General features: G+C 49.6%; 6 protein-coding genes across 22 annotated transcripts in view; 2 read left to right on the forward strand and 4 right to left on the reverse strand.

Annotated features, from left to right (window-relative positions):
* RAB41 (RAB41, member RAS oncogene family) overlaps positions 1–10,646 on the reverse strand; it is a 22,460-nt gene extending 11,814 nt beyond the window's left edge. The window contains exons 1-4 of one of the 5 annotated variants that reach the window (XR_005584568.1): positions 10,441–10,646; positions 5,042–5,100; positions 3,676–3,729; positions 589–694 (exon numbers count right to left, since the gene is read on the reverse strand). Coding sequence is in view for 4 of the 5 variants with exons in the window: in XM_039487995.1 (XP_039343929.1) it covers positions 589–694; positions 3,676–3,729; positions 5,042–5,100; positions 10,441–10,519 (298 nt within the window). In the remaining variant the exon portion in view is untranslated. The remainder of the gene's footprint in view (positions 1–588; positions 695–3,675; positions 3,730–5,041; positions 5,101–10,440) is intronic. The other 4 variants (XM_039487995.1, XM_039487993.1, XM_039487997.1 and 1 more) reach the window with 4 other exon arrangements.
* A 2,632-nt stretch (positions 10,647–13,278) lies between these two features.
* Positions 13,279–32,588, reverse strand: ARR3 (arrestin 3). 2 transcript variants are annotated; one of them, XM_039488261.1, is made up of 17 exons: positions 32,464–32,588; positions 28,491–28,701; positions 26,440–26,470; positions 25,909–25,969; positions 25,214–25,258; positions 24,580–24,779; positions 23,771–23,830; positions 23,332–23,399; positions 22,805–22,940; positions 22,117–22,201; positions 20,805–20,877; positions 20,095–20,232; positions 19,283–19,366; positions 17,962–17,985; positions 16,750–16,802; positions 15,604–15,613; positions 13,279–13,597 (listed from the first exon to the last, which is right to left on the reverse strand). In XM_039488261.1, exons 2-17 carry the CDS (start codon positions 28,529–28,531, stop codon positions 13,498–13,500), a joined length of 1,209 nt encoding a protein of 402 aa, XP_039344195.1. In that variant the 5' UTR covers positions 28,532–28,701; positions 32,464–32,588; the 3' UTR covers positions 13,279–13,497. The 2 variants fall into 2 exon arrangements, with proteins under 2 accessions (XP_039344195.1, XP_039344196.1); XM_039488262.1 differs by having other exon boundaries at positions 28,656–28,701; positions 32,464–32,586.
* Positions 13,651–81,338, forward strand: LOC120371871 (phosphatidylinositol 3,4,5-trisphosphate 5-phosphatase 2-like). 6 transcript variants are annotated; one of them, XM_039488256.1, is made up of 32 exons: positions 13,651–15,675; positions 16,491–16,585; positions 50,261–50,320; positions 50,709–50,822; positions 51,786–52,020; positions 52,873–53,483; positions 59,134–59,197; positions 60,430–60,568; positions 60,882–61,035; positions 61,505–61,645; positions 62,665–62,752; positions 64,730–64,816; positions 66,201–66,308; positions 66,849–66,963; positions 67,415–67,521; positions 69,796–69,898; positions 70,465–70,661; positions 71,626–71,743; positions 72,108–72,204; positions 72,775–72,913; positions 73,189–73,288; positions 74,086–74,174; positions 74,775–74,856; positions 74,989–75,078; positions 75,507–75,623; positions 76,390–76,478; positions 76,944–77,031; positions 77,760–77,915; positions 78,239–78,314; positions 78,646–79,216; positions 79,643–79,761; positions 80,071–81,338. In XM_039488256.1, the coding sequence occupies exons 6-32, from the start codon at positions 53,347–53,349 to the stop codon at positions 80,201–80,203; spliced, it is 3,504 nt and encodes a 1,167-aa protein (XP_039344190.1). In that variant the 5' UTR covers positions 13,651–15,675; positions 16,491–16,585; positions 50,261–50,320; positions 50,709–50,822; positions 51,786–52,020; positions 52,873–53,346; the 3' UTR covers positions 80,204–81,338. The 6 variants fall into 6 exon arrangements, with proteins under 6 accessions (XP_039344190.1, XP_039344193.1, XP_039344192.1 ...); XM_039488259.1 differs by having other exon boundaries at positions 60,882–60,957; XM_039488258.1 differs by having other exon boundaries at positions 13,651–14,882; positions 80,071–80,203.
* Positions 81,339–84,256: 2,918 nt separating this feature from the next.
* Positions 84,257–101,151, forward strand: P2RY4 (pyrimidinergic receptor P2Y4). Its single transcript, XM_039487422.1, has 2 exons — positions 84,257–84,372; positions 96,941–101,151. Exon 2 carries the CDS (start codon positions 96,957–96,959, stop codon positions 98,055–98,057), a length of 1,101 nt encoding a protein of 366 aa, XP_039343356.1. The 5' UTR covers positions 84,257–84,372; positions 96,941–96,956; the 3' UTR covers positions 98,058–101,151.
* Positions 101,152–101,353: 202 nt separating this feature from the next.
* Positions 101,354–120,762, reverse strand: LOC120371561 (diacylglycerol O-acyltransferase 2-like). Of its 5 annotated transcripts, none has more exons than XM_039487425.1 (10): positions 120,354–120,762; positions 117,983–118,268; positions 115,739–115,939; positions 113,602–113,730; positions 111,221–111,328; positions 109,604–109,674; positions 108,144–108,348; positions 106,772–106,946; positions 106,066–106,268; positions 101,354–104,806 (listed from the first exon to the last, which is right to left on the reverse strand). In XM_039487425.1, exons 3-10 carry the CDS (start codon positions 115,776–115,778, stop codon positions 104,652–104,654), a joined length of 1,086 nt encoding a protein of 361 aa, XP_039343359.1. In that variant the 5' UTR covers positions 115,779–115,939; positions 117,983–118,268; positions 120,354–120,762; the 3' UTR covers positions 101,354–104,651. The 5 variants fall into 5 exon arrangements, with proteins under 5 accessions (XP_039343359.1, XP_039343361.1, XP_039343358.1 ...); XM_039487427.1 differs by having other exon boundaries at positions 101,354–104,803; positions 115,739–115,967; XM_039487424.1 differs by having other exon boundaries at positions 115,739–115,967.
* A 119-nt stretch (positions 120,763–120,881) lies between these two features.
* On the reverse strand, positions 120,882–132,900 carry IGBP1 (immunoglobulin binding protein 1). 3 transcript variants are annotated; one of them, XM_039487430.1, is made up of 6 exons: positions 132,676–132,900; positions 130,913–131,224; positions 127,881–128,076; positions 126,385–126,467; positions 122,939–123,051; positions 120,882–121,383 (listed from the first exon to the last, which is right to left on the reverse strand). In XM_039487430.1, the coding sequence occupies exons 1-6, from the start codon at positions 132,864–132,866 to the stop codon at positions 121,238–121,240; spliced, it is 1,041 nt and encodes a 346-aa protein (XP_039343364.1). In that variant the 5' UTR covers positions 132,867–132,900; the 3' UTR covers positions 120,882–121,237. The 3 variants fall into 3 exon arrangements, with proteins under 3 accessions (XP_039343364.1, XP_039343363.1, XP_039343365.1); XM_039487429.1 differs by having other exon boundaries at positions 120,882–121,386; positions 132,676–132,899; XM_039487431.1 differs by lacking the exon at positions 132,676–132,900 and adding an exon at positions 132,285–132,346 and having other exon boundaries at positions 120,882–121,386.
* Positions 132,901–140,085: the final 7,185 nt, after the last annotated feature.

Below are 140,085 nucleotides of genomic sequence, written 5' to 3' on the forward strand. Positions count from 1 at the left end.
CTTTTTGTTAGAGGGCTCTTTGGACAAGCCAGACGTGCATTGTGCAGTTTTTTAAGTTGGTGTTATGCAGTTTCAGACAGTTTGAAAATTAAAAAAAAGTTACTCCCCGCAACTCAGGTTTCCCTTCTTTGGTATCTTTGTCAAATTCCTTCTAGTACTCTATTTGTCCAGAGAAAACCTACAGTTCTAGTGTTAAAACAAGTAGATAAAAGCTTCAGAAAAACCCTTTAAGGCCTTTTTTAATAACAGAGGGATATAAAAAGGCATTAATCCAATTCACACACATACTCACCCTTTGTAGGTCATCTTTAAGGTTTGAGATTTGAGTGAATAGAAATCAGTGATCTCCCAATTCCCAAAGCAGCCTTGATGGAATTACTTTTGGAAGTGGGAAAGAAGAGACTTCGACTACCTCCCCCAGTGGCAGCAGATCCATCCACAAAACACCTGCAGGCCTCTCACTGCGAGCCTAGCCTAGCCCCAACCCCATATGGAAATGAGCCCCTTCCAAAAACAGAGCTGTCTCCTCCACTTAGAGGGCACCTGTTAACAGCAAGGCCCCTGCAGGAGCTCAGGCTCAATACCTACTTGTAATGTCAAAGACAACGACAGCTGCAGCAGAGTCACGGATGTAGCTGGGAATGAGGCTGCGGAACCTCTCCTGGCCGGCTGTGTCCCACAGCTGCAGCCTGATCTGGGAAACGGAAAAATGTGGGGGGGAGAGGAAGGGGAAGAGCAGGAAAAATGGAAACAAAATAAAACCAAAACCCAAGTGAAATAAAAAGAAAACTATTTTGCCAGGCAAAAAAATAATGCAAACAAACATTCAAAGGAAAGTTAAAATGGAACAAAAATGCAGTGCAGAAGAATGAAGAGTGGTGAAGGTACCTCTCTATCCCTTCCATGCAATGGCCGCAACTAACAAGGCAGAACCATCACTCAGCCTCCACCTCCACACCAACCTGCTGACCTGTGAGACGCACCCTATTTCAGTGGAAAACCAAAACATCCCTCATAAAATCACTTCTAACAGCATCCACCAGAGATGAATCATGAATGTGTACCTATATCACTGCATCCTGCCAGTCAGACAGGACAGGGCAATCCACAATGCTTGCTGCCTACACATAGCTGTATGCAGTCACACCTAATACATAAGGACTAAATCATCCTGGAGCCTGTCATAGATTAGCTCATTATGGAGCCAAGAGGGACTTTGTTTAATCTCATTCAAAGGTCTAAAGCAGTGCTTCTCAAAGTCTGGCCGCTGCTTGTTCAGGGAAAGCCCCTGGCGGTCTGGGCCAGTCTGTTTACCTGCCGCTTCCGCAGGTTCGGCCGATCGGGGTCTGCAGGAAGCAGCACGGGCCGAGGGATGTGCTTGCCGCCCTTCCCACAGCCCCCATTGGCCTGGAGCAGCAAACCGCGGCCGGTGGGAGCCGCAATCGGCCGAACATGCGGACGCGGCAGGTAATCAAACCGGCCCGGACTGCCAGGGGCTTTCCCTGAACAAGCGGCGGACCGGCTTTGAGAAGCACTGGTCTAAAGCACAAAAGTAGAATAATGCCACCTTCAACTGGGGTGTCTGATAACACTATAGCAGGAGAGCAAACACCTTCTAAACTGGCCTATTGTCACTCATGCTCAGAACAGATGATCCCACAGTGGAAAAAGGGAATATGTACAACAGATGACACTGGAAGCCATTACATGAGAGCCCAAAAAGCAGGACCACCTGCAAGCCCTCTGTGCTCACTCAGTAAATTATCTTGGGATGGTGTGAAATCTAACAGTTGACTTTGCTGACATAGAACTGGGCTCATCCTTACCTCCTGATGTAGGTTGTGCCATGTGGGATCAGTTTTCACAAGGCCGCCCCCCCCCCCCAAAATAATCTAGAAAAACCTCCCAATCACGCTGACTTGGGAGCTGCACCCAGACACTGATGGCTGAGAGCAAGCGGAGCTTCAGTTCCAGGCCAAATCTCTCCACACCTCAGCAGCCTATTCCTCTCTTCCATTCCAGGATCACACAAGTTAAAGATTCATAGTATGAAGAAGAATGAAGCTGCAAAGCTTTGAACTTGTACTTGAGAATTCAGCCTGTTAGTAAGCAATACTGGGAGGTGAAGGACAAAGTTCCATCCATCCTCCCAGGCTGAGGTTGTAGCTGTGACATGGAGCTCTGTCTGACAGTTATGGGTACTCATTAAGGTAAATGAGGTTCCTCCACACTCTAATTTGGTGTGTCTCATCCACCCTACAAGCAAAGAGTTGTAAGCAGCATGTTTGTGTTCTATCTCCCACAGTCAAAGCCCGTGAGTTTCTCTCTTGGCAATTTACTTAGGGCTGATTTTGAGAATGAAAAGTACGTGCACTAGGGGCTATAGACAATCATTTCTTCTGTTCGCTGGTACAGGCAACACAGGATGGATTTACAGTTGGAGCATCTGGAACAAGAATAGCTCTGCGGGGAGGATACATCCAACACACCAAACCAAGTGTGCACCAAAGTGTTAATCAGGCCAGTGTGCAAGCAAGGCCCTGTCATGCTTCCATCCAAGCATGGCAGCCAGAGCCTTGTCTCAGACTTGGCTGGTGCTAGATTTCACAAGGCCCTGTGAGAAGAGACATGCAGACAACCTGAGAACAGGTATTTTTGCTCCTGTTTAATCTCCCATTTTGCTGTCCTTGCCCGCTTTTAACAGGCTTTATGGCCTCTGGTGGTCCCCCTACATGACCAGAAAGCTAACAGTGGAAATAATGTGACAGGAAGGCAGTTAGGAAATTCATTCTCTGCCACAGTGGACCAGAGAGAGGGATGTTGCTCTGGTTTGAAGATCAGGTGCAGAGGTAGCATGCCCAGTGTCACCTAACCAGAAGGGTTAGCATCACATCACTCAGGACCAGTGACTGTCTCCAAAGGAAGGCCAGTTTCACCTGCTCAGCCAGTGATGACTACTCATTGAGATTCAACAGGTAAATATACCAAAAGGAATGGGGGAGGAATCTAGGGGGCCTCTCTATGCACAGGGCACCTCATGTAGCCTACACACTTGACTGTATTGTTTCAATGAACATTTTCCTTCCATCACTGACTTTATTCAGAGATATGTTTGTTATCTGAATGTTGTAGGTTAGAATTATGTTACTGACTTATCTAGCCACCTGCCCTGTGAGAAGTGACCTTCTTCTCCTCAGAAATCTTCAGTGACTTCACAGAGCAGAATCACCCCAGGTCTACTTCGATCCATTGATACGGACAGTCCCAAAGGCAGCACGGCAGCCACTTATGAGAATGAGTATGTTATGCCTGTGATATACCAGCAACAAGTACAACACAAAGACAGCCCTCTTCTCCAAGCACATGGAGTTGTGAACTTGACCCAATTTTGCATAGTGCTTTTTTGACCTTCCTCTGAAGCACCAAGTAGTATCACAAGTACCAGAAACAGGACCAATGGCTTGAGCCAGTACAACAGGAAACAGGATTCCATGCAGACAGATTACTAGCCTGACCAGGTCTGGCAACTCCTGTTAAACACTGTCCCTGGGAAAGCTGCTGTGGGATTTGGAGGAATGGCCATTGCATGAAGAACCAGGCAGAAACATTGTGTACGTGGGCAACTGCTGTTCTTGTGGCTACATTTGCCAGGTTAATTACAGAGTCCTCACTTACCGTGCGGTCTTCTAGATACATTGTTTTTGACAGGAAATCAATTCCAATGGTTGCCTGAAAAGAAGAAAAAAAGTCTTAACCTGCAATTTATCCTCTTATACTGGTTTGTAAAGCATTATATTTATTAGTCTCAAAAAATCTTCCAATTAAGGTCGTTCATGTGCATTTATTGCCTCAATCTGTCCATGAGAGAGCATCTTACGAAGTGTGACAGATACGGCAACTTTCTGCAATATCTTTGCAAGATCTTATTGAATTAAGTTTAAGTAGCTTTGGAATCCATTGTATTATACATGCAAACCTTATCTCTTATTGTGGGACTGCATAACTTCTTTAGGGAGGAGATGTGACCAATGTAAACCCTATGAAGCATTCTGAGCATAAGGACTATTTTAAACAAAGTACCAGACAAGAAGGAACTTTTGGGACAAAATTAAGTGGGTTTCCTAGGAAATGCTTGGGAGGAGGTGAATGCAAATTCCCTCCTCCTGATCCAACCTATTGAAGCTATGCCCTGAGGAGAAACCCATTCTCTGCAGATTACCTATTCCTGGAATCTGAAGATCAAAGCCTAAACTACAAATTCATGAGAGTGCTTGTTCTGAGCTAACAGGTGTTACAAACCACAGAAAAAACCCTTGGTGGGATTTGAAGAACTGATCACCTGCCAGAGCCCTTGTGGGAGTTGAATTATCTCTGGTAAAGCTTATTGGTGTGTATAGGTTCTTTTATTGTTTAATATATTTTCTCTGTAATGCTTTCACCTTAAGAATAAGTGTGCTTGCTTAAAAAGGGCTGTGTGAGAACTCATAACTGTGGGCAATTATGCTGTTTATAGCCTCTGACAAGAAAGCTAAATGCTCATGCTGACTTATCTAGGCAGTCTGACTTGCTGAGAAACTCAGTGTAGGCAGGGAACTGTGTAGCTTCTGTAAGGAGGGAGAGTTACACAGGTTCCACATCTTATCTATCTCCATATGGCACTGAGATATCAGCACCCACCTATGTGAAACGTCATGCGTCTAGCTTCACATAACACAAGAACCAGGGGTCGCCAAATGAAATTAAATAGACAGCAGGTTTAAAAACAAACCTAAGGAAGTACTTCTTCACACAATGCAGTGTCAACCTAAGGATCTCATTGCCAAAGGATGTTGTGAAGACCAAAAGTATAACCAGGTTCAAATTAGTATTAGTAAGTTCATGGAGGACAGGTCCATCAACGTCTATTAGCCAAGATAAGCCTGGGATTGCATCCCTGACTATGTAGCTTTTATCACAGTTCTTGGAAGGTCAGTTCTTCACAAACAATGAAGGAATTTGATGTATTTTGATAAAAGAAAGCATTTACTGGGCTCCCACTCACCTGATAAGTATTGTCAAAACTGTCATACATAAACCTGGTGATCAGAGATGTCTTCCCAACTGCAGGAGGAGAGAAAAAATTACTTTCAATGGCAGAAAAGGAGTAAGGCTGCTTCCTGCAAAGCACTATTAATTCAAATGATAAAACTTCCAAACTCAATGTTCATTGCTCTTCTCACTACAACCTTCTTTGGCCTGTAAGGAACTGTCTATACTACAAAATATCTAGACAAAGAACCCGGTCACAACATGATTAAAATATACTGTAGAATAGACCTAACCAAGTCACATGATATTTTCAAGTTGTACTAGTTAATTACTAAGTATACTGTAACCTGGTCCTCAACTTAGTTCTAGCTAAAGTGTAGATGGAATCTAAAAATTATTAAATTTTGCTCTCCCAAAACAGTGCCAAATCTGTGTAAATTATTTGTATTGTAACACCTAAAAGCCCCAGTCACAGACCAGGACACCACTGTATTAGGCTCTGCCCAAACAGAACAATGAGCTAGATTGTAAACTGGGGCGGGGACTAACTAAGGGTACGTCTTCACTACCCGCCGGATCGGCGGGTAGCAATCGATTTCTTGAAGTTCGATATATCGTGTCTCATCTAGACTCGATATATCGAACCCCGAACGCACTCCCGTCAACTCCGGAACTCCACCGGAGCGAGTGGCGGTAGCGGAGTCGACGGGGGAGCCACGGACGTCGATCCCATGCCGTGAGGACAGGTAAGTAATTCGAGCTAAGGTACTTCGACTTCAGCTACGCTATTCATGTACCCCCCTCCCAGTGTAGACCAGGCCTAAGAGACAAACAGATACAGACAGAGGTGGAGGTGGAGTACAAAGAAACAGTGTGACAGTATTGGACAGCATGATAGGCAGTGACCCCAGCACACTAGCAGACTAACCATTTTTTGTAGGCATCACACAAAAATAATTTTTTAAGGAGGGATTTGAAGGTAGATAACGAGGTAGCTTTGTCGATATTTATGGGAGCTCCTCACAAGTACGAGGGGTAGCACATGAGAAAGCATGAAGCTGCTTGTTTGAAAATTTAACAAGTGGGTAATGGAGGTTGGTATCATGGGCTGATTAGAGGCAGGAGCTGATATCTCAATAGTGAATGAGAGATGATAGGGAGGGTAGGGACAGTCTGTGAAGGGCCTTGAAAATGAAGACAAATAGCTCATGTGTGATACAACAGAAAAGTGGGAGCCAGTAAAGAGATCCAAAGAGAGGGATGATATGGTCAAAACAATGGGCTAGTAAAGTGAACTCTGCAGTCATATTTTGAATGGCTATGAGTGGGGCAAGTTTGTGTGGTGAAGATCTAACAGGGAACTGCAGAAAGTCACGGAAGAACCAAAAATAATAAATGTTGTGAAATCTCAATGGCTTCAGTGAGCAGAATGGTAGGATAATAGAAGACAACCAAGCTAAGCTCCACCAGGAAGGTCATCTTTACGGTATCCAGTGGCATAGTTGATCTAAGAAGATGGAGGAATAATACCGAGCAACCTAAGAGCTCTTACTGGGATTTACCATCAATGGGAAACTTATACCCTTGATAGAAAGAGGTGAGGTAAATTCTGAGCTCAGCTAAGGACTTCTGTGGTCTGTTGAACCAGGGAGCGAAGTAAATGCTTGCACTTGTCAAGGCCAGCAAAAAAGATATTGCAGTAATTAAGATGAGAGCCTTGATGAGAGTTTTAGCTGTGTGGATGGATAGGAGAGGCTGTATCTCAGAGATGCTAAGCAAAAACAATCAGCAGAAGCTACAGGTCCAAGTCAAAGATGATGCACAGGTAATGGGCCTGTGAGATACACAGAACAGTGGTGTTGTCCATAGTAATTGAAAAATCAGGTATTGGGGAGGGAAGATCAAGAGTTCTGTTTTAGCTATGTTAAGCTTGAGCTTATGACTAGACAGCTACAATGAGAAGTCAGAGAGAGAGGCTAAGATTTTAGTTTGGAGACAGGTCTGGAGAAGACGACAATCTCCAAGTTGTAAGCATAGAGATGGCAGCTGAATTTGTGTCGGCAGATGAGACAATCTAGAGATGGAATAAGAGGACCAAGAACAGAGTCCAGTGGAACCCCCACAACTAGCTGAAAGGGGGATAAGCAGAATCCTTTGAAGAACATGCTGAGGGAGCAATGAGAGGTAGGAGGAGAACCAGGAGAAAACAGTCACTGAAGTTAAGGGAGGACAACATTTCAAGAACAGCATGGTCTGTGATGTCAAAGGTGGCTGACAGGTCAAGGAGGATGAGGCTGGAGTAGTGGTTCAGAACTCTGGCTAGGAATAAATCATTAAAGACTTTCACAAGAGTGGTTTCAGCAGAGTGCAAGGGGAAGAAAGCCAGACTGGAAAGCAACTCTAGACAGCAAATGACTGCTCTGTTTACAAAGAGCTTAGAGACTTCAGAAGGAAGAAGGGGTGGTAGCTGCAAAGGCAATTGGGGTCAAGATTTTTTTTTAAGATGGGAGGAACTAGATAAAGTATTCCTCTGTTGTGAGGGGAAGAGCCAGAAGTCTGAGAGAGGTTAAGTGGAACTGCACGGGAGGGGATGAGAGTGGCTACATAAGTTACACTACTATACTACTTATGCTATTTTTTGGCTATTTAATACCAATATGCAACTTATATCCCATTTACATCATTATGGAGTTTGACCTAGAGATGTCTATGGGAACTGAATCTGGTTATACCAGGTATGAAACCAGGCTCTAGGTTTCTTCATTTGTATCTACCTTTCTCAGTTGCACCAATGCTTCTGAGCACCCTCTCTTTCCCTTCATGGGAAGAGGGCATAATTTTTTGACAGGAGTTATCAAGTGGTTTCATAACAGGGTCCACATTTTAATATGGATCCCTTCCTATCCATTCACAATTGCTTAACTTATCTGTGGAAACTACAGCCATTGCCAACATAGATAGTAACATTAGGAAAACAATGTATTTTTAGCTTTCCTTAAGCACTGTTTAGAAGTTGAATGGAGAAGGAGCCAGCACTAATCAGCTCTCCATGGACAACCAAGCACTCTGCAGACCACCACTGGGGAATTTGCCTTATGGGATCATTCGATTTTCTCATGTTCTCCTTTACCGCCCCACCCCCGCACAATGCAGTGACCCTCCCTCTACTGCTTTCCCAAGCTGGACCATGCTCCCTCATAGAGCTTCTTAACACTGCACTTTCAGCCCTAGTTTATGCTAAAAAAACAGCTGCTTAAATACATTTGGGGATAATCATATTTTGTAATTGTGTTCTACAATGCTGGACAGAAGTCACTATAAGTGCTTTAACCATATTTTGGTGTAGATAGCTACCAAACCCTGGTTAGTTGCAGTTTATTAACACTTATGAAATGCTAATTTCTGTCCACACAGATCCGAAACGACAATATTATAGCATTTGGATCATAATTACACTTGACAGAATTCAATTTTTTTAAATAATATGACTGACAATATCCATGTTTATTTAAAAAAATTCTATTTTTATCAATATTGATATCACCGTTGTGGGAAATTAGGGCAGCAGGGCCACAATCTTTAAATATTTATCCTTGAGTTGCAACCCTTCTGTAAAGTAGGGAAGTACTATTATTCTCATTTCACATGAGGGCGAGGCAGAGATACTAAATGTCTTCCCAAAGGTCATGCAGGAAGCCTGTGAATCGTGGTCTCCTGAGCATCAGGCTAGTGCCCTAACCACCAGACCATCCTTCTTAAAAAATGTGAGCTTTCAGCAGAGCAACAGAAGAAGTCCTTTCTGACTGTTTGCACCTGGGCATGGTGCTCCCCCAACCGGTCTAGTGGAAATGCATCAAGATAATGCAATTCTCCCACAAGTGCAGAGAGTGGATTCCTGAAATCTCTTTACTCTACTCAAAAACACCCTCCATATGCAGCTCCCAGAAATTTGGAATTACTCTAAACCCAGTAGCTTTCAGCCTGTGGAGAGACTGATTTCCCACTAAGAACCTCAATGGTAATCTCAGCGCTCTATACGTGCACATGTGACTGCAACCGTGCACGTTATGAACATTAGCCAGCCAAGACATAAAAGTCTGCTTGCTTACCCTGTGATAAAAAAGTGAGCGTTTTTTAAACTCACCTGCTCAAAAGTGAGTGAGCAGAATTTTGCAAAGCTGGATAATGCCAACAGCACAAACAGTGGGCTATGTCTTCACTGAACAACTGAACTGGTGGGACTGAACCACCATTAATATAAAAAGTTCAGTGTGCCTACACTGTCCACACTGAATCAGATTTTGAACCAATTCAGTTTTGTCCACACTAGGCCATTTCTAAAGCCATTTCAGTTGTACTACTCTCTGGGTGTCCACTCCCAGTTCCTAGCTCAGCTAACGAAAACTGTGGATTTGGGGATATTGCAACCAGTGCACTGCAGAAGAGTAAGAGAAGAACTATTTGCAACATTCATTCTATAACTCCAAATACCTCCATCCACATTGGCACCAAAATGGCAGAGACTGAACTGTGTTTGGACCAAGTGATTTGGGGAGGCGTGATCTGGCTGGGGCACTTGTGCCTGGTCACCAAGCGTGTTACAAGTGTGCTGACAGGAGCATGTCATGGTCAGAACAGCAGATTTCAGTGATGCAGATAAGGTCTTATTCCTAAGGCTAAGGATTGGAGAGCTGACAGCCTGGCTAGACACCCCACACAGCAGCCCAGGGCTGCAGTGATGGGGACACAGCCAGCCGTTACCAGGAACAGTGAGAAGGTCTCATATCTGTGTCTGGCTTTGTGCGAAGAGCACCAGGACGACGACAGCAACGCCCTTCCCGCCCTCTCGGAGGCTAGAAATCACAGAAGGGATGATTGCAGCTCTTGTGGAAACCCAAGAGGCCACACCCCAAGCCATTGATGCAGCCACTGAGTCTGTTTCTTCCACTTGGCCACACCACACCCCCACTATGCCCCACCTCAGGCCTGGACCCCCACCCCCAGGTGTCCCCCCCAGTAACAGAGACACACACCCCCATGCCCCAGGCTCGGACCCCACCCTGCCCCAAGTCCCCCCCCCGCCCCCGGGTTTACCCCCGCCCAGGCTCGGACCCCCGCCCCAAGTCCCCTGCCCCGGGTTTACCCCGCCCCGGCTCGGACCCCCCCCCCCGCCCCAAGCCCCCCCCGCCCCGGGTTTACCCCGGCCCCAGCTCGGACCCCCCCCCGCCCCAAGTCCTCCCCCCGCGCCCCCGGGTTTACCCCGGCCCAAGCTCGGACCCCACCCAGCCCCAAGTCCCCGCCCCCGGGTTTACCCCGGCCCAGGCTCGGACCCCACCCTGCCCCCGGCGCCCCCGCCCCAGTCACAGAGAGACACCCCCCCCCGCAGCCCAGCCATGGCCCCGCCCCGCTCACCGCTCTGCTCGCCCAGGAACACCAGCTTGAACTTGCGCAGCGGGTTCCCGAACTCGCCGCCGCTGCCGGGCGCGGACATGGCGGAGCGGGGAGGCCGAGCCGGAGCCGGGACTGGGGAAAGGAGACGCTGCCCAACTCCCACCGCTCCGGGATCCACCCACCGCCACCGCTTCGAGCGTCACTTCCGCAGACGCAAGAGAGAAAACGTCATCCCCCTGCGCCGTGGGCTCATCCAGGCACGCGCGTGAGTGACGTAGTCACGTACCAGCTTGCCAGTTCCTGTATTCTGACGTCACCGTGTGCCGATGTGACGTCACTTGGTACGCTGGTGCTGATGTCAAGGGTGGGAGTTTCACACCCCAACACAGTAAATGCCTGAGATGCGTTAATCAAACACCCTTTCCCCCAGAGTGTTAGCTACCCCCACCCAGCCCTGGATGGATAAGCAGGATCCCCATGCACCTATAACAGGACCCCCACTAGATGTATAACGGGGGGTCCTCCATGCACCTATAATAGGGACCTCCCACCAGACAGATAACACAATTTACTTGTAAAAGGAACCCCTTCACCAGATGAGTAATGGGGCTCCCCCATTGCACCTGTAACAGGACCCCCCCCACACACACACACACCAGATTTCTACCTAAAATCCTCCCATGCACCTATACCAGGGGCTGTGCACCGGCTGGATACCACGGTTCCCCCTAATCCACCTATAATGGGCCCACCCATCAGATGGATTACAGGGATCTACCCCCCAAATGTACTATAGACTATAATAAGCCTCCATTTGCAAGAACAACACCATGTTTTTAGCCTTCATGGGCCTTGAATACTTAGGTCACATAGTAAGAATGCTGATTCCCTGCACACACTAGTACAGTACCTTTAACATTACTACCCCAGTTGTAAATTATGGGTCTGAATTTTCCTAGTGCAAACATAACCATGGTTGTAGGGGAAAATCTGAAATATAGGAAATTACGTCCTGTCTAAACATGGCTTTTGTTGCACTTACGTAGCAGCACCAATGTAACTAAACCAATGCAACATCCCTGTGTACATGTGCAACACTGAATGAGCTGCTCCAATGTAAACCTGCCTGCATAGAAGCAAGCCCACTTTTGCATCAATGCAATACATAAGGAATTTACTCTAGTGTAACTACATTGATATGGTTACACTGGTGCAAATTTCCCTAATCTAGACAAATCATGACTGCCACTGAGGCAATGATATCTGCCTTGAGTTTGCAGACAGACTCTGAGGTCTGAGGTGTGAAATGCCCCATTCATCTTAATGTGGTATTAACTCTGAAGTCTAAATATAACAGTTTACATCACTGTTGTTCATATTGGCAGAAATATCCAGCTCCCAAACTGCAATGCCTTTCTAGCTGCCGGAACTTATTTTCATCATAGCTTCTGTGATTAAGTTATGCATTGTCAATCCAAACGGAACATGTGGGGCCAGGGTAAAAATACACTGAGTTTAATAACACGATAAAAAAGAGTGGATACTATTGACTGTATTATTCTTTTACATATTTAATTTTAAACATCTTTTTTAATATTTAAATTTAGCTGCCACAGAGTTTCCAGTCTCTGCGCCCTTCAGAAAATCCAAGGAACCTTGTTGCAGAATTTAGATCTTGCTTGCACAGAGCACTAGATACTGACTGTAATGCTGTTATGGTCAACTGTTGTCACAATCACAGTTAAACATGGATGACAAATATGATCCTGCTGGTTCCATCCTCTTCTGCAATTGGTGCCAAATGGTCTGGCAGTCAGCACATAATTACCTCAAATCTCACTCTTATCATGTTTTAGGTCCTGTGAGATCCAGTTTTGCATCTCATCAGCCATCAGCGACTTCAGCTTCTTGAGCAGATGCAGTAAATACAATCTCCTTATGTTGGTCTGCATAAGCAAAATGATGCAGGCTGGGCGTTTGGGATGAGAAGAGAGAGATCCCAACCCCATTGACATCACCTGATTCCAGAGCAGGCAAACTAACGTCACTGGACTGTGGCAGATTTGAAAGGGTTTTGTGTAGACTCATAGACCTTAAGGCCAGAAGGGACACTCATGATCATCTAGTCTGACCTCTTCCACATCGCAGGTCACAGAACCTCACCCACTTATTCTTGCAATAGACCCACAACCTCTGGCTGAGTTACTGAGAATCCACTGTTTACTCTAGTTCAAACTAGCAAGTGACCCATTCCCCATGCTGTAGAGGAAGGCAAAAAATCCTCCCTAGGATCTCTGCCAATCTGACCTGGGGAAAAATCCCTTCCTGACCTCAAACATGGTGAGTCTCATGTGAGTGAGACCCACCATCCAGACAGCTGGGAAAGAATTCTCTGTAGTAACTCTACATCTAGGGTCCCATCTCTCGCCATTGGAGATATTTGCTAATAGCAGTCACAGATGGGTGGCATATGCCATTTTAGGCAACCTCATCACACCATCCCCTCCATAAACTTATCAAGCTCAGTCTTGAAACAAATCTGTTTTTTTGCCCCACTGCTCCCCTTGGAAGGCTATTCCAGATCTGAACTGGTTACAAGAATAGTATATACAGCATATGCTGAACATTCTCATTTAATAACATATTTATAAAAAAACAATTTGTTTGGACTTGACCCTTCTCTTGGTGGGGGGGGGGGTGTCCACCTAGCTGGTGCTGTTGTGAAAGAGACACAGGGACTTGTGCACCAACTTTGCCTCTAGCTTGTAAGCTCTTGCATGACTTGTGAGGAAGTGATCAGAGTAAAACCAAAGCCAAAATAAATGGATTCCAGCACATTTCAGTTTATACAGTTTTATTTATAAAGAAATTGCAGAATGTTGCAGCATTCCAGTGAGTGGCATAAACAGAATGTAACACATTTCCTTGACAGCATTCACATAGTTACAGTTGCTAACAAACGATGATTGTATCACACCACACATATAAGATTGGTACATCAGGGACTGCTCTAAAAAATCTATGTGCACTGGAGTAGTCACTACCGCATGTTTTGGCTGGGCTGGGCAGGGCAGCAGATTAGCTTTCGTCTTTGTCAGCTTCCTCCTTCTCATCTTCGTCATCTTTCTCCCCCTGGAGTTTTTGGCGAGCAAATTCCTCAATCACAATGTCCTCCTCACTGGAGAGAAGAAGACAGCATGATAAAGTCTCAAAATTGGGACTTTGGTGACTACACACATCATCTGCCTTGGGGGGGGGGGAGGAGAGGAGGGAGGGTCACAGTGTGAAAGTCCCAAAAGGGTGATGTCCCTGCTCAAATCATCAGGACCATGGAGACAATGTCCACTTTCTATTGACACCCAGCCTCACAGGACTCCTCAATGCACATGTTCTGCTGAGGAACAGTGCTTTGCCTTCTGTGCATATTTCAGCTCTGGTCCCAGGAAGCTTGGAGTGCTAACTGGTAAGGACAGTGCGGTGGGGGACATTTACTGAAGGAAATCCACAAGATGTGCTGATAAATAGTAAATAGCTACTCAAGTGGCTGAGACTTTTACCAGCAGCAGCAGCAGTGCAATTCTGCCCAGGACACTCAGCTAGGTGTGTGTATGGAGGGGGAGAACCTGCGTCTAAAGAGATATCTGAAGACAAAGTTTTACACAGTGACAAAACAAACAAACAGAATGGAGACAGAGAGACATAAAGAGGATTAATTACCTCCTTGCAAGAGGGAAATGCAAAATGACACCATGAATCAGAGAAAGAGGCACAAAAAGGAACAGAAGGAAAAAGGAGAAAATTGAGCAAAACAGGTTCCAAAATGTCAAGAATACAAAGTGATTCGACAAACTGCATGAAGTGCAAGTGGGTAGGAAAGGGACCGATCAGGGGGTTCCGTACTCCTGAGAGAAATTTGAAATATCCTGACTAGGCCCACAGAGGGGCTATAAAGGGCACATTCTTTGCTCTGAGAACATGTGAGTAGCTTATCTAGGCTCCTGGACTCTGCCTGTTCCCAAAGTACTGTTCTGATTTTCATGCATTTCTCCAGTGTCCCACAGCAGCAGCTTGCAGGATATAACTAGACACAAAAATGGGTCTCTCATGGTCTTGCAACTACAGATCAAATTCATACCTGGTGGACTTTGGAGTGGGAGATGGATTTGGCATTGTGAGATTTCCTAGAGGGCAAACTTGTAAGTGTGGCAACTCCATCCTTGTGTTTTGGTCAGTATAAATTGCTGACAGCTGGGGAAGTGGGTTTTCACCATTAGAGTCCTTTGGACAGAGTGTTCTGGAGCTAAACAGAATTACCAGGGCAACACAGAACTTTATTTTATGAGGCTGGCTCTCAATATATAATTTATTGGCACATAGCAGGATTTGGTTCTAACAATCCTGGTGGATTTGTGTCCTGTTGGGACAGTTCTTGGATGCTTTAGTCATTTCCTACACCAGTTAAGGTAGCTACAGGATTTATTGCTGTTAAGATTTCAGCCAGTGCCCTCTCTCTAGGGATATTCTGGATTTTGTTTTGGTTACAGTTTCCTGTAGTCCAGGGCCTGGAGTGCAGCCTCCAGCTGCCACTAAGATTAAATCAGCTGGAGCCAGCTGAGATTACCAAGGAAGCAACAGTACTGGGAAAGCTGCAGTCAGTGTTCTGAGCTGTGCTCATAGGAGCGAGGGACAGAAATCTCCATCAGTGGGCCATCTATCATAGCAACAGAGCAGTGCATGTATCTATGGAGCCAAGTCGGCGACAGCAACTCCCTCCAGAAAATAATGAAGTAACATTGAAATAGGCAATACAGTTTGGATCAGAAACAACAGGGGAGCCAGTGTGATTTTAGCAAGGAGAAGAAAAGCCAGGAAATCATAAAATAAACAAAATTAAGCTGCAAACAGGCCTCTCTCCCAGCTCTGGTTTCTCCTCCTGCTATGACAATGCTCATTTTAGCGGTGACATCACATTGTAATGTCATAGTGTCTTTTGTGATGTAGAGAGCACGAGTTTGTGGGACCTGAGCCTGAGCTCTATGATGGATCTTTTGGTCCAAGACACTCACAGGAGACTCCATAACTGCATATTGAAATGGGAGCAGGTTATTTAGTATTGCAATGAGTTTATGTAACAGATTTCTTACAGAAAGTGTTGGTGTAGAGGCCGAGAAACCTTTTCCTTACCTTGGCTTGTCTATAGTCCATTTATAAACACATTGTGGGGAGGCAGAGAAAGATTGAGAGACACACGCAGAGGTTAGTCTGAAACAGGCATTTCAAAAGGACATGTTCTTACTACTGGGATATTTCTATTGGAAAGACACATTCTGGGGCAAATAACTGAAAGGGGTTGTGTGTTTTATCTGCAGACTTACTGTGGAAGGTCAGTAATAGACATGAGGCTGAGACACTATGCAACCTTGCAAATATTTCTCAGTCTAGATCTCAAGACAAAGTCAAATCTTCCACTACACTTCACATTGTGGAGTTTTGTGTTTGTTATAAAAGTGACTCCAAGCAATTCTGCTAAATAAGCATTAAGCACAGTTCACAGCTCTCCCGTTACATGTGTTGTGTTTAGTGCCTTAGACACACAATTGCAAAATAGGACCTTTGTTCCAGCAGACCATTAGCCTCAAGTCTTGGGTGGGCATTGGATCACCATCCTTAAAAATTTGTCCTCCACTACAAACCCATGGCATCATGAAGTTGTGATGTCTGTGCCATCACAGTGCAACATATTGGTGTAGTTGCATGTTCTGCAAGACAAGTTTGCAGGAAATGAGATGGTCCTGTCAAGCTCTGGAGAAGTGGCAAACTTACAGGAGACCTCCCCTGGCATGCCATAGGCAGATCATGGCTAAAATGTAAGTGGGAACAGCTCTGACTGACTCCAAATCCATTGGAAACAATGGACTCTGGAAAGCACAGCCCGTGCCTTTTTCATATTGTTGATGGTATCATTGGCACACTGTGCAGGACATCATGGGAACTGACCCAGTGATGGGTCAGTTTTGGAAAGTGTGGAAGCTTGGTTTGGAAAGGGAATAATACAAGCCTCTCTCTTTCAGGGTGTGTTAGAGTTTCCAGGCTTGGCCATGTTGGAAGGAACAGAGCCACAGAGAAAAGGGCAAATTAACTGATCCCACCCTGGAAAGGCTCTGAGGTTTGTTTCCATCTGGGTTGGGTCTTCTCTGAGCTGAACTGCTTCACCTGGCCTTAGGGATAACCGATATCACTAGTGTTTCTGACACCTTCATGAATATGAATGCGTTTCCTTCCTCCCTGCTGCTTCTCTAGTGAAAATTGTATTCCAGAGTGATCACTTACCATCAGTGGGCTTTGGGTGCATCAGAATAAGAGGCAGCTCAACACCAACATCGCTGGAAGGAAAAGCACACATCTCTTAAAGGGGAAAATTACACAGAGACAGTTGTGAGGGAAGAGCACAGAATATGTTAAATCCTCCTGAACTGATGGCCTTTTCAATGGGCATGAGTACAGGTCTGGCTGTCTCTGCTCAGGCTTGCTTATAGCCAGGGGCGGCTCAAGAAATCACGCTGCCCCAAGCAGCGCGGTGCGCTGCGCCGCCCTTCCCCGGTCCTGCGGCGGGTCCCTTGTTCCCGCGGCTCCGGTTGAGCTCCCGCTGCGGCAGGTCGACCGGAGCCCGGGACGAGTGGACCTGCCGCAGGCATGACTGCGGGAGGTCCAGCCGAGCCGCGGGACGCGCGCCCCCTCCGCAGTCATGCCTGCGGCAGGTCCACTCGTCCCGGGCTCCGGTCGACCTGCCGCAGCCGTGACGGCGGCAGGTCCGCCGACCCAGACTCCCGCCCTCCCCGGCGGCAGGGGACGCCCCCTACATTTTGCCGCCCTAGGCAACAGCTTGTTTTGCTGGTGCCTAGAGCCGCCCCTGCTTATAGCACCCTGGCAGTCATTGAAACATCCCACAATACTTTGCAACAATCAGATAATCAAAATCGTAATTAAAACTGATATGTGTTAAAATGTAACCTTAACTTTTGTGGGACAAGGACAGGGTGGGGAGCAGCTGTGTGTTCTGCATTAGAAACACCATCCAACTCCCTGAATGGTCCTGCAAAATACAGCTCAGAGAGTGGATTGGAGAGAGGTCAGGCTGCAAATCATGTGTCAGGTCAGAAAAGGCCTTGGATTTTCTACTTGATCCACTCTGTCCTCAACTCTGAGTGAAGTTCTCTTAGCACAAGTCATCTGCTGGGTAATTGCACTAATAGCTGAGCAGGGAATATGAGAGCCCAGAGAAGAGGAGCCACCCACTAGCAGGACACAGGAAGGTGTCACACAGGTGGTGTGGGGTTTGACAATCACATCTTCACGCAAGGTGTCTGAAAGTGTGTGTGCATGTGTGTGTGTGTTTGGAGGTGTGAAGCTGTGGGGGCGGCTTGATATTAATTCCTGTACAGTGAAAGGAGGATTCATTGTCTCTGGGCCCATCTGATTGCAAAGCTCCACAAGCAGGGACACCATTCCTGATAGACACCTGTCAATTGACTCATTCTTTACCTTGAAGTGAGATCTCCCAGGATGCTGTGGGGATGAAAGAAAGAACACAGAATTCAGCTAAAGAACAGTACAACAAATACAAACGTAATGAATGAGTGGAAAATGTCCCCTTCTGGACAATGAGGCTTTTCATTTCGTGTCACGGTTACCTTGGGCAAGTAAATGACACCCTTCACAGGTCCCTGCTGTCATGGCACCCAGGTATCCTGTGGTGATGTGTCAAGAGTCCCATATTCTCCATAATCATAAATAAAAATACTGAATAGTACTGGACCTAGGATTGACTCCTGTGGCACCCCATTACATACGCTCTCCCAGTTTGACAATGAATCATTGATAACTTCTTTCTTTGAATATGGTCTTTAACCAGTTATGCACTCACCTTATAGGAATTTTATCTCCACCACATTTCCCTAGTTTGCTTATGAGAATGTGGGGCATTAGAGAATGTTGGTAATAAAGTGAGGTGCAGGGGTATAAATGGGGATGTGCCCTGGGAGGAAAGGGGTGGGAATCATTGAGAATCCAAGGCTCGCCTCTGGAATGGATGCCATGTGGATGACCCAATGCCTGGATGACTTAAGTCAGTGGTTCTCAAACTGTGGATCAGTTTGCCGGGGCTCACATTAGACTTGCTGGGGCTCAGGCTGAAGCCTGAGCCAGAAGCCCAAGCCTGACAGCTTCAGCCCTGTGTGGCAGGGCTCAGGTTACAGGCCCCTCACCCGGGCATAGGCGCTGACTCCGTGGGTGCTCCAAAAATTAGTGGGTGCTCAGCACCCATCAGCAGCCAACTCCTCCCTTTCCCTCCCCAGCGCCTCCTGTCCACTGGCGGCCCTTCTGATCAACTCCTCCTCCTCTCTCCCAGCGCCTCCTGCCCACCACAATCAGCTGTTTCACGGCGGGCAGAAGGTGCTGGGGGGAAGGGAGCAGTTGGCTGCCGATGTGGCTCGGGCGGGCTCAGGCTTCGGCCCCCTCCACCTGGGGCAGTGGGGCTCAGGCAGGCTCAGGCTTCAGCCCCCGCTCCTTGGGTTGTATAGTAATTTTTGTTGTCAGAAGGGGGTCATGGTGCAATGTAGTTTGAGTGCCCCTGGCTTAAGTGTTTGTAGCGTACAGAGAGGGCCCCAAAGGCAAACTAAGAAATCCAGTTATTAGCTATTTCCCTGGTCAGTACATGTCAGTATTATGATGATTAGCTGTAGTAGTATTGTGGTAGTGCCTAGGAGCCCCAGTCATGGACTAGGACACTGTTATGCTAGGTGTTGTTCAAACACACAACTCTTACACCAAAGAGTTACACTCTATGTACCAGAGAGATGCTCACCCTCCTCTGGATACCACCAGGTTGACCTTCACTTTGTAGGATACCAGGATCCCCAATACCTCCTTGTCCATCCCAGGTCTCAGCCTACAAGAAAAAGCATAGAAAAGAGGTCAGAAGATGACCTGGGATGAGATATGCCATGTGATCAGAGGGGGCTGAATTTGTTGCCTGATGATCAGGATGACAGCTACTGAGACAGGTTTAAGCCACCACAACAATGCCATACAAATCTTATAATCTGTGACTGCCATAGGGCTCCATCTTGTGCAGAGGGAAATACTGTAGCTGTTTAACTGCACAGCCACATGGCACAAAGGAAGGGAAGACTAATGTAGCTGAAAGCATGGAAGAATTTCTGGGGGTAGATGGTAATTACCTCAGCTGGAATTTTATCAGGACGCTAGGGCTGATGCACCTGCTCTTGGAAAAAGTGGGATGGGATCTTTTAAAGTTCATGGTCAGGCCCTTGGGTTTACCTCTCACCTGCACGATGGATCAGTGGGTGTGGCATCCTCATCACAAACTCAACAAATTCTTCAGCATGATTAACAGTCTCTGCTCAAGAAGGTCTTAGAAACAGAGCTGCAGGGACTGAGGCAGGACAAGATCAAGCAGTGTGTAGGGGCCCAGGACTGGACTAGCAGGAGTGGAGGCTGCAGCTCAAGGTTTGGGTACCTAGGTATTGGCAAGCAGCACTGGATGGTACAAAGTGAGAGTGGTGTGTGGGAAGTGGTTGTCTGGTAGAGACTGATAAGAGAAGCAAAGAGATCAGCTGGAGAACATGGTTGGCAGGGTGAAGGCCTTTCTCTTACATGGTGGTGGAGGCCAGGTTGGTGTCCTCATGTTTGAGTTTGCCATCAAGTGCCAGGCCACGCTTCTCACGGTTGGACGATAGGCTGGGAGTCACCGTGTAGCTTTTGGAGAATGTGGAATTGGCAGCCACAGTCTCACTGAAAGGGATGCAGAGAGAAAAGCTCAGAACAGCCACCACACACACACATACACACACACACACACACACACACACACTCCTGCTGTCTGTATCCCCCAGCTTCTCTGTCTCCTTTTCTCTCTTCCACTCTCCTTTCTATTCCCCCTCCCCTTTTCTTTATCCCTCTTCTTTTACACAGGAACTGCCAGATTGGATCTGACCTGTGACCCATCTTGTCCATGCAGTATCCTATCTCTGACAGTGGCCAGCACTAGATGCTCCAGAGAAAGTTGCTGTGTGGGCAGTTGTATGACAATCTGTCCCCAGGGAAGTTTCCTCCTAGTCCCCAGTAGTTAGACAGTGGTTTATGCCCTGATGCATGGGGGTTTATATCCCTTCCAAAGCTCTGTTGCTTTTTTCCTATTTACTATTAGAACTCTGGATATTCTTGCTCCACATTGAAATGTCATCTTTCCTGCCTCCTCTCTTTCCCATCTTTCTCTTCCCACTCCTTGACTATTTCTCTCTCTCCATCACTCTATTGGCCAGCCAAGCCCCGTGGTATATGAGCTGCTACCTCCTCTAACTTACATTATCTCTTCTGTGCACACATTCTTCATATATTTGTCCAGCGAATAGAGAACCACATCCGTGATCTGCTCGACTGATCAGAGAGAAAGGGAACACAATTCTATCGTGGCAATGACATGCATATCACATAGGATGTTGCACACACTGTCCTTGGCTCTGTACAGAGGCATGTGCAGGAATTTAAATTTGACCACATTCGGAGGGGCACATTAAACACACACAAATGAAAGGTTTGCGTGACACCCCCTGCTCCAGATTTATCAGGACATCCTGGCGGGGACTCCCAGCAGCAAGATGGCAGCAGCTCCCCAGGCAGCTGCACTCTCTGTGTCCCTGCTGCCCCTGGGGAGGGAGGAAGCAGCAGGGCGGATGGCTGCCAGCTGAACTCCTCCTCCCCCTCCCCTTGCACTGCTGCTTCTTCCTCGCTGCTGGACTCCCAGCACTGCTGCCTGGTTTGCAGGCACCCACTGAGGTGAGTCAGGGCTGGAGGCAGAGACAACACCTGGGACTCCAGCAGCAGGGAAGGAGAAGCAGCAGGCTGCACCTGCAGGGATCAGGGAAGGAGGTGCTCAGCAGGCAGGCAGCCAGCCACCCTGCTGCTTCTTCCCTCCCTGGGCTGTAGGGACACGCTGAGATTGGAGGGCGGGGTATGCTCCTGCTTGCCCCTCCCCCCCCGTTGTGCATGCCCCTGTGACACTGCAGCTCTATAGCGTCTCAGGAGGTAGTCCCTTAAACCAGTGGAATATCAGGGGGCTTCCCAAGGATTTTCCTAGTCATTCCACCACTGAATTTATAGGTTTGATAAAGTTGGAGCATGACACATGTAGTGCAGGCTTCTGGCCTCTCGGTTGTTTTACATCTCATCCCTCCCCTAACTGTCTGAGATCTATGATGCTATAAAACTATTGTGTCTCTAAACCGCAGCCCTAAACCATACAGATAACCTGGTTCTTCCCTCCCATGCATTGGTTTAAAGGAGGTATAACCCCACTGAAGTCAGTGGAACTACACAGGTGTAGAACTGGTGCCAGTGAGAGGAGAAGCAGGCACAGGGATTTACTCTCTGGGCCTGGGAGAGTGGGGAAGAGAAGAGGTGAGGCATTCTGCCTTGTGCCCAACAAGCACAGTTCACCTACTGGGCCCATGTGCACACTTATTTATAAAACTTGACTCTCACAGAGGTGTTTTAAAGGTCTGCCCCAGGGTGTGGGGCATGAGCAAAGTGTAGGGCAGAGGGCAAAAGGAAGAATGTGGGGCACAGGAGGTAAGAATGGAGCTGAGGCCTGGGGATGTGCACCATGCTCTCTCTCACCTGATATTTTAATTTTCTTCACAATCTTGTTGGTGGTGTTGTTGATATTAATATTGACAGTGATTGGGTCTCCGTGGTAATAGATCTGCAATCAGAACGGATCTGGTTACACTGCATGCTAACAGGAGTTAAGGAAGTAACCAGATACTATGGTGAAGGGCACCAAAGGACCTAAATAGATAAGTAGAAGTTGAGGCACCATGGAAAGAGAGACCTGTAATAGCTAGGATGCAGGGACCCAAGGGAATGCATATGCAATGTGCACCAGGACCTCTCCTCTCCAAGAAGTGGACAGCCCAGATCTGAGGGAGTCCTTTGTCTTCTTGGGTTTGTGGAGAGGGTCTGTTTCCAAGTACTAGAAATACAGACATAGAAGAGAAAGTTCCAGCCCAACTAAACTCTTGAGGATTCACCCCAGGGTAAAACGTCTTAAAAAGTACAGGCTGGGATGAAGCCCTCAGATTTGTTCACAGATGAATGCTGGATGCTGGAAGACTGAGAGGCACAATAGGTCAGTAGGCTGGAGTGGGTGCGAGATCCTCTTTTGGAGCCTCAGTTTCACAGCTGAGCTTTTCTGCTGTAATCAGTCTCCAGCAGCATGGGAAAGACCAGCATGTACCAGTCTGTGTGGGACAGGCCCTACTTGCAAGAAGAGTACAGGGGAGAGACTCCATGCAGGGATACAGACCTCCTTATCCAAGGAGGCCTCGAGGTGTAGGGGCTTGTCAGACATCATGAATTGCCTGGTGGTCTCTGACTTTGGTGCTGGGCCCGTATTTACTGGGGCAAACTGGACCTTTCGGATCACCAGTCGCACTGAATTCCTGCAGGGATGAGAAATGGCCAGGCCTGTAAGCACAGAGACATGGTGTCTGTCCCAGGGGGTTCCACCCATAATTTACCCTTCTCCCCCTAGCTAGGTCTAAAAGAATGGAGGAAAATGTCTGTTTGCTTAAACAGGTGGACACTTTTATTCCCCCGCCCCAGGGTGCATGGGCAAACCAAAGTCTGCTCTTAAGAACCATCAGAAAAGGAAACAGAGAATGGCACCCTTAAATCAAAAAGCATGAGGCAGGGATAATGGAGGCTAAAGCCTGCGGCCTCCATTGGAAGTCTAAACCCAGGGCTGCCCTCCTGCAGGGATTTGGCCTGAGGGGAGAAACTTGGTTCTTTTGCTTTAGGGTGATGGGGGAAGAAGGGATGCACTGGAATTACCTCTTGTGAATTTTCTCCTCCAGATTTTCAGCACAAAATCCTTTGACCTCAAAGTCTACACCACAAGACTGAGGGAAACACAGACGGTTACAAGGTTATTGTGCTAGGCCTCGGGGTGGAACAGAGCCCCTTAACTTCCATCAGGGGTAATAAGTGCTGATAGTCACATTTATTCACCTCCCTTCCTCATCACATCAGTGTGTATCCTCGACCTCTCTGAAGACCCTATCTCTGCATGAAGCAGCTGGGCTACCTCCCTCTCAGAGCTGCCCCCCAGCTGGCTGTACCATTCTGTTTGACACCACAATGGAAGCAGCTGTGATTTTTGGAGCCCTAGTGTTAGGGGAGGTTGTTGGAGACAGATTCTTAATTCATCCGTCCACCCCTGTGTCTTTCTTTCAAGCCAATGATAGGTATGAAATGCAGAACCCAAGCTTACCTTTCCAAGGTCATCCGGTCCTGGCTGGAGAGTGACTGAACAGGGCAAGTTGGTTGCCATCTGGGGGAGAGAGGAAATTTTTACCAAGAACACCAAACCCAACCCAGCGGAACAGCACAATCAGAGCTTAGGTTCCCCCTCACTCACTGTAATGTCTGACTCCAGGCCAATGATCCCTGGCACCGAGGGGTGTCAGGATAGGAAAAGCCCTAGCTGGAGTCCCCTGGGGCTTGGGGTTTATGGTGGGACAGATGTGTCCCTGGCAGATATTTTGGTAGTAGCTCAGAGTTCTGCAGGTGAGTTTCCTCTTCTATCATAGCTATAGGCTCAGATAAGGAGTGTACCTGAGGATTAGCACCCTAAGGCATAAATGGAGCAAGGAGCTTCACGCACACACACACACATGCATGTTCACACACACACACACCTCCCCCAAGGGAGCACCTCATTCAGGACCCCATAGTCTCTTCATAATTTCTTAAGCCACTGTCTATGACATGGGCTTTATGTCTGTCCATAGGAAGCTTCTGTTCAAGTTGATGCTCGTGCTTGTTCTGCCCCAACCTCTTACCCAAGGGACAAAATCCCAAGACTGCTTCCCCCAGCAATATGGGAGCACCTTTGAGCTGATGTAGCTGAGAAGGATTCTACCATGAGTTAGCTCCTTGACTTAGTTGCCACTGATCCTGGATCATTTGTTGGGGAGCATGAGAGGTGGCCACTCCTCCACAGCTCCAGAGAGACTGTGCACAGCAAGAGATACTGGAGTGTGTGACTGGAAAGAGCCATGTGTGTTGAGAAGTTCCTACCTCAAAAGTGAAGGGGTAAGCGTGCTCGCCCAGCTTCTTCAGCAGCTTTTCCTGCAAAGGAGTGAGGGAAGTTGGTGTCTGTTCTGGCACAGGAGGATAAATCTGAGTGGTCAGGACATAGAGGTCCTTCCTGAAGGTCAAGCCAATGACATCCAGGTCGTCTCGGCCATAGCGGAATGCACAAGTCAGGGTCACATACACTGGGGCCAGTGCAGGACAGATGGAAATTGAAAGAGAGAAAAGAAGATGAGCAAAAGGAAGGAATGGAAATGAGGAAAGGGCAGGTGGAGGAGCAGGATTGAGACAAGAGAAGAGACCATGGTAATGACTCTTCAAAATTAAAAGCAGTTTTTTGTGCAGGCAAAAATCTGACCCAATTATCTAGGGCTGGGTTGCTAAAGCCCAGTGTAAAGATAGGAAGATCCATGAAATCCTTCTTCAAGCCTCTGGTAGCTTCAGAATCAGTCCCCAAGACAGAAGAGAAGAGCAGAAAGCAGAGACAGTCTTTCATTTCTGGCTCAGGAATGGTTGCTTTGAATAGGGAGACTGGTGATCACTAGGCACTTTAACCTAACTACAGTCACAAGGCATATCATAGCCTCAACATTTGCATCTTATTGCTGCAGAGAGTTACCTTTTCTATCCTTCAGATACTCTGGATCAATCACAACAACACCATCTGCAAATAAGCACAAGAGGTGCAGGTGAGCTCAGCCTTCGCAAAAGGTGGGGTTGCAAATGGTGGGAATGTCCTTTTAAAAATACACTTTATCCATAAAATTTAGTCAACAAAAGTAGCTCCTTTCTCCATCTGCAGAGACATTAGCTCATCCCATAGGGAAATTGCATGTTGAAGAGCTGCTACCGCTTCCTAAAATACTTCCAAACCCATTTCCATGTAGTGATCAGTTTTCTCCATATACAGTCCTGCCTGACCCGCTAGGTACATACTCAGACAAGCTGCTCATGCTGTCATGGGCACATTTCTATTTTCAGTGTGCTAGCTTGAGCAGAGCTAGTGTGTGTCTGCCTGCCTGCTCCTACAGTCTAGATTTTCTGCTTCTCCCACCTTTGTCTTATGTTACAGATATTTACAGGAAACCAGAATTTTTGCTTCTCACAAGTCTCCCTTGCCCCTGTTGCTTATTCCCACTGAAAATCACTGACCACTGGAACATACGGAGTTAAGCCATTTTACACCAGCTGAGGATCTGGCCCCACGAAACTTCTGTTTGTAATGTGACAACCAGCTACACAGCAATCAGCTGCAGCGTCACATGCAGAGGATACTGGCTTGCAGAATGGGATGGGGAAGATAACGTCACTCACCTACAGGTTCCACACAATCTACATGGTCCACGAAATCCCTCTTTCCCAAGTAGATGGATAACTGAAGGCAGCATGAGGGGGGAGAAAAGAAAAAAGAACAACAAAGAAACAGGTGGTTGTTCTTCATTTGATCAGTGTAAGTTTCAAGTTTGTAGCTGTGGCTGGGATCAGGGAATGGAGATCTCTCGATATTGATTATTCAAGTTGTCAGAACAGCCATAATTACTCAGGGACTTCATTATATTTAAAAAAAAATCTTCCTGAAAAGCACCATGATAGAACCATGCCAGGTGTATCAGAAAGAGCAGGAGAGAGACTGAAGGAGAAGGGATTCCCCACAATGCACCCCTGGTGGGTTGGGAATCCCCCTGGTATGGAGTCTCTGCACACATGTTCCTGCAGGTCTCTCTTAGTAGTGCCTGGATAAATCAGATACAATTTAATTCAACAAGGAAAGTGTCCTGGGATACAAATGTGCACGTGTCTGTGTTCTGCAGCCCCCCAGCGTACCCAAGCTCAGCGTGTACTTACCTTCCCATTGGGGCTGGTCTTCTTAAAAACCCTGCAGAGGAAACAAACACAAAGGGGTTGGGAAGGTCTGGGAAAAGATGGCAAGTCCCTGTAGGCTGGCCTCTGCCAAAGTGCTGTGTTCAGAGAAAGGGAGGAGAAAGGGAATCAGTTCACCTGGTAGTTAGGAGGAACTTGGGGAGTGAGGCTGAGTCTGTAGCCAGACCTCTTGGCTACGGAGAAGTGGGCCTGTGAATTCAGGATCTTTGTGGATTCAGTCCCTTGCATGGTCAGACCCCAAACTAAGCCCCTGCCTGTTTCTGCCTGGTGAAGAGTTAAATGGCTGGGAAGAAGGGAGATATCATATGCCCTGAGCTCTCTGTGCTGTAGATTTCTCTGCCCACTATCATGAGGAGAATATTCCTGGTGGGGAGGAGTGGAGGACAGACTGTTGCCACAGACCATATTTTAGAGGCTGGGGAGGAAAGCAGGGAACTGCCATGTGAGAGTGTTAGCTAGTGAACAGCTCCTGGGGTTAGGGAGGTTGTGTATATATATCCTTTCACTGTAGAATATGGTCAGCCAGACAGGCGCTGATCCTGCTTCTGTCTCAGGTTCCTCAGGTAGTGCTGCTGCATTCCCTCAATTCTCTCTAGCTGCTGGCACTGGGGAGTGGATTTCTCCACAGGACGGGGAGCCAAACACTCAGGCCTGGTTTGCACTTAAAACATAGGTCAACAGGTGCTCAGGGATGGGGAAAATTCACCCAGGTGAGCTATGCTGATCTAACCCACGGTGTAAATGCAGCTGTGGAGGTGGAGTTCCTACAATGGCAGAAAAACCTCTACTGTTGCTGTAGGATGCGTATACACTACAGGTTATGCCAGTCTATCTGTCTCCAATCCATCCTGCTCCTTGTGCCCTGACTGCCACCTCCCCAGAGACCCCTCCAACCACCACTCTAGGACCCCACCCCTCACCAACCCCCCCCCGCTCCCTATCCCCTGACTGTCCCGACCCCTATCCATCCCCCCGCCAAGTCCTGCCAGACCCCTGGAACGCCCACGATCCAATCCCCTGTTGCCCATCCCCTGACCACCCCCCCGAACCTCTGCCCCAGCTGTCCCCTGACTGTCCCCGGGACTCTCTGCCCCTTATCCATGCTGCTTACCCCCGCCTCCCCCCTCTCCTGGAGCCTCAGCGAGCCGGGTCCAGGAGCGGCCCTGGACAGCACTGCAGCGGTGTAGCTCCGGCAGAACCTGAGCTCCTGCCGCTCAGCTGCAGCTTGCACCCCCACCCCCTTACCACACAGCTCCGAGTGGCAGGAGCTCAGGTCCCGCCGGAGCCATGTTGCTTTATCTCTGTCCAGGGCCACTCCTGGATGTGGCGCGCTGAGGTGCCGGTGGATGGGGGAAAGCAAAGTCGAAGGCAGAGGCAGGGGAGAGCCTCAGAGATTCTCGTGGGGGGCCCTGTGGGGCCTGGGGCAAATTGCCACACTTGCCCCACTTCTGGGCAGCCCTGCGGCCCTGGGCCAGGACACTGGACTTAATGGATCACTGGACTGGTTTGATTTTGGCAGGAGCTGGGACACTTGACTGGGTTAGAAGTTCCTCTGGTCCTATGTCCATCTGGCTCCTGGCCCAGACTCTGGAGGATTAAAGTCGCCTTGGACATCCTTGCCAGCTGGAGGCTGATGCTAAGGAGCTGATAGTGACTTCAATGTCAATTCCCATTACCATAATCCCACGTTCCCTTTGCATCAAGTCTAACATTAAGCACCCAGCTTCCCTCAGACGCAGGCCGTGCTCTGGGCTGGATTCAGAGTGGGAGAGCTTGCATAATGCCAGCAGATGGCATTGCATATGCATGACAGAGAGATGGATGGGCCACCAAAGCCAGGCAAAGACCCTGTCACCCACTGCTAAACACACGTGCATGAGACTCCTGTCCTGCCCATCCCTGGAGGATGGCATGTGACGTCCCAGTCCCCATGGAGAGAGAGCAAAGGGCGACATGGGCTGGTTGCAGGACTGTTCCAGGAGGGGGCCAAGGCCTTCAAAACAGTGGGCATTTACCCCATTCCATCTGATCTCTGCAGAACATGGGCTGCCTCCATTAGGGCTGGGGCGAGCTAACCCAGTGTGTTTGGGGTCCCCTCTTTCCCGTGAAGGGTGCTGCATGCTGGCACTCTGCAGTGCCCCAGTCCAATACATAGTGGGAGAAGGAAGAGGAAGACATACTTGGAGCCCTCTGACATTTTCAATCAGTCGCTGCACAGCAGGGGTTCTGCACAAGGAAGCAAAAGAAAACAGTCAGCAGCAGGGACTTCAGAGTCCTTTAAAGTTGCGGGGGGCATAGATTTGCGTTCCTCCCACCTGACCCTCCTCTTCCCCTCTCAGGCGCCCCCCTCCCACCAGCAGCCTGACTCCCCTGGCCCATGAGCCCCTACACCAGTGGCTCTCAAACTTTTGTACTGGTGACCCCCTTCACACAGCAAGCCTCTGAGTGCGACCCCCCCCATAGATTAAAAACACTTGTTTATATATTTAACACCATTATAAATGCTGGAGGCAAAGCGAGGTTTGGGATGGAGGCTGACAGCTTGTGACCCCCCCATTAATAACCTCGTGACCCCCCAGTTTGAGAACCCCTGTCCTACACCCACCCCTTCCAAATCTAAGTGGCATTGTGCATTGCGACCTGGCACGTGGGGTCACAGTGCCACTCAGGTTTGGCCCAGCCAAAAAGTGGCCAGGCCAGAGCCTGGGCAGCCCCCTGGTTCCACAGCCTAGGGTCAGCAGGGTGAGATATCTAGGAGCCCTAGTTCTCACAATGACAGGTCCAACATTTGATGGGACACTATGATATTAGGATAGGCCAGGGCCTTCCTTCAGCCTGGGGTCTCAGGCTATGGTCTCACTGGTTCTTTCGTATGTCTCAGGACAGCAGAGGAGCAGGCTATGAGGGGGTTAGGGCATTCTGTTTCCCAGCCCAGGTTTGCTCCTGATTCCCTAAGGACTTGATGGACGTGGCTAGGTGCATGCACTACTGATGCAAGTTTAACTGAGGTTCGAGGATACCCCCATAACCCAGATGGGAACAGACCTAGCATCCAACTCTTCCTTTGTTACACTGGAAGGGAGCAGAAAAAAATAAATAAATGAGGGTCAGAAAAGGTGAGAGCAATGAGTAGGGCAGGACAGATGTTAGAAGGTGACAGAAGAACCACTTCAGACCATCCTGATGGCAAGTGACTGTTGAGTGAGCGTCTGCGGGGCTGGGAAAGAAGGATTAATGAATGAAGTTACTAGAGGAGCTATCATTTTACGCAAGTCCTTATCTGCAAGAAATTTGCTGTAATGATTTATTAGGAGGAAGCTTCTGGTTGCTACACTGCCAGCCCTCTATAAAGTGAGCTAGGAAACCAAGCTTAGCGCCAAGCAGCGGACCTCTCGCGGGCATGACTGCAGAGGGACCGCTGGTCCCGTGGCTCGGCTGGACCTCCAGCTGCCACAGTCATGCCTGCGGGAGGTCCAGCTGAGCCGCGGGACGAGCGCCCCCTCCGCAGTCATGCCTGCGGCAGGTCCAGTCGTCCCGGGGCTTGTTTTGCTGGTGCCTAGAGCCGCCCCTGCTTAGCGCAGTCAAGACCAATGCATATTCAAGCCACTAATTACATACAACCTCCCACGAAGGGGCCTTTGAACAAGGACAAAGAGCTGGCTTTCCCCATAAGAGAAGTCCCTTCCTGAGCTCCTGTCCTCTTCTGACAAGATAGAAGTAACTCCCATTGGAGTCAATGGGAGCTGTGGGGGCTCAGCAGCTCTGAAAATTAGATCCTGCATGTCTTAAACTGAGTGCCCAAAAGCTGAAGCAGCCAGAAACAGAGCCACTTCTGAAACTGTTGTCCTTACATTCTGCACCGCAGTTTCCTCAGCAGCTTGTCTCTTGTAAAATGAGGATAATACGCTGATCGCACTTTGTAAAGTGCTTTGAGATCAGTGGATGGAAAGTGCTAGTTAAGAACTAAGTATTGTTAATTATTATTACTCTGAGAAGGCACAAAAATATGGCAGGTAAGATCCATCTCATGCTGCTGCTATGGGAAATTATTTCTCCCATCTCTACCTCCACATCAGTTTAATGGGAATGCACAATTGCCACTATCATTGCTAATTCGTCCTTAGCACTATACACATACCCAGGAAGACACAGTCCCTGCCCCCAAACCCTCACAGTCTGCTCAGTGGGCTTTCCTATAATTCAGCCTGTGGGAAATGAAAATACCATTCTGCTTTGAACATTACATTTCCATATTGAAACACTTCTGCCTCCACATCTGTCTCTCACCATTCATGTGTCCATCATCTCTCTCTTCACACTTTACATAGCTACTATGGGGACTGCTTTTGCTCTTACTGAAATCCTTGAAAACTTCCATGGTTTTAATGGTGCAGGGCCATGGTCCCAAAGTCCGTTCCAGGGGAGTGCGAAACCCAGGTCAATTCCCGGGACCATAAATATCCAGTTCCGGTTCCTTCCCTCGGCCCCAGTGAATGGTTTGAGAGCATAGACTGACTTAGTGATCATTAATCATCAGAGACAATTTCAAGTAAACCCTGCACTGTAGTGTTGTGCCAACATGGAGTGGATTCTGGCTTTGCCCTGCACTCAGGGGCATGCGCAAGATCTTCTCATCATCTGAATGAGTTTTACTTGATCAGTCTTTGCAGCCAGAATTATACTTGTAAACATCTCAGTTGTAATCAGCTGATTTGTGGGGAGCTTAGCAGGGATGAGCTCAGTATTAAACTTGGATAGCCCTGCTTAAGCCAGGTGGGATAGGAACCCAGGCAGAACTGCTAAATTGGGCGGAATGTGGGCAGAGATTTTTTTAGTGTGATTGAAATGAAACCCAGGCGAAAAAAGAAATCAGAACTCTAGGGGAAAGAGGGATGAGCCCCCTTCTGCCCCATTGGGAGACAGGTAATTAATCTTAACAACAGACTGTGCCTTTAATGCCCTGTGGGCAGGGGCGGCTCTACAAAGTAGGCTGCCCCAAGCAGCGCAGCGCGCGCTCGCGCCGCCCCCGTCCAGGCGCGGCGTCCCCTCTCTTCCCGGCCCGGCATCCTGGGAGGGCGGTGCTGTATGGTTCCTCGCCGCCCCGCGGCAGGCAGGTCGACGGAGCCCGGGACGGGACCTGCCGCACGGGCCGCAGGGCGCTCTGCCGGGCTGCGGAAGACGAGACGCCGGGACCCGCAGCAGCGCAGACCCGCCAGGGTCCGCTGGACCGGCCCCGGGCTCCGTGGCCGAGCCCCGGAGCCCTTCCAGCCCAGCCCAGCCCAATGAAGCCCCCGCCTGCCGCCGCCGCCTGCTGGGCCCCAGCTGCCTGTGGGAAAGCTCTGGGATTCTGAAACCCTGGGCATCTGCCCTAGCTAGACCTCAGGAGCAGAGACAGGCAGATTGCCCTGAGTCCAGAGAAAGAGGGAGCAGAGGAGGATATTATGGGCCTCATCCATTTCCAGATGGAGACAAGGCTGGGCTGTGGCAGGATGTTGGTGGCTGGATGTGGTGGGAATTAAAGAAGAAAGTGGATGGAGGAAGCCAGAGAAGAAAGGAGCTGAGTCCCCTCCTCTTTCTCCTGAGGAAGGGAGTACTAGGGATTTGGAGACATATTATGGTTTGGTTAGGATGGGGCATCTCCTGCTCTGATATATCAACACTTCTGTTCTCTAGTTTCCAGCTCAACCACATGCAGGCTCCTGGATTCCCTGCATGGGGTCGGCAAAGTTCTTTAGCATCTCAGCAAGCAGGCAGCCCTCTTTTAGCCCCCCTGTGGGCCAGAAGGCACTACCCACCTACCTAGCCACTATTGATTATTAACATTACTGGTCCTTAGCACTTTACAAGACCCAGAAGGGTCTCTGCCCCAGTGAGCTCACAACGTAACCACACAGGGTAACTGACCTTCCCCCAGAGTACTAGATGGGAGGGACAGAATCAGCCCCTTCCTCTCCCAGCTTGAGAAAAAGGGATGTAGATAGGTCTTACCTGTGAGATAAGTGAACAGAGCCCAGCTCCTCTTCCAGCCCCTTCTTCTGTAGACAAGTTACTAGGAGACTTCTGCTCTCTGCTTGTAGGCTTCTTATAGCTCCTTGTTAGTCCCTCCCCTGTAGTCTGCTCTTGCCAGAGGGGCTTTGACTGGAGATGTGATTTGTGTGTGTGTGTGCGTATTGTAGGGGGAGTATTTTGAGGCTAGAATCCTATTACTTTATTAGTTGGGGGACTTTTAGTAAGTAAGAGTGGGCTATAAATAATGCTTCTGTTGGAGCCCTGAGAAAGCAGATTAGAGAGATTGGTAGGGCAGGTTTAAACCCTGATGATGGTACTGTAATTAGGATGGATGCTTTGCTCTTGCACATTTGAAGTTTGCACAGTGCTGGGAGCCTGTTTCCACAATCACTGCACTGCTGCAAAATCACATCAGGTCATTAGAAGACTTGGTTTGAGAAGCTAGCAGGGAGAGGTGTGGTGAGGAGCCCTGGGAAGGCCAGGGAGAGAGCTGACATTAGAATGGGGAAGCTTTGTGGTCCTTGTTTCTTCCTGGCATTCTTCAGTCACAGAATCATAGAAATGTAGGACCTTGAGAAGTCATGAAGTCCAGCCCCCCCGTGCTATGCTAGGACCAAGGAAAACTAGACCATCACTGATTGGTGTTTGTCCAACCTGTTTTGAAAAACCTCTAATGATGGAGATTCCACAACCTCCCTTGGAAGCCTATTTCAAAACTTAATGGTCCTTATTGTTAGAAAGATTTTCCTAATATCTAACCTAAATCTCCCTTGCTGCAGATTAAGCCCATTACTTCTTGTCCTACCTTCAATAGTCATGAATAACAAATGACCACGGTCCTCTTTATGCCAGCCCTTAACATATCAGAAGACTTTATCAGGTCCCTTCTCAGTCTTCTTTTCTCAAGATTAAGCATGCCCAGTTTTTTAACCTTTCCTCAGAGGTCAGATTTTAAGCCTTTTATCATTTTTGTTGCTCTCCTGTGAACTCTTTCCAGTTTGGCCACATCTTTCCTAAATTGTGGTGGTCAGAATTGGACACAATGCTCCAACAGAGGCCTCACCAATGCCAAGAATAGTGGGATAATTACCTCTTATGTCTTACATATGACCATCCTGGTCATATGTAACCCATGTGCCTAATTTGGAAATATCACTTTAAGAGACCAATTGTGGGGAGGTAGGAGTGAGTTGTGTCTGGGTCATTGTTCCTATTGGGATCCAGGAAGCGGGCAGACGGAAACCCGCCCACTGCTAAAGGACCTTCCCCCAGCCTAGGGGGAAGACCCACAGGTCCGGGATTCCAAGTAATTGCGGGGGACAACCAGGGCCGGTGCTCAGGGCCGCCCAGAGGATTCTGGGGGCCCGGGGTCTTCGGCGGCGGGAAGCCCTTCTGTTCCGGGACCCGCCGCCGAAGTGCCCCGAAGACCCGCGGTGGGCCCCCCCCCGCTGCCGAATTACTGCCAAAGCGGGACCCGCCGCCAAAGTGCAGCCCGGTCTTCGGCGGTAATTCGGCGGCGGGGGGCCCCCGCCGCGGGTCTTCGGGGCACTTCGGCGGCGGGTCCCGGAAGGGAAGGGCCCCCCGCCGCCGAATTACCGCCGAAGACCGAGCTGAACTCGGCGGCGGGTCCCGCTCCGTCTTCGGCGGTAATTTGCCAGCGGGGGGTCCTTCCGCCCCGGAGCGGAAGGACCCCCCGCCGGCGAAGACCGGGAGCGAAGAAGCTCCTGCGCCCGGCCCCGCAAGACTTTTCCGGGGCCCCCGGAGCGAGTGAGGGACCCCGCTCCAGGGGCCCCGAAAAACTCTTGTGGGGGCCCCTGTGGGGCTCGGGGCCTGGGGCAAATTGCCCCTCTTGCCCCCCCCTCTGGGCAGCCCTGCCAGTGCTACCATTAAGATGAACTAGGCGGTTGTCTAGGGCGCCAAGATTTGGGGGCACCAAAAAGCAGTGCCCCCAATTTTTTTTTTACAGCGTTCCTCCCCGAGCGCGTGGTCACTGCTCCACTTCTCCCGCCTCCCAGGCTTGCAGTGCCAATCAGCTGTTTGGTGCCGCAAGCCTGGGAGGAGAATTAGAGCGAGGGCGGCGTGCTCAGGGAGGAGGTGGAGCAGAGGTGAGCTGGGGTGGGGAGGTGCTGCATGGCTCCCGGGGTGGGGGTGCCTCAGAACGGGGGGGAGGGCGGGGAGCTGCCGCAGGGCTGGAGGGGGGGCGCAAGGTGGAAGTTTTGCCTAGGGCGCGAAACTTCCTTGCACCGGCCCTGGGGACAACTAAAGATATAACAGGGACAGGAGTAAGGTCACAGAGCTAAATGAAGGGAACCTGGCGGGGACACCGAGCAAAGAACTCCGGACAGGGCCCACTGCTCCTCGAAAGTGTCAAGGGAGCTGGCAGACGCCACCCAGAGGAACTCTGCCCAGATGCATGAACTGACTGAAGATCAGAAATAGGCCCCACAGTTGCAGGAAACCCCGTCGGCCAACCTCCTTTCCCTGGTTTTGTAGATGGCCATTTTGGCCAGGGCTAGGAGGAGGTTGACAAGGAGGTCCTGCGACTTTGTGGGGCCACGGATAGGAAGTGCATTGATGAGAAGGTGAGGGGAAAAGTGCAACCAAAAATGTAATAATATATGTACGAGGAGCTGGAATGGGGCTGCAACCAGGCGCACTCCAGATATACGCATGCCAGGGTCTCCCTCATGCTGCAAAAGAGGCAGGTGAACTGGGAGGGGAGTGAACCATGCCAAGTACACGCTCGTACTTACAGCTCCATGAAGGCAGGGGCGGCTCCAGGCCCCAGCACGCCAAGCGCGTGCTTGGGGCGGCAAGCCGCAGGAGGCGCTCTGCTGGCGCTGCGAGGGTGGCAGGCAGGCTGCCTTCGGTGGCTTGCCTGCGGAGGGTCCGCTGGTCCCGTGGCTTTGGTGGACCTCCTGCAGGCGTGCCAAACCAAACCCCCGGAGGCAGCCTGCCTGCCATGCTTGGGGCGGCAAAATCCCTAGAGCCGCCCCTGCATGAAGGAGCCACCAGCTGATGTCCCTGGCAGGCATCAGGACCAGGGTGGAGTATAGGCTGGCCCACCGTGCCCCCTCACCCTCTAGAGGTGGCGGGACATCCTGCCACTTCGTGTCTCCAACCTTTTTACGCCCAAGATCACTTTTTGAATCTAAGGGCAACCCAAGATCTACCCTGCCCTCTCCCTGAGGCCCCGCCCCTTCCCCAAAGCCCCGCCCTGCTTACTCCACCCCACCCTCCCCAGTCACTTGCTCCTCCCCCACCCTCACTCACTTTCACCGGGCTGGGGAAGGGGGTTGGGGTACAGGAGGAGGTGCGGGATCTGGGCTGGGGCCAAGGGATTTGCAGTGTGAGGGGGGGCTCAGGACTAAGCCTGGGGTGGGGGTGCACCGTGTGGGCTCTGGGAAGTAGTTTGGGTGCAGGAGGGGGCTCCAGGCTGGGGCAGAGTGTTGGGGTGCATGAGAGGGTACAGGATGCTGGCTCTGGGATGGGGCTCAGGGCTGGGTTTGGGGTGCAGGAGGGGGTATGGAGTGCTGGCTTTGGAAGGGGGCTTAGGGCTGCAGTTCAGGGTGCAGGAGGGGGTACAGGATGCTGGCTCTGGGATGGGGTCAGGGCTGGGTTTGGGGTGCAGGAGGCGATATGGGGTGCTGGCTTTGGAAGGGGGCTCAGGGCTGCAGTTCAGGGTGCAGGAGGAGGTATGGGGTGCTGGCTCCGGAATGGGACTAAGAGATGGGGTTGGAGTGTGCCCTCCCGCCGGGCATCACTTACCTCCGGTAGCTCCCACTCGGCGCAGTGAGTAGGTAGCTCCCTGTCTACCCTGGCCCCACACCGCTCCCGGAAAGGGCCAACACGCCCCTGCGGCCCCTGGGGGGGTAGGTAGCCGCCACATGGTTCCGTGCGCTGCCTCTTTCTGCAAGCACCACCCCTTCAGCTCTCCCAGCCAATGGGAGCTGTGGGGGTGGTGCTTGCAGGCAGGAGCAGAACACGGAGGGAGACCCCTGCCCCCCCCTTCTCACTGTATTTCTGTGGGGACTGAACTGTTTAGATTTTAATTTGCTTTCTTTGTTAATGTTTATGTATAACTGTGATGGTAATAAGAATGAGGAGTACTTCTGGCACCTTAGAGACTAATAAATTTGTTTGAGCATAAGCTTTTTAGTCCACGAAAGCTTATGCTCAAACAAATTTGTTAGTCTCTAAGGTGCCACAAATACTCCTCGTTCTTTTTGCTGATACAGACTAACACGGCTACCACTCTGAAACCTGTGAAGGTAATGTATGTGGATTATAAATAGCCATGTCATGCTGTAAAAATTAGATTATATGTTTCTTTATCATAAGATTTTATAAAGTTATTTAACTAAATTCATTTCTTTAGTTCCTTTTGGGACTTGAATGTGGGGAGGTTGACCCTGTGCAATCCTTGCTGAAAATCTTTAGAGTCTGAACTCGGGGTCTCCAGCTACTTTCTATGGGAGTTGGGTTTTTTTAAGGCACTGGAGATGGGAAATGAAGTGAACTGTAGCCCACACAAAGGTTACAAATTTGTGCTCGAACAGACTTGAGGATTGCTCAGAGCTCACCTCTGAATTCTTTTGAGGACTATTGCAGTTAGTTATAAAATAATGTGGTGTTATTGAACATTATTGAATTTGTGCACTGTATTAATATTATTAAGATAATAGAAACTCATACACAGTTAGGGTTAGATCCCTATAGGACCATTTTGGTCACTGATGTGTCCCCTGTTGATAGTACAGCAGATATTAAGAGAGCTATTAGAATCTTTGGTCATGTGACTAATATGAGGCAGGTGAAGGGAGAACAAAAGGATATGATTCTCTATTAATTTGAAGACTCTGTTTCTGTGATACACATAGGAAGAAAATGTGTGTTGCAGAAGCTAAGGCAGAAATAGGATGTGACTCCTAGCCATTTTGAGGTTTTGCCATTTATATCCACAGGTTCTGTGCCCAGAGTACCTCAGTGCATTAATCAGGGATATTCTGTGTATTCTGACAGAGGGTTCAAGACTGAGACACAGGTGTGGTTACAGCTGTGGGTGATAGACAGACTAGGTGGTTAACAGATGCTACACCAGTTATCAACCAGGGTCTGTGGCATTACACATACACTCCAAAATGATAATACACTTTTTTGCAGCTGCGTCACATTATTGACTCATATTCAATCTGTGATCCACTGTAATCCCCAGGTCCTTTTCAGCAGTACTACTGCCTAGTGAATTATTCCCCATGTTGTAGTTGTGCCTTTGATTTTTTTCCTTCCTAAGTGCAGTACTTTGCACTTGTCTTTACTGAATTTCATCTTGTTGATTTCAGACCAATTCTCCAATTTATCAAGATGTTTTCATCTTCTTCTAAAGCAGCAGGTACTGTCTGCTGCTGGAGGTGTGATATCAGGCTAGCTGGGCCAATCATCTCTTCTGGTATGGCAGGAGGTGGGACACAGGACTAGCTCGGCCAATGATCTCTCCCATATGGCAGTGCCAGCATACTCCTATAAGAATGTGGCCCACATGTCCCTACTGGTTTCATAACAACACGTGCTGGCCTCAGCTGATCCTATTACAATGCCTTTAATCAATGGTTTCCTGCTGTGAATGGAAAACTCTTGCAAGAGTAAAGGTGGCTTTGTTTTATGAGACAAAATAGCCTCCACCCTCCATTTCCTTCTGCCTTTACAGACTGGGCCAATTAGCAGGAATTTTCCCAGCCTCTCTCAGCAGGGCTGACCTTGTGTCGTCCTATGGCTCCCAAAAGAGAGAGGGAGAGACAGGCCAACAGACGGAGAGTGCCCAGTTCCAAATTGAAGATGTGATGAAAGGATGTTTCCAAACGGATGTTTAGAGCTGGGGAAGCCCCTTTGGTACCCTCATCTGCCTGATTGTTACAAGGCTGCCCCTTCTCATTACTGCAGCTCCAGGGCCTCCCTCTGGTTTCTCTTGTCCCCATTACTGCCAGGATAAGGGGGCACTTTCCTGATGAGAAGCTTCTCAGGCTAGGTGACTCCTCCAGGGCTGCTTAGTGCGTGGCTGTCCTGCTCTCTTCACAATGTGATGGGCTCATGCATGGGAGGCCCAAAGGAGGAGAGAGCCAGCCAGCCCCAGAAGGAAAGCGGGAGGTAGGCTGCTCCCTCAGAAGAATGTGGATGATCAGGTGTGAGATCAGGGCCAAGTTCAGTGCTAATCATATGCATCACCCTGGGCCCCCTGCTGAGACTCCCCTATTAATCTGCTGGAAGCTGCTTTACATTTAGTGCGAGACACTCATCAAACTCTATAGCCTCCCCTTGAGGCTGCCTCTCCGATGTGTACATCTGAACGTGATTATAGATTCATAGATTCCCAGGCCAGAAGGGACCCTCGTGATAGTCTAGTCTGACCTGCTGCATAACAGAGGCCAGAGAACGTCCCCAAAATAATCCCTAAAGCAGAGCCTTAAGGAAAACATCCAACTTTGGTTTAAAAATTGTCAGTGATAGAGAATCCACCACAACCCTTCATAACTGGTTCCAATGGCTAATTACCCCCACTGTAATGCCTTATTTCCAGTCTAAATTTGTCTAGCTTCAGCTTCCAGCCCTTGGATCATGCTATATTAATAACAGCACATAATCTGATTTGCCAGTCAATGTGAAGGGCGTGCCAGGCCCCAGGGAGCAGCAAGATCAGGAGCCCCTAGAGCTCATTCACGGGAAATATTCTACAGCACTGTCTGTCTGGCTATCAGCTGGCGCAGTCCCAGGGTGTCAGAGTTGTCAGATGGGGTGACATATGTTGCCTAACACAGCCAAAGGGAGAGGGCGGGAGAGAGGCCGGTATTGCTAAAGTACCAGATGAAGCCCATTCTCTTTGGCCTCTGACTGAGTCTGAGTTCAGAGTCACAAAAGCCTCTGATCACAACTAAAACCCCAAGAAAAGAAATTCAACAACAAAGTCTCCTTCCCTCCTTCAGCAAGAAAATCCTCCTGGAATGACTTTTCTTTGGGGGGAAAAAATTGGTGATTTCTATCAATTTGCAATGCGCTGCAACATGTGCTGATCGCTCTGAATACAGAGTGCGCCAAAGTCTCCTCTCCCACCAGGAGAGATTTGTTGAGTTCCTGTGATTGCACCTGGCAGCAGGATAGTGACTGCAGTCACAGCAACACAAGACTGTGCTGTTACACTGAGGGGTTCTGGTCTGAGAATGAAGCTCAGATCCCAAGGACTGTTATCAGAACCCAGCCAGAAGTGCCCATTATGAGGCAGCCATTATGGAGCAGTTTAGCATTTATAAAACCCAAGAACAAAAAAATTCCACAGGATGAATATAAACCCTGCAAATTCCACCTGCTAAGGAGAAGATATGAGTTTAGCCTTTCTGTTTATCTGATCAAATAGCAAATCTGGGGATGTGTGAAGACTTTGAATGCAGTAAAGAACATTTGTGCCTGGCTATGTTGGCGCTGTTACTGGGAGATGAGAAAAGAGACCTCCCAGCCATCAACATCTATGATAGAAGCAGCTCTTTCCTGGTGGGATTGCACAGCATCAGATGTGCAGCAGCGCAAGCCTGATACCTGAATTCTCTGGGGGTCATGTATGTTATTCGCTAAGCATTACACTGAGCACAACTAACCTATAGGATCAATAACTACTATATTGTCTGGCAGACTGTTAACATGACAACAGTGCCAAAACTATAGGCCAAGGGCTTTATTGCCACTTTGTCAATTCAAGGTGCAATCCTTGTCCTGTGTTTTAGAATTTGGGCTGTATTTGTGCTTGTGCAGCACTGAAAGATGGGCAGGGACAAACGCCTCTGCAAACACAAATCCATCACAGACTGAGCACTAGTGGGGTCTGTACACGGACATGCTACCATTTGTGTGTGCAAGGTATAGTGAATGAGTGAGCTCACCAGGGTCTGTGCTCAGACACAATCCCAGGCCTAGGTTGCTTTATTAGACCTTTATAGCCCTTTGCCTTAAGTATGCTTTTGTTTCTGTTTCAGCTCCGAGGCCCCTGCTACCCTGTCCAACAGCCCTGCAGGGCTCCAGCACTACTGTAGATAGTTGAGGCTAAGGTTCCTGTGAGCGTTCATATTCATTTTTATTGCTTTGCCATTTGTGCTTCATGGTTGGTGCATTCACAAGGTAGCTGACTCCCAAAAGCAGCAGGGGAGGTGGAATACTGGACTGTAAAGGTCTCTGATTCTGGGTCTCACTGCTGCCGCAGCACAGATACCCCCTACTCTTAGGGCACAGGATCAGCTGACCCTGTTTCAGATAGTGGCCAGCTTGCCAATTGTTTCGATCTCTCTGCCCACCGATTTTCCTCTGGGACCCCTCTATGCCCATCCCCCAGGGCTGCCAGGGACCTCTGGTGCTCATGAACTCTGTCACCAGCCTTTAATCACTGTGTATCCCCTCCTCACGCTTAGCCCACCTGTACTCTCAGGTCTCTGTAAGCTGAAAAGAAGCATATTTGTCAGGCCAGCCTCAGCTGGGAGGGTTTTGTCTGTCAGAACACGTTGCCTGTCGCTGGGGCTTGTGATCCTGTAATTGTACACAGGAGAGCTGCTTAGTCTGTAGATTAGCACTGGCTATTTCCATCAAGGTCAGAAGGACACATGAACTGTGACCTTTCTAGTGACAGTCTTGCAGGGAACAGGATGCACACTCCTGACAGACCTGTTCTGCACAGATGTAGTGGGTAGAGATACAGCCATAGAAGTGGGCAGGTCTGTGTTCTTGGTGGTAGTTACACAGACACCTGTGATGAGTGGGGATGGAGAACCCTCAGCATGTATCAAAGCTGCCTAATCTCAAGGTTTTGGCCTGAGACTCAGGCTCTTAGGATAGCCCTTAAAGCCTGCTCTCTTTCAGTAGGGCAGTGGCCATGAACACTACAGAAAATGAAGGTGGATAGATCAATCGGAATATTGTCCAAGCAGGATGCAAGGAACACAGTCGAGAGGTTCAGTTCAGTTTATTTCCCATTGTCTGGATCCAGTGGGGAAGAACTTATTTCTCTGACTAAAACAAATAAATTGTATTCAATGGCTCTGTTTTTGAATTATGGACCAGGTGTGGGGGATAGGTCGGCTGAAAGAAACTTCTCAGGCTTTTCACTAGCCCACTGTAGTCAGGCACAGGACAGCGTGTTTGCTAGTGTATGTGTATCAGTGTAGGGATGCACACACCTGATCTGGCCTTTCCAATCTGAATTCCCATCGGCTCTCTCGGAGATAATAGCTTTCAGCCAAATCTTTGTGGGATTGTTTTGTTTTGAGCAAGCACAAAACAATGTATTCTCTTCTGGTCACTCCGATCCATGTGAGTGCATGAAATCCCCCTCCTCCCCCGCACTGCGTTTCAACATAACCTCCTTAGCTGACATTTCTCTAGCTATCCTTAGAATTTCTCTCTAATTAGCATTTACGTTTTGTCTAAGCAGTTATGATTCTTTGTTATTTATTTGCATTTTGGTAGCATCCAAAGGCCTCAGCTGGGATTGGGTTCCTATTGTTCTGGGTGCTGAACAAACACAGAGGAAGAAACTGCCAACACCCAAGGATCTTATCATACAACAAAGCAAAAGTTCAACCATGTTAACCAGATGGACACCTTGGGAATGTGTAGCAGAAAGACAGTGTTTGGAGTGGGAGGGTAGGAGGGGTGCACTTTCCATGAAGAGCTCCACCCTTTTTTCTCTTATTATAATTATTATTATTTGTATGATTCTAGTGCTTAGGAGCCCATCGGGGGCCAGGACCCTATGCTGCTAGACACAGAACAAAAAGACAGTCCCTGCCCAAAGAGTTTACAACCTTAGGCCATGTCTGCACTCCAGGAGCTTTAGTGGCCTAGCTACAGTGTCGTGACTATACCATTGTAACTCTGAACCATAGACACAGACTACAGTGACAGGAGGGGGTTTTCTGCCACCTCCCTACCAGTTCCTTTGACTTAGCTGGATCTCACAGGGGTTGGGTTGGCATAGCTATAGCACTCAAAGGTCTGGATTTTTCACACCTAAGGCCTGGGCTACACTAGCGGGGGGTGGGGGGTGTCAAACTAAGATACTTCGATTTACCTGGCCGTCCTCACAGTGGCGAGTCAATTGCCACGGCTCCCCCGTCGACTCCTCCTGCCGAGGTGGAGTATGGCGCCGATTCGTGGATCGATTTATCGCATCCAGACGATCCCCGGTAGCTATGTGTCTGAGTGTCATAGCTATGTCAATCTAAATTTTAAGTGTAGACCAGGCCTAAGAAGCAACTTTGGGCACATCCCTCCGACTAGTACCCCTTCCCTCAAATTCAAACACTGTTTAAAGTTGAGATTGGAACTGGATCCTCAAATCTGAACCCCAGAGCTTCCCTAGATCCAAATCTACCCCTCCATTTGGGATCTGGGTTGGATCAAACCCAGAAGAAGCCTACTTTCTGGTTCCAGTTCAGATGCAGGCAAATCTCTTGAGAATAACTGCTGAAATTTCTGTGCCATGGAATCTGAACTCGGACCCTGGTGCACCTTCAGACCCTAACCTAAATCTGATCTGGTTGCAGCTACAAAGACCTCTTCCTTGTCCCATATCGCTTAAAGGACTGAAGGGATTGAATAGGTGACTGCAGCTCTGTCATGCCTATGTTAGAGTGTGAGTGTGTGCAGACATAAGTAGGGTGACCAGATGGCCTGATTTTATATGGACAGTCCCAATTTTGGGAGCTTTTTCTTATAAAGGCACCTATTATCCCCCACCCCCTTTCCCGATTTTTTATACTTGCTATCTGGTCACCCTAGACATAAGGGAGTGTGTCAGGCCATCTCACCGAGCAGACCTGTGATAGTGCAGAGGCTGGCTTGGACAGGGTGGGTATAAGTGCTGGAGTTAACTATTTCCTAGTTGCTCAGATTGCTCATTTTTATTCCTGACTTGAGGACAGTGACACCTGCTGGTAACAAAGACTAATGACATGTTAGATCTCCCCAGCAGTAGTCTTGGGGGTAGTTCATCTCAGCTGGTTTCAATATCTGAGGTTATTCCCTTCTCAGATAGCAGAGAGTCTCCTTTTGCCCATCAGTTGAGTGCTGTGTAAACCACAATTTCATGGAGGGCATGGAAATCGTGAAAGTGCCCTCAAACCGTGAGCTTTTGTCCCTGAAACTGATTAAATTTAGTTGTAAAATTAATTCCATGAAAACTGTAAAATTCAACACTTTGCTGTTTACACTAGCATGAATTTTCTAAAAAAATCAAAATAAAATAGAATTGTAATTTACACAGGGCCCTTCCTTCAGTTTCCTGAAAGGGAGTGCCTGAGAAAAGCCTTATGTCAGACAATATCACATATGCTAAGTTGTACAACTAGGAACATACTTCCATCATGCTTTGCAATTCATGCTAAGCTTATAGTAGAAATGTACTAATAGATAAACTGTGTATGACACCTGTTCCTTGTACATATAGGACCCAACAAAAAGAAGATGTATGGTCTGTTAAGGCTTGCCAAATATGAACAGTGCTAGTTTTAGGGATAATTGGTATAAGATGCTTTCAGATGTCTTTGTGACCTGCAAAATAATTAGAAACTGGATCAGAACAGGTGTGTAAGTGCTTTAATTAATGACGTGGAATCTGTAGAATTTTCTATCTGTTGTAAACAAGTGGGGTATAGTTGTAATCCATTTGGGACAGTGAAGATGTAAGCTGCAAGCCTGTTCTCCTGATTGGGTAAAGTATTTAACCCTTTCTGTATTGGGCTGATTTATCTATGCTCAATAAACTGAGCTGAGTTATCTGACGTCTTATCAATAAAGAATTGAATCCATTGGTATCAACACTTAGGCAAGATTGTTTTTCCTACAGTGGATTTTCCAGGGCATTGCCAGTCCAGTTTTAAATGTCTCTAGGTCTGCATTTCCCAGCCCTTCTCTTCTGAGATGATTCCACCACCTGATCAATCTCACAGGCTGGCAATGCTTCCTGATTGCCTCTAAGACTTTCTTTTGGATTTTCCATTCAATTTCTCCTAGTTTGGCCCCATTAATAAACAATCTTTCCCCGTTCTTGGCATTTGCATCCATCAGGTTCTTCCAGACCCTTAGCATATCCAATAGCCAGAATGGACAGACTTAGTCCTAATCTTTTCAGACCCCAGGGAATCCATCCAACCTGACAACATCTTCCTGGTATTATCTATCTATCTATCTATCTATCTATCTATCTATCGCCATAGTACCTCCCAATGAGGATTAAGACCCCATTGTGCTAGAAGCAGTACAAAAACATAGTAAAACACAGCCCCTATCCCAAAGAGCTTATAATTAAGACAAGACAAAGGGTGGGGGAAAAGGGATGCAACATAGGAACAGAAATTGATTCTGGGTACTGAGAGGCCACTAACTAGCTAGCTGGAGCATTGTGGGTCTCCATGGGACAAGGGTCTCTGCAGTGACAGTACTGTGCAAGTTGGCAGGGTGCACTCAGTGATCTTTTGGAGGCACTAATCCTTAGTGGGGCTGGAAGGACAAAGGCTGTACAGAAAATAAAACCAGTGAAAACTCTTCACCGTTCCTTTGGTCCTGGTGCTGTCCCTTCTCCGCAAACTACTCTAGCTCCCTCTGGTAGGGTCAGGATTAAGGGTTTGGTCTGCATCAGGAGTTGGCCCCATTTACTCTGCTATCCTTATTAACAGCATGTGAAATATGTATGGAGGATCCATGCTCCAACCCCATTAACAGAGTCTGGCGTATGTATGAGGGATCCATATCCCACCCCCATAGCATCTGAACTGCGTTTTAGGAGATTCTTCCCCTAATTCCATTAACAGACTCTGAAATGTGTTGGCAGGAAGCCAGGACCCATGCCTCAGCCCTATTACCAGAGTGTGAAATGGGTATGTGTGTGTGTGTGTGGGGGGGGGAATTCACCCCCTAAGTCCATGAAGAGAATGTGCAGTATGTGTGGGCAGGGGGATTCAATCCCCCATTGATGAGGATGCAGAATTACCAAGACAGAAGCTGTCAGTCTTGCCCTTCTCAGAAACCTCTTACTCTGGAGTGTGTGTGCTGGTCCTGCAGGGGGTCCCTGCAATACTGTGCACATCACCTCAGGTCACATGGCTCTGAGAATGCACTGCTCGCTCCCTCTGTGCACGATTCCCACTAGGAGGAGCTATAACTCTGGGTGTGTAAGGTCTACACCAGAGGAGATGTAGACAAGAGGATGAAGTGCCACCAGGGTTGGGTGGGAGCAGTGGGTACAAGGACTCAGGAGGCATATCTGATCCCTTGGCTATGATAAAAGCCAACTGAGGCTACAGGAAAAGTGCAGGGACATATAAAGAGAGTCCACTTATGACACTGACTCACAGAGCAGAGGGAACCATTGTGAAGCCTATAGCAATAGCATTGCAATGAACAGCCAAAGTGGAGCCACCAGGAAGATATTCTGAGACTCTGAGGTAGACTGAGGCTTGTCTCAGGGAGTGCAGCTCCCATTGGAATGCAGAGCTAAGCAGGGGACTTTCAAAGTTCAGCAAAGTCAGCTCTGTATCACAGCAGCAACCAACACCAGTAGAAAGGCGTTTAACCAATTTGCCATAACTCCCTCTGGAAGTCTCCTGCTTTCCTCTGCATTCAAATGGAGGCTTGCCCTCTCTGAATCCTATCCTCACCCACGTCTTAGTCTCACTGGGAGACACCAATGCCTTGCACGGCTATGGAGAGCAACACAATGACAGGGGGCTCTGGAAGCTTCCTGGAAAACTCACATTTTAACATATTAATTCAGGAGTCAAGTTGGTGAAAAAAAGTTGATGGTACTCTTCCAAGCCCCACCCCACAAAATAAGCTCCACACACATGCGGCACCACTCACTGAGCAGACCTGTGATAGTGCAGAGGCTGGCTTGGACAGCGTGGGTATAGGTGCTCGTATTTGGAATATGACTATGGGTGTTTGCTTGACAGGGCCGGCTCCAGGCACTAGTTCAGCAAGCAGGTGCCTGGTGCAGCCAATGGGAAGGGGCAGCACATTTGGATCTTCGGCGGCGGGTCCCTCAGTCCCTCTCAAAGGGAAGGACCCGCCACCGAATTGCCGCTGAAGTGCCGTCGATTGCGATTGCGGCTTTTTTTTTTCCCACGCCGCTTGGTGTGGCAAAAACCCTGAAGCCGGCCCTGTTGCTTGGCTCCACTGAGCTCTTTGAGCATGGCTCCCCGTTGGTGGGCTGGAATGCCTTCCTGAACTCTTCTAGGCTCCCAGGGCTTTGCTCCTTGACAGGAGAGAAAGCCAGTATTGGTATCTCCCAAATGCCATCCACCATGGTGCCAAAATGAGATGCCACTCCCAGACAATTGTGGAGATTAGAGACCTTCCTCCCCCACAGCCCACCTTTCTCTTCCCACACACTTTAATGAACAATGGAATAGTTACAATGTTAGCTTTTAAATAATCTTCACTGGGCATCAGAGTTAACCCCTCATTGAGAAGCATGGGCCAGTTCACACCTCTCAGAGCCATTGTTCCAGACTCAGGCAGAGATCACTACAACCTTTACACTCCATTCACACCTTTTCACATGCAACCACAGCAGCTTTAGATTTACTTTATTGACAAATGAGAGCTGAGATTCTGGAGCCTAAATGGCAGCTTGGGAAAGGTGTTAACATGCCTGCCCTCTCACCACTTACCAGGCCAGCCCAGCCCAGCTCTGAATGTAGAGCCCCCCATGTTGTTATTCTCCTCAGTACACTTTCACTTTGAGGTGGCCACCCACCCAATGCATAACACATTGTGTTCCAAATAGAGCAGGAGTGGCCAGCCTGAGTCATAATTTACCAATATACATTGCCAAAGAGCCACAGTAATGCATCAGCAGCCCCCCATCAGCTCCCCCACCCCACTCCCAGTGCCTCCCACCCACCAGCAGCCCCACCGATCAGCACCTCCCCCTCCCTCCCAGCACCTCCTGATCAGCTGTTTTGTGGCATGCAGGAGGCTCTGGGGGGGCGGGGGGAGGAGCAAGGACACAGCAGGCTCAGCGGAGGGGGAGGGAAGGGGCGGAGTGGGGGCAGGGCCTGTGGCAGAGCCAGGGGTTGAGCAGTGACCACCCCCTGGCACATTGGAAAGTTGGTGCCTGTAGCTCCAGCCCTGGAGTTGGTGCCTATACAAGGAGCTGCATATTAACTTCTGAAGAGCTGCATGTGTCTCCGGAGTCACAGGTCGGCCTCCCATGAAATAGAGCCTGCATTTAATATGCTGGTGTGTGTGCGTGATCATGTATCCCTATAGTAGCTGGTTCCAGTGACTGAACAGCCTCCTACTGTCTCACAGCTAACAGAGCTCTCCCTTAGCTCAAGTGGTAAAGGCCTGTACTTCTGGTGCTCAAGGCCCAAAATATGATCCCAGCTGACGGCCATGGTGTCTGTATGTGCATGCATCACACATCGTTACATAAACACTACAGAGATCCTGTGCTGGAGCCATTGTATGACTGGTTCAGACTCTCGTCATTTCCCAAAGTCCCTCAAAGCTTCAAACTATCTTTCCTTCTCTGGTCTGGATTAAGGCGTGTGAGTGGCATTAATCACCAAGCTCTGCTCCCAGATCTGGGCATCCTCTTAGGTCTGACAAATTAGTGCAATGCTGTTAAATAACTCCTGCTTGTCTAAAAGGGGAGATAAGCACCCCCCTACTAGCCAAATCTGTATTGGAGAGGGTCCCTGGGAGGAAGACAGCTTCCTCTGTGACTCTATGGAAAGAGTCCCTAAGCAGCTAGTCTCCTGGCTGTCCATTGATTGCTATTTCTGATCCTGGTGGCTTGTGTAACTGGTGAGCAGCCTGTCCTGCTTACACACATTATATCACCAGAGGAATTAGTATCACTCTTTAGCATCTGACCTCTGAAGGGGTCAGAGACACAAACACAGCAGAGCTGCTCATAACCCAGGGAGCCACCAAGTGAAAACAAAGCAGGCAGCAAAGGTTCTCTGAAACCTCCCAGCAGGCCAGCCCACAGACCCTCCCACTGATGTTAAAGGGCATATGTGACAGCAGCAACCAAAGTGCACAGGAAGCTGCATGATGCTGCCACCCTTGGAAAGAAGCTTTGGCCACTTCAGATCCTGCAGTTTTATGTAAATGGTTGTAGAATCCTGATTTTCCTTTGTGTTCTCCCTGCTGGGTCAGCGGAATGGCCCTCCACGGGCCCCAATTCAGGGGTAGGCCCAGAGCAGGGAGGAGGTGTGTTGGGGAAGGATGGGGCGTGGTTGCTCTGAGCTGCTAGAGAGTTCCTTGGGGACCATTGCAGGCTGGGTCTGGTGAAGCTAACAGCAGAGGCTAAACCTGTCCCCAGCAGACCCAGGACCTGTGAAGGGGGTGCACTGCCACCTTTGCCCATCCTGCATTCTGGACTATACCAGCTGCAGCTGAGATTCAGGGCCCCAGTCCCCAGCTTCCTTCACTCCTGGGCTTTCCAAGGTCCTCTAGCACAGGGCTCCCCACCCTGACCTCTTCACACACCTCCCAAGCCTGCCTTTGGGGGACCAGGACATTCACTCATACTCCTGATTCAGCCCTAAGAACCTCTGCCTTGCTCACTGCAAAAGACTGAGCAGATGAGTGCTGTCCAAGCCATAGTCCCTGTGGTTCCTGCAGTTCCAATAAAACAAAGCGAGGGAGGTAAAGGCATCCTGTGCTGAAGGCACGTGGCAATTCTGCAGTGAAAAGGGCTGAGTAAGGGTCTAAAGAGGCTCAGAGGCAGAGCTGGCTTTATGATTTGCTGTGTTCCATGTTTTTGGAGGGGCACAGGCCTTGGTTCTAATGCAGAGGGGCACCTCTCCTGGCCTGAAATCTGGGCCCCTCGTCCTGCTGGACCTTGGCTGTCACCTATCACCCTCTCTCTTTGCCCTTCTGGTCTCACCTTTCCACAGCCTCCCCAGTGACAGATGGTGGCTGTTGCTCATCTGTAATTAATTGAACTCTGTGCTGATAATCATCCTAACAAAACCCTAATTAGCTTCTCTCTCAGGAGCCAGTGGCCACAACACAGTATCTCCCCCTACCAGCACCGCGCACGCACATACACACGCACACACACACACTGACTCCCTCTAACAGCCTATTTATAGCTGCGCTGATTGAAGCTCTTGGATTTCTGTCTGGGAAGAGCCTAGGAAGCTCTGGCGGTATTTGCTGCTCTGCCCTGCCTATCTATTCCCATGAGCCCCACCACTCATTCTCACCCAAATTCCAGGAGGACCCCAAAGCCCTTAATTCATGTCTTCCCTCCCCACTTCCAGAGGATGGGGATGTGGTGCTATCGTAAGTGTGATTACAGCCGATGCCAGACGCACTGAGGATTTCTCTTCCCATATGGACGGCCTCCCTTGGCATGGACGTGTCCCAAGGGCAGAGTCACAGAGCAGTCCCTGTGGGATGCTTGGCCCACTGACCAGGTCCTACCCCATGGAACCCTTGGAGCCCATCTCTGCTCTCTGGTTTGTTTCTGCTGTTTGCTCCAGGCAGAGCTTGCTGGGTTCTCCATTCCTTTTGGTGAGGTCGGTTTGTAGGGGAGGGGGCCATTCTCTTTATTTTCCCATCTCCCTTGAAAGCCCCATGCTGGGCAGACCCTCCCTTCTGGCTGGGAGGTGAACCCCTCAGGAACCCATCATTACTCCTGGGGTGGCTGAACCAGGCTCCTCTTGCCGGAAGCTGAGCATAGAGCAAGTTTTAACCATGGTTTTGCTCTGGTCTATATCTGCAGTTAAGCCGTACTAGTGCCCATTCAGCTGAATGTTTTGCTGACACCTGGCAACAGCAAGAGGTAATTTTCCTAGTGTGAACATGAGGGGGTGATGAGGAATGCTCTAAAATAGTCTCTGGGAATATATGCTTGAGTTTTTCACTGACTAAATCTAAGCTCATGCCCCCAGTGCTTAATTTGTGCCAGGGCTTGCCAGGGCTGAGCCCCGACACTTCAAGGCTTGGCAGTTCATAGCCCCAGCACCTCTGAGCTTGCCGCGTCATTTATGAATGTAAAACAATTGCTTGAGCCCCGACACCTCTTTCAGTACAACTTAAGCACTCCATGGCCCCTCTGTATTTGCTCCCTGAAAACATTTGGTCCAGTAAGTTTTACTTGCCTGGATGTTCATAGAAAGTCACAAGTGTGAATATTCATATCAGAAGTTCTCTTATGCTTATCTACTTAGGGATCGGAATAATACCACATGAATGCTCTAGCAATCACAACTAACCAAGACACTGATCACAAATACTGAGAATTGCATGCTGCGATCAATCCACACAGGGCAAGTATTCACCAAGTAAATGTGAATAATTAATCCATACGAGGGCAGTGCAGTCTGCTCCCAGATAGCCCACTGTTCAATCAGTGGAAAAGGAGGCTCCAGTCATCGGCTACCACAGTGGCTGAAATCTGATGCTCACAATCTGTGAGTACATGAAGGGTGTCAACACCAAGGAAGGAATGTAATTATTTAGGGTGGTACCAGGGGGTAAAATGAGGAGAAATGAGATGAAACAAAAGCCTGGTCAACACTTAAAGTTTAGGCCGAGATAGCTGCAGCATTCAGGGGTGTGAAAAATCCATGCTGGCAGCGCTGTAGTGATGCTGGTGAGCGCTGTAGCGATGCTGGGAGTGCTGTAGCTATGCTGATCTAAGCTGCAGTATAGACGTAGCTAGACTGATGGGAAAATGCTTGTGTCAACCTATCTACCACTGCTCGGGGAGGTGGTGTTCTTACAGCAATGTAAAAACCCCTTCCATTGCTGTAAACTGTGTCTGTGCAGTGGATTATGCTGCATAGCCACAGTGACCTAGATAAGCCGCCATAGTCCCCGTAGTGCAGACATGGCCAATGACAAGAAAAGTGTAGACTGGTTGTGGGAAAACATTTCAAGCCAGCAAGCTGTGTAGTGATCTCCCCAGGGTACGGGCTGGATGCCTCAGTGAGACCTTTTGAACTATGCTGAAGAAAGCACTCAACAATGTCCAACAGGAGACAACCCTGCCCTGGCTCCTGGGAGAGGAGCCGGGTGTTCCAATGGGCGTTTCCATTGCTAACCCCGAGGATTCTGTGAAGCAAAGGCTAAGACACTGCCAGGACTCACTCAGCAGCTGGCCCCCTGAGGGGCTCTCTGGCTGCCTCTCCCCACAGGGTTGGGGTTGCCTTGCAAACAGGGCTGCCTCCTGAACCACTGGAGCTGTGAGAATGGAGGCAGCATGTGAGTGCTGCACCCACATGACTAATTCTGGCTTCCTCTAGCAAAGCGGCTGCTGCTGCGCCTGCTGCAGAGTGACTGAACCTGGGGGAGGGGGAGCGAGGAGGCTGGTCCTGACAGCCACGGAGGAGAGGAAAGTGGTGAGAAGAAGGAAGAGGAGCACAAGCAAGAGAGCCACACTGTGCGGAGAGGAGCCAGGCCCAGCTGTAGCCAGGTGAAGGACGGAGGACCCATCCAGCAGGCAGGGTGATGCTGTTTTTCCTGCTCCACGGGACATTGGTAAAGAGCCACCGGAGAAAGTTTTCCTGGGCCCGGGTGTTCCTGAGGGGAGGACTGTGGGGGCCTGGGCTAAGCGTCCAAGCTTAGTCTGGGATGTGTCCGGCTTTGGTGCAGCAGCTAGGGGTCCTGCAGGGAGCTGCAGCAGGCTGGGGTGTGTGCCTGGTGTAGTCAGGAGACAGGGGCTGGGGGGGAAACTGAAATCATCAAGTGGACATTTAGCACTCAGCACAGCTACCAGCAGCTAGCAGGGCTCAGTCCGCTTTCTGGGGTGCACAGGACTAAGTTGCCCAGGGAGTGACTGAAAGCCCCACAGGTACAGGGTATGGGCTTCGTGTGCTCCAGAGAAATGGCCCAAGCTCTGGATGGGGCATATGTTTGGAGAGGTGCCTGTATGGAGTCTGCCTGCGTGTGTCCTGGCTAATGAAGTGAATGGGCCCTGTCCTTAGGCTGCTCCCTGGACAGACCCCAGGGCCAGGGAATCCCAGCATGGAGACCCTTTGCCATGGGACCAGTCATTCTGAGGGAACTCCCTCCCCTTCTGACTGCAGCACAGATCCTGCTCCCCAGGACAATCCCAAGGAATCCCAGGCTGAAACTCAGCTCCCCCTTCTAAGCATCCCTATTAAAGGGAGGTTGCTTTTATTGGACTCCTGTACAGAATGGGCCTCCCTGTCATCCTGTGATAGGGTCACATTCACTGCTGCAGAGATTGTTCAGGCTCTCACGGGGACCATAGGCTCCTAACAGAAGACCAGGCAGGGGCCTGGCAGCTCCCTGGGGTAGACGGTTACTGGAAGTCGCTGCGGCAGAAGTGCGATTACTAACCAGCCCCTTTGTCTTTACCTTTCCCAGATCGTTCCCTCTCCTGTCCAGCAGGCCCGTCGGAATGATTTGAGATGAAGAGTGTACCAACGTTCTGGACAACCAACCCTCCTCAGCAAACTTCAGCCCCATTTGGCTCTGCTTGGACCAAGTTAAATGTTTGTGGGGGTTCCGCCTGGCTCAGTTCGCATGGTCGTGCAGATCCAAGGCAGGGTCCCCTAATGGGCGGAACAGATGAATCAGAGACCACATACAGGACATGCAGATTTGAAGCTGGCACAGCTGTGTTCTGATCTTCAGCCCCTAATTTATCCCAGGGCTGGGATCCCGTCTCACCTCAACAACTCTCACTGCCTCTGTACTGAACCCTGTGGCTTGGACCCCATTAGTCTGGCCTGATCACTGACAGCAGCTGCTGAGCCCAGAGCTTCTGTGGCAGCAGGATCACTAGGGTGGACTTGCCTTTGGGGACAACTTTCAGTCCATGCCCAACTGGTGCAGAGAATGACAGCAGCAAGCTGGTATCACCGGGACATCAGTCGTGTTGTGGCTGAGGATTTGTTGGCCAAAGCTGGGAAGGATGGGTGCTTCCTGGTGCGAGACAGCGAGTCCGTGTCTGGGGCGTACGCCCTTTGCCTGCTGTAAGTGCCCATCTCACTTCTCATCTTTGTCTCTCTCGGTCCCTTTTCCTTTTTCGGGTTCTGACACCTCTCACTTACAAACCTGCTTGTTCTGCCAAAAGGCTTTGACCTGAGGCCCAAATCTCCTGTGCCCAGACCCAGGGTGAGAAGCAGGCTGAACCTGGGTGAATGATTCCTGGAGAGATCTCTCTGCACCTCAGGCTGGTGCCAGCCTTTCTAATCCCTTTTGTCTCTGACGGTGCGCTAAGCCTCCTTGGATCATTCCTGGCGAGGTCAATAGGGAATAATGACAAAGAGATGCCCTTTTCTAACTATGGGCCCCCAGATCCTATGGTGTAAACATGCACACACGCTCACACATTGCTGTGAGAATCTGGCTATGGTGTCTCCAGGCTGCTCATTGTGGAAGTGACTAATAATAGTGCTGAGCACTGATAGCCTTCAAAGCCCTGCGCAGACATTAACCAAGCGGGTAAGGATTGTATCCCCAGATGGGGAAACTAGGCACAGTGAGGTGAAGTGACTTGGCCAAGGGCATAGGGTGAGACAGTGCCTGAGTTAGATTTAGCCCCCTGGAGTCCCTGGTTCCTAACCAATGCTCCAAACCCCTAGATCACAGTGCAGCTATATCAATGGAATAAGCATGAGTCTTTCTAGTGGAAGTAACTACACAGCCTGACTGTAAGACAGTCCTGGCTACACCATGAGCTATGTAGCCTGGGAACCCTCTTTTCTGAGAAGTGGGCAAATGAGATATACCCATCACCACCGGCCCTTCCTCATGCAGGGGAAAATCCTGTTTCTAATGGGGGCCTGGAGTGCAAGTGGCTTTGCCTGGTTTGTAAGCCAGCAGCCCTGCTCTGGGAACAGGATCTGTGATATGTGGCTACAGAGGCAGTGACTCTCGGGTGTGATTCTCCATTCACACCATGTTCAATTTATCAGTGTAAGGAGGAGCAGAATCAGGTCCTTACACTCCAGAGAGCCTGCCTCAACTGTGTCCCCATCCGTCCTAGCAGAGTCTGCCTCTGATGTGGGTGTTCAGGGGAGTCACTGTGCACTGTGTGAGACTGCAGGACCCTGCTAGTGCTGTGAGTGAGGGAGTGAGTCACCCAGGCGGTGCAATCCACCCTCTGTAAAAACAAAGTCACCCCAAAATTCAGCAGCAGCCAGACCACGGAGCACAGTTAACTCTTTAGATTCCAGGGCACAGAGATCCTTTAAATGTCCATCCCCGGCATGGGAATGTGTTTGCTAAGTCCTCAGCCATGCGTGGCACTGCACAAAAAGGACAGGTCCCTGAGGAGGACAGTACGTGCAGGTAACTCAGAGTGGAGTTTTGATGGGGGCAGCCGATTCTCCCTATGCTCCATGTAATAGTAATCCCTCTAATAATTCACTCTGCGCTAGGCGATCCCTGGTACCCAGAACCTACTGATGCCCTGAAATCTAAAGTGGCATTCTGCTCTAAACATGCCTGTATACAAATGGCAAATGTGGAATCCTATGTTCATTGTATCTTAACTCCAGTTCATACTAGCTCAGTTTGGAAGTGAAAAGCTGTCGTTTTTTTTCTAGCAGCCAGCGCTGCAAACTCCCTTGGGATCGGAGAATTGTGCTGGGCTCTTTCTGGCTTATCAGCAATATGGTTTTGCAATTGGCTAGTTAGTTAAGAATTGTGTGGGTGATGAAGGAGCTACCACTGAGGTAGCTCCCTCTACTCTAGCTGCACTGGTTCCCGTAGGTTTTACAGAAGTAAAAGACTGTGAAAACCAATTTGTCCCTGAAGTTAGCAGATCTGACTCTGATGTGCATGGCGCTCAGATCTGGTGAGTAAGGAGGAGCCATTTTTATACAGTCACATTTCTGATCGTAACCACAATTTAAAATTTGAACTAGCAGACAGAGCAAGCTGTGCATGTGTGCAAGGACTGGACTAGCAGGGACTCTGTAGGTCAAGGCTGAGTGCACTGGCAGATCTGTGTGGGAGCTCGGGGCTGGACTAGCCAGGGGTGCTGCAGCTCTGGATTTGAATGTAGTAGCAGGGCTCTGCACTGCATTTGGCTAACCAGTGCTGTCCAATTGATTGTATTCCTGAGGACAACATTGTATCAGATTTGCCTAAACATGGTTTAAAGCCTTTGACTGGAGATTGACTGCTTCGTGTGATCTGAGTGGGCAGGTGTCCCTTTGTGCTGTCAGAGACTGAGTTGCCACATTGATCCCGACTCCCAACCAAGTCACACGTCTGCAGAACTCACTGAAAGCTCAACTAGTAGTCAGGCTGCTGCAGGAATAAGATGCTTTTCCTTTAAGAGTCTTGGAAGGATGCCGTTCCATTTCCGATGATTTTCCTGGCCCAGAGCATGGTACAAATTACAAACACATGGTCCTGAGGAGAGTGGGAGGCGCAGTGCATGCTGGGGATTTAACCAATGAGCTGCCCAGACCCCCAGAACTTGCAGGGACTTAGATTCTGCTAAGAACTTTTTCTTTCCAAAGCTCTTGCCTTGGCTCTGAGTAGCTGTGGGGTGTTTGGGCTCCCAGAGAAGGACATCCTCTCACTAGCCCAGGCCTAGGCTGTCCTTTTGTAGGCAGTTTAATTCACACTTGAACAGGAGTGGCCACATGAGCTACAGAAAGTTTGGCTCTTCAGCACAACACCATGGGTCAGTGTCTGCTTCCTGTGGCCTGGCTGTCATAGGTGTGCTTAACCCTGCCCCCGACATGTCCAAAACCACATTTTCAACAATCAGAGTGGTAGCCGTGTTAGTCTGTATCAGCAAAAACAACAAGGAGTTCTTGTGGCACCTTAGAGACTAACACATTTATTTGGGCAAAAGTTTCGTGGGCTAGAACCCACTTCATCAGATGCATGGAGGGGAAAATACAGTAGCAGGTATATATATATATATATATATATATATATATATATATATATATATATATATATATATATATATATATATATATATATATATATATACACACACACACACACACACACACACACAGAGGACATGAAAAGATGAGAGTTGCCTTACCAAGTGGGGGGTCAGTCTAACGAGACAATTCAATTAGGGTGACCAGATGTCCCAATTTTATAGGGACAGTCCCGATTTTTGGGTCTTTTTCTTTTATAGGCTCCTATTACCCCCCACTCCCTGTCCTGATTTTTCACACTTGCTGTCTGGTCACCTTAAATTTAATTAACAGTAGAATACTATGAGAGGAAAAATCACTTTTGTAGTGGTAATAAGGGTGGCCCATTTCAAACAGCTGACAAGAAGGTGTGAGTAACAGTAGGGCGAAATTAGTATGGTGAAATTAAGTTTTGTAATGACCCATTTACTCCCAGTCTTTATTCAGGCCTAATTTAATGGTGTCCAGTTTGCAAATTAATTCTAGTTCTGCAGTTTCACATTGGAGTCTGTTTTTGAATTTTTGTTGTTGAAGAATTGCCACTTTTAAGTCTGTTATTGAGTGTCCAGGGAGATTGAAGTGTTCTCCTATTGTTTTTTGAATGTTGTAATTCCTGATGTCAGATTTGTGTCCATTTGTTCTTTTGCATAGAGACTGTCCGGTTTGGTACGTGGCAGAGGGGCATTGCTGGCACATGACGGCATATATCGCATTGATAGATGTGCAGGTGAACGAGCCCCTGATGGTGTGGCTAATGTGGTTAGGTCCTATGATGGTGTCCCTTGAATAGATATGCGGACAGAATTGGCATCGGAGTTTGTTGCAGGGTTTGGTTCCTGGGTTAGTGTTTTTGTTGTGTGGTGTGTAGTTGCTGGTGAGTATTTGCTTCAGGTTGGGGGGGGGCTGTCTGTAAGTGAGGACTGGTCTGTCTCCCAAGGTCTGTGAGAGTGAGAGATTGTCCTTCAGGATAGATTGTAGATCTTTGATGATGCGCTGGAGAAGTTTTAGTTGGGGGCTGTAGGTGACGGCTAGTGGCGTTTTGTTACTTTCTTTGTTGGGCCTGTCTTGTAGTAGGTGACTTCTGGGTACCTGTTTGGCTCTGTCAATCTGTTTCTTAACTTCACCAGGTGGGTATTATAGTTTTAAGAACACTTGATAGCAATCCTGTAGGTCAGGGGTTCTCAAACTGGGGGTCGGGACCCCTCAGGGTGTCGCAAGGTTATTACATGGGGGGTTGTGAGCTGTCAGCCTCCAACTCAAACCCTGCTTTGCGTCCAGCATTTATAATGGTGTTAAATATATAAAAAAGTGTTTTTAATTTATAAGGTGGGGTTCGCACTCAGAGGCTTCTTATGTGAAAGGGGTAACCAGTACAAAAGTTTGAGAACTACTGCTGTAGGTGTTTGTCTCTGTCTGAGGGATTGGCGCAAATGCAGTTGTATCTTAGAGCTTACTACTGTTACGCACACTTACGGTTACTCACACCTTCTTGTCAACTGTTTGAAATGGGCCACCCTCATTACCACTACGAAAGTGATTTTTTCCTCTCCTAGTATTCTACTGTTAATTGAATTGTCTCATTAGACTGACCCCCCGACTTGGTAAGGCAACTCCCATCTTTTCATGTCCCGTGTATATATACATATACCTGCTGCTGTATTTTCCACTCCATGCATCTGATGAAGCGGGTTCTAGTCCACAAAAGCTTATGCCCAAATACATTTGTTAGTCTCTAAGGTGCCACAAGGACTCCTCATTATTTTCAGCAATGGCAGCTAATTTTAGGTGGCTCAGATTTTGGATACCCAAATTGAGACAGCTTGTGCATGAGCATCTACAGCTTCTGCTGATGCCAAATGGAGCTGCAGGGACTCAGTGCCTCTGAAAAATCAGGCCCACTGTACTTCAGCTGAGACCCAGAATTGGAAGCATCTGTAATCAGTGGCCTCTCCTGAAAACTTTGCCCATAAAGTCCTTTTGTGCTTGGCCTGTCACTTGAGAAGGAGGGAGAGAAATGTGTCACTCAAACCCTCCCTCCACAAACCAGGAGTGAGGCCTTGAGTCAGACCCAGTATCCAGCTGTTATGGCCTTGTGCGGGGGTTCTTTGGCCAAACAAGGATGTTTATCCAGGTGACAAGCCAGTTAGCTTCAGGCTTCAATGGGGGCAGGGCATACGTCCATCAATGGGGCTCCCTGTTGTGTGGCCTGGGTTGAGAGCAGCTACTACAGCTTAGAGCCTATGGTGATAATTTTATTTTCAGGGTTAGAAGCTTAATTTCTCTGGCCCTTTTGTCCCAGGTACTAATTATGGGTAATGCTCTGAGAGCCAATTGGGCCCTTTATCACAGTGCTGGGGATTGTTGGCTGCTGCTCCCAAATGGGACAGAAACTTATGATGTATTTGTGTTGTGGCAACACCCAGAGGCCCTGTTGGGGTAGGGACTGCACTCACATACACATGGTGAGAGATAGTCCCTGCCTCAGGGAGATCACAAGCTCCCCAGACAAGACAGAAGCTGGGAGAATGGGAGTATTATTGTCCCTCATTTCCCTGAGAACAACTGGTTTCCAGATTCATCCAGATATAGCTGAGCTTATGGGTGCTGCTGTGATCCCTCCCTGCCTTCCTAATGGGCTAACGGATCTTCCCACCGTCACTGCCCCCCCGACTGTTAGACCCACAAGGGTGGAAATCTGGTGTTGCTACCTTGTTCTGTTTCCTCCTAGGTTCCAGAGACACGTGCACACCTATAGGATCCTGCCCGATGAGGAGGGGCTGCTATCTGTGCAGGTGGGTGGAGTGGGGTCCACTGGCTGCAGGTGGGAAGGAGGCAGCTGTAGCAGAGATGCCCCAATCACTAGTATTGCTGTCCCTTGAATCTCTCTCCTTCGGGTATGTTTAAGGCACTTCTCTCCATGGCCTTTAGGTGTGGAGATCCCCTGTTGGCTGCGTGATTTGGGGTTTGCACAGGAAGCAGATGTGGAAAGGTCCTGCCTCTACCCTCTACTCTGCAGGTGCAAATGGGAGGGACACAGCACTGGCCGCATCTGGGGATGGGACTAGGGGGTATATGTGCCTCCCTTCCTGCTGGGAGCCACAAGCTAGCACTGTGGTTTCCTTTCAGCATAAGACACCTGCAGTGCTCAGAGCCCACAGGATGTGTTTCCTTTGCACAGACGCAGTGCGTCACAGCCTCACACGCATCTCTGGTACGGCCTGGCGCTCAGTGACAGCCTGGGAACGCAGCTCTCTGGCCGCTCCATGCTGATGTTGCATGCCTGCATTATATGTTATGGTCATAACCGGGGTGGCTCTAGAGAGACATCTACTCCTCCCCATTTCCTTTCTGACTCACCTTCAGTTTCAGCTGGATACAGGATTCTTGTTCACTTCCTGTCCTAAACTGCTGTGTGGGACTGGGTGACAGCTCTCAGAAAACAGTGATCCCATCCCATCCCAGAGGTGTTCCCTTTTAAGTCCTGCATGGCTCCACCCACTCAGATCAGACCTTGGCTCTTGGCATGTCCCTACTTCTCCCCTTACTTGTGCCAATGGCACCAGCCTCCATGACCCTTTGGGTCTTCCTCCCGTTCCCACCTTTCTGATGGCTGCCAGGTTGCCCCCTTGTGTGTGCAATGATCTCCCTGTCCCACGGCCCCCATCCTCTCCTCACTCAAATCTCTCCTAAAGACAGATCCCATGAACAATGACCCACGTTAGGCAAACTCCCTCCCTCCCCAGCACGATGTCAGGGCAGAGGAGAGAAATCTAAGGCTGTTTAATGTTCTAAGTGAGCACCCGCCCCCAGCTCCCCTAGGTCTTGTGGAGTGTAAGTTCCTTGGGATGGGAATGGTCTTCCATTGTACCCTGAGCCGAGTCAGGCTCATTAGCTGCACCCAACAGAGAGATATTGTATCATGTTCCTAATCCTAATCCTTCCCGGGTGGCTGCAGGATGCCGTGGGTATCCAGAATCTGGGGTGGGATCTGCCAGAGCAACAGCCATTCTTCTTCTTCCCTTAGACCATACAGGGCATCCAGGCCAAATGCTTCCGCACCCTAACTGATCTAATAGGGGCCTACCAGCAGCCCAACAATGGCCTGGTGATCCCACTGCTCTACCCTGTGAACAGAGCAAGAGAGCCAGTGGATGAGGACTCTGGTGAGTCTGGAGGGACTGGGGGGTGCGTGTGTGGTGAGGGGAGCATTTGGGGGGCTGGATGAAGCCATGGGCTAGGGAAGGAAATGAAATGGGGGGATGTGGAGGGTGCAGATCAGCCATTCAGATCCCCAAGAGAGTGAATTATAGTCTCCACAGCACCTAACTGTGCCTGGGGGTCATGGCTTAAATGGGGCATAACATTCCACTCACCCCACACCCCGTTGACCCAGCAATGGGGAGATCAGGGGTGAGCTTGGGGGAGGGGAAACTGGTTACTTTTCTCTCTTAAGATGCTGTGCCTTTGTGTTTGCAGATGGTGAAGATGGCGGAGCCAGCCACCCTCCAAGCCTGGTGCCTCACAGTGGGAACATCGTGGGCAGCACCAGTGGGTGGGTTAGTGCTCAGCCAAACAAGGCCCAGATATCTCAGCAGCTGCAGCTGAGGCTGCAGGAGCAGGTTCACAGCAGGTACTGCCTGGCACCTCCACACCTGTCACAGAGCAGGTAGCAAGCCCTATATTTTGGGATGTCCAGAGGCTGCTGGAGTGAGTTACCAGTGCACGTGTGAGGAGAGCTTCCCTTCCTGCTATGGAGAGTGGAAACTGTCCCATTGGGAAGGGCGAGGCCACAGCAGTGAGGGGGGGAATTGGACAGCTCGATTAAAGGTACAGTGGGGGCTGTACCTCTAGCACCTGCCTTTGCCCACAGGTAGCACTAGAACACCCCTTCTCGCCCAACCCCACATGGTGAGAGTGAGATTGGAGAGCTCGGGGTGACTGGCAGCCAGCCCTGTCTTTTCCCTGAAGTCTGCAATATCCGCTGACTTTCCCTGTCATGGTGCCAGGGGCAGTACCCGCATCAGCACAATGCGGGGCAGGCAGCTGGAGCTCTCAATAAGAAATTCACTCGCACGCTCACACATCCCCACCTGTTGCAGCCCGGCCAGCGATTTCATGGGATTCATGGCCGAGTACCTCAGCCACCATCTACAGCTTGACCTGGAGGCCCTGAGGAATGGGAACCTGCAGCTGAGACACCTGAGCACAGCCTTAGTGACCGCCTGCCGTGGGCTGCACAGGTGAGCAATGGAGGGAAAGGAATTGGGCTGGGGATAGACTCATCCTAAGTCAGAGGCAGAAAAGCCCCATGAGGTCCTAGGGCTGGGTTGTTCTTTCCTGTCTGTTCTCTAGAGACAGGATGTCAGGTTTCTCTAGAGACAAGACATCTGTCTCATATCCGGCCCTCACAGTCCTTCCTCTGGGCATCTCATCTGTGCTGGGTACAGATGCTGTCTGCTACTTTAAACGCTGTCAGGCTGTTCTCTGCTGGGTAAAATTGGCATCTGCTGCTTTGAATACCTTCCCCTAGGGGGGTCTTGTATGTGCTGGGTACAGATGGAACCTGCTGCTTTGCCCTTTTACTTTGGCTCTGTGTCCTGCAGCCAATGAGGCAGAAGAAAGTTCCCCTGCGAGAAGGTAGCTTGCACAAGGCCTTTGCTAGGAAGCCAGGCCAGTTCCTGCATCCAGAGCACCTGGAACCCACTGGCCTCCACAAAACCCCTGTGTGAATTTCTTCTTGTGTGGATGCTGGGGGAGTGTGGTTCGCTGAGCTCATCCACAAGCTGAGAAATCTCCACCCGGAAGGTCTCATGCTGTTCTCTTTGCTTGGTCTCAGCCCTAATTACAGCACCTTTCCCCTCCCTCCCAATTATCCCTCTCCCTCAGTGGCTTCATCCTTCAAATTCAAGTGCCTAAGCAGCAGTTGTGTTAGCAAGTCACTGCAAAGCACACCCACTTTGCATAGCTTTGTGGAGTCTTAGGCCCAACCCTGCTTAGATTCCTCCGGCACTGAAAGTGTCTCTGGTTTGCTGCACTCTCTGGTGGGAAGGACCTGCTCCTGGCACTGTGGTGTCAGGTGGCACCACCTGATGGCAGTCCCTACCAGTAAGACAGAGGGATTGCTGCCCCCAGCCCAACTTCTCTAAACGGGTGTGACTGGTGGCTTATCAGGACCTGGGATAGGACCAGTAGGGGTGTCCTGGTGACTGGCTCCTTGGACCACACAGAGCTTCCCCACTCACTGCTCTTCTCTCTGCAGTGAGATTGACTTCACGCTGGCTGGTTTAGAGACTCTGGCCAAAGTGTTTGACCCTCCAGCTTCCCCTCGGAGCCCCGTAAGAGAGCAGGTGAGCCCTCCCCATCCCCAAAGTGTTGGCCCAGGGCAGGGAGCCTCACTGTAGGCGACAGCATGTCTCTCCCCCTATGGCTGGCCTGGAGGGGGAAGTTGGTCATGGGGGATTTCATTGTTTGGGTTTGGTTTTCCTGCATATCTGCACCCTTAGAGGGCACCATGCTCCGTTCCTGGAGCGAGGCCCAGCCAGCTGCCTATGTTCATGAACCAAGTGCTAGAGCTCAAATCCAGAGGGAGTTCAGATGCAGCAGGCTAGATGCTACAGTGAAGGTTGGAAATTGCAATGCAGGGACCTGGGAGAGGAAGAATACTTCAGTGGTGGGGCAGGTCAGGGATCTGGTCTGGGACACCTCAGCTGGACTGACCCAGAGCGTGTTGCTGAGGCTCAACAAGGACAAGTGCAGAGTCCTGCACTTAGGAAGGAAGAATCCCATGCACTGCTACAGGTTGGGGCCCGACTGGCTAAGCAGCAGTTCTGCAGAAAAGGACTTGGAGATTACAGTGGACGAGAAGCTGGATATGCGTCAGCAGTGTGCCCTTGTTGCCAAGAAGGCCAACGGCATATTGAGCTTTATTAGTAGGAGTATTGCTAGCAGATCGAGGGAAGTGATTATTCTCCTTTATTCAGCACTGGTGAGGCCACATCTGGAGTATTGGGTCCAGTTTTGGTCCCCCCACTACAGAAGGGATGGCATGTGGACAAATTGGAGAGAGTCCAGTGGAGGGCAACTAAAATGATTAGGGGGCTGGGGCACATGACTTACGAGGAGAGGCTGAGGGAACTGGGGTTATTTAGTCTGCAGAAGAGAAGAGTGAGGGGGGATTTGATAGCAGCCTTCAACTACCTGAAGGGGGGTTCCAAAGGGGATGGAGCTATAATGTTCTCAGTGGTGGCAGATGACAGAACAAGAAGCAATGGTCTCAAGTTGCAGTGGGGGAGGTCTAGGTTGGATATTAGGAAACACTATTTCACCAGGAGGGTGATGAAGCACTAGAATCGGTTACCTAGGAAGGTGGTGGAATCTCCATCCTTAGAGGTTTTTAAGGCCCAGCTTGACAAAGCCTTGATTGGGATGATTTAGTTGGTGTTGGTCTTGCTTTGAGCAGGGGGTTGGACTGGATGACTCCTGAGGTCTCTTCCAGCCCTAATATTCTATGATTCTAAGATCTGCCTGGGAGCTGAGACCTATGTCCTGAGCCAAAGCCCCCCATGCTGTCCCAGCCCCAGCCTGCCTTCACTGCTCTGCCTGTGCGTCTCAGTCCTGCTCCGCAGTTCCCTGCACAGACCTACGCACAGAGGTGCTAATTGTGCTAAACTGTGTGTGTGTGTTTTAGTTCCATAGAGAAGTGTCTCCAGACCTTCCCAACTCTTTGCTAGTGACCCAAAGTGTAGTTAATAACCATTACAGTAGAGTGACCAGATGTCCCGATTTTATAGGGCCAGTCCCAATATTTGGGACTTTTTCCTATATAGCCCTATTACCCCTCACCCCCATCCCAATTTTTCACACTTGCTATCTGGTCACCCTACATTAGAGAGCCTTTTTTTTCAGTTTGTCAAATAGTAAATTTTCTGAAAAAGGCGTTTGTGGAGCACCAAAACTATTCAGAAATTCAGCCAATAGTTTAGGCTGAGCATACCTAAAATTAAGTTTCAGAAATGTCAAAATGGTTTAAAAAAATCTCAATTCACGTCAACCTCCAAAATGCTTTGTTTGACCCAAGCAACATGTTTTTGTGTTTTAATAAGAAAAAAATTCAGTTTTGACTCAAAATGATTTTTTCCAGATTTTTCAGTTTAGCTACCAAACTTTGGGGGAAAAAAAAACAGTTATTCATGCAGCTCTACTCTCCATAGGTATTGAAATGACCCTGGAAACTGGTCAAGGTTTCTGGACATATCCACTACAGTTTAATCTGTCATTGCTGCTTTAAGAGCACCAGATATCAGAATTTGTCTCTTTCTGTTCAGGGTCTCTTGGCCAGCGATCCAGACCTTGAACTGCTCCTCAGCAAGATCTCCACTGTCAACCACCTGCTCTCCTCTCTAGAGAAAAAGGTACCTAGTGAGTTTGTAATCTCAGCACACGTTGCTAGGGCTTGGGACCATTACTCTGCAAACAAGTCCAGGGTTACAAGTTTGCCACCCTGCACCCATAGCACATGAGCAGTGCATTTTTCATGGATTAAGCTACAAAAGGAAGGCAAAGAGAGCAGAAGGTAGAATTCTGTTAAATATAGGAAGGTTTAGAATTTAAGATCCCAGAAGAAGTAAACTTAAATTACAAGAATTACAGCAAAAACCTCTGAAGAAATACTCTTTTATAAATTCCCCCATGAAGGGTAGAAGAGCTACTAATTGCAACCTTTACTAATGTCCCCTAGCTCTCCAGACTAGAATAAGCTCCTTAAATTTGAGCAAACTCCTAGGATAAATTAAAACTCCCAGATAGAGCAAGTTTCTACTAGGTTGAGCTCCCAGACATTAGAGACCACTTCAGGAAGGGTACTGGCCTCTCATTAAATTGGAGGGAAGGGAATTCCTTCCACCAGGAGCATACTTTATAGTTCCTTAGTCCCACCCCTAACAGGTTCTAGCCAATCAGCGCCCTCCACCTTACTCACAACACACATTACCAATTTAACACTTTCACAAACCAACCTCTGCCTCTGGGCCTCCATGCTTTTTGTGCTGGCGCACTGGGTCACCTGGTTCCCAATTCCTGCTCACTTTTGCTGAGATCCCTGAGGTGTCTATCACAAGCAGTCTGACATTGCCACTCCTGCAGGACAGCCATGAGGGATAGATCTGTGTCATTGCCTCCTTCCTAGAGCAGGGCATTGTGATTTGTAGCCAAGCCATTGCTCTGGATGCCTCCATGGTGAAGCTGACAGAGTCTGCGTATGGCTCTCTCAAACATGAGCTGTTCACCTTGTCCCCTCCCTGGGTGATTGGAGCACTGGGCAGGAGGGAGCACATTCTGCTGAGTGTTGCCTGGCTTCTTCACACTGATGGCTCCAGCACTGCCTAGTCAATACATGCCAGATAGTGCCAATAGCTGATGGGTAAATTCAGGCACCAAAAGAGGAGGTGACTGATTGCAAGCAAGTCAGTGGCAGGGCCAGGAACAGAACCCAAGGCTCTCATCTCCCCCTCTGACAAGTAGGTGGTGTTGCCTTCACTTTAATCTGTGCAGACACAGAGCAAACAGCAAGTGGTACCTCATTAGGACCCAATTCCAAAGTTCCCGCTGTCACTTGTTGTGCTTAGCAGGAAGGCCCAGCCATGCCCTGCAGCCAGCAACATGTTAGAATCTCCTGCTCCCACTAGACTCTAGTTCGCCTGCTGGCAAGGCAGCTGGATTTGAACCCTCTCCCTTGTGCAGCTGGTTTCTCTGTTTGTGTCTCTCAACACCTGCCTGTCTCTGACTCTTTTTCTGTAGGTGCTGAAGACACTGCAGGAGACAGTGACCAAGCACAAACTGGCTCTTCCCAGTGTGGCTGTGGCACACCCCCCTGCCGCCAAGCCCATGGCTGTGCAGAACTTTGAGGTGAGAGAGGCACCTAGGTGTGGCGAGCTCCGCTGCACTGCTCCCTTCAGGGGCTTTGATGGGGCCTTTCCCAGCACAGGCAGAGACTAGGGTGGGTATGATCAGCTTGGGCCCTACATAATGTGGGGCCTGCAGCTTGTGGGCCAGCTGGGCAGTGAGACTGTGGGAGAGACAACATGGGGTGTGATTTCCCCTTCAGGCAGATGAGAAAGCCAATCTGGGGGGAGGGGCAGGAAGTCTGTGTGGCTGCCCTTCTCCTATTCTCCAATGGACAGCAGAAGCTAGCATGAAAAGAGCTGGTTTATACCTGCCACAATACATGGGGGTTCAGACACAGGTGTGAAGCAGCTACAGCACCTGCCTAGTGAGCTCAGTGGGGTGCCATGGGAGCAGTGTCCCTCCAGGAGAGGGGTAGTCCCCGGCCCAATGGTATACTCCAGGGAGCTACAGAGATAAAGGGGCATACATTCCCTGCTCCTGCCCTCAGTTGCACCCAACCTAGTTGCACCTGCCTCAATAACCTAGTTCCTTGTGCTGCAGGTGAAAGTGGGCAAAACACAGAGGGCCTCCCTGACAGTGGATGTGGAGTCTGGGACAATGGCCATCACAAAGAGGGGCTGCAGCTCTCCAGAGGAGACCATCTCTCAGGACAAAAGTAGGGGAAACTCCTTCAGTCCATTGACTTGGCGTAAGCCTTGGAAGGTTATTGAGTAATTGGCCCATTGTGGAAGTAGACCCCTGGGAGAAACATTCTCGGTCAAGAATACTCTGTGGTGCACAAATGGAACATGGCCACCACTAGGCTTCCTGGCTGAAGCCAGGGTGATGGGCTCCTTCACCCAGGGTAATCTGCTGAACAGTTATCTCAAGGATGGGAGGGATAAGCCAGAGCCTGCTGGATGCACACAGGAGCCCTGCTTGGTGAGCTCAGTGCTGGCTGCCTCCCTGCAGTGTGACATCCTGCGGGAGCGAGGGGCAGCTGTATCCACACCCCTCTGTGTTATGCTGAGAGGCAGCAGCAGTGCCCTTCCTTAGGGGTGTATTGGCCGTGCTTTTGGGGGTTGTGCTGTTCCGTGTCTCACTGTCGCTGGTGTGGCTGTCTTCAGTCTTGCAGCTGATTAAATACCAGAGCATGCAGAGCAAAGTGAGGCTGGTGTATGACAGAGACCAGCACAGAAGCCTGACCAGGGACTTCATCTTCCAGAACGCACGGGTAAGGGGTCCTCCCCAGGCCTGGGCTCCTGCCAGCTTCACTGCAGCAAAAGACTAGGGCCAGGCCTCAGACCATGGGGCAGTATTTGCCCCTGGTGCAGACTAGCCCTGTATGTGGCCTGGCATCCAGGCTCTCTCTGCCTGGCCTCTGAGAATTGGCTGGTAGGAAACCCACTTATGCTCTGCTGTATGTGGGCAATGAGGGGATGTTGGCGTGGAAAGCGCAGGGGCCTGAGCGCAAGCTCTCTGAGTGACACATGGATGCAGAGTACTGCAAAGGATCATTGAAAAGGTGGGTGAGGGCTTCCCCTCAGCACCCAGGAGGTGGAACATCACCATGAAACCAGAGAGGGGAACAAGGGGCTTCAGCCCATCTTCCGAGTCAGGTGCTCATGTGGCTGTGCAGCACTGCCCTCTGCTGGTGTGGGAGAGAGCTCTTGGGCACCACTGCTTTCCATCTCTGGTGTGAGTCAGCAGAGCTGGCCCTTAGCTTATTGGTATCCAGTAAAGAGGGGCCAGTATCCGGAATCCCTGTCTGTTGGCTTTGCCCTGTGTGTTTACAGATAGTTGATGACCATGGCACTTATATGCATCACCTAGATCAGGGGTCTCAAACTCAAATGACCACGAGGGCCACATAAGGGCTAGGTCATTGGCCCGAGGGCTGCGTCACTTACACCCCCCCCCCGGTGCCTCCAGCCCTGCCCCCACTCCACTCCTTCCATGAGGCCCTGCCTCTTCCCACCCCTTCCCTGCCCCCATTCCAACCCCTTTCCTGAAGTCCCCACCCCAACTCCACCCCCTCCCTGCCCCCAGAGGGTGCATGAGGGGTGTGGCGGGGGCTCAGAGCAGGGAGTTGAGGTGCAGCAGGGGGTTGGGTTGCAGACAGGGGACTCAGGGTACAGAAGGGGTGTGGGATGCAGCAGGGGGCTCAGGGCAGGGGGTTGAGGTGCAGGCACGGGGCTCAGGGCACAGGGTTGGGGTGCGGGGTGCAGCAGAGGGCTTAGGGCAGGGGGTTGAGGTGCAGGCAGGGGGCTCAGGGCAGGGATTTGGGGGGGCGGGGTGCAGGAGGGCTTTGGGCTCCGAGGTGGCAGCGGCGCACACCGGGGCCAGGGCAGGCTGCCAGCCCCGGCCCTGCTCCGTCCTGGGAAGTAGCTGGAACCATGTCCCTGCGGCCCCTGGGGGAGGGGGAGATGCAGGGCTCCACATGCTGCTTGCCGCGCCTCCAGATACCTCCCCTGAAGCTCCCATTGGCCGCGGCTCCCCGTTCCCGGCCAATGGGAGCTGCGGGGGGGGCTGTGCCTGGAAGCCAAGGCAACACATGGACAGAGCCCTCTGCTTCTCCCCCCCGCACTCCCGGATGCTTCAGGGAGCGGCGCGGGGCTCGAGGGGGCAATCCTGCGGCTGTAGTTTGCCCACCCCTGGCCTGGAGGTAGGCCGAGGGGGGCGGGCGTGGGAGCGGGACACTTGGCGGGCCACAGGAAATAGCCCTGAGGGCCGCCGCGTGTTTGAGACCCCTGACCTAGATACTATGCTGGGAGGTGCACTGAAGAGAGCTAATCACAGACTAACCCTAGACTCTGAACTATTCAGCAAGGAGGCTTGGCCTGTGAGGCTGCAGTGTGCTCCATTGCTTTCTGCTGGAGCATGGGGCCTCCTCTCCCTCTACTCATTAGCTGGAAGGAGCCTGGAGATTTGGGGTCCCTGAGGTTTATTATTATAGTGGGCCCAAACCCCAGTGTACTAGGCACTGTACCACACAACATGAAAAGACAGTCCCTGCGCCAAAGAGTTCACAGTAAGTTAAGACAAGAGATGACAGGTGGATGTCGACAGACAGATGGGGGAGAACTAGGACACAATGAGACAATACTGGATAGCATGACTGACAGTGGTCTTGCCACACCAGCAGCCCAACCACTGTCAAATTTTATTCTCCTTGCCTCTTTCCATGATGCCCATGTGAGCTTGACTGTGGTCCTGGAGGCCCTTCCTCCTGTGCTCTTCTCCTAAGAAGTGGGTCATAGGACAGTTACATCCATTGATCATCACTAGACATGGGGATTACAGCTAAAAGCAGGATTGGCCACCACTATGAGCCTTTAGCGATGCTCTGGAGTGATACAGATGAGTCCTGCACTGAAGACTGGTAGTTAACATTGGCCACCATCAGTCTGCAGCTCTGTGGGGACAGGCCTGTGGCTCAGCTTGGGCGCCATGTTCTCTTGAACTCTGTGTCAGGACCCAAGCAGACAGTCGTGTTCTTCTCTTGCAGAAGCGAGAGGCCTTTTGCCAACTGCTACAGCTCATGAAGATCCAGCATTCCAACCTGGATGAGCCAGACCTCATTTCTGTGTATGTTGGGACGTGGAACATGGGTAAGGAGTAGGGACAGCTCAGAGACCTCCAGTGTGACCATGGGTTCTTGTCATGAATCCAGGGACAGTTCTGGAGTTGAAATCTCTGCAGATTTCCAAAGGGAGCTATGCCCAGGAGTTCTGAGATCCTTGTTGAGTCCTGGTGGGATGAGAAGGTTGGAGAAGCCCTCATCCTCAGGCCTTACCTGGGCTTGGGTCAATATCATGATGCACCTGCCACACCTGGTATTTTTGTTGAGTAAATAGAGTGGTGGGACATGTCAGTGAACCTCATAAACGACTAACAGACGTTTTGCAGCATGAGCTTTCGTGGGTGAATACCCACTTCTCATAAACAAGCTGTCTCTTGGCTGGACTCAAGAGCTGCCATAGTACCTTCCATCCTTGACAGGGGACTTATTAGACCCCCCCAGGGCCTGGCACAGAATGAGAGGTAACCAAATCCCACTTCATCCAGTGTGGTTCCAATTTATGGACTTGATATTTCACCAATGTGCTTGGGTTGGTGCAGGGGAGGGGAGGCAATGAAATGTAGCAATCTGATCCCATCTCTCCTTTCCCCCCAGGCAGTGCTCCACCCCCCAGGTCCATGGCTTCATGGCTGACATCAAGGGGGTTGGGACGGACTCAGGATGAGACCACAGCTGGCATCCCACATGACATCTATGTTATTGGCACCCAGGAGAACTCGTTGGGGGACCGTGAATGGGTGGAGTTCCTGCGAGCCTCTCTGAAGACCTTGATGTCCATAGATTTCCGAGTGGTATGGGCCCAGGCCACCCCATTCACGCAACGCTGAGGGAGGGACAGTGCCCATGTCCTCTAGTATCCCCTGTCCCTGTTGGCTCCCCTTACCTTACCTCTCTGGCTTTGTAAGGAGTGGTGCCTGCCAGCACTCACTCAGTTAAGAGCCTATCCTTCATCCAACTATTATTGGAAGTAGATCACTCAGCAACAAATTGTCCTTGGGCTGTTACACCCATAACCAACTGCTTAAGATAAAGCCAGAGGGATCCAACACACCACCAGAGCCCTTGACAAGCAAGAAATATGCCCTCCCCAAATGGAGCCTGTTGTTGAGACCTGGTGCTTAGACACTTTGGTGGCTTGTTTGACCCCACCTTTCTGCTTCCTTCACCATCCCCCTTTCCACCTGTTGGCTGAAGGACTGGAGAACAGTTCAGGGACCCACAGATGCTTCCAGTGGGAGATGGGGAAGCCAAGATCGTCCTCTCACCTGTGTCCTCTTCTCTCTATCTCACAGCCCTGGGTTCTCTCTCCCTCTCTCCCCATTTCTCCAGTTGGATTGAATTCTCTCTTAGGCATCCTCCTTGGTACCTGCCTAGGCAGGACACGTTCTCTCATCTGTGTGGTGCCATTTTTCAGGCTGTGGCCTCTGCAGCCAGGACCTTGTGGCATGGATGGCCACGGTCATGCCCAGAGAGCTGGGAAGCAGGCCTGAGAAATCTCCCCATGCAGTTCAGGCAGGTCTTGCCCACAGCCCAGGAGTGAGCTAATGGAGTCTTGTCCAGGCCAGACCCAGCAAACGCTGCAAATCCAAACCTGACGGGCCCAGGGAGGGGGTGTTTGTACACAAGACTTCAGGGATGCCTGGCCCAGCTGCTGGAGGGTTGCCTATTGCAGCGTGATTTCCAGAAGAGGACAGTGTGTTCTTATTCCCCTACTCTGCTTGGGGTGGTCTCACTCCTTCCCCAATCTCGTTGCAGGTTGCCTTACAGTGCCTCTGGAGCATCAAGATTGTGGTGCTGGTGAAACCAGAGCATGAACGCCGGATCAGCCATGTGAACACGTCAAGTGTGAAAACAGGAATTGCAAACACACTAGGTGCAGCAGAAGGGGAAGGGCATCTGGGGGCTGGAGTGGGAGGAGAGGAGAGGAGAACACTGGGGGGCAAGGGAGTGCTTGTAGATCCATGTTGGGGTGGGAGGAGGGACATGTTCCAGGGCCGTATCTGGGGAAGGGGCAGGGGAGTGGTCTGGGTTCTGTATATGGATCAGGGGGAGAGGAGCTGGGGAGTACTCTGTATCTGGGGCAGAGGGGAGTGCTCTGGGTGCCATACCAGGGGGTGAGGCGGTCTCAGGTCCCAGTGGGGATCAGAGCAGATGGGGACAGCCAGGTCCTGTGAGGAGCCCCTGGCAAGGGGAACATGCAGGACTGAGGGCTGACCGGGCCTGGTGTGTTTCCTCAGGTAACAAAGGGGCTGTGGGCGTCTCCTTCCTTTTCAACGGCACGTCGTTTGGGTTTGTGAACTGCCACCTGGCCTCAGGGAGCGAGAAGACACACAGGTGATTGGGGGGCTGCTTCCTGACCCCCTGTGCCTGCATGAGACCCTCAGGTGGCTGGGAATGCCAGCACAGCTGCCCCATAGCCAGTGCATCACCTCCTGCATTGATTAGCCACTTCCTGGCCTTTCCTCTGCCTCAGCCACAGTCAGCCTTCATCTCAGCCTCCCCGCCATGGCCAGACAGCCTGGATACCGGGCTGGACATGCTCACCCAATGACTGCGCTCTTCCAGCTGGCTGGGGTAGATGTGTGCAGGGCTGGGACTCTGTCCAGCCTACTGCAGGGCTGGGGAGAGTCCAATGTGTTGGCTTGAATGGGCTAGGGTTAGTGTCACTTTGATCACTGTCAAATTGGAAAGTGGGGGCTGGGAATGGGTGAGGACAAGGAGAGGGGGCCTTGTGGGGGCAGGTAGGTGTCAGGGTGAGATGGATCCCAGGTTGATTTGTGGGGCAATGGGATGCTGGGGGGATTTGTGGAGGCAGGTGGGGTCCTGCGGATTTGCAGGGCAATGGAGTCCTGGGGGAATCTCCCTGATTTTCTCTGCCTTGTGTAACCCTCATCATCGGTGCAGGCGGAACCAGAACTACAGTGACATTCTGCGCTCTCTGGTCCTGGGTGACAAGAGTCTCAGCAGCTTTGACCTCACCCTGCGCTTCACCCACCTCTTCTGGTTTGGAGACCTCAATTACCGCCTTGATATGGAGGTCCAGGTAGGACTCTGGTCCCATTTGTGCCCTGGGTTGCTGCTGAGCTCCACACAGCTGCTCTCGAGAACAGGCCAACTGTGGGAACACTTTTGGGGCAGACAGCTCAGTCCCTCCTCCCAGCCCAGCCCCAAAGGCATGCAGGGGATGGGTGTGGACTGTGAACATGGAGCTCCTTGTCTTCTCTGAGGACTCCTCTGGTGGGATCCCATGCTGGGGGAAGGGTACAGAAAAGCCCTTCAAACCCTAGTGCTTATGGACCTTTCCCTCTTCCCTCTCAGGACATCTTAGCTCATGTGAACAAAAAGGAGTTTGAGGCCCTGCTGGCTGTGGACCAGCTCACCCTGGAGCGGGAGAAGAACAAGGTGTTCCTGCGATTTAGTGAGTGTGATGGGGAGAGATGGGGAGCCCCCACTGCCCTCCCAGAGCACTGCCTGTCTGCTGCCTCACCCCGAGCCAGGTTCCCATATACCATGCCCCCATCTCCAGCCACCTCCTGCTCTCACAGTTCAACAATGCTTTAAGGCAGGACAAGCTCTACAGCTGCTGCCAAAATGTGCAGGAGAGCCAGGAGCCCCCAGGTCTCCAACAGCAGCAGATACAGCACAGCCAGGATGGGGCTTTGCCCTGTGTTTGGGGTTTAACCCCTGCCATGATGCAGCTAACAGCTACGGGCCAAGGAGCTTCGCTACACCCCCCCCCACACCCATCCAAACCATCACTCTGTCCCCTACCTCAGCCATGAACAGTCTAGTGTCACCTCCCAGCCAGGGCTGTGCTACATAGTGTCTAAATATGCTAGAAACCTTGATGTGCACAAAAGAAGCCCAGCCTCAGGTGGTAAGCTCAGTGAGGTAGTTGGCTTGGCTTAGTCCCCAGGGGATGTTTGTGCACAGTTCACTGTGCTGAGGAGAGGCCCTGGGCTGGACAGCAGAGGGGCTACAGGCCAGGGTGGAAGTGCTTTGGCAGAGCAAGAGCAGGGATGAAGTTCAGGGCTGGGAGGATGGTAGATCTGTGTGTGTCAGTGGAGGACAAGGAGGTCTTTCTAGTCTGACAGAATAATCTGGCTGGGTTTCTCTGGCCCTGCCATTGGCTCTGTGGGCAGTGTCTGCCTCCCCTGGGCTGTGGGTGTCTGGCGCAGTCTCGCCTCCATGTCTTCCTGTTTCCTCCATTTCCAGGTGAGGAAGACATCTCCTTTCCCCCCACATACCGATACGAACGGGGCTCCCGAGACAGCTATGTCTGGCAGAAGTTCAAAACCACAGGGGTGAGTGTCTGGCCCTGAGGGGAAGGGGCTGGGATCTGGCCAGGGCTCCCATGTGGGACTGTCCCAGGTGAGGTGCTCCATGGCCCTATCTGGCTGGGAGAGGGACTAGGACTGGGCCAGCAGGCTCGATTCTGTCTTCCAGCTGAGTTGCACTCAGGGTAGGGATGACACACAGTGGCTTTGAGCCACCCTTATTCTCAGGCTGGGTCTCTGAAGCTCCTCTGGCTTGTGCTGGCTGCCTGTGGCCACGAGGGAATAGCTGGACCAAGGAAGTCTAGAGCGAGGCAATGGCAGGGCTGGAGTTAGGGCTTGAGAGCTCCTGGCTCCCAGCCCTGTGTTCAGCCCACACTGCCTCTCCCTACTCCCTGCCTCTCTTGCACTGTGATCTGTGCTGTCCCTGAACAGTGAGTGGCGGGGACCCCACGCCTTCAGTGACACTAGGATGATCGGTACCCTGCCCTTGGGAATGAACAGGATGGTAACCTCCCTAGTTCAGCTGGGAGGGGCGATGTGCTGGGAGTGTGGGAGGCTGCAGGGAAATCCAGGCAGCTCAAACCAGGCTCAGCCATGCACCTAAAGCTTCTTTGCTCTTGGTTGCAGGTGAGGATCAACGTTCCCTCGTGGTGCGATCGCATCCTATGGAAGTCACGCCCTGAGACTCACGTGCTCTGTAACTCGTATGGTGAGTGAGGAGCCCCGGGGGCTGTCTGGGAGCACAAAGGCCATTAGCCTGCACCTCTAAGGCCCAGCCTGGAACAGGTGCATGGAACAGTGGGTTTCTGTGGCAGACGTGGCTCCCTCTTCTGTGTTTCAGGCTGCACTGATGACATTGTGACCAGTGACCACTCGCCCGTCTTTGCCACGTTTGAGGTGGGAGTGACGTCTCAGTTCGTGCCTAGGAAAGGTAAGGAGGCTGCCCCCCGTAGGCCACTGGACAGGGTGGGGAGGGCCTGCTCCCCTGGTGGATCTAGGGCAGGAGTGCTGCAGTCCTAGCCCCGTATGTGCTGAGTGGTTCTGCCATCCCTTCCAAACTGCAGTGTCCTCAGGGCCAACACATGTCGCCACAGGGCTACCAGCCAGCAGTGCTGGTTAGCATTGTTAGTGGGGAGATGAACAGGTCAGTCTTTGCCTGGGGAGTAGAGTCCAGGGAACTCATTTTGCTGACCCCACAGACAGACCTGAGCTATGACTGGGGTAGTAGCAATCTGACACCCTGCCCAGGTCCTCAAGAGGTCATATCAGCCAGCACAGGAACAGCCCATCTGAGGGGTCAGATCTGGGACAGGGTGGGGCCCCTTCAGCATATACTGATTGGCCATTCTGGGCTGGCAGCTCCTGGTTCCAGCGCTGAGTCCCTGGCCTGCATCGAGTGGGACAGCATCGAGGTGATTGTGAAAACAGCCAGCCGCAGCAAGTGCTACATTGAGTTCCATTCCTACTGCCTGGAAGGTGAGAGCAGCCTGGGTGTGTCTACTGGCCACATGCCAAGCCCGTCCAGCACCTGGAAGGGAGACCAGCAAGGAAAACCTAGTGCTGCAGGGAGCAGCACAGGTGACTTTCCAGACCAAGTCAGTGCTGACCCCAATACCCCAGTACAGTGCTAAGGGGCTCTGTGCTGCAGAGGGCTCCTTGGAAGGGGGTGCTGTCCCCAGAATCAGTTCTGACCTCAGGGCCAAGGCTGCTGTGGTGCATGAGGTGCCGTGTTTCAAGTGAGATGGAAAGCCAAGCTTCTGGCCTTTTGTGCTCATTACATATCCCAGGACATTTTGTGTAAGGATTAAGGTGTACCGCTGGTGTCACACTTGGGTTAGATTGTGACAACCTCTAGTTTCACTAGGATTGGGCCTCTTCTAAACTTCCTGTCCTAAATGGTTGTGCACTGTTGCTGTCCGTGGTATAAGCAGCTGCTACGTCTCACCTCAGAGGTGGCTGCATTTCAGCAGTGGGTGATGTGATCTCCGTGCAGTCCGTTCATGTGTTGGGATTCTTTTTCTGGGGGCAATGGGGCTGGCAGCTCTATCTCAATGACAAACAACTGGGATTTGTCCTGGGTTGAGTCCACCCGCCTTCCCCATGGCAATGTGGTTGGTGCCTAGGAGAGGCTGGAGCTGGCAGGGAAGAGGAGGGAGGCCAGTACCCAGGTGGAGAGAGGGGTGGGTAGGTTGCAGCAGGATACAGGTTGCTCTTGTAATTCTCTCTCTTGATTTCTTGCCAGAGTCTCAGCGGAGTGGGGAGAACAGCTCCCAAAGCAGCGACATCCCGGGCTTCCTCAAACTCAGCTGGTCAGCTAAACAGCTGCCAGTGGTAAGCACGGCGGGGCAGGGGGGAAGTGCAGGCTGGTGAGTGTGTGCATGGGCAGGGGCTGGCACAACAAAGAGGAGGCAGGTGAGAAGGACATAGGCAGACTATAAGGAGTGACAGCCTGTAGACTTTGTTAGACTCCCTGGCTCCTCCACCCTTCCCTGGCCTTGACTTCCCACGCCACTGGCTCTGAAGCACACCCCCATCCCCTGTTCCCCGGGATACCCATCCCTCTCCCTCTGCCCTGACTCCCTGGTGCTCCCTTTCCCTGGCTGATCTCCTGAGCAAGTTCTTTTGCACACAGAGTGAACCCAGTGGTGAGCACTGGGGCTTTATCCCTTGTACTATAGGACGGGGGGGGGTCAGTGTGATGTCTCTGTACCTAAGCCCAGCGCTCAGGCCCCATGGCTGTGTGGCTGGATTGGCGGTTTGCTAGCCTTCTGAGAGTTGTTATCTCTCCCTGTGCAGCTGAGCCCAATCCTGTCGGACCTGGAGTACCTGCTGGACCAGCACCTGCTCCTCAGCATCAAGGGCATGGACAGTTGCGAGTCATATGGTGTGTGTCCAGCACCTCCTCTTGAAAGGGGGAGTGTTAGGGAGTGGCCAGGATGGCACATGAACCCCACAGAGGGTTACGGTGATTCCTACAGGGCTCCCTGTATCCTGGAGCAGCCCAGAGCAGGAGACCCGGGGGATCAGGGTGAGCACCTACATTAGTGAAGGGTCCAGGTCCCCCTGTGACTTCCCCTGCTTGCTCCTGAACCAGGGAGCAAGAGAGTAGACCCAGGGGCAGCAGCAAGGTCTCCTCACAGCAGTGCAGGGCACTGTCCTTCAGCCCCTGCTGCCCCTGGGACTCAGGGGGAGGACCTGGGGGCCTGTAGATAGTGCGGGGCCCTGACCACCAGAGCAGGCCCAGGAAGAAGAGGCTCGTGCCTCACTGAAGACATGTGCTGTAGCCTGAATGTGGTGACCAGAGACTGACTCCTGTCTCCCCCAGGAGAAAATGGTTTCTCCAAGCTACTGGGAAACTAGAAGCACATTTAGGGTTTTGGCAGGACAGGCTACCCCGCCCACGCCCCCATGAACACTAGCTCTGTGTATATGAGCAACTCCATGCTCCTGGTGGGTGTCACATTGTGGTGTGGTGTCCGCCAGTCCCTGGCCCTAGTACTTTTCCATGGGAACGTGTGAGTGGGAGGAGGAGGATGCTAGCTGCTGTTGGTGGGTGCCTGAGTGACTGTGGGGTGCCCCGTCCTCTGAGGTGATGCTGTGCTCTCTGGGCAGGTGAGTGCTGCATTGCCATGAGATCCATGATTGGCAGCCTGGCCCAGCAGTTTGAGACTTTCCTCTTCCACCGGGGTGAAGAAACAGGCTCCATGCGTGGCTGGATGAAGGTCCGAGTCCCCAAGGACAGGCGGAGCACACGCGAGAGGCTCTACGGTAATACAGCCATGCCACTGAACCGCTGTTGCTTCAGAGATATGGGCTTCAGTTCCCTGCTTGGGGACCAGGGAAAACCCAGAGTAGCTGCGGGGAGCTCCTCTGCAGCCATTTCTTCTGCCCCAGGAGGCACCAGGCCAGGCCAGGCTGGGAATAAGTGAGAGTTCCCCTGTTGCCATTCCTCATGCCCCCTTCCCTCTAGAGCTCCCAGCTGGGAGAGGCTGGGACTGGAGCAGCTGGGAGTTCCCGCCATCCGGGCTAACAGTTCAGTAGAAACACTCTGCAGCATTCCCATTAACCTTTACAGTTTTTGTTTTGTGTAGAGTGGATCAGCTTTGAGACCGACGAGCCGGAGTCCGACGTCCCAACCTTCTCCAAGCCAGCTCTGCACGCCGTCAGGTAACTGCCAGCATGTTTGGCCATTAACCTGCTAGGACACTTGGTGCTGCCAGTCCAGGGCTCGTGATGGGAGTTGTTTTGTTTGGTTTGGTTTCTGAATGAGGGCGCACTCTGAGTGGATGAAGTAGCTGCTTGTCTGTCTGTCTTCTAGGATTGTCGGTCCATCTGCCCCAGAGTGCCATGGTTGTCTCTCTGTCGCGGTGTTGGGGATGTCGGTCAGTTTGTCTCTGCCAGGAACTGGGGATGGATTTGTCCCAGAGTGCTGGGATTATCTATCTCTTGGTGTTGTCTTTCTGGGCAAAAACACCCACTCGACTGTTGTGTGTTTCAGGAGCCGGCCCCTCAGTCTCCCGGATGCAGCCAGCAGTTACACCAATCCAGCCTATTTCATATTTGAGGGGGTCCCCAACACCTGGGCACAGTGTCCCAGCCTGTCTGAGCCTCCTTACAGTCCGGCAAGTGACACGCAGGCTGACAGGCACCCAGGCCATTCTCCATGCCGCAGGCTGCAGAGCCTGACAGGAGCACAAGCCGCCTCCTCCTCCTCCTCCAAGGAACAGCTACAGAGAAGCCCCCACTACCCTGTGTCCGAGACCACCTCCTGTGGGCACCAGCTCAGCCTCTCCCAGATTGGGAGGCACAAGAGGCCCAAATCAGCCATTCTGACGAGAGATCCGCAGACGTCAGGTGATTGTTCCCTCACAGCCCTGCACATGGCCTGGTGCCTCAGTGACGTGGACACAGAGCCCCCCAAGAGAGGAAGCTGCCTGGGCCCCAGCCAGCCAGAGGGCCGGAAGAACCTGCTGCGCCACACCCGCAGCGCACTGGAGCCACCACCGCAGAGCTGCTGGGAGGGGGCAAGGTCCCAGCGGGACACTCGCCGACTCAACCGTGCCGGAGAGGTATGTCCCCGGCAACTCACACTGGAAAGCACCAGCTGGCTCATGTGCCAGGGAGACATGATGCCTGGCGAGGGCTTCGTGTTGGCCTTGAAGGAGCTCCAGGCATAGGGAGGGTGTTAATGCACAAGTCTCTGGAGACCCATGTGTAAATGTGTTGGTTGGGCATCAGCGAGCTTGGGGTCTCCCATCCTAATTCCCTTGTCCACACTGGGTACCACAGTCAGTCTGGCTCAGGGGAGGCCTGGGGCTGGAACAGCAGGATGCTGCAGGTCACAAGGGAGGCACCTCAGCAGAGCTGTGATGGGGGATGAGCAGGGATAGCACAGGACTGGAATCAGGAGACTCAGCAGTGCTGGGGCTAGAGTCGTTGCGTTGTAGTCCCCTGGCGTGACGCTGTTGGGCCATATCCTGGTTCTTCTTTCCTAGTGGCCCTGTGGCAGTGGTGATCACCCCCGGAGCGTTGGCATGTGGCTGAGTCGCTTGGGCCTGGAACAGTATGAGGCGGGGCTGTATGAAAATGGCTGGGATGATCTGGAGTTCTTCAGGTATCATAGGGATAGTGGAGTGTGAGGGCTCATTGGCTCACGTGTACCATTGTGCCTTACTGGAGTATGACAGTCCAGCTCGTGTGCCCCACAGACATCCTGGCAAGAGCTCTGGGGCAGGAGGAGAATTGGGGTTCCTAGCTGAACCCTGGATGCAGAGCGCAGGGCAGAGACTAGGGGGAGATGACCTCTGGAGTCTCATAGTCCTTCCATGTCCAATAGTCATAGGTGGTTGAGTCCCCTTCCTCCCTGCCTTGTGCTGCATTGCTGGCTTCTCCCTCAGTTGCTCTCCTTCTCTCCCTTGTTTAGAAATATCACTGACCAGGACCTGCTAGACGCTGGCGTGCTGAGCCCCACTCATCGGAAGCTCATCCAAGCCAAGCTACACGAAAGCAGCCCCAGGAGCCTGCAGCAGGGACCCAGTCTGAAACCAAACCCATAGTGAACCTGGCATTCAGACTCCTCCGTGCCCTTCTAATCTCCTCTGGACAGCTTCCTGGTGCAGGGGGTTGGAGCGCTGCTGAAGGTGTTCTGTCCCTGGGACAGGGCCAAGATCTGGGGTCACTGGCCTAAGCCTCTGGATTGGAAATATCCCTGTTTCTGCCTTCCTTTGCAATCTTCACTGTCACTCTGATGTCATCGTGTATAATTTCCCCTGGCGGTAGCTGCAGAAATGCCCTGTGCATCTGGATGAGGCTCTGCCAAAGGCCTGGACCCAAATGGATGTTTAGCCTTGTGGTGAAACTGGCCACACCCCAAACTGTCTAGCCGGGTTCCATGGAGGGGTGACTGGGAATTCAGAGTAGCCAGAACGTAACAGGGGAGCCCCAGCAGCTACTGAGACTCCAGCACTAACTTTTCATCCTTCCCTATTTGAGCCACAGAAAGGGCCTAGCTTCACCTCTGGTGGGCATGGATCCTACTGCTGAGCCCTCGTTCCACTTCCCCCCCAGCATAGAGGCATGATACACTCTGAGCCGGGGAGATGGGAGCAACAGTCCATGTGGCCACATCGCACTGGAGCTGAGACTTTCCTTGTTGAGTCTGATACAGCTGATGTGGGGTGGTGACGCTACAACCTGGGCTGGCTGGGCACCTCTCCCAGTCTCTGCCCACACAGGTGCTGGAGCACTAGATGTGGGCTGTAGCTTGGTCACAAGGGCTTGATTTCTCTAAGGTCTGAACTGAACCGTGACACATCCCATGGAGGAGGGAGCCCCAGCGCTGCAGCCTCATGGGGACTCCAAGTGCGTCGCAGGGGAGAACACTCTAGTCTAATGCACTTATTATGTATGGGCAACAGCTTCTCAGAGTCCAGCCACCCTTGGCGGCAGAGACCTGGTCCCTCTGTGAGAGAACAAGGCTGCTTGCTCTGCCCCTTAGATGGCAGCTAGGTGTTTGCAGAGCACCCCACAGCCTCCTGTCATGTGCCTTCAATCACACTGTGTTTAGCTGCAGTTGCCACATGGCGTTTTTAATAGGCTCCATATTGCTGGTTTCTCATGAGATGCACTTTCTGTTTCAATTAACAATAAAACCCCAAAGCTGCGAGGAAGCGCCACATCTAGGTCACTTCCTGGTTTCTCTGACCCTGTGGTGACAGGATGAAGTTGGTGCTTGAGGCAGGAAGAGGGTGATAGTGCTGGCTAGAACCAGGCACATTATGAACAAGGCTGGTTGAAGCTTTTCCCTCTAGCTAGCTCTAGCAACATCTCCATCCCAGTCCTGCCCTGCAGCCCTCCTGCTAGTAGTCCTGGTCTTCCCACAGAGCTCTGCCTATGCCCTTCCAGCGCAAACAACACCACCCAAACCTTTCCTAATCAGAGCCAGGTGTTGGCTGCTGACAGACAAGGTGGGGAGAGGTGCTTGTGAGTTTGTGTCTCACACACTGTAGAAGCCTGTCTTGGAGAAGCTTGTGTGCATATGTGATGTACATGCCCCCACCCTCTGCTGTGGTGACTTTGCTTTCTGGGAGGAAACACTGGTTCCATTTGCAATGTTGCTGCTGGTGCTTTCTGTCCCAACAGGTTCTTTCCTGTTCCCAGCATGGAGCAATCTGTTTCTTAATATCTGAGCAGTCCAGCTGCGCCCTGCCCATGCACAGAGATGGGCCTAGGTCACACAAGCCGCTGTGAATTGTTTAACACTGAGCTTCAGGGTGGACATTGAGAAAATATTTGGGTTTCGTTTGAGCATCTAGTCAAGCCCCTACTCAATGCCATGTCAGCCAGATGTGGGTGTGTTTGTGCGTCAGCCTGGCCGACTCCAGCATGCGATATCATGGCTGAAACATGCAGGGTGGTTGGCAGTGTTGCTGGCTACACCTGCCCCAGATACCCGTTCCAAGGCACTCTCAGACTGGCCTGTAGGTGGCAGCACTAGTCTTTGTCCCAGGACTAACCCTGGGAGAGGTCGGGTCTCACTGGCACTGGTGTGAATCAGGAGTAACTTCTCTGAGCCCCCTCCCCCGGAGTTCTGCTACCGGGTGGGGATAAGTGGGAGGGCACTCAGGGGCGCCGGGCCCAGTTCAGCAGCACTGGAGCTGAGCTTAGCACAGGGACCATGGAGGAGGAGAAAACCCTGTAAGGTGCAGGGAGCTGACGCAGCCGCCAGCACAGGTTAGAACAGTTCCTGAGGGGGCTGCCCTAAATTGTACCTTGCTGTCAATGGCTTGTGGGCTTTTCTGCCAGCTGTGAATACCAGAATGTGGGAATGCAGCAGCCACAACCCCTGCTGCTCTGACACATGGACGGCTGGGGGTGCTGGGGGCTGCGTTACCACCGGCTCTGCTGACTCTGATTGCGCTGTACAGCAGGAGTTGCTCAGAGGGCACTTATGGCAGTCGTACAGCTCCTATATTCCGCCATAGCCAGTACAAAAAATGGTGAGGAAATGCTGGCTTGGCTCTTTGTGCCCTGCCCAGCTCCTGGTGGAGCCTAGTGACATGGTTCCAGTGATGCACGCTGTATCAAATGCCACACTGCCCCCGGAATCAACCCCTGCACCCTGGTGCTCACAGGCGGGGGAAATATCTCCTGTGCAGAATGTGCCACAGGCCAGAGACTCTGACATGGCCTGCCTGTCAGCTCCACGTGTGTCCAACCTTCACTGGCTCAGGGACAGACGCTGATGGCATTGTGTGGTGCCGCAGAACCCTGGAAGGCTGCAGTCTGTAGGGGCACCAACATGTGTCAGCTGCTGCTCCAAGTCAGAACTGTGATCCACACCTTGTATCTGCCAGTTTCTCACCTGCCACTCAGTTCTGCTGCAAATGGACAACTCTAGCTAATGCGAGGGACAAACGACACTTCAGGCTGGCCTTACTGGCAGTATGGCACCAAGGGTCTGGCCAAAGGGAGTGGTGTAGGGTAGGACTCAGCACAGGACAGGCAGTGGTGCTGAGTAGCAGGTGTGACACAGGCCAGGGGTATAGCACAGCACCGGGTAGGAACGGAGCATGCGGCTGAGGCTGAAACGCAGCTGGCACCTTAGTCCCACAAATGGGAATCTCTTATCATTCAGTTCAGTTTTCTAAAATGATGCACTATTTGCTTTTTGATGACCAGGTTTCTGGTGATGGGATGGCCAGGCGCCACAGGAAGATAGCATGGAGGGGTAGGGGACTGGAGGCTGCAGAGAGGACATGGAGGATTGGGGCCCAAATACCAGACAAGGGAATGCTAAGGCTCAACATAAATGCAGGCTGTGCCTTTGGACTGCAGGTGTCAAGAGAGCGGGTCAATGCAGAGCATCATTAGTAAAAAACAATCTTCAAGGGACGTCACACCAAAGAGCAGCAAAGCAAGGGGTTCTGAGTCTTCTCCTGAACCAGGAGCCTTTAGCCCTGTCTCACCACAGCAGGAATCCAGTGGGTCCCCTTCTGGGGCTGGGAGAAGGCAGTGCTGGCAAAGGAAGGCAGGGAAGCTGAAAGGAGGGGTGGTGGCTCACCTACTTGTGATGGGGGATCAGAAAGCCAGTGACTTCCACTCTCCCCACCCCTCACTCCCGAGACAAGTTTCTCACTGTCCTCCATTGCAGTGCAATTTCTTTTCAGGCAGGCACCTGAGTCAGGGCACCCATTTCCTCAGCAGCTTCCCAGACCCTATATCCTCCCTCTAGTCTAGTCAGTGGGAGTATCACAGTGTGGTGAATCTACAAAGGATCAGAAAGTTTGTTGGGCAATCCAAGAGGCAGTGAAGAGAGAGTCTGAAATGCGGCAGAGGAAGGGCAAAGGGAATGAATAAGCGGGGAGCGATGAGGCTGCAGATCAGGGATTCTGGCTGGGTCTGGGCCCCTTGGATAGGCAGGCTTGAGGAGGGGGTGTTCTCAGAAGTGCACATTGAGCTGGTGAGCTGGATGGAAGGAGGGAGTTGGCACTGACAGCCTCTGGCTTCTGTCCCCGCCTCTCCCCACCCCTGGCCCTCCCTCTCCTTGGCACGTTGTTCAGAGAGTAAGCCTGAAACTCTGCAAGTGCCCAGTTTGAGCAAGAGCTGTATGGTGACCAGGAGGAACTGCAGCACCGGCTGGCCAGGGATGGGATCAAGCTGGGGCCCAGCCCAACACAGGGACACACATCACCTGAGGAACTGACCCTGAAACCGGGGAGAGCAGGTGAGGCTGGGCATGCGGGGAGACTGTGGAGTTCCTGCAGGGAGCTGTGGCAACAGGGCCAGGCTGACCCAAATGGCCATGGAGAGGAACTGCAAGAACCTGCACTAGGGTGACCAAATGTCCCGATTTTATGGGGACAGTCCCGATTTTTGGGTCTTTTTCTTATATAGGCTCCCCACCCCTTGTCCCAATTTTTGACACTTACTGTCTGGTCACCCTTCTGCACAAAGGAAGGGGAGGGAGAAACCCCAGATTCTGTAGCTGTATTGGAGCCCTATGCCATCCTGTGATGTTTGGGGTGTGGGATGAATTGTCACGCTGCCACAAAACTAACCCCCTATGAACACCAGAGGCGCAGAAAGGCAAATAAACACAAGTGGGGGAGGGTCCTGCCTTGGAGAGTGGGGTTCACTCCAAAACCAGCAACCAGCAAAACAAAATCAGCTGGGGAAAACATAGGGGCAGTGGCCAAGACCAGGAAGACTCCTACTTTGAGGGGAACAAATTTCACTCCAGGGCTCACACAAGAAGTGCTCAGACACAGACTGTAACTGTTTTGAGGTTATATTTTTGTTATCTGGGTGTACAGCACCTAACACAGAGGGGCCCTGATCCCTGATGGGGGCCTCTGGCACCACCACAGTCCAAACACTGGTAATCAAACCCTCCCCAGCATGGAGTCCTGAGCTATCCCCTCCCAGCCCCATGTCCAGGCATGCAGGGGTTGGCTAACCTCAGCAGGCCAGCACATTGATACTATTCCTGCCCCAAAGAGGAACCATGCCCAAGCTTCTCTAGGGATGGAGTCTGGGTTTTATGGGTGTTAAATAGAAATAGCTGAATAACTCACCGAAAGCAATGTGTGGTGTCACCAGGCAGAGCCCCGGCTCATGTCCCAACGTGGCTCCCTCCTCACTCAGCACACCTGCTAACATCACCATCTCTTCCTCCTCACCCCAACATGGCTGCCTTCTTTGCCTCTTCTAACATGGCCTCCCCCTCCTCAATTCAACATGGCCACCTCCTCACCTTCTTCCTCACCCCACATGGCCACCTTGGTGTAAGGTAGACTTGCTCCTTGCACTAATCTCCATTAGCTTTGAAAGACTGCACAGGTTCCCTCCTGCCTCCCCAAAGATGTGTGAAGGGTGAAATTCCCATGCATCCCATTGTATGAGGGTCTATTGGGTGGGAACACTGGCTCCTGGCATCTTTCTGCTGAGAGAGAAATGGAAAGGGCCCTCACCTCCCACCCTGCTTGGCTGAGAAACCGGGTCACTGTCGTGAGGAGCAGGCTGTGTATGGCAGTGTTGGGCTGTCTTTAGCTTCAGGGAAAGGTCCTTGGGGACCTGGCCCCACTGTACCTGTTTTTGCTGCTGCTGTGAAGGGAAGTCTCAGAGAGAAATTGGGTCATGCTCCCCTTGTGACAGAACTGTAGCATAGTGATTACAGACAAGGGGCCTTACACAGGAAGTTTTACATGACTTCCTCTCTTGTTTTGCAATTTCTTAGAGGAGTGTGGAAGACGATGAAGGTGCACTCCTCCCTACTAGACTGACCAGATAGCAAGTGTGAAAAATCGGGGTAGGGGATGGAGGGTAATAGGAGCCTAGATAAGAAAGAGCTCCAAATATTGGGACTGTCCCTATAAAATTGGGACATCTGGTCACCCCACTCCCTACCCAGGTCACAGGATGACCCTGACTGGGTTTGTTCCTCAGCTGCTAAATCACTGAGATGCTTGTCTGTCTGTCAACAGCCCCCAAGTGCCCATCCCTGTATACAGTGCAATCTGCACTCCAACCCCCGGAGTGGTGGCTTAGGACACACACCCTTGCAATTTCCTGCCAAGACAGGGTGCGTCATGCAGATAGAACAGAGTAGTATATCATTGGCTCCTGAAAGGAAGGAGACAGGAGCTTTGAGCTGCTAAAGGAAAATCTGGGCTCTTTACTGACAGGTTCATTCATTTTATTGACACTTTTAAACTGCCTGTGTAAATATACAAACTAGGAGGCACCTGGAATAAAGTCACACGGCAGGGTTCAGTATCCTTTTCCAGCAGGGAGTGCAGGTGAAGGGAGTTTCAAAGACTCCAAGGCCAAAAGGGACCACTGTGATCATCTAGTCTGACCTGTACTGCACAGGCCACAGAACGTCCCCAAAATAATTCCCAGAGCAGATCTTTGAGAAAAACATCCAGTCTTGATTGAAACCTTGGCAGCAGGAAGCATTTGGTGCAGGCAGTGGGAGATGGGTAGTGGAAGACATTTGTCCTGGGCAGTGGGAGATGGCAGGGCATGGCATGGGAGAGGGGCAGTAGAATGTATTTAAAGTGGGCAGCAGGGTCTGAGCAGGGCTGGGAGTGGGTGGTGGGGTACAGGCAGGGCCTGGAGCCTCAGTCTGCAGATTCCTTCCTGTGTCAAAGGGCTGAGGCCAATGCATCCCCTAGTGCCTCCACCAGCTGTAGCACTCACTATTTCTTGGTCACTGTAGATTTGCATGGCATTACAGGGGCTGGTGCTTCACTAACAGCATTGCATGTGGGTTAGAACCATAGGGGGGAACAAAGGGGCTGCTTATGAGAGGGAGTCCATGTTGCATTGCCTGACACTGATCGTACATCTGTTTGGGCGGTCATCACTGTTCTACCCCTTACATCACCTCCCCCTCTATAGGATCTGCCCTTCTCTTAGACAGATGGGGCCCATTTCCTTCCAGAACCTGGCAATGCTGCTCCTTCTGTTGGCTATCGTCCTGCTGACCATGCAGCCATTTTTAGGGTGCTAGCTTGATCAAAGCTAGCGTGGGTATGTCTGCCTGAGCTAGAAATTACACCTCCAGCTCCACTGTAGGCATTCCTCATGTGTCAGGGCCAGGAGAAGTGACACATTCAGATGCAGTAAGCCACAGTGAAGAGGGTTCTGTGCAGTGTATGGGACCTGAACCCTGCCCCTCCCCCCAATGCTTGATTTTTGTTTTAGATGACATTACAAACTTGATTGATAAATCTAATAGCAGTGAGGTAATAGACAGACTTCAGAAAGGCATTTGAGATGGTATCACACAAAATCAACACAGCACACATTAAACACATTAAAAACTGGTTAACTGACAGGTCTTAAAATGTAATTGTAAATGGGGAATCAGGAATGCATGGGTGTGGGTCCAGCAGGGATCAGTTTTTGACTCTATGCGATTCACTATTTTTATCAATGAACTGACTGAAAACATAATGAACAGGGCAGGGCATAATGATCATTTGGATCACTTGATAAGCAGGGTGCAAGCAAACAATATGTTTTTATACATGTAAAGTCCTACATCTAGGAAAAAAGCATGCAGGCCATACTTACGGGATGGGAGATGCTATCTTGGGTAGCAGTGACTCTGAAAAGGACTTGGGGTCCTGGTGGATAATCAGCTGAACATAAGCTCCCATTGCAACACCATGGTCAAGAGAGCTAATGTGATCACTGAATGCATAAACAGAAACCTTAAGTAGAAGTAGGGATGTTATCATCACCTCTGTATTTGGCACCACTGCTAGAATACTGAATCCAGTTCTGGTGTGCTCAGTTCAACAATGATGTTAATAAATTGGAGACGGTTCAGAGAAGAGCCATGGGAATGATTAAACAGACTCTGGTGCTCAAGCTGTTTAGCTCAACAAACAGAAGGTTAAGGGGTGTCTTGATCAGTCTATAAGTACCTTCATGGGCAAAGAGAATATCTATCTTTTGTTAGACCAACAGAAGTTGGTTTGAGAGACAAGTTTTTGAGCTTACACAGAGCTCTTCTTCAGGAGCCCTCAAAAAGAGTTCTGTGTAAGCTCAATAACTTGTCTCTCTCACCAATAGAAGTTGGGCCAATAAAAGACATTATCTCACGGACCTTGTTTCTCTAATATTCTGGGACTGACTTGGCTCCAATATCTCTGCATACACGGGGACAGGAGTTTGATAAGAGAGGGCTCTTCAATCTAGCAGACAAAGGTGCAACAAGATCCAAGGCCTGGAAGTTGAAGCGAGAGAAATTCAGATTAGAAATAAGATGCAGTTTGTTAACAGTGAAGGTAATTGAGCATTGGAACTATTTACCTAGGGTTGTGGTGGATTTTCCATCAGGGGACGTTTCTAAATCGAGATAGGATGTTTTTCTAAAAGATTTGCTCTAGTTCTAACAGGAATTAATTCAGGGCAGTTCTCTGGCCTATGTTATGCAGGAAGGCAGACTAGATGATCACAATAGTCGATTCTGGCTTTATAACCTATGAATCCTCAGTGCCCTGTCAAGGACACCTGAAATTGGGAGCACTTTAGGCTGAGCAGTTGGGACTGGGAGGGATCCTGGAGAATGGCTACTGAAGGTCCTCTTGACTGGATGCAGAATCCTGTTCTTGTTCTGAGCTGCTCCAAGCTGCATCTGGCCTGAGAATGTCTTCCTGCATCCCATCTGGAGGGTGCATCTTCTCATTTCCCCAGCCAGTTTCCAAGCCAATGTCAACAGTGAGAGCAAATATAGAGCTCTGGCCCCAGGATAGCACAAACCTGATAGGAGCGATTGCTGGGAGGGGCAGGGCTGAGGGAAGGGCATCAGCAGGGAGGTGAGGGTGGGGAGGCAGGGGAGTGCCCCTTGATGATGAGCTGGGCAGGGCACGGAGAGAAGCAGGGATCCCTCTCTGTGAGCTGGCAGCAGCCATGTCATATTGGGTGTCACTGTCTCACACCTTTCTGCCCTGTGAGGAGATGAGCTTTTGGGAGCCTTGTTCTGCCACTATTGGTAACACTTCTTGAAGGAGGAACTCGCCCCAGAGCAGAGGGATTCCAAATGTCTCTTCCCTACCTTCCTCTCAGCCCTGGCCCTGCTCCATCCTCTTCAGCAGATGGCATCTATCTCCGGTATTCATAAGGCCCGTCACTACAGCATTCAAATGTCAAACAGCTGATATTTGCATGATGCAGCTCTTTGTCTCTTCCCATTCCTGGAAATGTTCTTCTCTTAGGGAGATGCCATTCCTAGGGGAGACCTCAGTGAAGAGATGGTTTTTGCCCAGAGATCTGAACAGGCTCAGCCTGAGCCACTCATGGAAGATGTGTTCTACAGCTGAGGTCCCATCACCACATACACTCTACCCTGAATTTAGGTTTGCTGAGCTCTATCAGCCCTGGGGAGCTTTGTGTTATTCTGTTCTTTATGGGAGATTCCCCAAATTACCCAGGGCAATTTCATGCCTGGTATTCTGAGTGACTCATTCCTTCAGTCCTGAAATTGGGCTCATTGCGCAGTGTTGGGGAGTTTCCTGTGCAGTTTTGTAAAGAAGACACATCCACTTCTTCACTCTGTGAAGGTGCTGTCACCAGTGAGATAATGTTGCTGTCCCCATGGTGAATTGCAGAGTTTACAGGGTTTCCATTTGTTAACCATTCCATCTGAGATAAGGAGCTGTGGAATGTTCCCTATCTCCCAGCTGTCAGGACACTTTACTGCCAGGTTATGTCCACTAAGGAGAGACCCGGGCACAGAAAGATGTGTCAGTTCAGAATCTGACAGTGGCTTCTCCCATCTCAGGCTCTCTGCAGCCGCCAGGGCTAAAGGCGGAGTGAGTAGTTACTATTTATCTTAGGGTTTTATAGTGCCATCCACATAAAATCAACAATAAAATCCTTCCTTAGAGGTTTTTAAGGTGAGGCTTGACAAAGCCCTGGTTGGGATGATTTAGTTGGGGAATGGTCCTGCTTTGAGCAGGGGGTTGGACTAGATGACCTCCTGAGGTCCCTTCCAACCCTGATATTCTATGAACAACAATAGCAAAGTCCTTAGTGAACTTCATAAAGTCTCTCACACTCCTCCCTTTTCAGAATCAAAACTCTGTAGGGTAGAGTGTGGGGTTGTTTTTTGGGGGGTGATAGTAGTGGGTAAGCGGTTTGAGAATAGAAGGGGGTGTTCATATTGTGAGCACCACATAGAGTGGAAAGGCTTTCTCGAAGAGGAAGACCTTGCAGTGGTTCCTCAAGATAGTCAGGCTCTGGATTTGCATGATCACCTCTGGAAGACTGTTCCATGCATTGTGCTTCGCCCAAGGCTTTGAGATTTTCTATTGCCCCAGAGGAGTACAGCTGTCATGATGATTCATAGTTCAAAATTCGGTCCCCGATGTAGCCAATCCATTAATTTCTTTGAAAATTAGGATCAAGGCCTTAAACTGACCTCGGAGCAAGTGGAGGGACTTGAGCACAGGCCTGATGTGCTCATGGCAGCCTATGCCATGGAGAAGGCGGGCAGCCACATTCTGTATCAGTTGGATCCTGTGCATCATCTTGACATTGAGCTTCAGATACAATGATTTACTGTAACACAGTCTGGAGGTGACAAATGCATCGATTAGTATGGGCAGGTCCTTGTCCAGGGGGAATGGCCTAAGTTTCCTAACAATCTGAAGGTGAAAGAGGACATTTTTGGAAACTGATACTGCCTGGTTATCCAGGCTTAGCAATGAATCAAACAAGACCCTGAGGTTTTGTACCACTCTGACCAACGGGGGCTCCATGCCTTCAATGGAAGGTGGAGACAATATCTTGGCCAGCTCTTCAAAGTGTTTTCTGTTTCCAACTAGCATCCTTTTGGCTTTGCTCAGGTTTAGCTTGAATCAGCGGCTCTTCATCCAAGAGCTTATTTCTTCTAGGCATTCTGACACTTTAGTAGCGGCAGTGGTTGCATTAATTGAGGATGAAATAAACAGTTGTGTCCGTGGCATACTCTTGGCAGCTGAGCCCATGAGGTCTGTCTCTTTCCTCCAGTGGTCTCCCGTAAGTAGTGAAGAGAAGTAGGGATAGATAGTGTGGATCCAACAGGACCCAGCAGGTGAGGCCTTTGGAGAGGAAGAGCCACTACCCATCACCACTCTGGATCTGCCAGTGAGGAATGACTGGCGTTACTGTAATGCTGAGCTGACTACTCCAGCTTTGTCATATAGGTGTGTTAGTAGCGCCTTGTGGTCCACTGTATCCAAGGCTTCAGAGAGGTCCAGCAGAGTGAGCATGGAGATCTGACCTGTGTCCATGGCCATGAGAAAATTGTCTTTTAGTGTTACTAGAGTGGTCTTTGTGCTGTGCCTTGAGCTGAATCCTGATTCTGAGCTATCCAGTGTGTTGGCTGATGTCATATGTTGGAGCTATTTTCTCAATTATTTTGTCCAGGTAAGGAAGGTTGGAGACAGGATGGTAGCCGAAGAGATCTTCAGGGTCAAGTGTTGGCTATAGTTGACGGCATTTTTCAAGGAGTCTGGTAGGTGAGGGCACAGACTATTTCCATTAGGATTAGGCAGACTTGTTATTTTTTGGCTTGTACCACCAGAAGTGGCATGGATCTGTTTCATAGGTTGTGGCTCTAATATGTTTCAGGGCTTTTTGAGCCTTGGCTTGTGTGATTGAGCCAGACTCAGTCATAGACCATGAGGCAGCTAATACAAATCATGTCGGGGAGGAATTTTCTGTCTTATTTAGCTCCATAGGTATTCAACTGAACTTATCAGTGAAGTATGCTGACAGCTCTTCACAATGGTCAATGCTGGGCTACACAGTCGGGGTTGATTAGCTGGTTCACTGTATGAAATAGCTCTGATGGCCCTGATTCTGCTGCACTGATTGTTGATGAGTAGAAGGCTCATTTTGACTCTGTTACTGCAGTGGCCTAGTCCTAGAAGTGTTGTTTGTGCTGCTGGCTGAGGGATTCAGAATGTTTTTTGCATCTCTGAAGTTTGAACTTTCTGCATGTGTGCCTCAACTGCAGTAGTTCATCTGTCAATCCTGGTGTCTTCTTGGTCAGTTGGGGGTGGGGGAAATGGATGGGTTGGGTGCCGATGGTAGTGGACAACAGGTGATTGTACTGTACTAACTCATTGGTGCTTTGGCCTTGTGTTTGTGTGGCTTTTCTCCTAGAGCCAGTTGAAAACCAAGGGAGTTCAGGAGTCTTCAGTGGTGGACCAGCTTTGGTTGATCATTATCATTGTGGAACGGCTCTGGTCTCTGCCTAGATGAGGTGGTGATCAGATGACGAACTATATGATGGTGACATCTCCAATATCCATTCCTAGACTGAAGATAGGCTTCAACATATGTCTGGCTGCATGTGTGAGTCCAGAGACTGCCTGGGAGAATCCCATGGTTTCCACGTGGTTACTACTAGAAAGAAAACTCCAACCGCTCCTTAGCAGCTGAGTGGACACAGGCCGGTCCCCACTGTTCCATTCACCCCATTTCATTCTTCCTTTCTTTCCATATGAGACTGTTCAATAGAGCAGCTTCTGTCTGGGCAGCAAGTCAGATCTACACCACCCTTCAGTGAGGAGAGAAAGTGTTTAATGCTTCCCAGGGACACACCGGCCAAATCAAATGCCTGGTTGAAGTGGGCACCACTTTAAAATAAATCAAACTTCACCTGACCCAGAAGGATCTTCTAGCCAGTAAACACTCACAGGAAGCCTCTACCTTGTGCATATTCAAAAAGGAATTGACGGACAGAGCCCTGGGTTGGGACATGGTAGCTGTTTCTTTGGCCAGATTCTCAGCTGGTGTAAACTAACATATTTCTATTGACTTCAATAGAGCACTACTGATTTATGAACCTGAAGATATCTGATCAATCATTGGGTATTTATATCACGTGCATCACAATGATTGCTGATTAATATCAACATTCTACAGCACTTTAGGAGAGGAGAGAAAGAAGAATTCTGGATCCAATGGAAACTGCAGAGGAATTTTAGGGAGGCACAAGGTTATGTGAGCTAGTCATCTTAGGGGGCTGAGAACCTGACAGACATTCTTGTGAAAAATATCACAGGTGGTTGAGCATTTCATCTCCTCTGGAATATCATGCCTCCCACAGAGCAGTCACCTGGCATCACAGTGGGGCATTGATTTAGCACTGACTCAGAGGGACATGGGCCACCTCCTAAATCCCCAGCAACATTTCCTGTAGTGTCTGGATTTCCCTGGGTGGTTTCTCAATGAAGTTATTATAACCAAAGACAATGCTACAATCTTGCAGCATTCCCCACAGGAAAGCCAAGTCACAGCTTGCAGAAGTGTCCTGCATCTGGTAATAGCAGCTTCAGTGAAGATTGCTAGACTTTCATACTTTCCCATTTTTCTCATCTGTTTACAGTGGAATTGGCTGAGCTCCATTTGTTAATATTTGATAGGGCCTGTCTGCCCTCTGAACTCAAAGCGTTTGCTCTCCAAGGATACTGAATATAATTTAGCTCTGTAATAAACCTGTGCAGCAATCTGCACCTTTGGTAGCTGGAGGGAAATTGCAGACAATGTTTAGTTTGGGCTTCAAGATCCAGTTCCATCTGGAACACAAGTAAATACTGCAATCAAGAGATATGATTGACACTAGCATTGGATGTCCTGCAGGTGGAAACCTATAGCAGCCTCGTATGCACCCTCTGCATATCAGTCTCACTTGCATCCCAGTCCACCTGCAGGATTATTATTAGTGTAGGTCCAGGAACTGCAGTCAAGGATCAGGGCCCCGTTGTATAGGCACTGTACAGCCAAGTAATGAGGAAGATAGTCCTTGCCACAGAGAGCTCACAATCTACATGTCAGATAGGATACAACAGGTGGATGAAAGACAAACAGGATGGGAGGTTGCTATAACAAAATAAACAGAGGTCGGGATACTGCAGGCTTCTGCCCTGCACCACTGTAAACCAGCATCCCCACTACCATAGACTGTCGCCTTGTCTTCTTCTGAACATGTCTACAGTTGTGAGCCACATGCAGCTTCTCTGGGCATCACGCTGTTGATGAGAAGAATGTAGCAATTTCTTTAAGTCATAGATTTTAAGCCCAGAAAGTACTATTAAGACCATCTAGTCTGACCCCCAGTATAACACAGGCCAGAGAACCATACCCAATATACTCTGTATCAAGCACATAACTATAGCATGTCTGTTAGAAAATGATCCAGTCTTGATTTAAAGACTTCAAATGATGGAGAATCCACCACATCCCTAAGGATGGTGTTCCGGTGGTTAATTAACCTCACTGTAAAAAATATGCACCTTATTTCTAATCTGAATGTGTCTAGCTTCACCTTCCAACCTTTGGATCGCATTGTGCCTTTTTCTGCTAGATTAAAGAGCTGTCTGCTATCAGAAATCTTTCCCCCATGTGGATACTAATAGGCTCAATCTTCTTTTGGTTAACTTGATAGATTGAGCTTCTTAATGCTTTCGCTCTAAGGCATGTTTTCCAGATCTCCAGCCATTCTTTTAGCTCTTTTTAGAACCCTTTACAATTTTTCAACATTCCTTTTGAAAGATGGACAGCAGAACTGAACACTCTATTCCAGTAGTGGTCTCACTACTGCCCCATACAGAGATAATACCAGCTCCCTACTCCTACTTGTATGCCCTTGTGTATACATCTAAGGTCATATTTGCCCTCTTTGCTACAGCATTGCACTGGGAGCTCATGTTAAACTGGTTACCTACCATGACCCTTCAGTTCTTGTCAGTGTCACTGCATTCTAGAGTACTGTGTCCCATCATTTAATGTGACCTACATTCTTTGTTGCTAGTATGAGTTGCAACTGGCTGTATTAAAATACATATTATTCAAATGATCTCACCTTACCAATTGATCCAGGTTAGCCCGTACAACTGGTCTGTCCCCATCGTTATTTACCAATTTTTGTGTCGTCTGAAATTTTACCAGTAGTGGTTTTAGCTTTTCTTCCGGATTATTGATAAGACTATTTAATAGCATTAGGGCCAAGAACAGAGCTCTGCAGGCCCCAGCTAGGAACACCCACGTTGGATGACTATTCCTTGTTTACAGTTATTTTGTGAGATTATCATGTAACCATTTTTTAATCCATTTAATCCTCTGATGCTGCAAATGGTGGTGGGAATGACCAGCCAACCAGTCACTGGTACAACAGACAGATCTAAGTTAGTGCCCTTTACAGCCAAAATATATACCTTCTCCATCCCCAGCCTCTGGCAAGAAGCTTGCCCCCCACAACAGGGCTTCAGAGATGGTTTCTGCAGGTTGCTGCTCTCAGGACAATCCACTGTGAGGGGGCTTACCAGCAGGTGTCTGTAGATTCAGGTTTCAGAGTGGTAGCTGTGTTAGTCTGGTTGGTGATGAGATGCGGTGCAGACTGAGTGGCACTCCTGAGAGCACTGGGGCCTGCTGCGCACCGCTTACCCTGAGCTCCTGCTCTGGGATTGAGAGGCCAAATACTATAGATACCCTTTATTCTTGGAGGGGGCCCTATCACCCAGTCCACCATTCACCAGTTTATGCCTTTTGGCCTTGCCCTTGATGTGACTTTGGCCTTTTGTTAATGGAGCTACACAAGTGTTGGCTTCACAGTGGAACGGGCACCGGGGCATGGTGATAAAGCAAGTGTTCCCAGGTCATCCAGTGCCTGCCTGGAGCAGCTGCTTCGCTTCAGTCCGCTGCACTTTTGTCCTCTGTGACACTGGGAGCTTTTGGTGAGTTTTGTCAATTGCCTTCTCCTGATTTCTGCCTGTGGTCCCTCATTGTAGCTGGGGCCCTGGGTGATGGGCTGCTGCCTTTCTGAAAATGCCAGGCAGGGAAATGAGCTAATTTCAAAATCTTTAGGGAGATTCTGGGGGCTGCTGAGGTGCTCAGAACCTTCTGGGGCCTGACACCCCCATGGGATGAAGCTAGTAGGTGCAAGTTACTCATCTCCTGCAGGGAAGAATCAGGACGCTGGGCTGTAGATATTCTGAGATGCAAGTGGAGCCATTTTATGGCTCTTTCCCTGCCCTGGGGATTCATTTGCCAGACACACACAACTCCTGGGCCCCTGCTGTTGATGTGCTACCTGGGACCTATCCCACCTGGATTCTGAGCTCACAGCTGCACTGGGATGAGACTCAGCTTTGTAATGACTCTTCTCTGTGTGGCTCAGAGATCAGTGTTCTGAAACTGGGAATGCCTCCAATTTGGGGAAAGCTGAGGCCCCTCTCAATGCTGATGGACAATGTTCTTCCAAGACGCCCCTTTAGCAGCTCCTCAGGGATTTCTCCAGAGCCGAATGTGCCTCCAGGCGCGACTCTTTCCTCTCCAGTGACCCTGCACTCTCCTTTGTAAATCACTCCTCTGGGATTTGCAGCATCATTGAGGACATGCTAATTAGTCTGAATCAGTTTTTGAGAGGCTGTGCTGGCATCGAGTGTGGAGTTGCCATGGCTCACAAAGGTCTCATTGTTAGGAAAACAGTGGGATTATCTGAGTAGCTGCTAGAGTTTGGGGAGTGGGGAGAGAAACAGGTTTTTCTGACACATACTTGTAAGGTCTCATAGGTGCTTTGTGTCACTCAGGGGGCTTAGAAAGGGGAGTTATCAAATCCTCCTTGGCTGGGTAAAGGCCCAAAGGCAGGAGGCCTTGGAAAAACCCCACAAACGATCATCAAAGCAGCAGAAGTGCCTGGGAGAGGAAGATCTGGCTCCCTGGATTCTTCATATCTGACAGCGGCTGAGATCAGTGATTAACAGATGTTTTTATTATTGCCTTTTCAGAGATTGGCTTCAGGCAATGGCCACTTCAGTGGGGACATTCCCAGCTGCTCTGTTGACTCCAACACCTGCTTTCCAGCTGACAGCAAATACCACCAGTGAAGGTGAGGAGAATTGCGTCTTCAATGAGGAGTTTAAATTCATCCTGCTGCCTGTGTCCTATGCGTTTGTCTTTGTGGTGGGGCTGCTGCTCAATTCCTGGGCCTTGTGGATGTTCATCTGTAAGATGAGACCCTGGAACGCCACCACCACCTACATGTTCAATCTGGCCGTCTCAGACACTCTGTATGTGCTTTCTCTCCCCACCCTGGTCTATTACTATGCTGACCGCAACAACTGGCCCTTTGGGGAGGGACTCTGCAAGATTGTGCGCTTCCTCTTCTATGCCAACCTATATTGTAGCATACTCTTCCTCACCTGCATCAGCGTGCACCGCTACGTGGGGATCTGCCACCCCATTCAGTCGCTTGGGTGGGTAAAGACCAAGCATGCCCGCCTCATTTGCGTGGGTGTGTGGTTCGTTGTCACCATCTGCCTCATACCCAACCTGATCTTTGTCACCACCAGCACCAGGGGCAACGACACCCTTTGCCATGACACCACCAAGCCCGAAGAGTTTGACCACTATGTGCACTACAGCTCCTCAATCATGGTCCTCCTCTTTGGCATCCCTTTTCTGGTGATTGTCGTGTGCTACAGCCTGATGGCTAAGAGACTTTGGAAACCCAGCCTATCCAGCTCCAACCAGAGCATCCCCTTCTACAAGAAACGCTCTATCAAGCTTATCATCATTGTAATCACAGTCTTTGCCATCTGCTTCCTACCCTTCCACATCACACGGACACTGTACTATACTGCCCGGCTCTTCCAAGCCAACTGCAGGACCCTCAACATCGTCAACTTCACCTACAAGATCACACGGCCTCTGGCCAGCATCAACAGCTGCATAGACCCCATCCTGTACTTCTTGGCTGGGGATAAGTACAGGGGAAGGCTGCGTCGGGCTGCGCTCAAAATGCCCAAATCTGAGAACCCATCTACTCTAGCCCTCGTCTCACAACTCAAGAAGAATGGCTTCTCCACCTCCCGAGGTGCCAGCTACTCCATGAATGATGCCTGAAAAAAGGGGGTGAAACTGACAGACAATGGAAGCAGCAAGGGGTATTGAAAGGGCTAGAGCCTGGGGAGCCAGTATGCATCTAGGCCAGAATGTGGGACCAGCATTAGGGAAGCCAGTAGAGTTGCTGGGTTAGTCTCACTCCACAATGGAGATCTTCTCCATCTCCTCCTAATCTCTGTGAATTATTTCCCCACTATGCTGTGTCTGCTTCTGACACATTCTGGCACCAGGTTTAACCTCTGAATGCTTTTGAATTAGGTTTACACTCCCACTCTCAAAGCATGCGCCACTCCCTCAGACAGACTGAACATCTATCTCAGAGCCAGGGATAGTCCGTGTCTTGTCACAGCATGGGAGGACTGCCCAGAGTAATGCCAATGGGAGTGCAGAGAGAAGAGACCCCTACGTCCCATAAGGAAATGGAGGAGGCCAGAGGGATTGGCTTATGAAGAGTACGAGAGACTCACAGGTAGTGAATTCCCTGCTTCAGACGCAAGTTGGGGCAGAGCAGTGGGAAGGGAGAGGACACGGTGACACTTCGCTGGTCAGAAGCCTAGGAACCCAGAAGCCCCAGTGCCTGAGGCCGAGAGCAAAGAGATGGAGGATTTTACCATAGGAAAGGAGCCAGCAAGTGACCACAGGCCACAAAACTGGCCTCCTGAGTCTTTTGGGAGAAGCCCAAATAGGCTGTTTCAAGTAGCGTGGGGCCCTGGGCTACTGACAAGGGAAGGTCACAGCCTAGTGTCTGCAGTACAATGCTAGGGAGCTGAGGACTGAGCATAGGCCATGCTGTGTCTAATGATATGCTACGTAGGGGGGGTCCAGGTGAGAAGAAAGGAGCCTGTCTTCCCAGGCACAGAAAACCCATTTAGAGCTTCCTTCAAAGTGACCCAGAGGAAATAGAGACCCCCTGCTGAAAAATAAATAGAGACAATGCTAGCAAAGAAGAATATTTAGCACTTTATAAACAGTAACTAAGTGACCTAATGGGGTCAACCCTGGGTCAAAATGCAGGGCTGGGGGAGGACAGCAGGGAACTCCCGCAGCTAGGACTCAAGGCGCAGCATATGCTATTGAGGACAACACGAGGGTCAGACAGGAAAGGGGAGAAGAAATAACTGACCTGGATTCCTGGGGCTAGTGGCTTGGCCTTTTGCTGGCCATACTTTCAGCAGTAGGGGGTCTTATGTCAGGAATCTTTCCTGACCATGCTCAGACCACGCTATGTCATAGCCTGAGTCAGTATCTGTACGGAGCAGTGGCTGCCATGCCAACTGTGAACTCCCTGCCGGCAGAAGGGTATCTCCTGGATTACTGACCGTGACTAACATCACCTCATTTGCCTTGCTTCCCTTTTGCTGCTCTAAGATGGGGGAAACTGAGTCTGAATCACAAGCAAAAGTAGCTGAGCTGCTGTTGATGGAGCAGGCACCACGCCAGCAGGCAGCCAGGGCAGGCAAGGAAGCACTTTCAGGGCACTGGTTCTACCAATGCAGAAGAGAGACTGGGGCTGGCTCTGGCAGGATGCAGGTGATGGGGTAGGGATGCACACAGAGTTAAAGCCTGCGCAGTGGCCATGGAATTGTGTGTGAATTGTAGATGCTGTTACACGTCTCTGTCCCTTTGTGTATGGGAGGGCATGACTCACCATATAACTAACAGAGAAGGCACCACAGCACCTTTGCTCCCAACTCTCCTAGCTCCAGGTGGCTGGAGGGTGGGCAGAGCCCCCAGAGCAATGAAGCCCATGAAAGCAACTAATTGATCCATGAATAAAATGTTTTCCTGAGCAATTTTCCTAGAGCCCTGGACTGTTTATTGCCACCAGGAAATCAATAAACAGGAGAGAACTGGCACGCATGAGAATCTTTTAAATGCCTCATTGAAGGTCCATTTGGCTTAGCCAGGCTGTGACGTGTCCATTGCTGAAAGCTGAGAGAGGATGGAATGCCAGGTGACATGTCTGCCTGGGCTCAGTGGCTTGGCACATTTCCTTAGGGCCTCAGGAGCGTTCAGAGCCAGTTTCACCCCTCAGGACTCCTGGAGATGGCCAGAGTGAGTTTTCCATTGCAGTCAGAGTGGGGAAATAACTGAAGGCATAGCTGCTACCTCCTGATAGGTCTCGTGTATCGGAGGGGAAGGCCCAGGTGGTTTCCCAGAGCCTCCAAAGAAGGTCTTAGATGATTTGTGAGGCTGGTATTGTACCGGAGACTCCAAGCTCAGCATGTTTTACATCTACATTGCTCCTGCTGGGGAAATGTCCCCAGTCCCTTTAGATCTGCATTTAGTGGGCTCAAGTATTCAAATAAAAGGTTTGAGCCTGAAGAAGAAAGGCCTGTGGTAGAAAGGGGGCATTTCCCCTCCTTTTTGCTAATTTTTCCACCAGATCATACCTGAAATGGCTTTCACACACCCCAGCACCATCCACCCCCACCCCCACCATGTCTCAGTGCCTCTCGCCCAACTGAGGATGGGCTTATTTACACAGGTTCTGGCATTTCAGCCTCTGAAATATGCCCTTTAGATTCGTGGTGAGAGTCAAGAGGCAGGGAAGATTCACCACTTAATGTTCCATTTTTCTCTGCCAGATATTAGCCAAATTCCAGCAAGCATTTCTAAAGCAAGTGGAAAGCTTCCTCCAGCCCCTGACAAGACCCTAGCATGCCCTGATGTGGCACCACTGCTGACTAGGGCATGAGTGTTAGCATTTCTGCAGAGAAGCCAGGAAATTGGGAGTGTAAAGTACTTAGAGGCACTATAATAGGAAATTAAAAAGCTCTTTAGAATGTTTCCTTTATTAGTATTTACTTTTGAAATGTTTGCATAGCTCTATTGTTTAATTGTGTGGGCAAAAGGTGGTATCCGCAAGGGAGCATACAGGTGTGTGTAAAGTGCTCCAGCGATGATGCTGGATGATACTAGTGCACTAGGTTGTAATGAATTAGATATTTCACATTCTAGAATTCATGAGCCCAAGCCTGCCTTCTGTGCGGAGCAGAGCTGGGGCAGGGCCATCTCTGCCACTGGGAATCTGAGAGGGGAGCTGCAAAGCAACCCGTTTTGTCCTCGCCACAGGATTGTGTTCATACAACTCAGCCTGGCCTCATGGGTGATCTTTGCTTTCAAAGCTGCTGTCATCTATGCCCAGGGAACAGCTCACCAGGATGCCCCTGGCCTGGGCCCAGCACTGGGCACTACCCAAGCACCAGCTTTCCCTACAGCAAAGCAAAAGCTTTAAGCTAAGGGATGGGTCTTGTGCCATCACCTTCTCTGCTTGCAGAGGCTGGGGGGGGGGGGGGGTCAGGTGCAGAAGCTGCCCTCTACCCCTGAATACTCTCTAAGGCCAGAAACAAGTTTCCTAGCTGTTTATTCTTGGCCTGGTTCTCTCACTCCTGTGCAGGGTGCTCTGCACCAGGTGCTGATGTCTCCACCTCAGAGGTGCTGAATTTCAGTGGGGCTGTGGACATGCAAATTGCTTTAGGAGCTTTGGAAATGGAGGAAATTATTACCATTGTTTCAGCCCTGTTTCCTCACAGACTTCGTGGAAAGCAGTGCCCGCCTGTGCTGTGCCCCTGATCTGCATCCTCCAGGGTTTAGTACCAGCATGTACCATGAGCGGGGCTAATCCATGCACTACTTTGCCTCTGATACTGCAGTGCGGGTGGCTTCAGACATTCCCCACTTAGAGGTCCTCAGCAGCTGCTCCAGCAGGCATCAGGCTGAGGCTTTGCTCACAAGTGATGGCAGTAGCAGAGCAGCTTTTGTTTTATGGAGTTGAGCTCCTCAGGGAGGTTAATCCCAGCTTTAATGCTGGGATTTCCCTACGCTGGTACCAGCTGCCTGACATTACTCACTCGGCTTGAGAAACAAAACACTAACCCCTGGGACCTGAGCTAAGCACCAGGGGCTGGGTGCAGAAGCTCCTGCCTGGGGAGCTACCCAGTTATATTCCCCTGGCACCATTCGAATCTTCTCACCACACAGAGTCTAGAGCTAGGGCAGGACCCTCTACTCAGTGCTCCCATAAGGTGCCACAGCCCCCCATTCTGGGCCTCCAGGCATGGCAGCACAGCAGGAGAGCACAGCTGAGAGCCACTGAAGTAGCTCAGAGCAGAATTATAGGGCCCCAGGCAATTGGAAGGGAGCCCAGCAATAGAATCTGTGACCACAGGAGCAACCCTGCCATCCCATTAAGCTACTCCATTAGAGTGACCAGATGTCCCAATTTTATAGGGACAGTCCTGATATTTGGGGCTTTTTCTTATATAGGTGCCAATTACCCCCCACCCCGATTTTTCACACTTACTATCTGGTCACCCTATACTCCATGCAGAGGAGCTTGTGATAGACCCATTGTCATTTGTACAGTGGGAGCAGCAGGCTAGCTGCCCCCTCAACCAGCACAGGAAGGGCCTGCAGGGGGAGCCAGGCTCACTGCTCAAGAGAGCTGTCTTCAGCAGGGAAGGGCTAGTGCACCCCTTTGGGCTGAATCCTACTGAATCCTTGGAACAACATGCAGCAGCCTCCCTTCTCCAAAGAACAATGAAGTGTGTTTGAAAGTCCTTAGGAGTGTGTGCTCTGAGCTCGTGCATGGAGGGGTGTATGTATCACGTGTGTAAGGAGCAGTGTGTGTTTGTGTGCATGTCTGGGTATGGAGGGGGATGTCCAGGCACATGCATGGTTATGTTCTTGGCATGTATGTAGGTGTATGGACTACCACATGGTGCTTCCCCACCTCCAGAACTGCCGCCTTCTCACACAACGTGGGCCATGTCAGTATGAGATTTATAAAAATGTATTCAACAAAGAATCATTGAGGTGAGTGATGGACAAGCCCCATTGGATTATCCCATCCAGCCCTGGAGCCAAAGCAGGATTGGCCCCTACAGCACAGTCCAGTCCTACTGTTTTGTCAGACCCAGCCTGAAATGCCCCATGTCCTGGGGCTCACACCCCTTCCCTTGGGAGACAACACCCAAGCTCAGTAATCTCACTATCCCTGAGAGACAGTCTGTATTTTCTCATCATCAATTGCCTCCAAACCTCCTAGTTACATCTGCCTTTACTCGTAACTAATTTCTTGCCCTCCCAAAGGGGACACACTTGTCAGAGGTTTGCAGACTTGCACGCTAGGCTTTCCCTCCAGGCTCCTGGGAGTTTTTCTTGCTCTATTCTGATCCCCTTCCTAGGATCAATCTCTTTCTGGTCACGTGGTGCCCAGAAATCACTGCAATCTCCCATGTGCGGTCTCCCCAGAGACTCTGCTATTGCTGTTCTGGGACCTGGTGTCTCTCCACAGGCAGCTCCAGGTGCACTGGCCTTTCCTGCTGCCAATTCACACAGACAGGGACAAGAAATTGTGAGGCTGGGACCCACAAGTGAAGAAAGTGGTGGATGGCACATACGGGGGCCATGGGGAAAACACAGGGATGGCCACAGCTCAGGCAGAGAACAAGATGTGTTGGGAAGGGGAGATGCAAAGGGAAAAATCTTGTGCATCCTGGCTATGTCCTGGCCAGAGTCTCACCAAGCTTCCCATGAACTCCCTGACTGTCCATCCTTCCTCACTGTGGGAAGGGAAGCCATGAACCTGCCCTGATTCTAAGGCTGAGGCAAAGCTGCCTGTGCTAACCACCACAGGGAGAACTCCCCAACCCGGTGCAGGGATGACATGTCCCCTTGGGGGTAAACAGCCTGACATGCCCGCTTCTGAGCGACACGTTTAGCCAGCAAAACAGAGATGGAAGGACAAACCCTCCCAGGAGGCTCCATTCTACATGGGCACCAGGGACAGACAAGGCCACAAGGAGTTATAGCTGCCCAGCTTTCCTTAGGCAAGGAGTTGAGTCAGCAGCCAGCTCCTCAGAGACCCTCAGTCTCAGGGCCCTGCCCCTCACAACACACCCTGCATGGCATTGCAGGCCCCTCTGGTAACACTGCTTTTCACACTCGCTACAGTCAAGGGTTTTCCCTCCATTTTTCTCCTCCCTCCCCTCTTTTCCCCCATTCTATCCATCTCACCCTCCCTCCTTCTCAGCCAGACCTGGAGCCCTGGGCAGAGTTTAGCCTGCAGGGTTGCATTTCTCTGTTCCATTAGCAGCAGCACAAAGCTACTATTCATCTCCCTCCAGGAGAGCGGGGTCCGGGCAGAGGAGAAATGTCCCCACACACATTCCCCCATGTCCCTCTACTCACATGCACACTCCCCATCCCTTCCAAGCCCCAGCACCTGTCCTTCCTGTGCTCCTCCCTTCCCTGAGGGGGCTTTGGGAGTTGAGGAAGCCAACTCACTGCATTGCCCATGGGAGCGAGCAGAAAGCACACAGGAAACGCGGGGATATGACAAGCAGGGAGATCCCTCCTTCCTTCATTCATCTTCTGGAGGGAACAAACAGAAGCAGAGACTGGGGCAGCACCAAGGGGACAAGTGAGTAAGGCACTGGGGGAGAGAGCAAGCAGTAGCTGGGGTGAACAGTATGTCCCTGAGAGCCCCCATCCTGCCAGGTAAGCTGCCATTCCAACCTCCAAGAGCAGACAGCCCTTGCGAGTTAGGGCTTGGCTGCCCAAAGTCCCCTGGCTTCTCTCCGACCTCAGTCACAAGATCCTCAGCTCGTCCGCCTCCGACAGGCCATACTTGGCTTTGTGGTCATTGAAGAGCTTGAGCAGGGAGCGGATGTACATAGCATGGTACAGATCCACCGTCTCGTGGCTAGGCTCCTGGATCCTGGGCACCGTCACAGGTTCTCCTACTGCCAGAGCCAGAAAGAGGGTGGAAGAGTGAATCCTAAGCACATAGAATAAACCAGCTGGTACAGCTAGGAGGACTCTCTCCCCCTCATAATGAGCTGGGCCTTGGAATGCTAATGCTAAACTTTCTTCCTAGTGAATTCTTACATATGGGCAATAGTACCACAGAGACAGCAACAGCACCTGGCCACAGGCATGGGGCAGAGAGGGAAGGAAGAGAACACACTGTGCCCTGGGATCACACCCACCAACTGCAGGTTCACAAGCCCCCTGGGCCCACTCTGCCAATTGCTGGATTTCACTCCTCACATTATGAGTTTTTGGCTTCCACACTTATCACAAACTCAATGGCAAGTGGAACCCTCTCTGTCAGCTTAGGCCAGGGGTTCTCAGGACAAATTTTTGGTGGCCTCAGAGTGCGGCCACCAACTCTTGCTGGTGGCCGCGCTCAATTTTTTTCCTAAAATACTTAATTAGCTTCAGGAAAAACAAACAAATATGCATGTTCAAATCATTGTAATTTATTTATTGCTAGCTAATAAGTCTGTTGTTAAAAGTGATATTAACAAACATACAAATATCACTTTTCACAGCAGACTTACTCAGCCCCAACAAACCTGAGGACAAATTAAGCTGGAGCTGAGTAAGTAAGTCAGGGGAGCCAGCAGGAGCCAGGGGTGATTGGGTTGGGGATGCCAGGGGAAATAGTTGGGGGCCAATGCCTGATGCCCCATAGCCAGAGCCAAAACACCATGGCTGGGGGATGGAGCCCAAAGCTGCTGGGCCAGAGCCTGGCATCTGTGGCCGCGCAGGCGTAGCCCAGGGCTGGAACCCGAAGACCAACGGCCAGAGCTTGCTGCCCCACTCCCCCAGGGGTGAATCCCAAATCCTGAGCCTCACCACCCCTGGAGAGGTGGGGAACTCACCAGCAGCCTGCTCCTCCAGCGTTGTACCCCAGTTGTGTCCAGAGGGGGCAGGGCTCAATCCCTGCTTGCAGCCCTAGTATCCAACACCAAGGCAGTGCATCCAGGAGCAAAACGGGGGTGGGCGGGGGGAGGGGCTGCTGCTTGCCCCACCCTCCCCCTAAATCACAGCCCAGGAGACTGTGGCCACAAGAAAAGCTGCTGGTGGCCGCATGTGGCTGCTGTATCCACATTTGAAAATTGCTGGCTTAGACAACCAGGCCTCAACCCCCACCACTACCAGTGCCGGGGCTTTTGGAGCAGCCAAAGCCATAGGAGAAGAGTAAGGGGATACTCACTGACAGTGGTGATAGGCTTCGGGTAGGGCAGGAAGCCTCGGGAATGGATAGAGGTTAAACCCCGTCCATAGAAGACGCAGGGAGCAAAGCCCACCAGCTTCTGGAACCTCTTCTGAATGCCCCTCATCCAGCTGTCCTCTTCAAAAACCACTTGCCGGAAGAGGTCATTCTCACCGAAGGAGAAGGCAGGAACCAGGTGTGCCCTGGGGGAGAAAGCATTGTACTATGAGTGCCCTCCGCAGCCAGCGCCCCCACTCCCAGGGTAGCACTCGCTACCAGGGGTGTGGAACCATTTGTCTGGAGGGGGGGGGGGCGCGGTGCTGAGCGCCACTGAACCAAACTGTAAACCCTGTATATAATGGAACCCACTTCAAACCAGTGGGTGCAGCCATACCTCCAGGACCCCTACTTCCAGCATCCAGCTCGCTACTGCACCTCAGTACCATGGGGCCCTGCAACAAACTTGATCATATTGAACCGGCCTCCCTTGGGAGTCACAGTAAGTAGCAGCTGAGGCACACTCACTATCCTATCTCCTGGGTCCTACTGAAAGGTAGTCCAGGGATGGGCTGCCTGGGGAGATCCCAAGGAGGGGAGAGGTGCCAGGCCCTGTTTCCTGGGCAAGTGGCTGGCTTGGCAGGTTCCTGGAGGTGCTACCAGAGGAGTTGGAGGCCTCTCAGGACAGCATCTGGCTGATGATACTCACCCATGCTGCAGTGCCATCCGAACAAAGCCTTTGCGGTTTTTGAGGATTAATGTGGTGACTCCTGGCTGGCAAGACAGCGACTCGGCCGCACCTCCAATCACGATGGCCACAGCGTTCCCACTGCCATTCTGAGAGAGCAGGTACCCTATTGCCCGGCGTGTCACAGGACACAGGCCTAAAGAGAAGAGCACCAAGGGAACATGAGGAGAACTGCAATGGAAACCAGCTCTTGGCCCACCTGAGAACCCCTTGACTCACCAGATGACCTGGGGGACAGACCCCTGGCCCCAATCTCTGAATGAGTTTGGGGGGCTTGGAAACAGGCCTACAGTTAGGATTTGAGGAGAACATCCCAACAAGCAAGGGCGGGTGGATGATCAGGTGCCCTCCACTCAGGCGTGCAGAAGGTGCAGGGGAGCTATTCTCTTTCCTTCCTCCCAGCATAGAGGCAGACCTATGTCCCTGCCCAGGAGCCCAACACATGGAATAAGGGCGACACCTTGTGTCCACCCAGGAGCCACGGGGTCTCTTGCTCTGGAGGGTGCAATAGGATAAGGAGATCAGCAGAGCGGAGGCCGAAATGGGCACTCACTGGGCCCCAGCTCCTGAACGCCCATGTTAGCTAGCAGCAGGAAGCAGCAGCTGTGCCAGGCAGAATGCAGTTTCCCAGGGGATGTTATGGTGCCATTTTCAGTGACTGAGCCTGGGAATTGGCACTCGGGGAGTGGAGGACATAGAGCAGAGCACACTTCATGTCTGGGCTGCATGAAAAATGACAGTTGCTCAGGTCTTTGAGCTTTCCTAGGGGATGGTGCAAGGAACAATCCCTAGGGAAGCACTATATAGCCCATGAAATACTTGAGCTCTGTGGCGTTCCCCTGTCTTTCCTTCTCTAGGGCCTGGCTGCGGCATGGAATTCCATCACCCAACCCAGGCAGAGGAGCAATGGCAGAGTGGGAGGGGGCAGGCTAGAGTAGTGCTGGGTGTGGGGCAGAATGGAGGTGCAGTAGCAGAGCATGGTGGGAGAATCTCAGTGAGCTGCTGACTGCACTGAGCCTGGCCCAGGCAGCAATGTCAAGCTGACATTTTGGCAAGTACTAAAATTTGCTTTAGTCTCAGGGGAAAAAAAAAACAACAGAAGCACATGAGAACAGAATGATGTTGCCAGCAGTAGATTCAGTATCCAGAGGGTTCGAAAGGGGCTTTGGCCAGACGCTGCAGAGGGAAGGGACTCAGGTGATCAGTGATGGAAAGAAAGGAGAGGAGCTGGCTATTTTACAGATCTCCTAGGTCTCTTGTATTAGCCACATCTGCAACACTTCTGGTGTGATTCTCTGGACCTGAGCAAGGGACACTCCCTGAGCATGCTCACCCCCACTCATCAGGTACTCCCGGAAGACCGGCAGCCGGAAGTTGCCAGCCAGCGTGGCCAGGAAGGGTCTGATGCCGGGGAACTTCTCAGAGAAGCCAGTGGACTCGGTGATGAAGTTGCAGAAGGCCCCAACGCAGAGGATCCCATGGGGGTGTGCGCCAATGATATAATTGTGACTGGGGAGGAGGCTGTGAGTCTTCACTAACTAGAAGGAGAAGATACATAATCAATGGGGAAGGCAGGGACTGGTGGGGGAAGAGGGAAGGAGGATCCTGGTTGGGTCACAGGTCTCTACACATGACTGCAGGTGGGCAGTGCTGGATAAATATCAACTTGGCAATCCCCACCTGGCGCACCCCTCACCCCCACAAACAGATGGGCAAATCAACACATAAGAGCGGCCATACTGGGTCAGACCAAAGGTCCATCTAGCCCAGAATCCTGTCTTCCACCATTGGCCAATGCCAGGTACCCCAGAGGGACTGAACTGAACAGGCAATCATCTAATGATCCTTCCCCTGTTGCCCATTCTCAGCTTCTGGCAAACAGAGGCTAGGGACACCATCCCTGCCCATCCTGGCTAATAGCCATTGATGGACCTATCCTCCATGAATTTATCTAGTTCTTTTTTGAACCGTTATACTCTTGGCCTTCACAACATCCCCTGGCAAGGAGTTCCACAGGTTGATTGGATGTTGTGTGAAAAAAATACTTCCTTTTGTTTGTTTTAAACCTGCTGCCTATTAATCTCATTTGGTGACCCCTAGTTCTTGTGTTATGGGAAGGAGTAAACAACACTTATTTACTTTCTCTACACCAGTCATGATTTTATAGACCTCTATCATATCACCCCTTCGTCGTCTCTTTTCCAAGCTGAAAAGCCCGTCTTATTAATCTCTCTTCATATAGCAGCCTTTCCTTTCATTCCTGAGCTGACCTGTGCTCAGTAGTTACTCCCTCACCCAAAATAAATATATGTGCTGAACAGCTATTGAATTGCTGAATTTTGTGGGGGCTGGGATTCGATTTGGGGGCAAGCATCTGCACCGGATGTGATCCTAAAGATTCTGTGAAGAGTAAGGTGTCTGTTGTCTCAAATGTCCACTAGGGGGTAGCAGGAGGTCACATTAATTCCAGCATCAATTTTTAAAACAAATTTCTGTCGGCTTTACTGGAAGCTCCATGCAGGGTCTGGCCTGGCCTCTACAGAAAAATGCATGTGCAATTTCAGGGGCAGGTGGATGTACTGGGCACCCATGAAGCTGCCAGCAGCCAGGTTGCAGGATGGATGTATACAGAGAGACATGAGAGATTTATTCAGGCAAGGGGCCCAACAGAGATGCCTGAGAGACTTAGGAGCTTGTCCAGAGGTTTGCAGGAAGTCAAAATTCTACAGTATAGCACTCAGCACATACTGTATGGACAGCAGGGGCATGACACACCTGCCCAGCACAGCTTACCTGAATAGGGAAATAATCTCGGAAATGCTTCCAGACAGGCCAGTTTCGAACCCATGCCGACCTCCTCCCACCTGCAAACCACACAAGAGGGAGTAGCTGTGAGGACAAGGATCTCACACAGACACTGACACTGAGGACAGAATCCACTTCCACTGGGAGGTTGGTCACTTCCTCTTCCTTTTAGCCCTTGCCTCCCAGCAGACCAGAGCTAGTCAGAACATTGGTGATGACCTGATTTTTTATTTAATTTATTTATTTATTGTTAACAGTTTGCAGAGATGTGCAGTTTTCACTGGAAAGATTGGGGGAGGGAGGAGAAATTGTACAGTGCAGCCTGATGGCCAAGGCATTGCCCTGGATGTGGGATACCCAGGCTCAAGATCCTGCTCTGCCTGATTCAGAGTGATCTGGGATGAAAAGCTATGCTCTGAATCAGGCACAGAGCAAGGATTAGAACCTGGGTCTCCCACACTGCAGGCCAGCGCCTTACTCACTAGGATGCACACGTGTGTTCTGATGTGAACACAGACATTTTGGCACAATTCGGTTTTAGATCAGTTGTCCAAAAGGTCATTTTATTGCAGCGAGGAACAAAACAGCTTTTGAAACCTTGGGAGTCTAGGACTATCCTCTCACAGGGCCAGTATCTCCTGGGTATATTATGGGCTGCTGCCCTCTAGTGTCATACAGCAGACCTATTCTTTTGCAGAAGTTCCCACTACTAACTGGCTTTCCCCTCTGATATTTTGCAAAAATAGCTGTGCCACAATCCAGGCAGGGGCAATAACAAGAGACCACCACAAACTGCTGCAACTTTGGAGCGTAGTCCCCAACTAGACCTCATACAGTGACCATCCATCACAGCCACACTGGGGATTGCTGGAAAGACTGACTCTTTTGGGGAACCCCTGCACCTCTGTAGTTTGTCTTTGTCACTAGGCCAGAGAAATGATTCTGGAAATCTTACCTTCTCTGGCTGCTTATGCCCCAGCTGATGTAATGATTCTCTGTGCATATTTGTGCCCTACTAGAAGGAATCACAACTGCCCAGAACTATGTCATAGGCCCTGTATTGCTAACAGATAAAGGAGAGTCTCCTTAATCTCAGGTGGCAGGAGTCTGTGCTTCTGGACTATCCCTGCTGCTGCTGTAAATGTTGCTAGGTGTTACAATACAGAGAAACAGAATGAAATTAAACAGAGTTCCAGCCCGGGTGCTGTCAGAGTCACATTTTAATCACACATGACACTGAGCAGATGTTGTGGAAGGGCCAGTCACTAAAGATCATTAAATAAGCAAGCAAATAATGGAAGATGAGAGGGGAAAAACAGCAAAGAGCACACAAAGATCTTTGTACAATCTGCTGTAAACTTTATGGTTTACTCCCTGTGTGCGTCTCTGGACCTATTTCCCTTGCTCTTGGGGAAATGCCTTTAGCGTGAGTGTGATTTAGCAAATACCGGGACCTGAAGACCTACAAACACAGATCATACTCTCAGAGACAAGGACATACATGCAAGGGGTTGGACAGACATTTGAATCCTCCAGCAAATCTGTCTCCCCTCTGTCCTGCTATGCATACACGTATGCAGTAAATTAGGCTGTACCTTCCCATACCTTGCTCCGGTGCGTCCCAGTCAAAGATTACCCAGGCAAAGTATAGAGCAGAAACTGGCCAGAAACTGGTGAAAACCAAATAGACGAGGAGAAACAGGGCGACGATTCCTGAGGGTATCACAAGCAAGAGATTAGCTCACATATCCCATAATGCCCCAGTTCTAATGTGGAATGAGATGAGCGCCCACAGTGAATCCCATCCTCTTTGGGCCAATTCAGAACTGGGCAGATCTTCCCACCCACCCCAGAAAATATCTGATTCCCAGCACTTGTCTGTAGGCCAAAATGCCTGCTTATTTGCGGTGTGTTCTGACTGGCTGTGTTTCAGCACTGACCAACCAATCCAGACCCATTAAGCCTCCACGCTGAATCGGTAAGGGCAGAACAACAGCCAGACTGGCTTTGCTGCACTAGTAAAATTTGGGGCCCTAATTCATTACCTGTGGTGCTCCCTGGAAAGAGGCTGCATTGGAGACAAGATTCTGGCCTTTTTACTACTGTCATCTTTATCTATACAGCCTGTCTAGGCACCACAATAGTAAAACCTCAAGAGCCTGGTCTATGCTGGAGCCACTCTGATGGAGAATTACAGGCTCCAATGTTCCTAGTACATATGCAGCCTCCCCAGGTCAGAGACAAGCAGCCAAAGCTGAGCATCAACTGTGGACAGCAGGAGACACTTCTAAAGGGGGTGCAATGTCTGGCCAAACAGCTTCAGATATGAGAAAGCCTGCTGAACCCGAGCCCCTCTGCCCCCCCATGTATATCGTGTACTTAAACTACAGCCCACTTCCAGTACATGGAGCAACCGGGGAAAGAGCGTGAGAGGCTTAGACTGCAGTAACCACATGTGCTGGGACTGTGCCGCATGCAGACCCACCAGAGGTCTCAAAATGCAGCCTGCCTACCACAGTCTAATGGTGGAAAGCTAATCCCATATTTGTAGAACTTGCTGAGGTACTTATTAGTATAATTTCTATTGCAGTGGCACCTCGGGGCCTCAGGCAAGAATCAGGCCCATGGTCCAAGGCACTGGACAAACTGAACAAAACGATGGTCCCTGCCCCCAGCAGTTTACAGCCTAGGACTGTAGGTAACAATGTCTCAAGTCTCTTTAGGGCTAGTCTACGCTGGCAATGTTAAAGCACTGCCATGGCAGCGCTTTAACATGGCTTGTGTAGTCGCGGCACCACCTCCATGAGGGGCGCAGCTCCCAGCGCTGGGGCACTGTCTACACTGGCGTTTTACAGCACTGAAACTTGCTGCGCTCACGGGGCTGAGCAAGTTACAGCACCGTAAAGTGCCAGTGCAGACAAGCCCCGTGTCTCAACTACAAATTCAGTCTTCTGAAAAGCTGAAGCCATTTACCACTAATCCTCCCTTCCCTTTTAAATCAATTATTCTGTAACAAGCACTAACTTGATCCGATTTGCAAGTCACAGTCCCAAAACAGAATTCCGCAGAATAAGATAATTAAGCTAACGGGAAGTCTCCTGTCACAGAGTGCAGCTGGGAGGTGGCAGGGGAGGGGGGTATCTGTAAGTGAGCCAAGGTGCCTCCTATCCCCTCTGTAAGTCGGAGGCAAGTTGAAGGAGCTGAATTCCTGCTCGGGATTCTGAGCTATTTCAGATGTGGTTGTGCTCGAAGGCCCCAGTCGGGATCAGGGCCTTGTCCTCCTAAGCACTGTACAAACACATACGGAGACAGTCTCTGCCCCCACCACCAATCCACAATCTAAGCTTTTTCTGGGGGGTGAGCAGGAGGTGGGTGCACAGCAGGAGAGGGTATAAACATTCTGGGCCACTGACACGCGGTTTGGGTGCTCAGCACTTAAAAAAAAAAAAAAGCAGGCCCTTTGTATCCTGAGAAGTGGATTGGTGCCAGGCCTAATTTGAATGCAGTTAACCCCACCTATACAGGGGCCTTTACCCCAAAGCACTTTGTCCTTCAACAAGCTCTAAATGCAACCCCAGAAGGCAAGGAGAGAAGCAGACAGCCGAAGGGAGCACACCACGTTGCACAGCCGTGAGAGGAAAGATGTTAGCTCAGGATCACACGGACCTCTGCTCCTATGAAAAGGATCATGGGGTATTTTTCTGAGGTCTCATCTGAAAATCCTTCCCCCACTGACCAGCAAAGATCTCTTGCACCCCTCATTCCCCTGGGCAAGACTGCTGTTCTTCCTGGTCATTCCCTCAGGCCTTAGTGCTGGATTTTCCGATGTCCTGAATTTTTGTGAAATTATCAACTGTGGTGCTAGGGATAGAGAGTAACAAACCATACGGACCCCAATGCAGAATCTCAACAACCCCACAGCAGCATCTGATTGGTGAGAGAGATGGAGAATGGTGCGCCTCCTCCTGCCAGCTGGGTCTACTCACCCATCAGCAAGAAGCTGAGGACCCACTGCAGAACTGAGAGGAGCTGGATGCATGCTCGGAACTCCCGCTGCGAGGGCCAGGGCACGGTGAGCAGAGTATGCAGGGCGGCCTGAACGCTGGCACGGCTCCCTGCAAAGCACACACACCATTTGGTTTGCACTTGTGATCGATCACTTCCTGAGCCTGCTGCTGGTCATGCTGCACTTACCTGCTGAACCTCTTCTCTCCCTCACCCCCATAACACACAACCCCCCAAAAACACGGACAATCCCACGCACACCTACACCTTCACATGCACGCACACACACACGCAGTCCCCCCCCCATCGCATGCACCGACACACAGCTGCACAAACCACTCCATGCACCAAAACATATAGTCACCCCACTCCCCATACATGTGCACCTGCAGGCCCTCGCACATACACTGAGCCCGCAGCACGTACACACACAGGGCTGATTCCTCAGGCTGTCTCCAGTAGCCCAGGCTGACCACAGGTACAGAAGATGAATATGAAGCTCAGAGCAGACAGGGAGAGAGGGCAAGGCCCAGTGGGGCTCTTGTGCTGGGATGGGGATGAGGGTGTGCTGCTAGGTGAATGAAGCACATCCAAGGACGTTCCAAGATCCTGAGGGGAATGGAGACTCCTCCAGAGTCTGGGGAGGAGTCTCCCTGGGCCTGTTCAGCCTCATAGGGAAGGAGTTTGGCAAAACATTCAAGTTTCAAAGCTGGCCAGACTCCCAGGGAGGCCAGATTCTGCGCAAGGTTGGGGTCACTCTGCTGCATGCAAGGCAGCTGCCATCCTTCCTATAGATGTGTGCTGGGGAAGCCTGAGCTAGGAGTCATGGGAAGCAGGGGGCAAGTACGCACCCAGCTAAAGCATCCCAGCAGGCAGGAGCGTCTGAACTAGTGACAAATGAGCCTGAATGTGCAAGGCTCATGGTCCTGTCCTGCAATGACTGATAAGGGGACCTCGCCCCTGCCCCCGGCCTTGATTCCTGAAAGAGGGAGTTCAACAGCACTAACTTGCTTCACTTCTCCTCCCCCCAGCTAACCTTGGTGAACGATTAACTCCCACTGATGGCACAGCAAACACAGTGAGGGGCTTTCCATCCCTCCTCCCCTCTGGACTGGAGTCAGATTCCAAATTCCATGTGCACACCCATCCCCTCCTTGCCATGGAAGGGCTCAGTGTTTGTGTGAGGAATTTAGGCTGAGCTGCGAGAGCCTCCATGTGCCAAATGGCCTGTCCCACCAAGGCCTGACCACAAGGCAACTGGCTCACAGAGCACTCAGAAGAGTTGCACAGAGTCACAGCTGGCCTTTCCATGGCTGGGAAAATAACTTTGGCAGGTGCTCTAATTTTAACAACCCCCAAGACATGTATCTACATAGCTAGAACAGAGGGGCCCCAGCATACATTGCTGTGCTGGATCAGAGGAAAAGCCAGGAACAGGAGATCACAGAAAAGCCACCAAATCCAGATTTGTGTCAGACCCATCCAGCTTTGGGGGTTCATCCCTTCCAGAGGCAAATCCAGATCATGGACAGGGCAGTGGAAATTAAATGAATATGGGAGCTCTCATTGGGTTTGAATGCATGTGTTTTCTTCCCCAGAGCAGTTTGCCAAGTTCTGTCAAATCCATTACTCATCCCTGATACACGCCAGACTCCCCAATGTATCACACCGGATCCCAGAAATCTCATACGCCACAGTTCTGCCCTTAGTTGAGCGAGGGCCAAATCCAGCACACTTTACTCAGATTTACTTAGCTCTCACTCCTGTTAAAAGCAGCGGGAATCTTTCCTGAGTAAGAGTTGCTAGATGCTTTCCTTTAATTTGGACTACATGTCTGAATTAGCACTCAAGCAGGGAGAATTTGCCACTCTTTGCAGCCCCCTATTTTGGTGAACTACCTGATGCTCCTTTGCAATGTCAATTTCAGAGAATTCATTCCTGCAGAGTAATTTGAGGGATTTGTGCCCTGCTGCTGCTACACAATATTTATAAAAAGCCTTCCCCTTTTATTAAACAGCCTAAAACAAGTGTATAACAACAAATACTAATCAATTGACTAGAAACTGGCAAGTCTAGAGCATTATAAATAACTTCAAATACGCTTTGCAATTTTCTTACCACTACGATTTTGGGAATAGGCTGCAATAATTGTTTTCATGTTGGTGACAAGTTCTCTCCCAGACTTTGGATCCGCAGGTTAAAAAGCAGGTTTGCAAATCTCAACCTGTGAAACTGATGGTGTGTCCAACTGCTTTGAAATGCCACTGTCTGGCCCAAGGTAAACTGCCCGCATTGGAGGGGTGGTGGACAAACCCTGTCCTTCATTTGAAAAAACAAGAAGAAAACCCTGTGATATTAAAAAGGAGGAGTTATCAGAAGGTCCCAGGTGGCTGTTTCCATAAAGGATCCTGCACCCTTCACCCACTTACACAAATGTACACAATGCTGGATATTTTCATCAGAAGACACTTGCCTGAGTCTGTCTTCCCCCCTGCTTGGAATGGTACTTTCCTGGGTATGTCACAAACTACTGCCCACATGTTAGTTGTGGGATTCTAATTAAAGGCAAGTTGAAAATGTGAAAAAGTCAAACTCAAATCATCATTTGTTAGAGGAAAGTAGCATTTGCCACACTGGCTCAGACTGTTAAATCCAGTAGCCAATAGCCAATATATTCAAGAAGGCACAACTGCCTCACTCCCTTCTACGATGCACCTGGCAAATTGGTCAAGGCTTCACAGGGGAAAGGCTCCTTCCTGCTCACTGTAGCAGAGATTACACCTTGACGTAGAAGATCTGATTCCTCATCCTAGGCATCCTTGACACTCTGAATGCTTTTCCTGTCACCCATCTCTTCCAAGGCTTACTGGAAATCAGACCAGAACCACAGAAGCAGAAAGAAGAGAGTCTGAAGCCAGAATCAGAATTCTGGGTTGTGGTATCTCAGGATTGATCCTACTCACACTGAAATCAATAGGAATCTTTCTACTGCCTTCTGGGTGCTGGAGTGGACTCCTAGGTATAGTATATAGTTATTGAAGGAGGTTCCAGGCAATGCTATGTTAAGTGCTACAGAGTTGGGGTAAGATGTTCTGGGTCAGGCACCACATGAGGTTGCCACTGGATGTTCTCGCTCTCGGCTGTGCTCGGCTAGGTATTCAGCTGTTGCTGGTTGTTTAGGCAATCTGAGTACCTAGCTGGACACTTATTTTTCCTCTTCTGCCTTAAACTTTTCCGCAGTTTTCGCAGGTGCGGCACTGAGCACATTGACAACAGCAGCATGGAGGAAGTGGCAGGTATGCAGAATCCTTCCTCCTAGAAAATCTGCTTTTGTAAATTAGAGTGAATTTCAGTACTGAAGAAGAGAAGTTCCACGTTTGCTGTTAAAAAAGGGCAAAATATCTTGTAAACGGGCAAATTCTAACTTCAGAAGAATGGATGCCACTTTAACCATTACTTCTGCTAAAAAGCTACATTCACCAATAGAAATAGAAAATTTGTCATATTCCCAAGCACTGATAAAAATACAAGCCTTTGCACATGAACATCTATTGCCAAAAGAGACCGCTCTAGCACCAAAACCACAACTTGTGTCAGAAGTTATATTTGGATTTTAAAAGGACTGGAAAAAAAAAGCATCATTGAGGAGGAATTTTAGACTGTTGTGTGATAGGTAGTTGAGAGAAACTTGACAAACCAAGGAGAAAGTATGCATGCTGTACATTTGCTACAAGAGTGGGAAATTTCCACTCTTGCATCCGACGAAGTGGGCATTCACCCACGAAAGCTCATGCTGCAAAACGTCTGTTAGTCTATAAGGTGCCACAGGATTCTTTGCTGCTTGTACATTTGCTAATGATTGCTTGGAATTTGTATCTATAGTTCTGAAGAAAGCTAGCACTAGGTTACTTTTTACCCTCTATTTGCTGCAGACTGGTTTGGATTTGAGATTCTGTAAAACTTCTAGATTTTTATAGGTCACTAGTGTATATTCACTACAGACTGACTGGTCTCCCCCTCTAAATACAAGGTGTTAGCCTCACAGCTATTGCAGCCCGGTGCTTCCCTTGGACTAGGTTGTACATACAGATGAACCTCCAGCTAAGACTAGCTCCTAAAAGGGGTCTCGAGAAGTTGGGAAAAGGCATTGTATTTTGATCCCCTTTGCAAAATTACATCTAATCTTGGTAATTATAGATGAGATTTAACAAATTAGCATCTTCCACCAAGTCAACACCATGCATTGTGAAGATTTAAACTTGTTTTTTCCATTGCACATTCAAGGCTGCTCTAGCCTAAAGAACTGGGACAGAGTTTTGTGTTCTACTTTGAGAGAGTCAGTCAAGAAGAACACTTACTTACCTTACAGTAACTGTGGTTCGAGAGGTTTTGTCCATATGGCTCCTTCTCTTGAGGCACATGCACCCCATACATGCAAGATCAGGTTCTTTTGGCCAGTAGTAGCCACTGGGGCAACTCCTGGGCCTTAGATGCCCTTATCCCACACTGAGGGCATAAAGAGTGACATGTGCCCAACACCCCTCAGTTCCTTTGCCAATACAGGATTGAAGAAGTGTAGCACTCCTTAGCAGCCGCAAAAATGGTTGTGGAATCCATGTGGACAACCCATGCTGAAGAACCACCATTGCTGTAAGGGAGAGAACAGTTACTTTTTCAAGTATTTGTCCACACGGATCCCACTCTTGTCCTTTACAGGCTAACAATCCCTTGTAAATAGACATGATGAATCTATCAGGTATAGAAGGGTGCAGAATATCTAGTGACTTGTGTGACTTCTCTTCAATACTTCCAGTGGAACATTAAGGGTCTTGACCATACATTTCAGGTCTTGGAACGCGTTGAAGTCATTTGTTGGACAAGGTATAGAGCAGTGGTTTTCAACCAGTGGTCCATTGATCCCTGGGGGTTCACAGACTATGTCTAAGATTTCCAAAGGGGCCCAACACCTCCATTTGAAGTTTTATAGGGGTCCGGAAATGAAAAAAGGTTGAAAACCACTGACAGAGGGATTGACTGCTTCATCAAAATTGCCACTAGGATCAATTGTTTCACCTCTCTCTCTAGGAGCTATGGTTGCACTAACTGACCTGGCTGGGAAGATCTATACTGCCTTTTAGGATAAGAGGATTTAACCCTAGAAGAGGGGGGAAAGGATGTTGGCTTGCAGGTATGTGGCTGCCTACCTCAGGACCATGACTCAAGCATATAGATATTGGACTGATGGACACACAGGAGGATGCCAGGGACTTGCTCCCTGTGAGATACATGCCATCTCCTGTTTTAAGAGCAGTCTCAGCTCCACACTGGGAAGTCAGGGAAAGACCCAATGGAGGGGATGAGCAGGAGATAAGTCTCTACTGTGTCCTGATGGAGAAGATGGTGAGGCTACCCTTTCTGGTGTGCTAGGGCACTCATGCATCCCTTCTGCCTAGGGTAGGGGAAGTAGATAGTTTCAAAGTCTCAACTGCTGACCAAAGGCCTAATTAGTACTGATAACATGGGTACAACCCCTGTTTTCTAAACCCAACTAAACTACAACAGAGTCACAGAGAAGCAAACACTGCAAGGGTTCCACCTTGCTGCAGCAAGAAAGAATTAAGGAACAATTGTGCTTCCTCCATCCTTTATATCCTGGTACTGGAGGACATCTAGAGTGCAGACACAGCCCCAACACACACTATGACCAAAGAATTTCATTGTGTTCATGGGCCACATGCTTGAAGCAGCAGAGACTCCAAGACACAGGTGTGCAACTCTGGCAAACTGGGTTTGTCCATGCACAGGGTTACTTTCTCATTAAAGCTAGTTCTTAAGATCCCATTCTGAGTTTTTAGGTCAGCCAAAACAATACAGAGCCTCCTATATGGAGTATAGCGATAAGGGAAGTCCAGGTGCAGCACTGACCACATTGACAGCAGCAGCATGGAGGAAGTTGCAGGTATGCAGAAACTTCCCACCTAAAAAAATTGCTTTTGTAAATGAGAGTGAATTTCAGTACCCAGTACTGAGCCTCTCTCCACCAAGGCCTCTGCCAAGCAGGACCAGAACTCTGGCTACTTTTGGTACCAACTACTAGATATAAAGAATGAGCACTAAGCCTTTTTTAAAGCCAGACTTCATTCCCAAAAAGGTAAGTAGAGACAGGAGATTAATTGGGCTCTGGTTGGAAATTCCAAGATGAACCTTGGAAATCAGAGGTGTCAAATACCTAATGGCCTGCCTTGTACCCAGGACTGACCATGTTAGCAGACAAGAAATTTAGCCAACAGTGTTAAGTCAAACAGTTGTAACAAGGCTTTCAGTAGCAGAACAGTTATAGAGCAGGTTCAGAAACCATTACTGATCCCTGACAAACATGCAAGGGGAGGGGGCAGTATAGTGCAGAGCTGCTGGCAATTTCTCTTTTTAGATTCCCTACCCAATAAAGTCAGTATTGCAGTTGCAACTCCATGCCAAATGTGAAGCAGCAGTTATGTTACCTAGTCTATCCCTTCTCAGCCAGTACAGGATTATTCTTCCCTACAGCATTTTTTTTTTCTTTTTTACATTAAGTATTCTATCTAAACTAGCTTTAAACAATCCAAACAAGGAGGCCTCCACCACACAGCTTGTCTCAATGAACAGCCTAAAATTTCCGTTTAATATCACCTCATTTCTTAATTCTAGCCCCTGGCAGCCCCATAAGTAGTTCTTGTCTCCCCTTGATATTTACCTTTATTTCAGTTATCGGTCAGAAGTGGGTCTCAAGACACAAGCAGCTCTTTTGTATTCTCTAGAGAAGTGTTATAGCCACACAAAGTCTCCATTTTGAATTTAAATGGAGATTGCAGCAGTGCTGGAGACTGACATCCCTACTGTCGCAGTTGTATTGGGTCTTTTACCATCATTTAAAGCCAGTGTCCTTGAGACGTGTTGCCTGTTTTACACAGAAAGACAGCATTTCTGTTAGCCACCTAGGGAAGAATAAAGATGTCTGACACTGGAAGCAGTGTCATCACTTGCTGGTTGCACAAGAGGCCCTCTTTGTAACTACAGCCCTTCACAAAAGATGAATCATATGTTTATGAACTCCCCCTTCAGAGCCTCAACTGATAACTTGCTCCTACAAATTGTTGTCTAAACTCTCACTTCCCATACTGTCCACCTGTACGCCACTGTCCAGGGCCTCGGAAGGGTACACCAGCATGATAAAGAAACATGGGCAGAGGATGAGGCCAGAAGCAAGAAACTACGTGAAGGATTAAGCAGCACAAGAAAATTTATTCTTTTAAAAATAGAGAAAAATAAATACAGCCATACACAATACAAAGCCACTTTCAAATGAATAGGACTTTAGGAGGATCAGAGAAGTTTTGCTCTGATCCCTCAAGTAAAGGCCCCTCACTTGATGAAGCTTTGGCACATCATCACTCCATGACAAGTGCACTCGCTGATATTTAATGTAAATCAAGACAAACTGTCCTCGTCAGTCCCCTTCCACAGGTGAGCCCCCAGCAGAAACCAAGGACCACCCTGCATATGTACAGCTATATACTCCTGCTATATCATGGAGTGCACTCAGTTGAGACTCTCCTGCCCTACTCATCCCTTCGACAGTCAGCCCATGTTCTTTCGGTTCCCATATCCCTTTGGGTGTGTGTCTTTCCAGTCCTCCCAGGCTCGAGTTTTCTGTAGAGTTTCCTCATCGTCCTCTTCCACCTTCTTCTCCTGCTGCTCTTTCTGCAGCTCCTCTTCAGAAAGATCTGCTGATGGTCAAGAAAAAGAGTAAGCTACCACACAGGGAAACGGAAACAAATGAGAATCACCAGTCAAGTTCTCTGTAGTGATGTCTCCTGGAATATGATCTTTAAGAACAAAGGACTTGCCATATGGGATCATCCTAATGGTTCATCTAGATTGGTAGCCTGTCTGTTGCAGAGAAAGGTGCAAGGAAGTCCACCGTGGCCAATTATGAAACAAACCCATAGGGAAAGTGTCTTTCTAACCCCTCCCCCACTTAATGGCTGACTTATGCCCTGAAGCACAAAGGCTTATATCCTTTCTGTTCTTCTACTCAAATATAACTGTGGATATACTCAGTCATATAAGTGTCTAATCCTTTTTTTAATCCTGTTAGGCTCTTACTTCAGAGATGATGTGGCAGAGAGTCCCAGTGGTTAATGGGGGGGGAGTGGGGAAGAGAAAGAGTCCTCAGCAGTTTAGTATATTACTTTATAATTTATTTGCAGTAGTGCCGACAGTCCAGGGCCCCATGGTGCTAGTCATTTCACCAACTTACAGATACGTTCTTTGGGGCTGGGACTACCTTTCATTTTCATTAAGCGTTCCCTGTTTTTGTATTATGAGAATGGTCCTCCCATTTACCCTTTGTGTACCCTTTACTTTCTTTGCATCTTGGGTTTTGTTTTTAACTAACTATCATAGTCCCCTTTTATTTCTCTCTTCTCTAAACTGCACCATGTACCTCTTCAAATAGAAGTTTCTCCAAAACCTTTCATCACTTTTGTGGCCCATATACAGACCCTTTGATTTCTGGTCAGCCCATCTCAAAAAAAGATAGAGTACGTGTGTTCCGTTCTGATCTAAGAGAAGGTGTGCCCTGATCTATATTATGGTAATATGTTTTCAGTATTATTCTCCATCCAACTCTTTATACATCCTAACACTGTTTGCTTTTTGAACTGCTGCTGCATATTGAACAGGTGTTTTCATTGAGATGTCTGCAGTGACACTCAAATACCTTTCCTTAGTGGTTCCAGTTAATTAAGAACCCAGTTCTATACATGATGAGTTCAAATGATTCCTTCTGAGGTACACTAGCTTACATTTCCTAACACTCATTTGCCATCGTGTTGCTCATTCAGCTAGGTTTGTTGGGTCCCTCTGAAGTTCCTTGCATTCTTCACTTTTCCCCCCCCTTCCTTTTGTTTTCTGTTTCAGCCAGTTTCAGAGCCATGGCAGTACTTGGCCTGTCACCCTACTGCTACTTAGTTTTCTTAATAGCCTCTTGTGACAGACTTTGAAGGACGACAGATTACAGCATATCTGGATTTTCAAAAAGCATGCCTGTTCCTATTTTGTTAACAAGCTCACAGAACACTAGTAGATTAAAAAGTCCGATTTCTCCTTTACAAAAAGATGTTTCAGCCTGTCTCCATCATATTATATTTATCTTGTTGTTTTACAATTGTGTATAATTGTTTCAACCAATTTTCCTGACACTGCAATAATGCACACTGGTTTGTGATTCCTAGGATCATTAGCACCCCCATTTATATTTTCCTTACTGCTCCATACCTGCTGTTGTTAGGGGTCTGCCTTTGTCAGGCATGATGCCCTGTTTACAGCGCTGTTCGTACCAATCATTTACTGTCATCGTTGCCAGGCTAGGATAGCCAGCTCCTAACACCCTGCAGGAAGAAACAGAAAGTTAACATAAAGCTACATACATGGTGCACATTCTATGTCAAGTTAATCCTCCTGTTGTGGCCTCATATCGCAGGTACCCACAACACACCAAGACAACAGTCTTTCCAGGGCAGCCCCAACTTATCAAGCATATTCTCACCTCCCATTCAAGAGTCCTTAGTCTGTTTAAATGAACCCTCCTGATTTGTACAGTCTATGTTATTTTTCCTGTTAAGTAAGAAATAAAATAAAAGGAAAGCATGACCCTGTAAGTTCTATACAGATATTAATCTCCTTTTGGCCCATTTGGTAAAGGTAGGATTAGACCTAGAATCATTGACCAAAAAGCTCTTCCTTTATGATGCTGCAGTGCACAGAAAATCATCTGCCTGGCTGATGTTCTCCCCACAAAGTGACTGCATTTCAGTGGTGGTAGCTAATAAATTTGCAAAGCTGCTGCATTTGCATGAAGAGCACTTGAAAAACACAATTATAAAAATGATTAAGATGAGTTTAGATCCAGTCACATATCAAATTAACAAGATTGAGGATGTCATTCTGGGGCCAGAAGATAGTTAAGGACTTTAGAACAGAATGCCTTAGAATTCCATCCCTGCAAAGATCTCTGTTGTCGTCTAGTTGAAGCAGCACAAATCATTCCAATTTCTCCACAAGTTTGACAGCCAGAATTTATAGTCTGATCCTTGTATTCAGGGTCTTTCTTCTGGATCCTTTGTGAACCACAAGGTCATCCTGACCACCGGACTATTAGAGATTCTTCTATCCCTCCTCAGAGCAAACTCCTTTCAGTTTTCTTGTAAACGAAAGGAAGTCCCAGCAAGGAACTATGTTCTGGGGTCCCACAGAAAGAGACAGAAGGGCCAGACAAGGCCACTTCGGTCATCACTCAGAACTTTATGAATCCTTCCCACCAGCATCTCATCTTCCCTGATCTTGATTCTGCAAGGATAGTGCCTCAGCCACCTTCTCAATGAGTCTGTTCCACTAACGCATTACTCTGACTTAGCTTTTTGATTCCACAGCTTCTGGCCATGGCTGCTTGCTCTACTGTCTTCTCAGGGTGTAACAACTCACAGCTTTGCTTTAAATTGCTCCCCAGAGAATAATTTAGACTCGCCTCCAGTCCACTGAAGATGTTTCTCTTTCTACAATATACACTTTGTTCCCCTCCAGCCTCTTCTTGTTTTCTTCAGGCTCTTTCTTGGTCTGACAATATCCCAGGACTACTGAATCATCATTGCTTCTGTTCATTATTAGGCTCATCGGTCAAAGTCAGGGTGTATCCGATGCAGTTTCCTGCTGCTTTTAGCTCAGTTCCATTTATTTGGCTTATTCATTTTTGCATCTAATGGCCATAATGAAGATCTGGCAACAATCTGTTTTATTTATTATATCAGTCAATGCAGAACACAGATTTGGATGCTATCATTGATTTCCCTTTCCTACAGTCTTCCCATTTAGTAACTTTACACACATACCCTTCCATCTCCTAGAGCGCCTGCTGTACTGTGTCACTGCCCCATCAAGATAATTTAAACTCACTAGGAACAGCAGAGGGGCAAGTACCAATCTCTGGAAATTTTTTTTTTTTTTAAAATTTTCCCCCTCAGACTGGACATTACAGTAATACTGCTATAAGGTTAGAAATGTCTCTTCCTCCATTTCCTGTCTTGTTCTGTCCCAAAGCCTGAAATGTGGCCTTGGGGGGTTCTTTATCAAAAAGGATAGGGAAACAGCAAACTGGTTGCATGCTGCACTTTGCCATCTTCTGGGAGAGGGCTACTTCTATTCCAGAGTCTGCCACTGTGGGCTTAATCCACACCCCCCGCCTCCCTGTGAACTCTGGATATATGCTGTTATTCTGCACAAATAGTTGTAATCAACATCTTCTCTGAGGATTTGGGGCTCAGCAGTTGCAGTTCAAGTCACTAATGACTAGGAATGTCTAATATGTGTTATGATACATATACCTACTTTGGGACACCTTACATTTATCCTGTAATGCTATGCGGGACAAACATGGTTTGTGCTGGAACTAATGTATTTACATAGAGCTCAAGCCTACAGCAATTTGCTCTCCAGTAACCTTACATCCACAGAGACCATCCCAGAAGTCTAAAAGGCAGAGACCTGCTCAGCTCTTAGGACCCTTGAAGCAGCATCCATTCACCCCAAAGGATAAGGATGGATGACACCCCTAGATACATGCTTGCTGTAGATCACCAAGCAATTAGGAACCAAGCTCAGAATCCGGTCCTTTACTTAGCTAAATAAACACATTTTAAGATCCCAACAAAGGCCATACTGTGAACATGGCAAAAAGCTTAGGCACAGGATGGTGACAAAAGACCTGGCAACCATACTCTTTCCGATATATTTGTATACCTACCAGTTAATTGTAAAATCCTGAATCCATTCAGTGCACTTCCTATTAACAGCTAGAATTAAGGAGTTATGTGTGTTTCTCAAGAAACATAGCAGACCTCTCTAGTAGATAACATCTTGCTCCCCTATCAAGGTTATTTATTTTGGCTATATGACAGTCTTCTCCTGAGTTTGCCATTAGACTGATGGACAGACTGCTTCTGAAGTCACAGCTTTCACTGGCTCTAACACATTGACACGTCACATTAGAGACTGACATTGATAAACTACAACAGAGTTACCCAGATCCTTTGAGCACAAACATGCACCTCACTCCTATGGATAGATCCAAAATCTCAAGCTTTGCAGGAGTAAAATTTCTTTTAAACATAGGACGAAAAGGGAACTGTAACAAAGGTGAAGCAAAGAGCAGCCAACTCAGACTGCCTACTAGCCACCAACCTTCTTTCCTTTTTTGGCTCTGTTTCAAGCCCTAGATTGGTAAAGGAAGTGCTAAGAGACTCTCTGTGTGCGTTGCAACAGTGATGCTGCTATGACACATCGAGGGCTCAGAGAGGGGCAAAGGAAGCCTTGCCAGCTGGGAACTCTCCCCAGTTAACCAAATATAAAGAAAACAGACCATAGATATGGTGGTACTCTTGGATCAGTGCACTCCACAGAGAGATGCTAGGACAGCATATTGGAGCATGCTGGTAGAGGGGAAATAAAAAGGAAAGGAAAAGTGGGAGGAGGTCTCTTACAGGCTCCCACTCCACCACATACAATAAAAGCCATCCTGATGTGGTGCAGGTATCGAAGAAATATTCCCTTTGGACGTGGAAGAATGCCCTGAGCCCAGCTTAGCCTTTTGTAAACGCAAGTGCTCTGCTCACTACTTCCAGGAAAATGGAGCCATAGATTGCATCTAACATTATTATGGTGCAACATACTTAGCCTGCATGGCGTCTCGGGTGAGAATGAAAGGTTTCATTGCAGTCCTGGGATGCTGAGAAGTCTGAGGAGGTGCTGAAGCCTTGAGATGGGAAACAAAAAGCAAACAGAAGATTTACCTTCAGAATAACCTCCCCTGCATCCCCCTCCATGTCCTCAAGTGCAGAGCATGAGAAGAGCGCCACCTCTGCAGTCAGAGAAACATACTGAGGGTACGTCTACACTGCACCTGGGAGGTGTGATTCCCAGTGAGGAGAGAGACTTGTGCTAGCTCTGTTTGAGAGAGTGTGCTAAAAACAGCAGGATGGATGTTGTAGCACAGGCAGCGGCTCAGGCTTCCTGCCTGAATCCAAGATCGCCTGATCCCCTGGGTCGAAGTTCAGATGGCTAGCCTGAGCCACCATCTGTCCCACAATGACCACACTGCTGTTTTTAGCATACTTGCTTGAGCAGCCCAAGTGCACTTATCTACTGGTGCTGGGAATCACGTGCCAGCTGCAGTGTAGACATACCATGAGTCTGACAAGTTCCGGCCTTAACCCATGCTACGCCATAAACTTCCTAGGTGAGCTTCAGCATGTGACATCACTTCCCTGTGACTCAGGCACTCCCGTCCTGGGTGAAAGCAAGAAGCTGATAAAACATGAGGCAGCTTCAGTTGAGCTAGACTAACCTGGAGGAAAGAAACAAGAACAGTTATTGCTCCCAGAGACCAAACATGGCACATCTGCCACTCAGTAAATCCTATCACGAGCAGTAATTCTACCACCTCAGAGCACTGCAGATGAGCAGAGCACTGTCACTCCAGCTGACAGTGCTACAGGGACAGGTCATTGAAGTGCACAAAACAAGTTTATGTCCCAAATAGAATATTGTATGCAATATCCATTTAATGTGTTTCTAATTCTAACCAGTAGACATCTTAAATGAACAGCACAAAGCTTGAACTCTTGAAAACAGCATCAGTCTGTATGATACAGATGTTGCATTTGCTGAAGGGGCTTTTACTGTTTAACAGGGTCACTCCTTTCAGATGGTACTTGGACATTCCGAAAGCCAAGACTGCATGCTTAAAAGATCACTGGATTATTATTTTAACTGTGGCAGATTTATTATTTTAAGAGTGAGGGACTGACAGTCTGGCATAGTGTAGAGAAACAGGCAAACCTGCTCCAGTAGTCTTTAATGTACCTCTAGTCTGATGTGCAACACTCTGCTGTTTCAAGCCTTGACTGCCCACAACTAGAAAAGGTCATGCCAAATTTGGTCCTGGTTTGTTAATAGAGACAAATATATAAACAGAGACTCCTCCATTCATTTTACTGGTGATCTATGTAGGATTTTAACCCATGACTTCACATATGAAAGTACACTAAGCTCTGCCATTGAAACCATCTGATAATCTTTCATTTTGTTTCAGGCTCACCAATGTCCATCATCAACCTACACAAAACCTACAAGCCCCACACCCCACGACATATCCCAAATCTCATACCTGTTTTAGTGCATTCCTTCCTCTCAAAATCACCATTTCCTGGTCAATGCTCTCTATTTCCTCCAGGCTTGTTGTGATCCACTTCTGGATTTGCAGAATGTAGAATTCCCGTATCTGTTCCTCCTCTGCCTGGCCACTCTCCACAAAAGCTTTCATGGAGGCCAACTTGTTCTCCACCTCCTTCTTCTGCTTATATCTGCCTCAGGGAGGGAGAGATAGGACCATTTAAGGAGCCTCTTTCAAACAACTTTTTAACAGATGCTATTCTGACACAGCTGACAGTACAGCAAAGAGAGTTCAGGATGTCACAGGGTGGATCACACCTTGTTAAAATTACCTTTTGGAACAAGTAGCTCTGAAGTTCAGAATTAGAACACATCCCAACAGAACTACAGTGGCTTACAGGGAAAAGTAAAGCAATATATTTCAATACAAGTCAGCACCTTATGGCCAGCCCACTCTCTGGAGACCATCAGCAAAGTGCCCCACAAACTACAGTTTGAGAACCCTAACATGGAGTACAAGGACACTCTTCCCATACTAATCAGTACTAATCAGCATCCAGCAGGTGGCTTTATCTTCTTGACTAAAGGCCTTCCCTTTCCCCTGTAAGGCTACTGAGAATATATAAACAGTCACATGCATATAGCACAATACAAGAGGGAAATCTGCTACAGTCTCCCTTTCCTCTCCCCTTCACTTTGCCTGGTTATGATCCTTCTTTGATGTGTCAAATCAAGTTTAGATTATATGATCTTTGGAGCAAGCATGGGATCTTCACCTGTCTTTGTGAGGTGCCCAATACAATTTTTGGAACTCAAAAAAAATATATATATACACAAAAGGGCAGTTTTTGATGGCTCATTTCTGCAGTGTGGGTAAGAACAGACCTTAGCTGCAGGTATATCTTATTTAACAGCAAAGTGGAGATATTTCAAACAAGAGGCTGGCTGAGATGCCAGAAAGCCTGCTGACCATTAACGAAAACCAGAGATACAATTTTAAAGTGGGTACAGTGCCATCTTAAGGAAACTAGCTCTTTAAAGAGAAAAGTCATGCTGACAGGATGTGTGAATAACTGCAAATAAGGGAGTACTTAACACCCAGGAGCTTCTCCAACAATACAATAGCCACTATGGGTACCTGGTGGAAAAACCAAATAGAAAAAAACACCCATGGTGCACAAAATATTCCAGCAAAGGTCATTTTGGTTTTTCTCAAGTAAATGTTATTATGGTAGAAGCTGTGCTAAAGCCACCTATGCATAGAATAGATATTGCTTCTGCCCATGCACTGAGTTTCCCACACACAATACAACCAATACTCCTAATGGAGAGATTACCTGAAGAAAAGGGGCACTCAAACTTCATGGCCTAAAATCTTTAGTGCCCCTGCTGAGAGACCACCAACATGAGAGCTAATTAAACCCTTCTTAGGAAATAAAGATATCAGAGGGGATCCTATAGGATGCAGTAATTCCTGGCTAGACAGAGATCTGGGCTTCAAAGTCTGAATCCTTGCGTTCAAAGTGCAAAAGGACACCTGAACCAGAAAACAGGGAGCTGATTTATTACTTTATGGGATTATTATTTAAATCAAATATGCTTCTACGGCTAGCCCCTTATGCCCAGTTTCAGTGATTAACAAACTCAGCTAGGGAATCGTTTCTGGGGTCCTCAGAATAAAACATTAAGAACCAAGGAGAGAGAAACTAAGGGGGTTGGAAGAGCAGATCATTCAGGAGAACCTCAGTATTGAATTTACTAAGAGAGACTGGAGAAGCATAATGTTAAGCAACAGAAGGACCAGAACTCCAACTTCCCTCCTGGAGCAGTCCAAGGGAAGTGACCCCATCCAAGCGACCTTTATACTTTGAAGTAGGACAATCCTCTTCAAATAAGTTACTCCAAGGACACCACACGTTTTATTACTATTCTCCAGACTCTAGAATTCTACCACATTCCTTCCAGTTACAGTTGAGGGCCTCCATGCACTTGGGGTGATGGAGGGTGAGGGGGAAGAGGAGGCAGGAACATGCAAGTCTGGAATATAAGGAAGAGGTGCCATTCACCTGAACTGAGGTGTACTGGTGAATCCACATAAGAAAATCTTGCCCAGTCTGTGTGAACTATGCTTGTCTTTATCAAAGTCAACGTGATTCCTCACTGCTGACATCAAGCCAACTTCCCAGATCAGACTGCAGCTTACCCTTGAACAGAATCTACAGAGAAGACGTTGCCTCTCCCCCCACCCCCCATATACATATTGTTGCCAACAATCTTGGTCTCATAGTAAGAAGTGACCTTATATGTACATTATATCTTATTATACAATTTGAAAAATAGGTATTGTTTAAATTGTTGCATTAAAGCTTATGCTGAAGAAGAGGCAGCAGTACTGAGGACTTTGATAAGTGTATGGTGTTTTTCCCTCTCACAGTAAAAAGGCTTTGGAGATAAAATAGTATCATTTCACTGATCCAGTTACCATCCCAAATCCATTTATCTTAGAATATGAACTCTTTGGGGCTGGGACCATGTGTTTGTATGCAGCTCGGTGGGTCAGTAAGTTTGGCCACGCCTGAAATAGAGGCTCTGGTAATATTTCTTTTCCTCTCATTTACAACTTTAGGCTCCAATCTGGTAAATACTGCACAAATGGTTCCTCTCTGTGCAAGATGGGGTCTTAGTTACTTGAGTGATTACAACTACTGAATAGAAGTTGTAATCAACATGCCTATTAATGAATGCTATAGTAAATCAAGGGCTCTCCTGCCCAGGGAGAACTTTATAGCATTAAAAGATACCTATGGTGAATATCTTGAAAACTAGAATGCATGTTATTTAATAAATGGATGATGAAAAACTGTTTTTTCACTTTAATTACAATTCAAGCTATTCTCTTTACCATTTTATATTCTTCATTTCTATAATACACTGTACATTTTGTACTATGAAATATTCTACTTTTCCACCCCCTAATTTTGTATCTACAACTGCTTTAAGGTGGGGGGAGGGGAAAGGAAGACCTACCTTTCAATTTTTGCTTGTCTACTAGATGCCATGGCCACCAGACTGGACTGTCTGCCAGCTGGGCCAGCCCCAGAAGTACTCTCTGTAGGCTCATTTTCATTAGGACTCTCTGGCGTTGGTGGAAGGTGGAACTTGCCAATCTGGTAATTCTTGCAGAGCTTCAGGAAGTCCATGAAGTGGGCACGAGCACTCTGCACATGATCCAACCGCTTGCTAAGATTGACCTGTTTCATGGTGAGGGCTCCCAACAAAGCAGGTAACAGCAGATACTTCAGGTCAGCAGATGCAATCTCCTCCAGGTCTTCGTTTTGGCTGAAAGAGAAATAAGATCTTCTTGTACCTCTGCCCTATTGGGTTCACGCCTATGGCATGTATAGGACGAGCTGTAATCTCCACATCTCTGCCATGGGAGGAGGACCACAAGGAAGGGATGGAAGGAACACATTTCCTCAGCTGAAGACAGCTCCTGGAGTGCAAGCTCTGAAGTCTTGTCTAAACTAGGATAAAAGATGGGTTTTTAAAATGTGTTAGCTAATATTTTATAATCACCATAGCTTTTATCTTAGCCTAGACAAGGCCCCAGATAGAGCAGTAATACTCACAACATACAATGCTCTTTAGCAATTGGTTTAGGTCTTTCTGCATCACCATATTCTATGGATTGTTATGCACTCCTAAAATAGTTGTAGACCAGCCCATTAATTAATGGGGGCCAGTTTTAATTCTCTAACTTGATCTCTTGCTAACAGGACCAGCAAGAAAATAGATGCAGGATGCTTAGCACTTAGGTGATGGAGCACTTCATGTCACTATGAAGCAATCCCTCTGACAGACCAAGTTGCAGAACTGATGGGCTATGAAAGCCAATGCCCCTCATCTGCAAGGTGGTGGCGACATTCCAGGGTAGTTTCTCCATGGGGGGTGGGAGGGGTCAGGCTCTGAAAAATAAAATAGTATAAAACTAATATGTAGCTTTTTGCTTCTTTATCAAGAATGTTGTCCATGTTTTTTTTAAATATTGCACTTTATGAAGTCGAGCAAATATACACATCTTATCATTTTGCACAAAGCCAAATCTGTTCTGACATGCTTTGAAATGCTTCGTCATCTTCTGTAAAACTTAACCACTAAACTGCCATAGAAGTGGCAGCAGGAGTTCTCTCTCACCTACCACAAACAGTATATCTGGGATTTTCATTCATACCCGCTGCTTGGAAACTATATTTACTGGATAAGCAGGATTCAGTGATCTGAACATTGGGAGTCCCAGATCCTAACCAAAGCTCTGCTACTAACTCTCCATAATCTTGCCTCTATTAGGGATATTTTGCAAACCCTTCCCACTGCTAGTGGCACCAGTTCAGGTTCCTACCCCAGCCAGAGTCCCGGTGTAAGGGAGCTGCTTCCTATCGGGGACATTTTAAGATCTGGGAAGGGTTCAGTGATGTGGGGCTTCAAACACCCGCGGCCTGTCTAAACCTGCGCTCCCAGGACAGACAGCAGGCTCCGAGACTGACCGCCCGGCCCACCCAAGCGATATGCAGCAGGCTCGTCCACCGAGTGCGCGGACCGAGGTAGCCCGACTGGTTGGTCGGGTCCGCAGAGCCCGGGGCCGGGGCCCAGCTGCCCGGGGGAAGGGGCCGCAGAGCCGGGAAAAGGGGGGAGGGGCGGGGCCGGCTGCCCGGGGGAAGGGGCCGCAGAGCCGGGGAAGGGGGGCGGGGCCCGAAGCCTCCACCCCCCGAAGGGGCAGCTCGGCCGCGCACCTGAAGAGGTCGAGCTGCGCTACGCCGCGGGCTGCCTGCTGCAGGAGGTCGAGCCCCCGCCGGACCTTGTCCTGGAGCGCCGGGGCCCCCGAGGAGGGCTCGGTACTGGCGTCCACCTCCTCCAAGAGCCGCCAGCCCGATTCCAGCAGTTCGGGGAGACGCGGTGGCGTCTCTGCTGCCCGCGCCGCCATCTTAGGAAGGTGCGCGCGGCCGATGCGCAACTCCTTCCGGGGCCGGGAACGGCGAAGGCGCGCCCGGCCGCCATATTAGTAGAGGCAGCCCTCAACTCACGCGCCCGTTCGCCATCTTAGTTGACGAAAGGAAGCGAGTTGCGCGGAGGGTTCGGGGCTTGAGGCAGCTCCCGGAGAGTCTCCTCGTGGGCGGGAGGCCCAGGCAGCCCCGGTTGATGTGCCTGGGCTGTCGCGCCTCTGGCACCGACAGTGGCCTAGCACCGCGCAAAGGCCGAAAGGCGCCTGCTCAGCCTGGGTTCCCAGCTGTTGCAGGCGCGGGTGCCTCGGCGGAAAGCGGGAGTCACACCCAGCGTGGCAGGACGCCTGGGTTCCATGGCCAGCTGTGCCCGGGCTGGCGGGTGCCACAGGCATGTCCATTCTCCTCGCTGTGCCTTAGTCTGGGTAGTTGTAAAATGAGGACAACACTCACACGTCTCTGTATGTGTGTGAACTCGTTAATGGCTGGTGCACTTGGAGGCCGGGGCACCGCCTGCTATAGAGACAGGTACAGGATTGTCTGTAAAAGTGAACGTGGTGCTGGCCAAAGGTGCTGAGCCCACTGTAGCAGCACACACTGACATTGGATTTACCAGACTCGTCACTAATGCCCCTCCATGGACTGCAGCAAATACCTAAACCAACCCTGTCAATTCATAGGAAACACGTGTGTCAGCCGTGATCAACTCCACTAGAATGTATTACTGTTAATTGTATAGTGGTTGAGCAAACTCTGCCTGACTCTTCCTGGAGGCTTTGTAGAACTGTAAACATGTACGTTACCTTTCCTTACCTATAAATTCCTTATAGGAGCAGCAGCAAAAAGAAGACTGTCCTTCCTTAACTTAGTTTTTATTAAAACTCCCTGACCATCTTCACATTAGAAAAATTTGACATGCTAATGACTTTGGATCGCTACCATATGCCTGTAACTCCTCTCATATTGGCACATGACATCGCTTTCCACAATCCACAGACTATCTTTAGAAAAGAAATGATCAATAAAATGAGGTTAGTCAAAAATGCACTAAAAGCTAAAAGTGAAATAAAATCCTTAGAGGTGGCTGGGATGCTATTAAGAAAAATCAATAATGGAATCTCAGAAGAGATGTATACTGCTGGATAAAAAAGGAACCAGGAAGCATGGAGGAAATCAGTATAGCTAAAAGGCCAAAGTTTGAGAGGCTATTTAACCAAACAGAAATCCTTCAAAATCTGTAAGTCTGTCCCTCATGAGCCCAAGAAACAGAAGCATAAATTATTGCAGGCAATAAGCAGTAGAGAAGTTAGAAGAGTCAAAATGGAGTTTGAAGAACAAATAGCTAAAGAATCTAATTTGTTTTAATCAGGGCCGCCCAGAGGATTCCGGGGGCCCGGGGTCTTCGGCGGGGGGGGCCCTTCCGTTCCGGGACCCGCCGCCGAAGTGCCCTGAAGACCCGCGGCGGGCCCCCCCCGCCGCCGAAGTGCAGCTCGGTCTTCGGCGGTAATTGGCGGGGCCCGCCGCGGGTCTTTGGGGCACTTCGGCGGCGGGTACCGGAAGGGAAGGGCCCCCCGCCGCCGAATTACCGCCGAAGACCGAGCTGAACTTCGGCGGCGGGTCCTGCTCCGTCTTCGGCGGTAATTCGCCAGCGAGGGGGCCTTCCGCCCCGGAGCGGAAGGACCCCCCGCCGGCGAAGACCGGGAGCGAAGAAGCTCCTGCGCCCGGCCCCGCAAGACTTTTCTGGGGCCCGCGGAGCGAGTGAGGGACCCCGCTCCAGGGGCCCCGAAAAACTCTCGTGGGGGCCCCTTTCGCCCCCCCCTCTGGGCGGCCCTGGTTTTAATACCTTATATCAGAAGCAGGAAGCCTGAGGCTATGTCTATGCTACAATCTTAAATTGACGTATGTTAGGTCGACTTATAGCCACTGCATTAATTACTGCAGTGGCTGATGTCCACACTACCCTCCTTCTGTCAGTGGAACACATCCTCACCAGGAGCGCTTCCATCGACTGAAGAGGGGCAGTGTGGGAAACTGAGACCCAGAACTCTCAGCTCTGCACAGCTCCCCACTGGGAGCCCAGCTGCTCCCTGAGGCTTCTCATCTCCCTGTTCCCATCCGAGAGCAGTGGGCTGTGATTTTTCCTCCAAGGACAATGATCAGTATGTTGCCACCAGTTACAAGTGACCACACAGCTTTCTCAGCAGTACCTTTATTCTTAAGGTTAAAAGCATTACAGAAAAAAATGTATAAAAACAACAAAACAAGTTTAACCACACACTAAACATACCAGGATTCACCCATCAGTTATGGGTAGAGCCCTGCGCGGATACCAAATGTATATCCGCGGATGCAGGTATAAAGTGGATATCCAAGGAGTTGCAGGGCTCTACCGAGAACAGCAGCGGCAAAAGCAGCCGCACGTCTGGCCACCACTCACAGGAGCCAGCACCTCACACGGGCAGCTCCTCCGGCATGGCTGTACCATCCCTGCCCACTGGGGCAGGCACCTGGCTCAGTGGCAGCTCTCCCTGGTCATGCTAGACTGGGAGCATGCAAGTCACTGAGTTTGGTGCCCACTCCCATGGGCAAGGCTATGGGCAATACAGCCACACCGGAGGAGCTGCCCGCACGGGGCGCTGGCTCCTGCAAGCGGTGGCTGGACATGCGGCTGCTTTTGCCGCTGCCGTTCCTGGTAGAGCCTTGCAGCTCCTCAGGTATCCACACCTGCAAATATAAATTTGGTATCCACACAGGGCTCTACTTACGGTGCCAAAGCCTTTCCAAGCCTTCAGCAGGAGTGGAACTCCCTTAGACAAAAATTCTGCTGGATCAGAAAGAAAATCCTGTGTCAGCTTAATTCAGCCTTTTTATACCAAAAGCTCCCACCCCCCATTTTTGTCTTCATATATTTAATACAGAGGTCCCCAAAGATACTGCATGGGGTTGCAATTGTCTCCTTGAGTTGAGGCTATATGGTCTCAGAGAGGGTTACTGTGCTCTTGAAAAAAAGATTATGAAGCCAGGGTAATTTAGTGAATGGTTTGTTACTTGTCTAATTATACTCTGTAGTGCAAGAAAGCAGTGAACCAAGTAAATACATGGAAATCCCCCAAGGGTTGTTTAGGGTCAGAGAGGCTGTTTGTTCCCCTTCTTTTTTTGTTTTCAGTGTTGGTTTTGGTTGATACACCTGGCCCAGGAAGGAAGGGTCTTAGTTTCCTAGTAGTCCCTTTGAGGTGAAAGAACCTATCCCTTTTCTTTTTTCTTTTCTTTTCTCTGCAATAGCAGAGACAAATATTCAAGGTCCTGGAAATCCCCAGTGATCCACTTCAGTGAACTGGAAGGTAATATATAAATCAACAGTGCAGCCTCACCTGCAATACTGTGTATGGTACTAGTCACTCCATCTCAAAAAGGATATTGCAGAACTGGAGGCAGGGGTCAGAGAAGAGCAATGAGTACAATCAAAGATATGGAAAAACTCATGAGAGGAATAATAGAAAAGACTAGGATTATTTACTTTATAAAGGAGACAAATAAGAAGGTATATGATAGAAGTATCAATGTTATAGGACAGGTAGATCGAGGGCTTCCATTTGCCTTGTTTTATAATCTAAGAATAAGACAGTGAAATTAAAAAGTAGGAAATTCAAAACTGTTAAAAGGATATACTTGTTCACGCATGATGTGTTTAAGCTGTAGCGCTCATTGCCAGTGGACGATATGGAGGCTAAAATCTTAACAAGATTCCAATAGGGATTGGGAATGTATACTTCACCTTATGGGTTATTGCCATAGTTTTAACATTTTGGTGGGTATTTTTTAAAATAAATTGTACCTTTGTATAGGTCTGGAGCAGCATTTCTAAACCTTGACCATTATCAAAGAATATTTTTTCCTCAGGAATATACCATTTGCCTGTGTACAGGGCAAAGTCTCATCCTCTGTAAATTAACCGTGAATTTCAAGAAGTTTCCATGGGCAAAATTCTGAAAGAAGCGTGTTCCTGCCAGCCTGGTCATGACTCCCGCTCTCACGGTCCCACAGAGTGCTCTGGGCATTTCACTGTTAGTCAGGAAGCCTGTTTGTTTGATGTTAGTGCCTTATATGGGGGCTGTGTATTTGCCCCAAGCTTTTGGCGGGCACATGAAAATGATCTATTGTGGACAATTTTATTTACAAGCTTTGCTATGCATCTTCCCTTGTTAGCAAAATGGGCAAAGTAGCAGGGCACCCATCTTAAACCAATGTTACTTTTAATGCAGAGAAAACCTAGCTTTCCTAAAGCTAATTGTCTTACCTTTTCCCATGATTTTTGCTCCAATTTCCTTCGCACAGCTCTCTGAAGATGTATTTGTTATACTATTGTTAGTCTCACTTTTCCCCATTAACCTTACCATGAAGAAATTACAGTGAAAATGAAAATCTGGATGCTGCACCAATAGTCCTATTGTGTGCCGGGAGAAGAGCAGGGAATCCTTTCCAATAAAAGCTTTATAAAACTGAAATATCACATATTGGCTGTACTAGAAGCACATGCTGGACACAGACACACGGTCCATTGATATGCTTTGCCTGTTGCACTTCATCCAATGGAGCTAATTCCTTGCAAGACTGAAAGAGCAGGAGATGCCTGACCGAACTGCTGCTGCTCATTGATTTGGTGGGAAAAGCCAACCAAGACCACAGTAGCCTTTGTGATTGGTCTCTCAGTGAGGTGCAACACCCCCACATACTGTGTGTCTCATCCCAGGGATTAAAGTAACTCTTGGTGAGGTGTGGGTTCAGGTTTTGGCTTCTCCCCTCCCTTGAAGAAGCCAGAAGCACCTATTGCAAGATCACCAGTAATACCTTGATGCTGCTGTATTAGAGCTAGTGCTGCTGCAGGTTTTTTTAAAGAGATTTTTGCTGTACTGGATTATTAATAATAATAAGTAGCTCATGATCTAAATCAGACACAGACAATCCAGTACAGACATGGATTCAGCCCTGGAAAGGTGTAGATTTTCTTAAAAGTAATATTTTGTTTGAAATTTCTGTAGCCTGTCATCCAAATGGATCCCAGACCTCTTTACTAATGAATTATACGCTCTCTATTTAATCATTTTACCCACTGCATAAATGCAGCCATCTCTAGAGTGGGACATCACACAGCAGACTAGTAGAAGAAGAGAAGGAGAATCCTATATCCAACTGAAGTGGAGGGGTGGGAGGGGTTAAGGAGACAGAATGCAATGTGGCATTACAACCAGTTTCTCTCATCAGAAAGAGAGCACCTCTAGCTGTACAGCACATCAGTTAGTTAAGAGGGGAGAGTACCTCCCATTGAACCACCCACTGTTACTTCTAGAAATGGGATTTCAACAATGTAATCCTCTTCTAGGACATGCAGCGCTCCAGGTGATAGCAACAGAAGGACTTGTAGGGTAGACTGGCTCCTCCAGCATTTTAACCATTGTGTCACCTAGACTTGCTCTGAGCTGGTTTAGACAGCACAGTGATTAGAACAGCAGGAGCTGGCCTGCAACTACACTCTCACTGGTGAGGCTAACTGCTGGCAGCACCAGTGGGAAATGTTAGGGAAAAAATCTAGTGTAAACACAGGCTCTTCCTTCCCAAACTGCTAGGCTAGGTGCCCACGATACATTAGCAGAATCCGAGAGATCTACACATGGTAGTTGGCCCCAAGCCTCACAGAGAGCGGGACTAGTATGATCCAATTTCCCGTCAATAAGGTGTGGGCTAGGCCCTGATCAGCACAGACCCAGTCTCTTGCCAGTTTTATTTTTCTACCACAACCCCATGCTGGAGCTAGGAGCATCATGCTGCTGAAGGTGCCAATTTTCAGAGGACATCAAACCAAACCCCTGATTACTCAGAGTGTTTTCTGAGACATCATCATATGGAACCCAGGTTCCTAGCCAAATTCCAATGGGCATGAATTCTAGCTCTCTAAATGCCTCCTACATTTTCAGTTAGAATTCTTTATCCACTTCACTTCCTGTCCTAAACACCTGTGTACTGATGCTGTTAAATGGCTACCATGCTCCACAGATGGCTGTTTTTCAGCAATTAGGTCAGTGATCCTTGCATATCCTAAGCCTACCCCACAGGAGGGTTGGGTGAGGCTAAAGTAAATAAATCCTCACATCCCCTGGCATAGGGGGAGAGAATACAGGACCCTAATATGGGGGTGCACACAGAGCACCAGGGATGAGGGAGAGGATGGTGGGGAGTTGCAGGGAGCCCTTGAAATAGAGAGGGATGGGACAGTGGCCCACAGGGAGTTTATTGGATAGAATAAGATGAGCCCATGGTGTGAACTCAGCCGATAGAAGTGATTAATTGTGAAGCAACTCCCACCAGCCTGTACAAAAACAGACTTACTTCAAACTGGCTGCAGTGGAGCCTCAGCAGGATAACAGCTGGAAGAAACAGCAAGCAGGAGTCAACTTCTTGTAGAACATCCACCAATCATTTGTTTGTCTCCCTTTGGCTTGGGGTGGGGAGATGGAGGCAGGGAGCTGCTCTTTCCTTTCTTATAGGGTCATTTGTTTTGCTGTCTTAAACAGCTCCTCTAGCTTATTAGAGTTCTGAGTACTAAGGTTAGCTCAGTAATGAGGACCCTTGTCATTTTATTGTCCTAGATCAGCTAAACCAGAGAGGCATATGTTTGGTATTAACAAGAGTCATGCCCTTAATTTCTTCCACCTGGACAGGCAGAACTCTTTTCTTTCCCCCTTCCCCCAATGAGGAAGCCTCAGCTGTTCTCAATTTAGCAGGATTTCCAGGCTTGTGAAACAACTCTCCCCACCCCCAAACGTATGTGTGTTTGCATGGTAGGAGCAAACCTGCCCCTGTCAGTGAATCCAGGGACCCTCCAGAAGGTGTTTATGGAGTGGATGTCGCTATGGGCAAGTCTTGTTTAAAAATTAGCACAGAGTCTGAACAAAGCAGCATGACAGAACCTGCCCTAAAGAAGCAATTGTTGGCACGTAGCAACTGAGTTATTTTGCAGTTGGATATTAGGAAAAACTATTTCACTAGGAGGATGGTGAAGCACTGGAATGGGTTACCTAGGGAGGTGGAGAGATTTTTGAGGCCCGGCTTGACAAAGCCCTGGCTGGGATGATTTAGTTGGGGTTGGTCCTGCTTTGAGCAGGGGGTTGGACTGGATGACCTCCTGAGGTCTCTTCCAACTCTAAA

Source organism: Mauremys reevesii, linkage group 9 (assembly GCF_016161935.1).
Source record: "Mauremys reevesii isolate NIE-2019 linkage group 9, ASM1616193v1, whole genome shotgun sequence".
Taxonomy (NCBI): domain Eukaryota; kingdom Metazoa; phylum Chordata; order Testudines; family Geoemydidae; genus Mauremys; species Mauremys reevesii.

Coding starts and splice junctions, on each gene's coding strand:
- ARR3 (XM_039488261.1), bottom strand. CDS start 28,531: ATGGAGGCAGCCCATGTTCTGCAGAGATCAGATGGAATGGG. Junction 20,878..22,116: donor GAAGAAAATTAAAATATCAG/GTGAGAGAGAGC, acceptor CTCTCTGATCAG/TCGAGCAGATCACGGATGTG. Junction 17,986..19,282: donor CTGGTGGTATCCAGAGGAGG/GTGAGCATCTCT, acceptor TCATCCCCACAG/CATCCTGGGAGATCTCACTT.
- LOC120371871 (XM_039488256.1), top strand. CDS start 53,347: ATGACAGCAGCAAGCTGGTATCACCGGGACATCAGTCGTGTTGTGGCT. Junction 74,857..74,988: donor CGTGCTCTGTAACTCGTATG/GTGAGTGAGGAG, acceptor TCTGTGTTTCAG/GCTGCACTGATGACATTGTG. Junction 78,315..78,645: donor CCAGCTCTGCACGCCGTCAG/GTAACTGCCAGC, acceptor TGTGTGTTTCAG/GAGCCGGCCCCTCAGTCTCC.
- P2RY4 (XM_039487422.1), top strand. CDS start 96,957: ATGGCCACTTCAGTGGGGACATTCCCAGCTGCTCTGTTGACTCCAACA.
- LOC120371561 (XM_039487425.1), bottom strand. CDS start 115,778: ATGAAAACAATTATTGCAGCCTATTCCCAAAATCGTAGTG. Junction 113,731..115,738: donor CTATTCCCAAAATCGTAGTG/GTAAGAAAATTG, acceptor TGTGCTTTGCAG/GGAGCCGTGCCAGCGTTCAG. Junction 108,349..109,603: donor GAGATTATTTCCCTATTCAG/GTAAGCTGTGCT, acceptor TTCTCCTTCTAG/TTAGTGAAGACTCACAGCCT.
- IGBP1 (XM_039487429.1), bottom strand. CDS start 132,866: ATGGCGGCGCGGGCAGCAGAGACGCCACCGCGTCTCCCCGAACTGCTG. Junction 126,468..127,880: donor GAAGGAATGCACTAAAACAG/GTATGAGATTTG, acceptor TCCCATCTCAAG/GCTTCAGCACCTCCTCAGAC. Junction 123,052..126,384: donor CGAGACGCCATGCAGGCTAA/GTATGTTGCACC, acceptor TTCTTCCTGCAG/GGTGTTAGGAGCTGGCTATC.